The sequence below is a fragment of the Phaethon aethereus genome (genome assembly GCF_964289735.1).
Source record: "Phaethon aethereus genome assembly, chromosome: 2".
Classification (NCBI taxonomy): Eukaryota; Metazoa; Chordata; class Aves; order Phaethontiformes; family Phaethontidae; genus Phaethon; species Phaethon aethereus.
In genome coordinates this window covers 138,340,129-138,484,307 of record NC_138582.1, presented here as the reverse complement: position 1 = coordinate 138,484,307, position 144,179 = coordinate 138,340,129, and the positions used below count along the sequence as shown (strand labels likewise).

Genomic DNA, 144,179 nt, shown 5'->3' with positions numbered 1-144,179 from the left:
TTCTTTCTAAGTTGAATTAAATCATAAAAGTGCGCTTCCAGCAAAAGCTTTCAAAACAAGGACACAATGTTCTTAACTATTTCTCTCTTTCTGCCAACTTCGAAGTCAATGTTTTTAAGGAAAACATTGGACCAATACTTGTTGAAGATGGTCATCTGACCAATAAGGATGAAGAAAAAGAGGAAACATTCAATGCATTTTTTGCCTCAGTCATTAATAATAATGACTGACCTTGGACTACCTGGTCCCCTGAGTCAGGACCTGAGAGGTCCACGAGTGGTGGGACAGTGACTTCCCATTTGTGGACACTGAAATTGTAAGGACCCAGCTGTATCAACTGAATGTTCACAAGTCCATGGGGCCTGATGGGATTTATCCCAGAGTTATGAAGGAGCTAGCAGATTTTGTGGCAAGATCCCTCTCTATCATCTACCAAAGGTCTTGGGAGTCTGAGGAGGTCCCTGCTGACTAGAAGCTAGCCAATGTTATTCCAATCCACAAAAAGGGCATGAGGGAAGACCCAGGGAACTACAGGCCTGTTAGTCTAACCGCTGTGGAGATTTATGGAGAAGTTTATGCTGGGTATTATTGAAAGGCATTTAAAGAATAATGCAATCATCAGACATAGTCAACATGAGTTCACAGAAGGAAAGACTGTTTAACTGATTTGGTATCCTTCTATGATAAGGTCACCTGCCTAGTGGATGAAGGGAAGGTAGTAGATGTAGTTTTTCTGGATTTTAGTAAGGCTTTTGATACTGTCCCTTACAGCATCCTTCTGGACAAGTTGTCCAACTGTGGGATGAGTGGGTTTATGGTGTGCTGGGTGAAGAACTGGCTGAAAGACAGAACTCAAAGGATTGTAGTGAATGGGGCTACATCTGGCTGGCAACTGGTCACCAGCAGTGCTCCTCAGGGCTCAATTCTAAGGCCAGTTCTGTTCAATATATTTATAAACAATTTGGATGCAGGATTTGAATGCACCATTAGCAAGTTTGCTGATGATACCAAACTGGGAGGTGCTGTTTACTCTCTTGAGGGACAGGAGGCCTTGCAGAGGGATCTAGACAGGCTGGAGCATTGGGCAGTGATTAATGAATGGGATGAAATTTAACAAGTGGAAATGCCAGATTCCGCACCTAGGACAGAGTAATGCCAGGCACAAGTATAAACTGAGAGGAGTGGCTGGAGGGCAGCCCTGCAGAAAGAGATCTGGGGGTGCTGGTCGACACCTGGCTCAATGTGAGTCAGCAGTGTGCCTTGGCAACCAAGAGGGCAAACTGCATCCTGGGGTGCATCAAACATGGTATAACCAGCCAGTCAAAAGAGGTGATTAACCTGCTGTATTCAGCATTGGTGCAGCCTCACCTCGAGTACTGTGTGCAGTTCTGGGGCCCATCATTTAAGAAGGCTGTGAAGGTCCTTGAATGCATCCAGAGTAGGGCAACAAAGCCGATGAAAGGGCTAGAACGCATGTCCTGTGAGGAGCAGCTAAAGGCTTTGGGTTTGTCTAGTTTGGAGAAAAGGAGGCTGAGGAGCAACCTCATTGCTCTCTACAGCTTCCTGAGGAGGGGAAATGGAGAGGGAGGTGCTGATCTCTTCTCCTTGGGATCCAGTGATAGGACACATGGGAATGGTTCAAAGCTGCATCAGGGGAGATTTAGATTCAACATTAGGATGCATTTCTTCACCGAGAGGGTGGTCAAGCACTGGAACAGGCTTCCTAGAGAGATGGTCAATGCCCCAAGCTTGTCAGTGTTTAAGAGGCATTTGGACAATGCCCTTAACAACATACTTTAACTTTTGATCAGCTCTGAATTGATCAGGCAGTTGTACTAGATGATTGTTGTAGGCCCCTTCCAACTGAAATGGTCTATTCTATTCTATTAAGAAAATGAGAGGTTATTGATGTCTTTACTGGAGCTAAGTAGCTGCTTCTTCCATATCTACTACATTGAATTGTGGTGAGTAAATGCAGATCTGCATTTACTGCAGATCCAGAGGTGAAAATTGAAGTCAAAAGCTTCCAAAAATTTCTCCCACCTGTAAATGTGCACCTGAATGTTGAGGTTTTGCGGTCAAAAGCACAATGTAGTCCACATCAAGCCAGTTTGTGCTGTTGTCAATAGCAGTTAGTGAATCTATTGGTAAAGCCCCGGACATCTCTGTGCTTGAAATTACTGGGCATAAATGCACTTGTGTTGACTCAAATGTTGAGTGAGGAAGGCTGACTGGCCAGCTGACTATGTTTTCACTGATTCCTGATAGACACCACCAGCTACTCAGCATAGCTCTATGTACATCATGGGCTTCAGCCATCCTGGGGATTACACCAATGCAGCTTCATCAGATGCTTTTCATGGACTGCTGAGCTTAGTTCTCCCAAATGCAGGTAATTTTTCCATGTGTTACAGTTACCTACTAAATCTTCACAGATAAACAAATGAATGCCTGTTTATGCTGCAGCCTTCATCCTTATTTCTGTCAGGAGCAGTATCCCAGATGCTAATTTTGCCAAAGTGTTTAAAGTCTAAGGACTGTTTCACATTGGATGAGTCACATAGAAGATAGATTTACCCTTGTCAAAAGAAAACTAGGCCAGTTGGCCCATGAAGAGATTGAAGTATCTAACATTTTTTTAGTACATTATACCCTGAATAGAAGAGCTAGATATAGCTCTAAAATTAAATCGCTATATAAAAAATCTATATATAGATCTAAAATTAACTGGAGAAGATTTCATAAATTGCCTGTGCATCCAAGGCAATGGAAAGCATCTATGGTAAATGGACTGGGTTTTCCTCTCCTGGTCTCCAAAGATGTCTCCCTCTGTCTGTTGATTGTACAGGAAATGAAGGGACTGTGTTGGTGGACTCCCCTTTTCTGGGGCAAGGTAAACAGAACTTTGGCAAGGCAGCACTAAAATAAGACTCTGAATTAGGAGACTGATTCTCCGTGAAGATTTTTGCTGGAGCTGGACACAGTTAGTGAGAGTGATTGACAACACTTATCTCACCATGCTGGTAGCCCATCTGAACAAAGTTGGGGAGTACATGGTTGCCCCAATCTGTACCAAAGTAAAGTTTGTTGTCTCTGAATCAATGGTGAGAAGAATTCCACACGTTTTGATGAACAAACCCAAACATATGTATTCAGCAATTACATTTTTTCAAATATAGTAAGTGCTTATACTGACATTTAGATTTCACAAGTACAAAGTTTCTGCTTTTACAGACTAATCTGACCCATCTCTAAAACAGACATAGTCTTTCCTTTGTGATATTGTGCAATATCGTTAGTCATTTTTTTGGCTTCTACTTCCTTAGTTAAGGAGCAAAATAAAAAGTATACCTTGGGAGTTTAGGAAGTTATTGAAAAGAGAAACTTATTCAGAAAAATAACTTCTTGTTTCTCAAAGATGCCTGAGTCAGAAGATGGGTTTTTTTTGTCTTTTTTTTTCAGCTATAACATACACTCTCGTTATTTGACTCATTATATTTCACCACAGAAATCATAACTGAACATTGTCCTTCTGATTTTCTTCTTCAAACAATGTCCTATGTCTGAATACACAGCCTTTTCCAGACAGATGTTTTCATTTTACAGTTGCAACCTCTACAGTTTCACCTGGCCAGCTTCACCTCAGTATTTCATCAGTGTCACAGGTGGAGATCATTTGCTATGACTTCAAGGTTATTATTCTTTCTCTTTGCAGATGAGAGATAACAGATAAGCTATTATTGTTCCTGAGGGGAAATTATTTTCTCTTGTACTAGCAATGAGTCAGCAACATGTTATGATATATGTGATCATCTCACTGCATGGATTTTCAGGCAACCGTACACAGGGTGTTAGCTTGTTTGCTGTGCATTATCTATTTCTTGTTGAAGTATTGTATTTAGAGAATCTTTCTGGGTTGAAACAACCACATAAATAAAATGGAATGAGAAAACAAAAAGAATGGGTTTTACGCACGACAGGAAATAGTGTAATATTTTTTACCTGGGCTCTGTTGTATCTTTACCTTCTAAATTTTTTTGTTTGTAGATATAGGCTGCATGTCTGCTGTGTGTTTGGCTTCCATCACTTTTTTAATATTCTTGGTATCTGGAACCACCTGTACTCAGAAGGGTCCCACAAAGGCAAGCACAGCCTCCATGCCCAGCGTCACTGGAGAGCAATCCAGTGCAGAAGAGGCTCCAGCTCTGGAGCCATTGAGGTGCCCTTCCTTTCCCTGCTTGAAATTTTAGGGAAAATCAGAGAGGAGTGTGTAGCAGAGTGCCCAACTTTCAGGCGTGTCCATGAAAACCAAATCCGGTGCTTTGCCATTCAGGTAGATAACATTCCCGGATTTGCCTACACTTACTCTGTCCTGTGATGAGTCGCTCCTCACCATCCTGTTTTTTCCTCAGCTTCATTTTACACTTTGATTCTTCAACATCCTTCCATATTTTTTTCTTTTTACTTTAGTCCTTTCTAGTCAATAAAGATACTAACATGAAAGTGCTGCCTTCACACAGCTCAAACATAATTATTTTACCACTTCCTCTACCTCGGGTCTTCCCTTTCTATTTGCGTGATAAGCTCTACAGGAAACCTATGTCTCTCTTTGTATAGATGCTAGACAGAAGGATGCAAGGCTTCATTCTTTATTGGCTCTGAGGCACTACCAAATACTGTCATAATATAGGTTCTTAAATTAAGACCTATACTTTGGTGACAGAGAAACTCACTTGCAGAGCGTTTCTTTCTTCTTTCTGCTTTCTACTTTCCTCCCAGATCAACATGCAAGCTTTTAAACTAAGATTCTTCATCTGAAACCATGGGGTTACACGTTTCACAGGCTGATCCTTAAACACCCATTTTGAAGCTGTTTTACTTTGTCCAGCTAATGAGCAGATGAGAGTCAGGCACAGAGTGTAATTACACCAGCGTGTCGAAGTACTGCACAGCGGCAGAGGCAAAGCAGGTCTTTGTAGGAGAGCCTTTAGCCTTGCGGCACGCATAAAGCAAAGCAACCCGGTGTAATTCTGTCAATGTTACATTGTACTTGTGAGTATTTTACTCGCATCTTTTAAATGCTTGATGACACTAGATTCCGATTTTGGCGGGGGGCAAAGGTTGTTTTAGATCACTCGTGTAATAAGCCAAAGCAGGGGTCATCTGCCTTATCTTAATTTTTTAGCATTATTTACTGAAGAAAGAAGGCAAATACGTTTAGCCAACATTTTTTGAGGTTTGTTTATGTTTTGAAAAGTTGCGAACGTAATAATTAACCCAGATGTCTGAGACAACTGTATTTCACATACCTGCCACGGGATTTATCAGGGAAATAGCTAATAACGGTTAGTTGTGTATAGTAAATGGAGCCCTTGAACAACACTTTCTGCAGCACCCCACTGAGCCCTTGAAAAACTGTAGGTCATGCTGGCAGCAGTGGGAGGCTAAGGTGTAAGAAGAGAGACTGGAGAAGGAGACGTGGCTGGAAGAAGAGCTGGGGGAAGGGGTGAAGGTGATCTCTGAGAAGTCACCTGTTGATTATACTGTGCAGATGTTATGTGGCCTGGCACGCTAAAATGAAAACAAATGACAGAGAAAAAAAAAAGAGGAGGAACAATATTTCCTTCAATCCTGTGAAACAGAATAAGGACAGTTATTTAGGCCATGCTTTAATCTGAGTTGTTTCAATGCAAACGGAATTACCTGCATTGACTGTCTCCGGACTGAAAGAGAGAAAAGGCAAAAAAAGGTGGGCAGCAGCCGAGCCTGGCCGCTGCCTGCACTGAGCTCCAGTGGGAACACCCTGGGCTTCACCAGGAGCTTCACTGAAAGTCTCAGACTGGTTGGTATAGTGAAACGGTAAATTTTAGTTTCTGCTAATTATCTCGTTACCTACCTGTTGAGGTATCCCTCAGGTTCTGTTCTGAGAAAGAAAACAGAGGAACTTGAAAGATTTTTCTTAAGTCAGAGGAGTTTGGGGGTTTGCTGGGGGTGAGGTATAAGTTAAAACAATGTCACCTCTTACTGAGAGACTGTCATCGATGACAGTTTAGAAATATCTGGAAATAAGTTTTTGTTTCATTCCCCCTCTGAGGCATTGTGCACTTGTGTCCCTTGGGCACATTTGTAAAGTTTGTTGTCTTTTGTTTTCAGTTCCTATTCTTTACATTTTCCCTTCAGGGAAGAAAGTTTCTCTTCAAGTGAAAAGTCAGTCTTAAAACAACAGAAACAAAAAACAGGTGGACTACTTATTTTAGATAAAAGGATATATTCTTGAAAGTAATTTGGTTTGTCTGTTTCTGTTGCTCATGTCAGACCTATTTACTTCACCTGCAGGGTTAATCTGACTTCAGTTATTTCCACACTTTGGGATGAAATTCTGTCAAAAGACAATAGCACAGATGTGTCTACTACAACTTGCACCTCAAACTTTGTAATAGGCTCAATAAAGCAGTGCGTGGATGTGTTCAGCTTTCAAAGAGTAAATGTTTATCTCTTTGAGGACAAATGTTCCAAACTGTTTTCCTAAATTAGGAAGACTATATTTACAAAATAGCTAATTAAAACAAAATATACTCATAAAGCTTCCTCTTAAGGATGAAGATTGATATACTTCTATTCTGGAAGAATGTAAAGACATGATCATTATTTTGGGGTTCTTATTCACAAGCAAAATAAAATGTTGTGCTATTTTTTTACTTCCAATGGAAACATTCTCCTTTAATGTAAAATACAGGCTGCTCCTATCTCATTGCAATGCCTTGAATATATGACCTGATCAACAACTTGTTCCAAATAGTATTTGTGTCACTGAGAAACACATTTCTGCGATGTTTTCTTTAGTCGTGTGTTCACAGAACTTCCTCTGTGCACAGCATCTCCTGCTTCTCATAATTCTGGAGACTCTGTACACAGATTACCTGCCTTTCATCTTTCTGCTAGAGGCGGGGAAACCTATTGCTAGAGGGAAAAAAAAGGCTTAGTAAGACTGTTTGTGTAATAGGGTTGGAATGTGAGACAAAGATAACAATTTCAGGAAGACTTTTGAAAGAGCAGAATAGAAAAGGAAGATGAGAAGATAAGTTATACCTTCTTTTGCATTTACCTTTACACTTTCTCCCCTACTTCATAAAATTCTTTAGTTTTTATTTAATAAAATGTACCATTTATTAAACGTGCATTTATTAAATGTACTATTGTTACTATTAACCTTCTGATGGATGAACAAGTCTTAGGGAAGAGTTTTAATTTGGCTGGAGGAGAAGGAAGGGAACATAGTAATCTATTTGCCCTTTCTTTTGAAGCAACGTTAGGAAGTAATGCTCAAGAAAATTAGAGAAGCGTGAAAATATGGCATAGGATCAAGTTCCTCTTCCTTGATACAAAAAGGACTAGCCTTCTTATCAGATATGATTATATAAGGAATTTCATAATAAAGTAGAGCAGAGTCTGCCCGAATGATGCCCAAAAGAAGATCTGGGGACTTTAATTTTACTTCATCCTGCCAGACCTTGAATGCAACATTCTTAGAATTTTCAGATCTTTCCCCACCCCCCTAACATTTTCAGCATTTCAGAACATTTGCTCACAGTGGTTGTCCTGGAGAGAGAGAGAGAGACCGCTCTGCTCTTCAGCATTCCTGTGAGTGGAAAGCTGTTTCATCAAAGTCTTGCAGGAAAATCTGAGAAGTCTGATATGTTCAAGCGCGCAGTTGTCTGATGGAGGTTGATACTGCCGTAGGAAGTGGGTAGTGCTGGATGCTTCAAACTGGACAGAGTTGAACCTGAGGTCCAGTATCTGTGTCCTAACCACAAGGCTGGGCAGTAGCCTGAGTGAGATGCCTCTCTGGCAGCTGGAGCTCATTCATCTGTGCTACCGAGAATGGAGGTGTCATGGGGTAAAGAGGAAAGCAGGTAAAAGAGAGCCTAGTCTAGCGGTTGGAGTATCCTGCTAAGGGTCACAACTAAAATGCCATAGCCAGGATTATGTATGCATTTATATTAGATCATCACTGAATAAAATCAAAACCAGTCCTGGAAGCAGTTGCTACAGACCCAACCTTCTGCTGAAGCTACATCTGAAATAAGCATATGAATTAAACAGAATGATTTCCATCACTGTTGGTTTCTTAACAACTGTGTTATTTGAAATCTTAAACAAATGCTATACAGATATGTAAATATACATATAAACATGCATGTATATAAAAGTAGTAATTTTCTAACCGGTATCACCTCTTAAACCGTTAAGTCTTCATTGGATAAAACAGGAGACAATCTAATTGCTCTGTGCTTTATATTGCTGTGACTACTCCAAGTTCTCCTGAGAAAACACCTGCAAGAAACCTGCAGTTTGCTTATATCTCAGAATTATATTGCTGGTTGCTTGTATTATTTGGTGATGTTTCGACTGTCAGATTCCAGCATCCCTTACTTCTGTGATTCATTTTTACAAAAAGAAATCACCACGCCCCCTCCAATGTTGCTTAAAATCACTTGCCTGAATTATTAAGAAATGCAGTTCCACAATATCACACAACTTCCCAAATTCTCTTTCTTCACATACTATGTCCTGAAGTTCCTTTAATGTTGTTCCCAGAAAGTGACTCATGATTCTTTATTAATTATGAAAGATGTTAACTTAATGACTGCACTAAAAAAGTGTTTTTCTCTTCTTACCATAGCTTGAAGGAAGTATCATTGCCAAGGCACTATCTCTAACACTGATCTCGTACTAGTAGTGTACATGTAACGTTTTCATGATTGATTCTTTAAAGTCTGGCCAAATGGGTTTTTTTAACATGTTAATGCATACCTGATTTCATTTTCAATAGACCCATCTTTAGTTGCATGAATAATTGTAGACATTTAAGGTTAAATATTAATTTCCTTAAAAATGAAGACAAAAACTCTCTGACTGTAGCATGGCCAGCATTTTGCTCTGTTCATGCATAAGTTTATTGCTGATATGTCCCATTGGGCTTTTTGTTATTATTCTTTTTTGCGCTGTAATAATCTGAATAATACGACACCGGAAGTAACCCGCTTTGTGAGTTTGATGGATAGGTTATCCCAGCGTCAGGAAGTAAACGGGAATATTCCGCTGTTAGCTGCAAATACGTCTGCTGGTATCATAAAGGGCATGTCTGGAGAAAAATCTTCTGTTTGTACAGAGACGGTAAGTGGAGCAGTTCATACCCTTAGTTATGTTGTGCCCTCTGGCAAGCCTGCCAGCGGAATGCGGTGCTTGTTTTGTGAATGTGAACCTCCTCCACATTCCAGCTTGAGCGTATCTGTTGTTTTCAGACATAAACAGATGTGTTCCTTACCTAAGGGAAGCTCTCAAAAATATGGAACTAAAACAGAAGAAGCTGATGTGAAACCACAACAGTATTTGACCTGTCTGCATGCATTAATAATCCCAACTGTAGCTGAAGGCAGGGGTCTGTTGCATTCAGTTTTATTCATTTGTTTATTTATTTGCTTAGTTTCTGCCCTGCGGTATCTAAGAACAGTAAAGGATATAAGTATTAACTTCATGGTTTTATTTTTAATTAGGATTTTGTTAAATACATACATGCGTATTATGTCATTCCTAATCGTTAAATGCAGGATAATTCATATTTGCTTAACAAGAGCTGGGGAAAGGAGGGTAAACACGTTCTTTGTTCTGCCAAACCACCCTGTATTCCACAGGGCAAAATCAAAACTTGCGATGAGGCGAAACAATAGATCCAAACCAAAGCTTTTTCTAATAATTATGAGAGCGTGGATAAATTTTATTTGCATGCATCTCTGCTGATGGCTAACAAAAAATGTATATTTGTCAACATTCAGATTTTTTTACTTTCTGCAACATGCTGATCTGCCTTTTCTAACTTTAAACAAATGTCTGTAGGGTGTTCACACATGTGTTAGACTTCAGATGTCTGTGGGAGGTAAAATGATAATTCACAAGTGGGTCAGGTTTACAACTCCTTCGTGAAGACAAGGCATGGCCAACTTGTGTAGCTACTGGGTGTGAACCTTCTCCCTTGAGTGCTGCGTCACTCTCCTATCCCTCATTACCCACCTGTGCCACAGTTACAACACAGGCTGTATGACGAAATACAAAAAATGCGAATATTGAGTAACTACCACTAGTACTGAGAAAAAGTACTGTGTGTTGGAGAAGGACAGCTGGATGAGCATATCAGTGAAGGGGAAGAAAGGGAAGTGTTGAACACGATGCAAGTACAAAGGAAGGAGAGAAATATTGGAGCAAGGTGCGGTACCCCTAGCACAGCACTGTCCTGGAGCCAGCTTTAGGTACGCCAGGAAAGCAACACATCACAGCAGAGCACTGGCCGATCCAGCGTGTCTCCAGCCCACCATGTTTAACAACTGTGTTATCTGAAATCTTAAACAAATGCTATACAGATATGTAAATACCAGCTGATGCTGGTGCTGCCTTCGCTATCCACGTTGTATTGCAGAGCAGAGGCAGCTGGCCAGGGATAGACACCTCCCTGCGAGGTTACGTCCATTTGCAAATTTAGAAGGTTGGATGTAACAAACCCTATTTAAAAACAAAGATGCCCAGAAACTCAGCTTTTTATTTGTTATTTTTTAATCTGCAGATACGAGATGGTCTGAATAGAAGCCAGCTGTAAATCCCCAGTCCTCGAATGATGAAACTGTTGTGCCACAAGAAGAAAAGAATAAGAATCTAGAAAACAGTATGGCAAAAAGTGATGGAAGGTTTCAAGAAATGGAAATTAACTTTACTTTTAAACCTTATAAATTCCAAAGTATTCCATTGTTAAATGTAAGTGCAAGTAGTATCTAGTTCCATAAAACTCAGTGAGACATAATTTAAAATATGAGACTAAATATAGACTGGAACTATCTGCAGAAAAGGATAATTAATGGTTCAAAACCCTTTTACTCAGATATGGAAGAATTTAATCAGCCTCATTCATAAGTAAACTGTGAAGTTTAATTTGTTCATAGAGCAAACAAGATTTCCTGTAGAAATTCTTAAGAATTATAGTTATCATGCTAGACTGCTATCTTTGTTCTTTATTTGTTATTTCTGAATGTGCATCATATTAAAACCTTGGTTTCCATGCTACTGCAGTGTGATTCATATCTTGTGGTTAAAAAGACTGGCTTTTGTTTCCAAAATTTCTGCTGTGAGAAAACATCTGCTGAAATGTAGATAGTTTGTGGTGTGTGGATGAAATATGTATTCTTTATAACCTCCTCCAGTAAGAATAGACTCATCACAAGACATGTGACAACACTGTTCACACAGTTGCAATCAAGTTGGCATATTACACTACTACATACAATAAATATATTATCAAACATTTTTTCTCTTTAGAAAGAAAGGTTTCATATGGTATTGGCATGTGTATGATTTGCATAATTCCCAGACTGTAGATATATACACCACTCTTGTTGCAGGACAGACTACTTCTGTCACTTAAAATGATATAATCAAAATATTATTCCATAAAATATGATCATTTCTATTACATAGAGCAAAGGCTCCTTACAATACCAAGAAACACTTGTTCCACTGGAAATCCAGCTTGAAGTCCTAAGAGCAGAGATTTTTTCTTATTCAGTTGCAGTTTATTGTGCTGTGATAGGAACTGTCTAACATGTTACAACATGAGTACTCATTGACAGGACCTACCTATTACTGGTGGCATCTCCCAAGCTTTCAAATTGAGTTCATATGTCCAGACCAGAAATCCACGTTTTTGCATCCCTATGCTTCTTTACCGCCTTTCTCAACTGAGGACAATTCCCAGAAGAAGTAGAAGAACCCCAACCTTTCTACTAAATGCTCCATGATGTCTACCAAGTAGCAACCCTACCCTTCTCAATACTTCATGGCTTGGGCATTTCTCTTAAATAAGAAATGCAACCTCTTTCTTACCAAATTGGAGCCCAATCTCAAAGCAGCCCAGGCCTGCACCAGCACCCTGAGTGAGAAGTACAGGACTACCTGCAGATTGCCTAGAAGTGCACCCATGCTACCTGGAGAGAGACAGAAATATCTGTTCCTCGCTCTGTACATACATGAAAATTAATCATTTCCTTTGCAACCAGTAGAATTAGTACCACACTATCAACACTATCTTCCTGGAGAAATGGTGTTACTGCTCACACTACAGAGCAGTGGATACCAATGGGCTTCCTGGAATCTCTCTGTGGCCAAGACAACACTGCCATTGTGCATTGTAACGTGGAAGGGAACTGGGGTTCCACAAAGCTTTGATATGAGAATTTTCACATGGAAAAAACCCCTAATATTTTTTGATGGACAGGCAAAATTGTGTGGATCTTGAAATTCAGGCTGCCTTAATTACAGAATCACAGAATCATTAAGGTTGGAAAAGACCTTCAAGATCATCAAGTCCAACTGTTAACCCAACACCACCATGCCCACTAAACCATGTCCTGAAGCGCCATGTCCACACGTTTTTTGAACACTTCCAGTGATGGTGACTCCACCACCTCCGTGGGCAGCCTCTTCCAATGCTTGACCATTCTCTCAGTGAAGAAATTTTTCCTAATATCCAATCTAAACCTCCCCTGGCGCAACTTGAGGTCGTTTCCTCTTGTTCTATTGCTAGTTGCTTGGGAGAAGAGACCAACACCCTCATCACCACAACCCCCTTTCAGGTAGTTGTAGAGAGCGATGAGGGCTCCCCTCAGCCTCCTCTTCTCCAGACTAAACAACCCCAGTTCCCTCAGCCGCTCCTCATAAGGCTTGTGCTCCAGACCCCTCACCTGCTTCGTTGCCCTTCTCTGGACACGCTCCAGCACCTCAGCATCCTTCTTGTAGTGAGGGGCCCAAAACTGAACACGGGATTCGAGGTGCGGCCTCACCAGTGCTGAGTACAGGGGCACAATCACTTCCCTACTCCTGGAGTTGGTGCATTGTATATTTGGATATCTACAGGAACTTCAAAATGTTTGCATTTAATGCAAGCATGGGTAATGAAATTATTAACACACTGTTGTCTAGCATTTTTTATGAGGAAGAATTTTAAAGAGATGAAACTTGTGGCTTTTTTTTTGTCACAGTATTTTATATCATATCTGCTCAAGCAGCTTCTATTACTTTATCAGGTGAGGGTTTTGACAGACTTTAAGATCAATCAGAAATACCTTAAAAATGTTTCTATTCTCTACTTCAATCCTAATTTTGAGTTACCAGAAAAATCTTGCCTGCCAATTGCTATCACATAAGAATAGGTTACATTTCATTCCTGTTTTCAGTGCATAAATACTGACAGACCTAGAGATAAAGCTACTCTACAATGTTCGTATTAGCTGTCATGTCAGCAGGCAAATGTGGACAAACAAGGATGAGTGAGCTATCCTCCCACCTGCAAGAAGTGCAAGCACCATGTGGGAGCTTGTACTGCTGCTTTCTGTGTAACACTTATTTTACAGAGTAAGATGAGCCTCCAGCTTTCACCATGGTCAGGTACTGCTGGAGTGCACCCGTCCTGCTAGAAATCCTGACTGCAGTGGTGCTGAAGAAGGTTGTTACTCTGGCGAAGAGAAAACTAAAAACTTGTTACAGAATGCCAGCATGACTATAATACTTCTCACCAATGCATTTCTTTTACATACACATACAGTCTTTGGGGACGTACTTTGCTTCCTCTAAATTATTGATACTTTATTTTAATGGCACAGATATAAACAGATTGCCTGTCCATCACATTGGAGGGTAGAAATCATAATGAACTACTTTAAGATTATAGTTTCTTCCAATGAAACCTGACTGTTGTGGTTTTGATGATATGTTTAACTGCGTTAGGAAAAGCATCACGTACGTAGACTGGTAATGAAGGGAGGGAGAGGTTTGCGTCTCTTAAGTGGTTATAGCCTACAAATCTACAAAAGTTATTTTTCTGGTATTATATACCTTTATTTGCTGTAGCTATTTAAGCTGTTAAATAGCTATTAAGCTATTTAGCTTACTTATTTAATCAAAAGGCATGTAACAAAAAATGTGGTTCTTGCATAGTGAAAGTGAAAAGACAGACAGTGAGAAAAGTGAAATTTTGAATTTAAAGACCATTATCTTCCTGCCACAATTTCTTCATTAGAAAACCAACTGGCAGATGCTTAACCATTTCCTAACCATCTCTAAAGGTAAAATACCTCTCTGCAGCCTTGAACAAAGACAATAACAAGATGAGCTACTCACAGGAGGTTGTGACAGTCCCAGTCGGTAACGGTCAGTATTGTATGAATCAACCCTTCCGCTGTGCCTTGCATTTTCTAAGTTTAAACAACACAAAGGCAGATCTCTGTGAAATCCATCCTTGTGTTTAAGTGGCCCCCTTCAAATTTGTCATGTGAACTAGCCCAAGTGCATTCTCAGAAGAAAATAAATAGTGTGCTAGTTCCTAGAACAGTTACAAATTTCCCCGTGATAAGTAGTCACTAAGGCTAGCATTTCATCTGCTTTGTTAGGTACCCCAGGCAAGTCCACTGCAATTGTCAAAAACAGAGGGATGATGCCACAAGGTTTGCAACGGACTTCGCTCTAGGTAACTGAGTACTCATCCAGTCAATGTGCATATGTATTTTCATACTTAGCCTGCTCTTTTTCCTGTTTCTTCAGTCTCATTTAACAGCATTTTCACAGCTTGTCTTCACATTCCCCCCAAAACTTCAGACACACATGCTCTCCCTGCTCCACATACAGTATAAAATACAATTGAAAATAAGTTCTTCCCCAATATCATGTTAATATATGTTGCAACAGAGGAAAAAATTACACTTCTTTCACAAGAAAAGAGAGGAAAATAAAGTTGCTGAAAATATCCCTTTATTCATATTTAAATAAGTTTTTAAAATCAATGTTACACACAGGGATAACATAGTATGCTCACTTGTCCACAGGAAAGTTCAACTTCATTTCTTAATTATTAAGATTACACAACCAACTGCATTCTAGATTTTAGAGAATATGAGAAATAAAAAATGTGCTCATATATCCTGGCTCGTTCTTTAAAAACTGTGAAAAAGTATTCCTACAGCTAAGTAGTTAATGTAACAGATGTCTTATCTCCTCCTAGACTGATTTTTTTCTTTGGCTGCTTCCTACTACTGAAAAGCAGAAATATGTTTTATGTTTGGTAAGCAGCGTGGTATTCAAAGACTGATGTATTCAGCTATGATCCTAAGAAAGCTTATTTCATCAGTGATTACAACTTTCCCCAGTGGTGTTGTGGCATGATTTTCTTTAGCTATTTTTCATTGGATTTCTTTCTTTTTTACAGTTTGAAGTGGAGCTCATTGTTGCACAGTTTGTAGGCATATCATATATGTTTTCTTGATATTAGCCAGCACTAAAAGAACGCTTTTGGTTTGAGATGCTTGAAGAAAGCAGTCATGGAGTGAAGTGCGTGTTCCTCTGTTCTCTGACATTTTAATAAGCTGAGCTAAACTTTACAATCATATATGCCTGTTACCTCAATGGGATTGCTCTTGCATGGGAGTGATCAGATGCTCTTAAGAGGGAGCCTCCCTTGGATGGGGAACTGACAGCATAACATACGCTGTCTCCATGTGCAACTGTGACCTCATTCAAAGCCCTTTATGGAACTTATGGCATTGGTGACATTTTGAGAAGTCATGTTTCCTTGATTGTCTCTCATTTTTATACACTTGAGTGCTAACAGTCTGGTTATTCAATTTAAAAGATTGGGTGGGGTTTTTTTTTTGGTAGACATGGGGGAAGTCGCGGAGGAAAATGATTCATTTAGTTGCTCTGTGTGGGTGTGTGAGCCTATGGATTTAAAAAGCCACAAGAGTACAGAAAGATATAGTGGGAGGAGAAATTGCACTGAAGATTTTGTCAGCTTCAGAAGCGATGGGTGTAGTTTCAGATCTATATTTCTCTGTTTGGCTCTATCAGTGAGAAGTTGGTATTAGAACAAAAACATGATTTTTCAGTCATGGTTGGATTTCCGTCACTTTGTCTGATTAACAAATACAGCAACGTCTTGTCTATCAAGTGGTTTAACATCTCTGTGGTATGAATGTCGAGAAATGGCAGAAATTTTCACTTCTGAGCTGACATGCCTGAGTATTTAACTCTGCCAAAAATGGTAAGGGTACAACCCCTGTCTAAATTAGATGGGTGAACGGATCAGGAGAGTAAGCCTTAAAGCATTACTACGCTGCTTTGGACTGAAATGCACACTGTGCAATGGCAGGGGTTATATAAAAAGGAAAGGTGTGAGGGGGTGTCAGCCATCCTTTCAGAGACTTTTTAGAGTCTACCAAGGATGCCAAATTTGAAATGACCAACGCCAAACCAAAAATGCTGTGCTGCAGTATAGCAGATCTCAGTGTCAACATGGCAGTACCGAATGCAAATCAAAAAGACTCATTTTTTCTGCTCACTATACATCCACTCAAGTATAAATTTTAAATAAACAATAATAACGACCCTGCTCCGCCCCCCCCCAAACACTGGCAGCACATGTTTTCTTAAACACAGCTTTAAAGAAGGAAATTTTGGAGACAAATGCTGCCCTTTCTTGCCAAGTCTGGCGAGACTGGGAGTAAAGGGAGCTATTCCTGATCCTTGGCTCTGTCAAGAGACAAGGGAAGAATTCTCTCAATCCTGAGGTAGGCTTCTGGTTTACGAAGCCAGGCCTGAAACTCTCCCTCAGGAAGCCACTGAAGTCCCCAGCAGAGGGAGCTTATCTGGGTGCTAAGGGAAATAAACTGGGTTTCTGGACTATGAAGGATTCTGGCTTCAGGAAACATCTCACAAACATCAGCTAAGGGTAGTTTCTTCTCTCTGTGGGGTGTAAACAGCCTCAACTTTCACCAGGGACATAGTGGCTTTTGGTGCAAGCTAAATTTAACAACTTGAAAGTAGCAAAAAGCTCTGCGCTCTGAATCCTTTAACCTGGTTTTTACACTGCAATGTCCCAAGGCAAAATTTGTTATTTCTTTGCCACTAGTAAATGTTTTTGCAAAAGTAGCTTGCAGGCCCTTCAACCTGTACAGAAGCTGTGGGTTTGGAGAATGGCTGAAGAAGGCTGTCTCCCTGCACGTGTCTTTTTTTTTTATTTTTATATTTCTTGTATATGTGAAGCCACCGAGTTGTAGTCTGACAAAATAGAAACACCACCTTCTCTTTTTGTCAGACAGGTGGACTTCTGAGATGAACATTAACACCTATTCATTACAAACATGCATTAAATGTGCTAATGTTCAGTCCCTGCCAATGAATGTAAGTAGACCTTTCCAGACAAAGAAAACATGAGTGATGATTTGGTTAAAAGGCGAATGCTAAAATCAGAGGCTGAGCTGAAGAATGAACTGGAAAGCAAGAGAGCAGAGAACTTGCTAAAGGCCAAAGGAGCCTTGCGGACCCACTTGGTAGACCGTAGTTACATGTGCATCACCCAGCACAGCGTGGTGGGGGAAAAAACCCAAAACCGATGTGGCCACAGGATTTTCAAAAGGGAATCGTGGACCTAGTCTGGTGCCCCAGGTCAAAGGTTCTCTAACAGAGATTTAGGAGCTCACAGCTAAAAGCAGGTCAGGCTCTGTAGATTTTCAGTGCCTCCGATTAGGGAAAATACAAGGTCATGTTTTCAATTTGCAATTTTTTCCTTGCAGTCTAGCATTGCTGATGATACTTAAGTAATGGTTCTTAGAATAATTTACTCATCATGCTCAGATTTGGCTCAAGATTTCTTTTGTATTTGTATACATTTGGAGTCGCCCATGTCTAGAGTTTGTTAATTACAGCTTTTGAATCTGTTCTCCTCAGCTTTGCAGGATCTTTTTATTTAAAATAACAGTAGGAACATAATAAACAAAGAGAGGAAAATAATCAAACACAACTGCCTTTAAGCTGATCCACATCATGTTATATTGGATACCCCATCAAAATAAAAAACACTTAGAAAAAAGTGATTCTTTTATGGCAGTGAAAAACAAATGCGTTCAACTTCTTATTGGAAAGATTAATCACATTGCATCATGTTGCTGCCTTAATCCCATTAGGACTTAAAGAACATTAGTTTATTCACAGCCTTCTTTCATCTAACACTACACAAAACCCTATATTACATCATTATTTAGAGTTGCTTTAATATTGTAGATCCCAGTTCCATGTTTCTCACTCACACTGAAAATGGTTCATTTTAAGAACTGACAGGTTAACATTCATATTTCTAGCAAATTAAAAATAACTTTCTTTTCTACTTGTAATGTAAGTAATAAAGTATTAATAATCTCAGTTGTTGTCTTTACTAAGAGAGATGTGTGTTTAACTTATCTGCACACTAAGGCTTTGGAAAATGATACTTAGTTCTGTTCAGTCATATTCCTAGTAAAGCCTCTTCTGTGGTCCACCCTTTCCCCAGGAGCCTCATATTTTTGCTGTTCCATATTGTTATCAACACAGAATCTTTCTCAGTCCCCAGAAGGCTTGGTTTTAGGCCACTTGTTTCCAGTTTGTTTCAAACCTTTGCCCACAATATCATTCTGTGCCATACAGAGCTGCTATTCACCAGATGCCAGATGCATAAAGTGCTCTTCAGTTAGCTTCTTTCCTCAAAATCACTCATTTCTATGCCAAACTAATTTCTAATTTTTGGACTTTGGACTCATATCTGCTGGTTGTGCTGTTTCCTCAGGGCAGTCGTTACTGGAAACAATCCCAGATGTCAGTGACTACTGTCACAAAACTTTTGAAAAAGTCTCAATATTCTCATGTATTTTCCCTGGAACTTCTAAGGGTGAGCAACCAAACCTCAGTAGCAGTCGGTAACTGTGGCACCCAGAATTTGCTGAAGAGTCACTTTTATAATCTATGAGAGCTACATTTTGACAGCTGTCTTTACATCCTAAACAACATTCTTCCAGCATTTTTTTCCAGACGTTATTTAAACATATTTGACTATGTAGGTATATTCCTTGGGAATTAATTTTGCTTGCCTACCCTATTAGGCCTCTTGGCATTTTTTTCTCAGAAGAAGATGAAAACATGCATAAAACTACATCAAAGTTGCAAAGTTGCTCCATAGCTGAAGTGTCTTACAACTGACAGTTTGAGGGCTATCCCAAGCTTTATCAGTTGTAAAACTGAAATGTATAACGATAGGACTGCTTACTGTAAAATGCTACACACTGTTGAGTCTAGAAGACAGGCTTTATAGTGCAGGAAGAGATGCCAGTAGTATTATGCCACGTTTATATATACTTGTTACAATACTGCCTTCAGGTACATGACAACGTGCTGTCATATAGCATTCTATTTTTATTCTGACCTCTCAAGAATTATTCAGCAGGAAGATTTACGGTTTCTCAGACTACTGCAAATCCTAGAATTTTTACCTTCTTGCCTTATAGTAAGCTAAATTTTATTATATTTTTGTATGTAATAACGGTAGATATGACAGAAGTATCTTTGGTAGTTTACAAAATTACATTCAAGCAGCATGTTAATACTGCTTATCCATTTTCTAAGATACTACTTCTCCCTTGTTGTTCTTTAGGCCTATCAAAAGCCTCTTTTTCTAACTACCTCATACCCTACAGCAGATGTTTTGCTGATCCTTTTGTCAGAGAAAGAAGAGAACATAAAAGCAACTACTCCCCAGGAGCACAATCTGATCCCTTTAAGGGCTTACTTTAAGCCTCCAATCTGAAGGATTTTGTGGGAAAGCACCTGAGTGGAGTGAACACTTCTGATTTGCAGGGAGCTGCTTTCTCTGGAGAAGTGATGATTACAGCGAGGCTCTGGGGAGCCTGTCGTCCCTCCCGGTGTTCCAGTCTCAGGAACAATACAGAAGCACAAAATAAAGGCCAGAATATCATATTTGACAATATTACATAGTGAAAAGCACACACAGAAGCCCCATAGGTGATTTATGTACACCCCTGTGTTGGGTGTATCATTGAATAATACCTAATATAAAGAATCAAAGTACAGGTTGTCAAATACAAATATTGTTCATTTTCCTTTCTGCATTTTAATTCATTTTACAGGAGATATTCTTCCTGTATGAAATATACTTCAGGGTGTATCAGATATCTTTTTAACTGCTACAACCTCTGTCTGGTGACTGTACCATACATTAGCACAGGGCTGGATTCTCTGACCTATAATCAGCCCTTTCTCTTTCTAACTAATCAAATACGCTTCCTTTAGTTCGTGTGTTGGCTGTTCCTCATTAGGGCTTAGCTTCCTCGATGCTGGTGGGTTAGTTACAGCTGTCCAGTCTTCCCATTGCCAGCCCTGAGAGATTTAACAACACCCAATTGTTTTGGACACAGTTGAGGAGAAAGAGAATTCAGCTTCCTCTGTGTAGTGTTTCTTATCAGAAGACAGAATGGTCTTGGGTGCTGGCTAAAGAAATAATGTTGGCTGTTTTACACATTCCCTGGCATGACAGAGAAGTTAAGTGACACTAATCGAGATATTGCATCTGCTGGAGAAACTCCTGAGTCTTCTGAAATACGTCCCTGTTTAGGAAGGTGTAGGTCCAAATAGGGGTGTTGGGGTTTTTTTTATTATTTTTCTTTTTTCCCAAAGGTAAACACTCATATGACCAGTATTGCTGAGTGGTCCTCATTCTGAGCTTTAGCAGGGTCTCTTGTGAAGCAAAAAGGTTAATGTTTTAGATTCTCAAAATTATAATAAAGATCATTAAATACAGATAGGTCTTAGCCATCAGTTTTCATTTTGCATACTAGCTTCTTTGGTGCAAGCAAGTGTTTAGGATAGGGTCGGTAGACATACAGGGATTTTCATATCTGGATTTGAAAGTGCACAGATCCTGAAAGTGTTTGAATAGCATGTTTGGAACTCCGTCTTCCATCTTTTCCCAACTTTCTAAAGAGCTGTTTCATATTGCTGCCCCTCTCTCCCAAAAAAAAAAAAAAAAAAAAAGCCTTCTCGAACCACTTAAGCTATAGTAGAAACCTTTTCAAAGTTAGGAAAAGACTACAACTATAATTTAAAAATGTATTGCTTACTTTTTATTTTGTAGACAACGGCCACAGATATTTGTTGAGTTTCTTGTGAAACTAGTGGACTGGAACACCATTGTTACTGTTGTTACCGTTTTTATTATGTTAAAGGAAAGAGGGAAGTAAACCTGAACTGAGTGGACTTGTCAGCACTACCGGTGTGTTTCTGTGTGGATGCTGTGTGAAAAAAGACAAAGAAATTCTGAGAATAAAGAAGTCTAACAAAGTCCAGGAAACACTTTACCTCACTATTCTTCCTCTTTTATTTTTTTTTTTAAATAAACTTTGCCTGGCTTCCCTTGGTTTGGTAAAAATAATAAAATGAGCAAATGCATCAAGTTGAATGAAGGGATGATTATTTATAGTCACACACTTTTTTTTTTTCTTTTTCCACTCTCCCTTGCTAAGTAAAGCAGTTAAGAGAACTGAAATCTTACAAGAATTAGCAGCATTTGTTTGACATTACAATTTCTTCAGCTGAAATACAGAAGTGTTATGATGGATACTAAAGTGGGACAAGCAAAATCTTCCCTTTGAAGAAGAAGTAATTCCACAGCACGGTGGAAGCCTTTGCTTCTTTTGCTTTAAAGCTCCATAGACCTGACACCCTTATGCATGACATTACCCTTACACCCTCACATTGGCCTTAGGACTATATTCTCGTTCATGCCTTCATTCAATATCTTCCCAACTATCTAATGCAAAGAGTGGTCCATCTCTCTGCTGTTCTGTCCAGAAAAACCTTTAAGCTCAATATTTCCCCTGTACGTTACATTTAGTGTCCAGTTGCTATAAAGGCAGTAAAAGGAGAGACAAGTGGTGTCTTCTTTGGAGATGGGAAATGGTTGATCTTGGTCATGCTGCCTAGTCAACTCAGAAGTTCTGCTTAGGTTTCTTCTCTTGTGAACTGTGAGGGTCCAGAAATTTTCCCCAAAATAGGAGGCAGTATGAGTCAAATGTATTTTTCGAATGTCAATTCAGCAAGTTGCATAACCGTGAAAACCATACAAATGGGTTTCACTTTTCTGCAGAATAATTCACACCCACACAAAACGATACAATTACATCATGACACAAGATCCTGAAATGTTCAGGTCTGTTCACAACTCTGGTATTTTCAATTGTATAAGGAAGAGAAAGCAGTTTGGTTTGGTTTGGTTTGGTTTTTTAAAGAAAACAAATACTGCAGGTGGTGGACTGGAATACAAAATATACCTTCATTTCTAATAATACAAAGTGCTATGGCTACCTAGCTTAGGCAGCAAATTTTGCTACTGATATTTGAAATAATTCTACTGGAACTCATTTAAGGAAATCTAAGAAAACCTTTTAGGAGATGAAATCCAGACTCCAAAGATATTGTGAATGTATCTTAATAACAGTAGCTATACTCAAAATATATGGCTCATTTAACCATATGATAACAATGTAAATATTGGTTAAAAAAAGGTTTTCAAAATGTATTTATACATATAAGTTCTTTCTATCTTTTAAATAAAAGACTGGCTGCTTTTTCACAGGAGATTTGTCAATATACTCAAGTTACCCTGGGTTTAAAAAAAAAAGCTAAACAGACTTACTCATATTTTGGTTTTTTATATACTGCATACCAGCTAGAGACATAGCCTTCAGCATTATGATAAAAAGTACCTATGAGCTGTCTTCCTTCCTCCATCTCCCTCCCAGAATGCATTATTACTGAGAAATTTTCACAGGTAGGAAGAGAGTAAGAAACTGTTGAGGGTTTTTATTTTCAAGTCACCGATAACTTATTTTCAATAAAATATTTCTGAAACTGCATCTGAGCATTTAGTGTATGTAGAGTGCAGTACCTACCGTGCTATGATGTGGACTCTTGCAAAGGGAAAAAAAATGCATCCATGCTTTCTAAATGTAGTTTTAGTGCCTGGAAAGTTCTCTTGCACAAATAGTTTAGTGTCATGCCACGTGCTGACAACTTTGAAATCTTCTTAAAGAAGTTTATAGCTTTATCGAAATCGGGATATTTGCACGTGATGTTTTACACAATGACAAATTACTCTTCACATGTCCAGGATTTCATACAGTTGTCAAGTTTAGCACTGCTATATAAAGCATTAAGCTTATTACAAGCAAAAGAATTAAATTATGCCGAAGCAATTTGATTAGTTGCCTCCAAAGGAAGACACAATTGTAATGACCTAAAACTTGAAGTTAACGTTGTTAACAGCAATACATTGTAATTAAAGAAAAATATTTGCTCAACTATTTTCATTAAATGTGTTTTCCCTTTTATTTGGTCCATCTGCTGCTATTGTAAAAAAGTTATTTGACTTTCAGATGATTCATAGCGTGAAAGTTGATTGAGCTTTCTGACCTTATTTCAGTGTTTATATGCACTACACACAATCTTGTGTTCATGATCTGTATCCAAAATTCTGGATTGCTTGGATTTCTTTCAAATTGTTAAATTACAGGCATCTTAATTTATATTTTCTTGAAACATCCAGGCCTGTGTATGAATTGTGATACAAAAATTAAGTAGCACCTACTCATTTCAGTCTGGCAAACAGACCAGTCATGAATGGAAGCTGGTTGATATTTCATTAGCATTATTTTTAGTTGAAGCAAATGGAAAACCTAGGTCATTGTGGTGGTCTGCTAAATACTGAAGAAAAGAGAAGACCACTGAAGCAGCGCGGCAACACATTGGGCAAATCAATCGATTCCTGCAAAAGCAGGTTATTCAAAATCAGCATCTTGCCTTCAGATGCAGGTAGTGATGCAGTGATGGCAAGTGATGTCCCATGGGCAGCCTTCACAGCACAGCTATTTTCAGCAAAATATATTTGATAAGCATTTTAATCTCAGCACAATTTTAGCATACTTATTCCTTCGTAAGTTTTAATTTCTCTTAAGAGGAATGATCCTGTCAACATAAAGGGGCCATAAGGATTGCTGCATCATCAGATTAACCTCTCTTCTACTTCTTTGCCTACAAGCTTTAGATCAATTCTGCCTGATTTTTGAAACAGTTTGTATGCTGTTTCCAGGCTACTCTTTCTATTTTATTGTCATGATGTTATAGTTATTTATTACTACCTATTAATCTATTTGTTTATATATTAGTTTATTTGTTTATATATTAGTTTATTTGTTTATTAATATTTATTTATTAATTATATTAATATTCATTGGCCCATTTCTACCATATAGCCTGATTCTATGAGGTTTATCAGCACTATATTTTAGGACTTTTCTATCTCTTCATTTTTGTAACTTTTTTTGGAACTAGCTAGTTGTACCATACATATAACACAGATTTGCACTGATATTAATAATAATCTCTTTCCTTTGTCACAAACTGAGGTGAGTAAGCACCTGTTAATAACAAGGCTGTTTTCACTATTTATGCTGAAATCTCAGAGCCATTGGGACTTCTCCTTAAGACTAAGGCTATATGGATTTATGAATCTTAGCTTACTCCTATAGAAGTGTTTAAATGCTTGCTACGGTGGTTGATAGGGTAGATGTGGACTTCCTACTGTAGTTGTTCTCTGAAGCTGCTTACAACAGTCCCTAAAATCCCATGCTTTCGCACCACCTCTGTTGAGCTTGAAACACCCGAGTCCTGGAGGTCCAACAGGGAGAACTGCGAGAAGAGGTTGACTTTGTTTCCCTCCAAGGTGAGAATATGGAATGAAAGCAAACAGGCATGACTATGCTTTTGCCTAGTCAGGGTTTGTGCCGTATGTTTATGGTTCAGGAACTATTTATTAGCTATTTAAATTAGTGTTATTATTATTATCCTTACGCTTGCTTGCGGCATAACCACTTAAGAGCAATGATTCCTTAAAAACAACATTTCCTGGGAATTCTTCTCCTGCTTTGCAGTGTTTTCCAGTCAGTACCAGGTCTTCAGGAGCAATTTCGCAACTGGGCATCCCATATATTGCTGCTGGGTTTTGGTTTTGTCTTTGTCATTACCTGCATTGTGTGTTAATTGTGTTATTTGCATTTGTAATATGTATGTTAAGGAACGTAAGGTACTCTCTTAGATTTCAGGCAGGATGTTGAGTTTAATTCTGACTTTTCAAGATTCAACATCTCAGGGTAATTAAAATCTATTTATTAATTATTATGCAGGATATAAACTGATGCCTATTTATTTCAGCTTGATAGCTTCAAATGGAATAAGTAACACTTGGAAAGTGTGCCTAAAAGTCCATTCAAAACTGTGAAATCAAAATCCACCTGTGAATGGATTGATTGTGCATGGTACTGTATAAACCTGTAGCAAAAAGCAAATTTGCATCCATTTTGAGTACAGCTGGATCCACGTAGTTTATTCATTATGAGTATGAGATTTGCTTGTTTTAGCAAATCCACTGAGCGCTAATCCTGACCGTGTTTCAACTGACATTGAAAAAAAAAAAAATTGCAGTGCTTTTTAAAGTGTTCACTCCAAAGGTTGGAAACCTTAATGCATGCCTAAAGGAAGAAATTTTCTTTTGGAAAAGAAACTTGGAGATAAGGTTGTGTTCATTTTTCTAGGAAGTCAGAAAGATTGTTGTTTCAGTTCAACCCAAATCAATCATTTTTCTGATTCTCTCCCACTTTTTTCCCCTCTAGAAAAAAAGTCTACATTATAACAATAGGTCTCAACTTACACAGTACAAATTTCCAATGTGTTTACAAGTCAGTATTATTGATATCTTCTAATTTCATCTTCTGTATTTGTTTACTAACACAATAAGAGTCATAGTAGGTAAAACTGCATGTAGGCATTGCCATAAGCAAAAAATAAAAGTATTTATTTTAATTACTTCTAATATCACTTTTCATGTGCTGAACTTAGACAACTTAAGCATTTGTTCTTGAAGAAAACAGTTTAATTTCAGTAAGAAAGCAATTAAAGAGGATATTTCTACTCTTGGATTTTTTTACTTGTTTTGTGCTTGTTACTTGTTTTCCCCATGCATTCAAAATAACCAAAGTTGTGTGTAGTTTCAATGTGTCTTTGTGCAGTGTACAGCTGCAGAAGAAACAAAACGCATTTTGATGAAGGTTGATGGAAGTACTTTCAATGACTAATGTGTTTAGCTTTGTATTGTAACCTGCCTGTTCAACAGCTAAGAGTTAGATAAAAGAAAGCAATAAAGGAAGAGTTAAAACAGTGAGAAAGAAAGGTAAAACAATGGTACTGGTACACCCTCCCTATACCTCTTCAAAGCTGTAGAGAAAAGTGCTTTTACACAGGGGATATTGGGATATTGGGATAAGAGTGCTTGGGAAGAATACAACATAGGTAAGTCAGTAATCCTCAGACCAGGGGAAATAAAAAATCTCAAGAATCTTCCAAATAAAAGAAAGGCGAAGCTATCAAAAATGTGCCACTGATACCTGTTCAAAACCACAAGGTGATTTTTTGTTTGTTTTCTTTACAACGGTGGGATTTGTTCACAAAGTGGATTTATTTATTTATTACTTTTCCCAAAGGCTTTTTACTGTGCAAAAGGCGATACAAATTACTCTGTTCTTAAAGCCCTCTGTCAGCACAAACACGCCGTGACAAGTTCCCCCAAGGAAAGTCCTGTAGGGTCCAAATCCCAGCTGAAATTCCTGAGCGAGCCATGCTGAATGTTTGAGACTGTTACCCCATCGCTGGTCGGAGTGACTGGGTTGCAGAATACTGACTGGAAGGCTACGGGAGCCCGGGGACCCGTGCATCTGGCAGTACAGGTGCCTGCTCATCAAACCAAAGAGTCCATTGGGTTTTTTTCTGAATCCTATCACTCCTTAGAAAAGTATGATGAAATTGCAAAAGTACTCATCATTGCTTAGCTTCTGCTAACTTTATATTCAGTAATATCTCTTCCTGGATTGCATTTAGACTTTCGAGCTGGAGTAGTCTGTAATTGACCCCGCCGTTCAGCTACCCTGACACACAGTGCACGCTGACTTTCCTTCCTATTGATGTTTCTTCTTCTAGTGGAAGCTGGAGTGTAGGAAATAAGGGAAGAGAGAAAATTAAATTCAATTGCAGCTCACCTGATCCCACCACAGGATGCAACCCTCACCTGCGCCCAGGCTCAGGGACTAACAGCACCTGTGGTTTGCATGAACCATTAATTTCAACAGAAGCCCTTGCAAAGCAGCATGCGGCTCAGGGCTGATGAAAAAAAAAAAAAAAAAGACACTTGTCTTAAATTGGAGTGATTTCTAGGAATGAGATAAACTGGATATTCTAATATAATCTAATAACCCGCATGGAAGCCATAGATTTTTAGAAATCGATACGCTTTTTCTCCCTATATCACTATTGCTATAGTTTCAGTGGCAAGAGAAGACAAGGAATAGTGTCATCAGCTTGCTGTCCTGATTATTTTCTTAAACAACAAGCTTGAAAAGGGCTGATTTGTTTCTGTAAGTATGCCTCTGTACATCTGTTAAGCTAAATAGATTGTCAGGTTTGAGAAATACTACCAGTGATTTCTGTGCTTTTTATAGGTGGAAATGACCTAGTGACTCAAAACCAAGGTTTTGTTTCATAAAGAAGACACAGGTGAGTTAGAATAAGGAGTACTGTTCAAAGCTTAGTCTGTAAGTTTTGTCATTCTTGTCAAGTATTCCTGAAAATATGGGTTATCTCTGCTATTTGGGTACATGCAAATATATTATCAGTGTGGAAGACACTTGGTTAAACTCCATCAAATGCCTGGTGTTAATAATAGTAATTCAACAGCAAAAAGGATATGATATTCTTTCCTTTCCCTCCCCTACGACACATGCTTAAAGCAGAATTGCTTGTTCATTTGTAGAAAATTCTAAGTCTGCATATAGCTTGATTTTAGAAATTATTGTTTTTCTGACTGTATGTTAGGCATATGTAAATCTTTGTGGATAGTTTGATGAATATATATATATCTCATGTAGCTTGCACTGCTTATGGACTGCAGTTGTAATAAACTTGGAAGGGATCACAGTAGGTTGTTCTAGCCACTACAAGCCTAAGCTTTCTACAGCAGCATCATCAAGTTTAATGTCATTAGTCATGCCTGTGTGATATTGCGTTATGGTAGCAACTATTCAGCTGCTTATGGGTAGACTGTACATAGATGCTGAAGGAGCAAGCTCAGCAGAGTCACAGCATCGATAACCATAGCAGGAATAGAATGTCACAAACATACCTGAAATTCTTGTACTTAATGTTATTTTCATCTAATAAAAGCAGTTCAGGTGGCCCACAGCCATGATTTTAAGGTAACCATATTTCCAACCACCAGGAACTGTAAACATTTTAGGCCAAAAATACTAAACTGGCAGCTTGCTTTATTCTGCTCTGCCTACAACAGAAACAATTTAGATGAAGGGCGAAAAAACCCACTGAGCTGTGTTTCTTCCATCTGTGTAGCTACAAAGGGAAGGAAAACAAAGGGAAAACACACACAAGGTAAGTACCAGGTTCTGCCCTGATCAAGATAACTGCTTCATTGTGTCCAGTATAAATGTTGTCATGACTTTAGTTCAAACTTTGGCCTTAAACAATGGAGACCGCGAAATACATATTTGCTACATATTGAGAATGTTATGGGAATGACCTAAATATTTTATACAAGGGTAGCAATACATCTTGAACAAACGTTATCTAGCCATAACATTCTGGAACATGGACTGCTGAAACAATTGTGGCTGGTGAGAGATTCCTACAGGAAGACTAATATCCCAAAGTAAATTTGTTTTCAGCTCTCCATTTTTAGAAATGCTTTCTTTTTTCAGCTTACTGCAGGACTGTGTGGTGGGGGAGGTGGAGGTTTCCCTGTGTATGCCCTTCCCTGAGGGCTTCACTGAGGAAGAATTATTGTAAATTCACAATATGCTCTGCAGAGCCAAAAGGCCATGAGAAGTCTTTACGGGAACAAACTGAAGATTAGTCCCATATCTTTCCCTTTCTTTCTCCATTTTTTGGACGGGCTGATTCTAGAACATGGGCATAAAGGGCAACATCTACCTAGAAAATTAAGTAGAGCCTGGATGTTGGCAAAGACACACATACTGCAGCTCAGCCATAGATGTGTTGTTAAGTTTCTAGAATTTCTTGTATGGCTCTCTGCCACTGTAACTACTGCCATTGACATCTTAATGCAACAACATATAGATCACTAGATCCTACAGTGCCTTTCCTAAATGAATTATTGGAAAATAACAGCTTCCATGGTTCTATGAGCTAATAGTGAAACTCTGTGATTTTCTCTTTTATTTCTTATTTTTTTAGATTTTTTTTTAATGTCTTATTTTTGTTCATCTCAGGGAACAAGTTTCTCCTTAACCATTGCCAACTTTCTCTTCAACAACAAACTGTTTTAACTATTGTCTGTTTTTCTTTCCAGATTTCCTTGTCTGCTATGCTTATTCTCTTTCCTTTTTTCCAGTTCTATCTTCCAGTTCACTTCTGGTTGCATTTCTGGGAATGTACTGTATGAATCTTACTTTCAGAGAGTAAGACTTTAAAAGGTCTGTGACTCCAAACACTGATTACAAGATTATTTTGTTATTAAACATCTCAAGATTCCATAGAGATGCTTAATTGCTTTTAGCAGATAATGAATGCATATATTGCACGAACAACAACATTGTGTTCTCTTATTGCCTAGCATGCACGAGACTATTTGCCAGCTTTTCTGATCTGATGAAATTAGGGAACTGGCTGAATCATAGACTCAATACACTGCATATCATTGTTACTATATATTTTTAGTAGGGATAGCAGGAATATTCACTAGAAAACAGAAAAAACGAAATGTAACAAAGTTGTTACATTTCATTCAGTAAGATAACTTCAGTAACTGAAGTAACCTTCAGCTGTAACTCCCGATTCTTTTAGGGTAAAGGTAGCAACAAGATCAGAAATTACTTCTTCCAACTTTGGAAACATACTTAAAATAAATCAAACCAGTCTTGGGCCATTATGCAGACCACAGGCCACCTTAAGCCAAGCCTGAAGGTCAGCTGAAAGGCTCAGATAGACCAGCTTGCGGCCATTTGTTTCTTTCTTAACATGGATGAGACCACCTCATCCAATTTCTGTGCTTATTGTTTGGTTTCTTTTCAAATCCCAATCTACTTCAAAATATTGTCTTGCGTTCCTTGAAAGCATTATCAACTACTTTTGAAGGACCACCTATCATTCTGCCCATTACTAGAGAAATCCAACCCTTAATTTTGTAACCTGAAAGAGCCTAGATCCAAACTTACCAAGTGTAGAATTCGGGAAATTCTTAAAAGAGAAATCCTGGATGAAAAACTCATGCTTGCTGGAGTCTTGCTGCCTCTAGGATACCTCTTTTATTAAGCCTTCCTTATGAAAGAAGCTGCAAACTGGGTCCAGATCTATGCCCTTAGAAATAAACCAGCAATATTTTATAACTCTGAAATGAGCAACTTTTAATCTCTGGCAGATAGACTAGATAGCAGCTCCATTGACTAGTTAAGGGAAATGATAAACTTCTAAAGCTTTGTGGTATCTTGGTGATGCAATCTATTGTAGCTATAGGGACACAATAAGAATATTTGTTGAAACACTGAAGAAACAGTTCTGAACACTATTGTGCTGAGATCACTGGAATTGCTAAGACCACTGATGGTCATAAAAACTGGCAATGTGCAGGTTTGGAAGCTGTTTTTCCTAATGTTTCTAGGTTAAAGAAAGTTAAAGAATAATGCACTAAAGACAAGTACTTTTTTTAAAAAGATTATTACAAGATTTTATTACAAAGAATACCTATGATAGCTTTTTTTCCACTTTAATGTTTTACTTATTAGACACATTACAAAGTTACATATGCTATATAGAACACAAGGTATAAAAAAGGCAAGTTTTTTTTAAAAGAGACAGAACAGAGGAACAGCTTTTCTTCCCTGACAGAGAGTTTTCTAATTTAGCATCTTCAATGATATTAGTGTAAACAGAAAAGTATTTAAAGAACATTCTGAACTGCAAAAGAACACTTTAGACATTGGTCTGGTTTTGTATGTCTATAATATACAAAAATTTAAGAGACAGCTTCTGCATAGCTGACATCATTGTTAAAACCTTACTTTCCAGAAAGCACCTGAGGCTCTATGCTGAAGCTGATGCTACACAGCTAGTAATAAAAATTAACTGAATAAGTCACTATAAACAAGGAGCTAAACATTTGTGTGCAGGGCACATTGATTAGAATGTTTTCAGAAGACCCATTATTAGCAAGTGTTAAATACTAAAGGTTACCCCTTGGGCCAGACTGGATTCAGAAAACCGGAGATAATGGCCCTATAAAGATGGTATGTAGCTAGCAACAGTTGCGGCTTGCTTATGGATACGTGAGCACTGTCTAGTTAGTACGCTTAATCGGGATAAATGTGGGAAAAAAGGGATAAAGCAAACAATACATCAGCCAGATTGTGGGCAGTTTTCAGTAAGTGCGTGTTCTTCTGTAATGCTGAGAAGAAAAAACATGCCATGACTACTGTTCGTAGAATAAAAGTGTTCAGGTGTTTGCCATAGCAAAGCTACCTGCTCCTGTTAGCCTTTCTCCAACGTTGTTGTTTGCTCTATGTAATGTTGTAGCTCTCTGGATTCATGCTGGTTTTAATTCCCTGGAGCCAGTTGTTTCCCTACATTCCTGCCCTAACAGACTCATTGTCCTCTCTTCTCTCTTGACTTCCTCAGGTGTGACAGTCACAGCTGAAATCAAATAAAATTTACTGTTGGGATGATGGAAAGTTATAGTCACTCTGGACAGGGAAAGATGTTACAGGTCTGAATTACAAAACCTACAAAAAGCACAATTGCTTATTGAGAAACAGTCTGTAGGAGTAAGTCCTGGACATGAGGGTGTAGTCTACTTGTGACAGAAGGCTGCAAACGATGAGTAGGGCAATTAGCTGCCAGGCATGACGCAGGTACAGCTCACTATGCTTTCCAGAACTATGGACTCAATGAATGACTGTATTTTGTATCCTGTCGATGAAAATAGTTTGAATGGAACTAACGTACCCCATTTGTGTTCTCAGGCACTCAGGTTGTTTCCTGAGTAGGTATTAAAATCGCGGGGTTTGGGCTTTCTTGTTTGTTCGTTCTTGTCTATTATTAATTACGCAGTATGTTCATGGAAACCTCTCTGTGTGATTATACAGATAGTGCATTGGTTTTAGCCTTGGCCTCTGGCATACAGACATCTCTGTTTCTATTTGCTATTTTTTCATATTATTCTCTATGTATACTTACTAGATTTGATAGGAAGTCCCATTAAAAGGAGAGAGGATACAACCGATGTTAACACAATACCTGCAGCTTGTCTTAGTCACGGACTAAGGTTTTATAAGTCTAAATTAAAATTCGTGACAACTGGCTATATTTATTAAAATTAGCTCAGGTTTCTTGATACAGAAATTAAACTCTAGCATGGTAATTGCATTGTCACTTCTAATTTAGATAATTTTTTTTACTCATTAGTCTTACTTTGTGTATACCCTTTCCTCTTAATGAGAGCAGAAAGGGAATTTGCAGCCTACAGAGTTAGCCGTCATAATTCTAAGCTTCGTTCAGGCCCTCTCAAACCACAGGTTTTGTTAATATTTTAAGCCAATTTAGCAACAAAGTCCTGTTAATAAAGGTAGTTCAGTAGTGTTTTTAAAGCAGAAGTAAAATGATCAGCTCTTTAAGTATTTGTTTTGTGTGTAACAGCACAGGTCTTGGTGCAGCAAGATCATATGTTGGTGCAGCTGGATCATATGCTGCCCACATTTGATGATTGTCATGGTCATTTATTGTTATGATCAAAACTGTCCTGCTTCTGCATACTAATAATTGTAGGTTATTTGTTTCATTTATAGCCAAAAGCATTGGAAATACACTCCAAGTTTATAACTGTACTAGTAAACTTAAGTGCCATGGAACTTCCTGGACATTAAAACTCAATCCTTGGTAGTTTTAAATGGTTAGAATTGTCCTTTACACAGTTTTGGCATGTTCCCACATAACTCCCAGGGGCAGTTCAGGGGCTAGCACAGGTCAGTGGCCATTTGCAGTTTGCATGCAGCCACTTTAGTTTCGAAACTAAGAAAATAAAGTAGTATGGGTCTGATTTGTTGTGTGCCAGTGAGCCTTGGAAGGAAGGATCTTGGGAACAGAAGGTATTTGTTGACTCCGATAGTTTGACTGTCAGAAACATTGTACAATGTATGCAGAAAGAGTATTTTTCTTTACATGGGTTTGTAGTTGCAGACATAACTCCTTGTATGTTGATGTAACAGACATAAACCTACTCCTTCAACAGGGAAGGAAGGAAGAAGGAAGAAGTGGTGGTCAGTCATACAGGTGTCCAACTGCTGGTGTCTTGGTCAAGAAGTTCTACCAGGTCCTCCTGACTTGCCTTTGGGAAGGGATGGACTTGTGACCACTGATTACTTTATGCTCTCGGCTCTTGATTGGGAGTGGATTAGGTTGGATTCAAATAATGAGTGGCTTTTCACTGCCATATCTGTACATCTCTTCAGATTTTTTTTTTTTTTAGATTTAAAAAAAGAGTTCTCAAACTGGGAGTTTGTTTCTGTATAAACTTGTTCTTGTCTGCTCATTTGTGTATATGAGAGAAAACGTGAGAATAGCAAACAAAGTTCTGATTTTTATATTTACTCTATAACACTGTTGTTCCTTTATCCCTTTATTTTCCTGTACTTACAGATGAAATGTGTTTCTCATTCTATACATTATAGGTTCTGAGCAGAATCTTGATTTTTGCCTCACAGATGATGCTTATTACTTTGTCAAATTTTCTCCAAGTGAAAAAATCTTGAACATTGTCTCTAAACATGTATTTTGTCTACTTAGGATCTTTTCCTGAGCCCTGTTGGAACAATTAAGACTATAGATTTCATTGGATCAATGCAATGTAATGAATTTGAAATAATTAAAATACCTTTATTAACAAAGAATGTTCAGCACTAACCCTTATGTGAGGATCATAGGCTACTTGCCCAAATATTAATAATGTTTCATATTTTTCATCATTTATATGGCTCTTCAACTTCTGGAAATGCTCCCCAGCTTAAATACTTAATAGAAAACTGGGTGTAATTTTACACACTGGCATATCAGAAGCTCCTGCAAGGGTAGTGGGAGTGGGGAGCCAGGTGTGGGGATGGGAGAAGAGAAAAAGAATGTGCTGGTTCTGTCCTGTACTGGCAAAGATACAAGTAGCAGGAAAAAAAGTTTCTTGTTAATCTAATTATCATTAAAACTTTATACAGTTCAGCTGGTACCTGAAATGAGGTTTCTATAAGAAAAGTCATCATAAAGAAGTGTACTATTAGTCCCACCACCAAGTTTCTTTTTTCTAGGTACAATTATTTCTGTTTAAGTTATTAAAAGGTGAGACAGAATTTCCCTTAATATTCCTGGTTCCTCACAGTAAAATGTGTGACCTTCCCCGTTGCTAAAGAATCAGTATATAGGTTATTCGCTGACTCTAATTCAACTTCCTTCGATGATTAATTCCCTGAATTGAATATGAAGAGAGTCATCTGAGTTACTGTAGGTATTCTTTCTTAGCAGAACAAAGGTGCATGGACAATAACACATAAAGCAGCAATAGTTCTGTGTTTCCCCAAAATTTGAGCTGCAAAAATCACAATTTTAAATCACAATCCTCTTTCCTCATCTCCAGAGAGGCAGAAAAGTAATCACAGATAACCAATCCAGATTTCTTCTGTGTTATTTGCACTGGAGACAGCTAAAACAAGTCAGCACACAGAATTAAGCTGAGGGAAGTAAAATTTTGGCCATGGACAGAAGGAGTAGAATAAAGGCTAGAAATGAGTCAGAGATGACCCTAAGATAACAAGCAGTGTTTATAATTCTTATAAATTCCTCCCAAATGGCAAGATTTTTGTTGGTCTTGTGGTGATCTTGTGAAACCCCAGCCCACTCCGGGTTTTCTGCCTGTTTAGTAGAAGTCCCCTCTTCCAAACAGCTCCCACCTTGGGAAACGAGTGAGGGGCCAGGAGACAGAACCGAGGAGGGGACTGTGCAGGGCAGGAGGAGCAGAAATGGGGCAGAACAGATGCGTGGAGCAAAAGATTATCGCTCATTTTGGAATCAGGGCAGCAGATGTGACTGCTGACGAGCGAGAGCTCTGGAAGCTTCAGAGGATGATAACCACAAAGCACACACGAAAGAACATGTTCATTAATATGGCACCTCACACATGCCGGGGATAGGGAAAGGCACGGTTCACTAGGTGCACAAACACATTTTCCTTAAAAATCTTGTAATTGGACGGCATCACAATTCATGACTACAAAGGCAAAAATGCTGGATTTGAGCAATGCGGAGAAAAGTGATAAAAGAGAATTTATGAAGGGAAGATGTGACCTTTAGTTTAGACCTAGTTAAGCCACCTGCGTAGTAGCCTAGAGATAAATTGAGAAGAGACTAGTTAGAGCTGTACTATAGACTTGAAAGTGATCTGCATAAGAATTAAATCCTTTTAATTGTTCACATGACATCAGGCACAGTCATCTTTTGCAAGACCAAACATGTTGTTAAACCTGACAAAATATGACTTTAAAAAGGAATAATCATAAAAAGAAAAGCCCAACAAAAAATTTATGGAGTAAAGAAGGCTCTAAGATTGCTGAATCATGGTTGTATAGTTTTCACTTGTTGTACAAGGAACATGAGGCAAGATCTTTACCCAAATTATAAAAGAAAATACTGAAACTACGAATTGGGCAAAGAGACAGCAAGAACATCAGGAGAGGACAGATTTGCAAAAGCTGTGGATAATGTGATACAGCAATTTTTAGGTAACTGTAATAAATAAATAAATACAGGTAATTTTTAGGCCCCAGTGACACGTAAGGAAATTGTTCACACATTCTGATTCTCTGTGTGCTGAACATGTGAAATCTCCTGTTTATGGCTGACCCATAGGAGCAGTTTTCCAGTAGCAGGCAGTGGATTGCAAACGTAGAGAATATGTGGTTTCTGTCTGGCAGCATGAGTTTTCCTTACTCGCTATTTCCAAATTAGGGAGTTGAAGAGTAACCACAGTACTTCACTGGCACCATGCAAGTTCCCATGGCCCCAGAAGGGAACTGGGAGGTGAAGTTCATCATGGGAGGCTAAAGCCTACTTCCTTCTTCGTGTAGCCTTCTTCATGTTGATTTGGAGCTGGCAGATGAGACAGTGTAAGTATAGATGTCTCTGACAGTATCTAAGTAGCACAAAATGTGAAGAAAACTGTTGAGATCTTGAGTTCCAGTGAAGAATAAGAAGTTGCTAGAGATTTTGTGCAAACTCAGTGAGGAAGTAAAAGACAGACTGGAAGCAATTTAATTAAAAATTAGAAGATGAGCCTTAAACAATGCCTGTAAGATCTCAACACAAAGATAATATAGCTGAAGAGAAGAATGAAAGCAGAGCAGCAATTTCTGTTGTGTACAGAGTGATCACAGCACACTTGTGTTGACAGAGGAAAAAAAAGAGTGAGCAGGGAGAGGCTAGGAGTGGAAAGAGTATTGAAAGGGACTAGGAAGTTTAGGCTGGAAGAAACGAATCAAGAAACTACTTGGATAGATGGACGGGTTTGGAGTGAAGAAAATGCATTCATTTCCAGTTACAGCCCTAAAATTGAAAGAAGAAAGAGGCTGGAGAAGAGAAGGAAGCAAGATGTGGTGTACAGTATTGGCCATCTTTTTTGCAGGATGCTGGAAAGATCTTGTGAAGAGAGAATGAAGAGGAAAGGGACTGAGGAGAGACAGAAGCTAGCGAGTAGTTAGTTGATGTCCTCTGCAAAGGTGTTGGGTCAGGAATGTGGCAGGAATGTGACTGCAAGACACTGACCTTGTAAGGGGTATGGTTCTTTTACTATATTTTTTTTAATTTTTGTTTTACAAATACAGACGTATTTTTCAAAACATCATTTGATCAACTCCTGGCATACCAGCAAGCACACTATCATCGTTAAGGTTTAGACAAATTAATTTTATCTGCATATTGTGGTTCAGCGTACTTTGCATCTGGGATAGCTTCCCAGGCAATTAAACCCGAGCAATTAAGCTGGTAAACAAGCGCGCGTTATGCTGCCTAACCCCAGCTGCGAGCGCCCGCGGAGGAGGCGCGGGCGGCGGGACGCCCCGGCTGCTGGCGCCTGAGCCCTGCCGCGGCCTTGGGGGAAGCCGCCGTGCTGCGGGGCTGGGGCCGGGCTTTGTACAGCTCCGGGTTTTTACCGTACGGTAATACCTGGGCCACCGCTCGTCACCTCCCTCAGCTTAGCGGAGCAGAGACGCTTGCGCAACCGGGGCTTCAAGGAGCCATCGAGGGAAGGTGCGAGCTCGCAGCCGCCGGTGCAACGCTGACGGCCCGGCCAGCCCCCGCGGGCGGGCAGCCCCGCACCAGCACCACGGACACTGCCTCGGCCTCCCGGCGGCCGGGCACGGTCGGCTGCGGCGGGACCGAGCAGCGGGGCCGGCGCTGAGCCCGCAGGTGGGCTCGGCCATCCCCCGCGGGCGCCTTTGCAGGGGGGAGAGGAAAGCTTTTCCCGGCTCCCGTCTCAGCCGTGACCGCGTACAACTGGTGTTTACACGGGGCGACTCCCAGGCTCCCAAGTTTAGTGTTTGAGACAAAATTTATTGCGGCTATTCCGGGACTAAGAGCTCGGCTGCGGCTGCGAAAGGAAACAGAGGAAGAAAATGGGCGGGAGAAGCGGCAGCTGGTCAGAAAGGCACCGGGACTCCTCTTGGATGGTTTTATCTGCCAGCAGCTTGGCAGCACCTCTCAATTTTGCGGTGCTGCTCCTTTCTTTTAAAATAGGCGTTTAGCTTGAACTGTCAGTGCACTAACTCAGGGATTTACCCCCTAATGAGATACGAACCATGTCCTCGTCCTCTAAGCCGCGCCAGTCCCCTCAGCGCTTCGTGAGCGGCAGCCTAGCCCCGGTGACTTTCCTCCTTTCCCCAGGTGTCCGGCTGTCCCAGCCCGCGGTGGAGCCCGCTGCCTTCCCCTTCTCCCCGCGCCGGCACTCCCACCCCGGGCTCCCTCCCACCCCTGTTTCGGGCGGTCGGGTATTACTTCTGGTTTCTTTGCTCGGCGGCCCTGACGGCTTCGGCCCGAGGGAGGCGGGAAGCGGAGGAGGCGGCAGGGCCGGGGTTGCGGGGTGGCAGACACAGGCCCCATCGTGCTACTGAGGTAGTGTCATTTTTCTTTCAAAATGGAACGCTGTGCTTTTTCCCTCTCCCGGTTTTGTTGCTGTAAGGGCTGGGCAGCCGCTTGCAGCTGACCTTCCTTTCCACTTGCCGCGGGAGCCGCCCGCGCACCCCTCCCCGGCCACCCCAGGGTCGGGGTTTTTCCCCTCCCCGATCCCATCCCGGCGCCCTTCCGCTGCGGCCCCCCCCTCCGGCCGCCGGGTGGGCGCATCCCCCCCACGGCGCCGCGCCGGTCCTCCCTCTCCTGGCCTGACCTTCCCAACATGGCGGCACGGCTGCCCCCCTCCTCCCTTCGTCCCCCCGCCTCGAGGGGCCTCCTCGGCGAGGGGGCGGTGGCGGCTGTCAGCCGGGCGGGGCGGGACCCGGCCGGGGAAGCGCGGCAGCGGCGGCGGGAGGAGCGGGCGCGGGGCTGGGCCGCGCTGGGCGGGGCGGCGCGGCGCGGCCCGGCCCGGCGCCGCGCACGCTGACAGGCGCTCGGCCAGCAGACGGCGGCCGCGCCGGGGTGCAGAGGCCGCCGCGCACCCTCCTGCTGCCGCCGCACAGGGAGCTGGGCGGGAGACGGCGTCGCCTCGGCGGGGAGACGCGGGGCGAGCGGCGCTGGAAAGCCCCGGCCGCCCCCACACCTGTGCCCTCTGGGGGCGGCGAGTGGGTGTAGCCGCCGCCGATCACCTGGGATCCCCGCCCCGCAGCGCCTCCGCCTCTCCCAGCGCCGGGGAAGGCGCCACCGCCGCTGCGAGCGAGCGCGCGCGCTCCGGGCGGCCGCGGACAGCAGGGCCGGGGCCCGCGGGTGAAGCGAGGCGAAGGCGTGCGGCGCCGGTGGGGCTCGCCCGCTCCCGACAGCCGGGGCGAGGCGGGCAGGAGGGCGGCGGCCCCCGGCCGGCGGAGCCTGCGGCGCGGGGCGCTGGAGCCGCGGCAGGATGAACCCCAATGTCACCTACGCCAGTCGCAAGCGGCGGAAACCTGTGCAGAAAATGTAAGCGGCCCCCGCGGGGCGGGAGGGAGAGACCGGCTTCCCGGCGGAGCGCCGTCCTGCCGCGCACCGCGCCGTGGAGGCCCGGCGGGGGTGGCCGGTGGCGCGGTGTGGGGGCGCCCGGGAGAGGTGGTGCCTAGGGCTGCCGGCAGGGTTTTTATTGTTTTCAGCCTTTTTTTTCTTTAAAAAAGGAGGGAGTGTCGGGGCGCGGAGGGTCGAGGCGGTGGAAGGAGGGAGCGGTGCCGGCGGCGCGGCGCAGCCGGCTGACCTAGATTGGGAGGCATCTGAGGTGACGGCTCCCGAGCGGTGGCTGCGCTCGCCCCACCGGCGCGGGTGGGTGCCGCGGGTGGGTGCCGGGCCGTCCCCCGCGCGATGGCCGCCGCGCTCCTGCCTGCGCGCAGGGCGCTCTCGCCGCCCCCCCGCGCTGCGGCGCGGCCTCTCCGCAGCGCTGCGCGACTGCCGGCGCGCTCAGGTGTCTCTGCGGGGAGCGCGGGGCCGGAGCCGGGAAAGGCTCGGCCGGTTCCCACTCTTTGGGGCTATTTTTAGCCTAACTGGGAGGGCTGAGACAGCTTCAGCCCTCCGGTATTACATTAGATGTTTTTATTTGTTCGGCTCCAAAAAAACCCAAGTGCTGCAGACAGGTCGAAAGAGGCAAAAAAAATCCCAAAAACAAAATATTTGGCCGTATGGTGGCTTTTTGTTTGTTATTTATCTTTTTGAAACTCTGGGAACAGCTTAGTACCTGAGTAATTTCGTGTTGTGCACCTGCTGTAGGTTTGAGACCGAGGTTTTGCATGCTCCGCTAAGAGGTTGGTCTCATGAGGGTGATTTTTCAGGCTGGAGGAGATGCTTAACTTGCACTTTCAACTGAAAGTCAGGAGTTTGTAGGTGATAAAAAGTAGCAAAGCTAAACTACCGAGTTGTGAGAAAAATAAGCAAAGCTTAAACAAAATCCCCGTGTGTTTCTGCCGGGTACTTCTGTAGATGTAAATAACTGCCAAGCATACAAAAGCATTAAAAGAGAGAATGACAAATATTTAATGAAACTCTGTTGTGAATGATATGTTTTTAGATTTATAGCAGACAACTGTGTGAGGGGAAGGTGAATTAGCTTGAGAGCTTGCTTCTTTATGGTTGGAGTTGTTGGAATGAATGCATGGATATAGCTGGGTTTTCACCCTACAAATTAACAGAGAAAGTCTAAAAATGCATTTTAAAAAAAATCCCTTGCTAGAAGATGCATTCATTATGAAAATAGTCATGTTTGCTTTTTTAACCATTCACTTCCAAGTAAAAAGGTAGAAGTACCTAATTAAATTCATGCTGTAGATCTGGATTTTAAGAATGAGTGGTTTTTTCATTAAGAAAAAAAAAATCTATTGGTGGTATTTGTAGACTACTAGTAGCTAAAGGCAAATAATTCTCAAGTTCTGATTGTGAAAGGGTCGGGTGTTCTTCCTTGCTGGTAAGATCCCTTAATGTCTGTCTTGCTACTACATTCTGGTTAGCCTTCGTTAGAGGATGTGAAACCTTGTCTTTTATGTTACTGTAGTATCTATGTAAGTTATCCTTTTCCATGTATCTCCTCCTTAGGTAAGTTGTCTGAGCTTCTCTGACTAGTTGAACTTGAAGCCTTTTTTTATTACTAATGGGAACCATTTATCTATTGAGGTACTTTGCCCTTTAGGACCAAGGGGAGAAGTAAGTGTTTCTTCTTAAAAAAAAAACAACATTCATATTAAAATAGTTTGCTCACCCATAAATTGAAGTGGAGGCTGATTATTAACACACCTTGCTTGGGTTACTAGAAATTATTTCTATGCAAGACAAATTTATCTTGCATGTAATGCTTATGTGTTTCTTTTCCCCTCAAAACGGTTGCTTCTTCTGTTAGATCAACCTTACAGAACATTGCTAGTGGGTCAGAGGGTTCCAATTTCTCACATAACTAACTACAGACCATACCTTTAGGCCAAAAAAAAAAAAGTGAGAGAGGCAATAAACTTTTGTAACTGATTGGGGGAGGGAAGATGTACTTGCTGCTGGTTAATAAAGGTTTGACAGTACTGTGATTTTTAATCGGTTTGAAATTGGTATTTCTTTCCCCCACCAGAATTCACAGCTCTTAAAAAAGAAAAAAAAAAAAGTGATACGATGTTAGGACTAGTATCCTTTTATAGAATGTTTCTGTAGAAAGTTCTTCTAATTTTTTATTTGCCATAAGTGTAAGTCTGGAGCATGATAATTGGTAACTTGTGGCAATAGGCAGCTAGCTTATAGAAATGGAAGAAGCTATTCATATAATGCCATAGTTGCCATGGAAAAAAATTAAATAGAAGGAATACTTCTTGCTTCAGGTGCAAATAACTCGTTAAAGCCATGGTGGTAACTCAAAACCAGTTGATGAAACTTCCCTCCCCCCCGCAACTCCCTGTTTTTATTATGTGCCATGTAATGAACTGAACTTGAGAGGGAATCTCAGGCTATTGCCTGACAGTGCCAAGTGTTGAAACATGTTTTTTTTGATTCAGTAGGGAATTACAGTATCACAGCTGAAAAAGAAAAGCAATCATGGGGGAACTTAATAGGCAACTGTTCCTGCAGTTCATCTTGTTATCTTGTCATCTGAACAACAGCAAAAAAAAAAAAAGCCTGCTAAACCATGTGCACTCCAATTGCCTGTAATATGCTACAGAAATCACTTTCTTAAAACCTTGGAGCCTTTAAATTTCTTCCCCATTTAATGTTTGAATGCTGCGAGTCCCCCTGGTGGCAGCACGTCTGTGGGGTGTTTTGCTCCCCACTGAAGCGTGAGGAGCAGTGGGTGGCCCCTGCTTTTGGCTGTTTTGTTTTTTTTCTTTTTAAGTCTTGGATTACTTTTCTCTAGTGATTATTAACTGAACTGCTGAATTTATATGCTAGTATTGTAATAGGAAGGACAAAATGCAAATCTTATGGAAGTGGTGTTTATTGCAGATGATTCTAACATTAGGTGAAGGATATTATATAAATGTAGCTCCATCTTGTAGGTTTGGTGGGGTTTTTTTGCCTACTAGCTCTGATTTTCCTTGTTTTTTTTTTTTTTCAGTGTTTGGGTAGGAATTGTTTTGTATAACTGCACAAACGTAATAGACAAGGAACGGGGTGCGGAGGTCTAAATGTTTCTTACTATGTGGGCACAAAAAGCATTGTGGCATGTTTCTTTAGTAGACTAAGTAAGAAATTATGATATGGTTTTGTTCTGTTAGCTTAAATGTATTTATATTAAGTACTGCAGAGAAAAATGTTTGACTGGTTGATCCTTAATTATGAATAGACATAGTAATTTCAGAAAGCAGTGCAGAGATATTTTAATTTAAAAAAATGAAACTATTTATGTATTCTTTCAAGGCAAACAAACAAGTGCCAGAACAAGCTTTCAAAATGGAAGTCCATCAGAAAAGAAAAATAATCATTAAAAGATTCCTTTGTGTAAAGCAGTATCTGCTATAAACAGCAGTTTGCACCTCTTATTTGAAATGGAGGCAATAAAGCTGCTAGTGTAGGTAGAATAAACTTATTATATATAAATAATAACCTTGCCTGTCTTGGTGTACATGTATATTACATGTAGACTGCACTTAAAATTCACTGTTTTTAAGGTTTCTGGGGTTTTTTTGGTTGGGTGGTTTTTGGTCAATGCTTCTTGTTAAAGTAGACTTTTTAGGATGAGAATCTGCAGCAAATAGAGAAAGCTAAATGTAAATAACTTGGTCATTAGATAGGAACATACTTTTTTTCCCTCTAATAGCCTTGGCTTGTCATCTTAAACAGTAATGAAATATGTTAAAACTGAGTGTGAAACTTTCGTTCTTGGTTGGTGTTCTGGCTGTCTATCACTGATGGAGCCCTTCAATACACCAAAGCAACCTGAGCAAACTAAAACTCAAAACTCGGACAGTTGCCCAGCATCAGATGAGCAGCACACTGCTGACTGAGGTTTTGTAGTAAAAACAACTTTACCCCTTCAGCGGCCTAACTCTTTGCTGGTTTCATTGCCTGCTGAAGGAGCCACTGGAAAGGGTCTCTTGCCTCTTCAAGATAGGCTGACAATAACTTTTGATTGAAGAGGTTGATAGTCCACATGTGTCTCATACGTTGCTTCCAACAGAATCATCAGCTGAATTTTCAGTAATCTAAATTCGGTGTGGGAAATAAAAGAGTAAATGCTTAGAAGTCTTTTTCAGTTGCTAAAATAGAGACTTTTGGAAGATGTCACCTGTTGTAATACTTGCTTAGTGGTAACTGATGCATTTCATATACCTGACCTACATTGACTTGAATAACATCCATAAGAATAACATGTTATTGCATGTACTATTAAATAGGAGATGAAAAATATATGTACCTGAAAAGATTAAATCCATTAGCTAGGTGACATGTATGTTCTTCCTTATGTCCTTTTTTCCTAAGCAATAAAACTGTTCTGATGAACTTCTAATTATTTTTTTAAACCGAATTATTTTTTTGAAGATGTCACTGTATCTTTAGTGCTGTTCTTGCACATTCTTGTGCTTGTTTGTTGGGTATTTTCCTTCTTTTCAAAGTAATTTGTTGTCATATTATGAACAAAATAAATGTGTGCGTTCTTTTCATTTGCTCAAAGTGCTTCGATTTCCCTTTAAAAAAACATAAAGTAGATTGTAAATATTGAAACTTATTCTGGTTTTTGGATAATGATTAAGACTCAAGCACTCGTGCACTTTCTTTTTAATAATTTAGTGTTATTAATGTCTGTGAAGGTGCGCATGGTAAGCATGTGTAATGAAAACTTCTGATAAAGTAGTCTTTAGCAGACCTGTGAAAATAGTAGTCAGCTAATGTTGTGATGGCAAATCCTTTAGAATTGGTAAAAGAAGAATTAAGAGTGCTTGCTTGTCTTGCAGCTGCTGGATGGTAAGGGTTGTAGCTCAGTTCGGATGCACTGGGTGTACAGAGACCTCTGGCCTTTGATTAGGGAATTTAAATTTCCTGTGAAGGTTAAAAGATCAAGAACAGAAAGATCAGTTTAAAATCCATTCCCTCCTTTAGTTGTTCCCCCCGGCTTTTAAATAAAACACACGCATGGATTTAATCTTGACATAGTACGTAATTTTCCTTGAAGATAATTTTCTGCAACACAGCTAGGGCTGTCTTTAGCATCAAGGGTTTACATAAGTGGATGGAAAATGGTTTAGCTTGCTGCTTAAGCCCTTGGCGTTTCCGCCCTTATTCCCTTCATCACTGATGGGTCCATTTTTATATAATGGATTTTAGTTGGGTGACAAAGGGGAAAATTAGGGAAAATGAATGTTTGATTTGGAGACAGAGAATGTGGTAAGATTTACGCTGCAAATACTGGTAACTTCATAATCAGAAATCTTGTATACTACATTTAGAAAATCCTTATTCTTTGAACTAGTTAGAAGTAAGAAAATCATTAGGAAGTAAAGCAAAAACAATTAGATCTAACTAACAACTTGATGAGATAACTGCAGAGTTACATATAGTTTCAACTAACTTGTCAAATTGCTTATGGAAGTTTTAAGCAAAGCAGAGGATAGTTGTGAAAATAGAAAAGTCTGGTATTTAGTGCTTTTATTTGGAAAAGATTGCCTGTTTTGAATGGTTTCCATGGGGATCTCCACTTTTCGGAAGCAGACCTGTTCGATTTGATAGTAGTGAGCTGTTCACTGATCGTTACACAACTGTTATCTGCTTAAAGTTTGGAATTTATTATTCTGTCTCTATATTTATGGCAATTTAATACATTAAGTTACTTCATAAATTTTTTTTAATGTTATTGGTAATGTTTGGTGATTTTTAACTTTATTTTGTTAAGGTTATATTTAAATTGTGTTAATCACATGGCTTGTACAAGTGAATATAAGAGAATGTGAAGAAAGCTTTGCTGAATTATTTTAAGTTTAACATTCACTTGAGGATATGGTGAGCTGCAGGTCTTAAAGTCAGGGCTTGTGACCGATGCACACATCCAACCAAATATTTAGTTTGTCATTCATTGCAGTTGATGATGAACCTGTGTTTTTTCCAAGAGAGACAATTTTCATATTTCTTGATTCATCTGTTTTCCCTACTTTTACAAGGTTTTTTAGGACAAAGCTCTGCTAGAACCATGTCCTAGACAATCTTTATCTTGCAGCAAGTGTGACTTTATCCGTCTGGGGAGTAAGTAGCTGCTGCCGACATATTTCTGTGTGTTAACAATATTTTGTATTATGGCACCTTCAAGTTTCCAGGCTCCGCATAAGGATCATGCCTCCTTTAATGTGCAAAAGGGCAGCTGTAGTGCTAGAGAACAGGCATCCAGACTTAAGTGCAAGTTTTTGACAAGCGACACTTGAATAAACAATGCCTGTAAAAAGGAGGACTTGAATTTAAACTAACAAGAAGTGTAACTGAAACATAAGGTAAAAACAAGCTAAAAATAGGGATATCCACTCTATCACTACTTATTTGACTGGAAATACAAGATGAAATTATTTTTCAGCATGGTTTACTTTCAGCAGTGGCAAAATAACTGTTGGAGCTTTTGCAGTTTCTCATCATGGAATGGATAAAAGGATGAAGCTTGGAAGTAGACTAAATGAAATACTGAAGAAATTAACTGCTGATAGTCTTTAGGCTGAGTATTTTCACGAGTGTTACATCTTGCAGAACCAACATTCCTACGAGAGCAGCACAAATTGATAACTGCAAATCTCAAGTAGAACTGCAATACTGGAAAAGTGAGGATGAATCACTCTAATTAGAAAACTGTTTAATAAATATGATAAAATCTACTATGGCTCTGCAGATAAATTATTTGGTTTCAGTATTGGCTTGTAATGATTAATTATAATTCAAATGAGTAAGGGTTTAAACCTGTTCCTAGACTTCTGTGTATGTGGGAAGGTGTGAGTATCCAAGTATGTGGAATTGGAGTTCAGGGTGAAGGTGAATGGAAAATAGCACGTTTACAAAAACTTTAAGTAATTCGTAACAGAAAGCTTCTTAAATTGTACTTTGTAAGGTACAGAGGCATGCCTTTGTCATGCTGTACTCCAATGAAATGCCTTCAGCTGAGAGGTGACTTGAAGGATGAGCTCAATAGTGTTTGTTACAAAGATTTTAACAGCTGACTGAGCTGTATCTCTTGTTTTCTTGCACAGTTTTGAATGTCTAGCAAGTTGCTAAAACTTTTGTTGTAGTCAGTTGACAATAGCCTGTTCCAAACATTGACAGAAATGAAGGATACCTGTGAAAAACTGTAACTGAAGTGAAAAAGTGTACTCTTGAATGCATTTGTACACAAATATTACTAAAAGTTATTAAATTATTGGTAATACGAACATTTGGAAGAATTCAAGTGACATTCGAGTGAAAATGTCAGAAACTTTTTATAAAAATGCTGAATCTCCAAGGTTTCAAATGTTCATTGTATGTTCAAATAGTCATTTTAGCTCTAACTGCTTCATTTAACAGTATATGTGTTGGAAGCGGGGTTAAACCATCTTAGATTAATTTTTTTTTTCCATTGAGAAACAGGAGTCACTTGGGAAAAACATTTTGCTTGTTAAAGTTTAAAAGACTATTTGTAACATTAGGTTTGGCAAATATTTACCTCCCATTTTTGGAAAGGAGCTTACATTTATTTTGTGTTTTTTTGCCACAGTGTAAAGCCATCCCCAGCTGAAGGAGTCAAGTCCAATCCATCCAAGAGACACAGGGACCGCCTGAATGCAGAGTTGGACCGCTTGGCTAGCCTTCTGCCTTTCCCTCAAGATGTTATCGCCAAATTGGATAAGCTGTCTGTGCTTAGGCTCAGTGTCAGTTACCTGAGAGCCAAAAGTTTTTTTGACGGTAAGGGCTGGGAATTTATTTAGTTCTGGACTGCTTGTAAAGTTCTGTTCATACTGTATGTTGATTTCAGCTGTTTAAGTACTTAAAGCTGTTAATTCATCTGTATTTTAATGGAACATTCAGTTGCGTGGGTATATGCAGTGTAACTGTATAAAGTAAGCTTTCCAGTTTCTTGAAAACCAAATGTAACTACTTATATTTCACTTAAATCACCAGTCTTTCAAAGCTTTGCATTTGGAAGCAATATTGCCCTTAATGAGTCTTCCAGTCCTTTTCTTTAGACTTTCAAAGATAATGAAGAGATTTCTTTTTTCCCTCCTCTGAAAATTGCCTTCATAAAACCATTACTGTTCAAAACATGTCATATAAGTTCTTATCAGCTGTATGTTTTGCTTAATGATGCATCAGAAATGACTTTGTTTTGATATAAACTAATTGCTGGTGCCCCTTCCTGTAGTTTCTTGCAAAGGTGTCTTGTAAAGAAATAGAGGCAAAGCCTCTTCTGTGTTCAGGCCCTGGTTAATGCAGGGTGTGAGGCATTAAGACGACAGCTAAGGTTCTCCAGTTGTCTGGGCAGGTTTTCGCTGACCCCAGCCGAAGCAAGGGTAATACAGCAGCTTTGGAGTAGTAATCAGGCCAGAAGCACGTGTTCTCTTACACCACCTCAGAGCTAGCCAAGGAGCCCTACCCCTTTCCTTCATTACCTGAACTGTTCTGTAGGGTGAGGTTTGATGGCTGGCTTCCTGCCAGTTTCTTCAAAGGCAGAAATAGCCTGGTGTCCTTTTCATTGCTGGAAAGAAACAGGGAGCTTGTATTTAAATAATTGTCCTTTTTTAATCAGTCAGTGAAGTTTTACAATATTATACTGAAGATGGAATTGTATTGATCAGCTGTAGCTAAGGAATCTTGCTTGCAATGGCGTTGATATTAATTGCAAGGTGGTTGTTTTTTTAAACCAAGTTTTTTGGGCATTAAAATAACCTCTGTCCTCAGCAGTTTAAGATTTAGTGTTTCAGCCTCTTGAGAGGGACTCTATACTGTGGGTGAAAGGACTGAAGAAACCTAACTGCCTAAGATAGTTCCACTTCTTCCTGCAGGAATACAGAACATTTATTTTCATTTACTGTGTCTAGTGGCTTCAATTTAGTAATGCTCATAAATTTATATCCTGTGTTTTATTGTTTGACGAATATATGCAGGTGGATTGATTTCTGTGCTTGTTCTGGACAATTCTTAGTATGGAATCTACTCAAGGCTAGAGTTGGTCAAGGATTTCTAGTAGTGTTTTTTCAAATGAAAGTATTTGCTCCCATGAAATGAAAGACTTCTCTTGATACATCAGTTTCATCAAAGCCTTTGTGAGATGTTATCTCAGGTTGACTGCCGTAAAACAAATGATTTGGCTTGTCTGTGCTCTCTGATGAATTGAAGAGGAACTTCTAGTCTCAATGAAACTTTTTTTTTTAAATTATGTATTCTGAACCAAGTACAAGATGGCAAGTTTTTTTGCCTTACTTGGGATGGAGTGTTAATAGCAAATCTCAATTTCTCATGCAATGGAAGTGCTTGATTTTTGATATTGTCTCCCCCCGGGCAATTTGCACTTGAAGGCCCTGGAATAAATGGATTTAAGGCTATGATTTCTGTATAGGAAAAAAAATATGCCTTTAGCTGTAAAGAGACAGCCAGAATCACCTCACACCAAAATTTACATCAGTTGCTTGTTTCTAATTTGAACACAAAGGTAGCTTTCAGTCGTTTAGAGTGGTGATGGATTAGATGTGCATTAGCAGCAGAGAAGTTATATTTGCATTTCAGGTTGCAATTTAACTGCCGTGGGTCCAGAACTGAAGCAAACTTAACCTGTGTTTTCAATTCAGTATCATACTATTAGGATGGCACCCATATCAGACAAACATATGCATCTAATGCTATCATACTCAACCACAGCTGTAGAACGTAGGGTATTTAATTGTGTTGCAATGAATTAAGTAGCAGAATTTTGATTTGCCTAGTAGTAAAAAAGGACTTTTAAAGCAAGTGCATATACTAGGTGCATTACAGCAGAATATTCTTCCTATAGTCCATAAAATATAAAAGCCAGATAAATGTGAAAAGATAAATAGTTTGATGTTGCTTGTCTTGTGCAAGACATTTTTAACAGATTTTACACCTTCAGATGGAATAGCTTCAGTAGAAGCTGTCTTAACCTTTTTTTAGCAGAAAAAGGCTTTTTGCTACTTCTTTTCAGGCCTTCAAACTGTAGGACTACAAATCAGGTTAGTAATCTATGAAGTAAGCTATTAAGGTATTTAAAGGCTAACATGAAGATAAAAAAAGAAGAGTAAACAATCTATGAATATGACAAATTCAGTATTGAAAATAAGATCTTTTATACTATTTTAATGTACTTAAATGATGTGGAAGCTATTTCAGTTGAAACTTACTCTCCAAAAGAGAAATTAGTGCTTTGAAGTACAGAATTAACAAAAATACCCTGAAAACCCTTAGGTTAGAGTTTCACAATCTGTCTGTGCAGTGCTTCTCACAGAACTGCTTTTTTTCGAAGGAATGTTTTGTGTAGTTAAACATATGCGGAAAGCCCTATAGAATAAATCTGACAAATGCAAGAGTGAGCACTGATTGTCACCTTGAGTGCCTAGACTGAGCCAACAGGTCCACTTTATTAACGCAGCATGCTGAAGTAAAGGGAAACGCTAAATGAATAACAGGATGCAAATGGGGGGTGTGTAAATTCCTGCGGAAAGTAAAATATAAACGTGTAATCATATGATCTTGCTTGAAAGGAAACCCAAGTTTTTGCTGTAACAATAGATATTTTTTCAAAGAAAACACTTGCATTTTTCCAAGTTTAAATAGTCCAGAGTGAATGTCAGTTTTCTGAAGGTGGAAGTCTGGGGGAGGAGGGGGGAGAACTGTTTTGTGAAAGACATCTCAAGAAGTTACCTCAGTTTGAATAAATGTACCTCACTTAGGTCTACAAGTTGTTTTTGTTGTCACTTTAAAAGCAAAATGTATATATTAAAAAACAAAGCAGACAAAAGAAGCATCTTCCCCTGCCTCCAGTCATTAAGATAGTGCAGAATTGTCTCCAGAGCTAAAGACAGATAAGTTTCCATAGTGTCAACTGAAACATGGTAGACTTCTGCATGCTTACCATGTTTCAGGTTGTAGGCAATAGGTGTACTTTTTTTTTCCTCTTCCACAATCTCAAAGCATCTTACTTTCTTCTGTTGGTGACTGTATTCTGTTAAGCAGTTGCTTTTGGTTGTTGTAGTTTGTTAGCAAAGTTACTGTGCTGCTACATGGTGCTTCTGAAGCACTCCCCATTAGATACACTAGTTCTGTGTGGTCAGCTTAGTCTCAAGTCCACATGGTGTCAGGAGGCTTTCTGCATCCCCGTGTCAAGCGCTCTGGCATATACTTATATGTATGAATTTGACCTTGGAGTCAAGAAGGAAATTTCAGTAGTGGCTTAAAATATTGTGTCTCAAGTCTGTTCCTTTATAAAGTCAAAGTTCTTGCACAGTGAGTCAAAGCTAAGAAGTGATTTAAGATGGTGTCGCTTCTTAGCTGTGTGGCGCTACCTGCCTGTACTGAAGTGGATTAGCAGTCCTCAAAGTCAAGCAGGTCAGCTTAAATCACCGCTGGAGTATTTATTTTGTGCGTGTAAGATACTTTCTGAAAGTGGCTTAAGGCAAGCTTATTATTTTTAATAGACTAGGCTAAATCAGGCAGGTGTCTGCTGACAGTCAGTAAAGAAGGAGTTTATATGTTGTCCTGGTATTATTTCACTCTGATACTAAGTGCCTGTGCGTGTGTGCATTCAGCAGTGAAAAATATAAAGTAGGATATGGGACAACGGCTCTTTGTGTGGGTGCAGGTTAGTGTGAGTTCAGCATCTGGAGCACAACTGGATGACCATTTAGGCATAGCCTGTGTTCCCCATGCATGCTGAAGGAAAAAGCCCTTTTGCCTCTAGCTTTGGTCCTTATATGATAAATTGATAATCATTTAAATACTTTACTGCAGTAAGGAAGAATACTTACAATGAGTCTTCTTGGGGTTTTGGTGAAGCGGTTAGATTAAAGGGATAAAAGTAGAGTTTATATGATTGATCACTTTTTTAATGTTAGGGGCATGAATTTTCTTTTTAAAGATACACTGAGAATTAAGGAGAGGCTTGCAGAATCTAAAATGAAGTAGCTGTGCTATGTGTGTGTATCGATACATTAGAAACAAAATTTAACATGTTGCTTATTAATTATCCTTTCATCCATTTCACTAAGAATTCCTGTGGTTTAAAGTATGTGGGTTTTTTTTCTCTCTTGCTTATTGGACAGTATTCTGCAATTACAGAAGAAAGTTTCTGCTCAAAATTAGTTTAGAATTGGTTTCTTATGTTGTATGCAAGTGATTCTGGCAAGCACAGCAATAACAAAATAATTAAGAATTTTTTCCAGTAAGTTTGCATTGCCTAGTTTTACTTTGTAATATAATTAACACACATTCCTTGGCATAACATAGCTTAAATTTGCAATGCACCCATTGTCATCACATAAAATGTATTCTCTGATATAATGTATTTTTCCTGTGATGCCCGCTGTTCTATCACACTGTGTATTAGAGAGAACAGACTGCCTGCGGCTCCTGCTCTGGAGACTATAGCTTAAGATAAGATGTACAGATGGGAAAGACAGGCAAAGCAGGAGACGATGTATTTATTCTGTCATATTGAAAGGGGCTGCAACGTATCTACAGTCTAGCAGATACAGAGAGCCTTCCTGCCAAGCGTTGGGTGGTGGTCTGAAACAGAAACTTGAAAGCACAAAACAACTGATTAAAACTCAACCCGTTAAGGCCAGGGTAATACAGGAGATCTGGCCTGACTTGCTTTTATTTCAGGCTGTTACTGTATTTACCTGCCTTGTTTGTCTAACACGGCTTTCCTCATGCATTTTTGGAAAGTGTGACTTCCCTTTCATGTTACCCTCTTTCCCTGCTCCTCCTGCTGCATACATAGACACTCCCACAACAGCAAAAGCTAAAGCCCTCCAGGGTAGAGCAGGGGAGTCAGGCTGCACTTAACTGCTTTCAAGTGTTGATGTTGATGCCATATAGGAATTCACTGTTGCCAGCAGGTTCTGGTGGGCTTGACTAGTCTTACTTGATTCATGACTCCGTCTTGAGCCATTTTTGTACTCTCAAGGTAGAAAACAGCCCATAGTTTGAGAGAGATTGTGGGGGTTTTTTGTAGAACACCGTCTGATTTTGATGTGGAGTCAAATGGAGAATCTACCACATCTGTTGGTGGTGCTTCTAGCAGATACATCATCCTGTTAAAATATTGTTCAGATTTAAATTTGCTTGGTTTCCAGCCTTGGAAGTTATGTCATTCTCTGTCTAATTAGCTTTTCTGTATTTGGTATTTCTACTATGGATATGAATTCATTTTTACATTTTTGAATGAGCCACTTTGAATCTTATCTGAGAGTTGGAGGGAAAAAATAATTGAAAAAAAAAAAAAACAAACCAACCAACTTTGTTTCCTTCTGTACTGTCTTCCTCTCCTGGCCCCACTCCAAAATTATTACAAAATGTGAACCTTGGAATTGTATGGTTATTTCAGTATCAGACTATCATACCATTTAAGTTATTTCCTAATCCATGCTTGTTCTTCAGACACTGCTGTACTTGTCTCCCCCGCCCCAAATTCCCTGAGATTCATACTGAGTATTTGTGGCTGTCTGCTACAGGCTATTTTAACTTGTGTTTTACATAACAGATCATAAGTAGGGATTTAGACTTTGGAGTCCTAAATTCTGATCCTTAAAAACGATGATTAGAGCCATGTAGCTGTGACATCACCTTAAATCTCAAAATGTGTATGTTTTCATTGTTACATGCTCATTCTTAGCTTGCTCAGAAACATTTTGTTTTTAGGAGTGCTGTGTCACTAGGCATGTCATCCAGCTAGGCAGCCCTACACCCCCATGGTCATATATAATTGATGTTTAATATACTCTAAACAGAACATCCAAAATTGAAAATTCTCCCAAGTAAGAGCTTAATATGTCTATATATTTGTAGGATAAAGAGGAGAAACTGGGTACAGATGCTGATAGTTAATGTATTCTCTGGATTGTCTTTTCCTGTTTGCACTGCAGTATTTCAGTAATTAATGTTAATCATTGTTAGAACTCCCTTTGCAAGGAAGAGAAATAAAAGGTTACCTCCTCTTCTCTGCTGTATGTGTATTAGTTAATTAAAGGAATATGGAAAGTCAGTGTAGGAGTCTCTGTTCCACAAAGCTGTTGTAAAATTTCTTGAAAACCCTGTCCCTGTATGCAGAGCATTTGTCTCTTCTCTGTAGTCCTTGTTAATAGGGAGATTAGTTTTAAGCATGCTGTTCTGGGCTTTGCTCTGGATACCTGTTGCTGTGAATATTCTCTCATTTGCAAGATCAGAGCCTGAAATACAATTTATCCCACGATAACCATATAAGTGTTCTGGAGATTGACCTTGTTAGGGTTAGTTTGACATTCAAACCCAGAACAGGTAGCAAGATAAAGAGCCTGGCCTCAGGAAGTACTGCTGCTTCTCTGACACCACGTATTCCAAATCTTGTAATCTTTGTTAACCTTTTTATTACTATGCTGTAGCACCTAAAGATAATGGGATTTGAAGCTTTTTGGTTTTGTTACACAAACCATAGTAACTGTTGATCCCTCCTCCAAAGACAGTTTGAGTGGAGAAGTATAATTAGAGGTAGCACCAGGCGCTCAACATCTGTCTTCCATGGGCTTTGTGATTCATCCATTTGAATTTTTACAAGTATAGTTTGCTTGTCTACGACCTTAAAAATGTATCCTGGTAATTTAAGATTTCAGTATGAATACAATTTAAAAATGCGTGCAAATAATCTATTGATACTGGAATAGCTTTTAATGCTGTGTGTGCCTTTACAACTCGGCAGTTTTCCTCCTGTGTGTGCTTGTTGATGGGAGAAATGCCCTAGCTTTTCCCCTTTGACTTTATCTGTATCCTGATAAGGAAATAAAACTTGCTTGTATGATTGAGCTCTGTAGATGTTTACAGTTCTAGCCAGTTATAACACTGTTTGTTTTTCCTGAGTAAACAAAAACTTTAGCTCTGTTAAAACAGTTTCTGCTCTATACATGCTTTGATAGAGCACTAACTAGTTAAAGAATGATTGCTTTGTGAATCATTCTGGAACCCTAGCTAGATAACTAGAAGCTAATTCTAGTTACCAGAGCTCGGTTGTTGCAGTGGATTAATTTATAACTTCTTTGCAAGAGAATCTGAAAAAGGTAAAAGAAATAACCAATTTCAAAAGTGCTTTTCGGAGTTTCAGATGATGTATGGGTAAATGTTTCCTGGGAAAAGCCTCCTGGGAATTCCTGCACCTAAGTTCAGTGATGGACTGTCCAAGCTGTATGTTTTAACAAGGCATTATGTTAATGATAAAATTTCCTATAGTTTTTCAAGAAACTTCATTCTAGTTCTCACAGTTTACTTCATTTATCTGAAACTGCCTTAAGAAAATGTAGGTTTGCCAGCTGTGAACATTAAAGGGGACATACAAATAGGAATTAGTCGCCCTCAGTGATGCATGCTAAACTCTGTTTTTAATTGAACAAAGAGATGCTCATTTTTTTCCACTGAATAATTGCCTCTTGAAATTCAACCCATGTGCCTTTTGAATTGCTCAGTACTGCACACTTGATGCGTGGCATCATATAACATCTAATAAGCTGAAAGACATACATACTTGGCCCCTCAAGACATTCTAACTGATTGCATAAAGTAGGAATTTACTGGATCAAGTCCATGGTCTGGCTGGTCAAATATTCTGACTCCCCCCATCAGACTCCATTGTCACGTCTTCAGCGGTATAATTCCTGTGGGGCAGCATGAGACACTAGTTTTTTGTACTGAAGTACTCATTTTCAGTTAATTAATTTTTGCCTCTTGGTGTCTACATCAGAGTTACAGACTGAAGGATGATGTCTTTCCTTTATTGATTTTTTTTTTCTTCAGTCTGCCACATAAATATTTTGCATGTTTGTAGAAAAAGATAAGGGTAGCCCCCAGTCTTGTCCTTGCTTATACCATTTGTTGCTTGGTGTATGTTCATCAGACAATGGTGAGACGTGCCTAGAACAAACAATCCCAGTATTTCCTCCTTGTCCTCACAACTGCTCTTAATTTTGCTTTGATATTGTCATGCTTTGTATGGTGCTATATGTAGTATCTCACCAGAGACTAGGCTGTTGACTTGATCACATTAAAGGATGTTGAAATGCATCTGGTGTCATATAGCACACTGATACCGAAGGCTTTTGTTAATATGCTTTCTTGACCTATTTAACAGGAAACTTTGTAAGCAGGTGGAGCCTAATATATATAATTATGTGTTTTGTAGCTGATCCTTCAGAAGAATAGCAATGCAAATATGAATTCCTGGTCAGTATGCTAATCAGCTAGTGTAAATGCTAATGAGTTATACCTAGTGACGTGGAAGGAAAAAAAGTTGCCCCTCTTCATGCACCACATCAACATTTGAAGATAGAACTCAAGGCTTATGATCTCCTGCAGGAAGGGTTTGAGCCCCGTGGCTGCAAGAGATTTTAGGAACGTATCAGCCTGTATATTTCTGAAGCGTCCCCCTTTCCCCTGCTTGTCTCAAGCCACGTTAGCTGAATGCGGGCCCTCTGCTGGAATGCTTGCAATTACTTATCTTCAGTGTTACGAGCGTCAGCTACCCTGAATCCCTCTGTTTCATGTAACATGGATGTACTACTTTGAAATGGCTGTTGCCTTAGTTAAGTGAGGAAGTTCTTCCTTAGCTTTTACCCTGTGAGAATACTAGTCTTATTCATCTGTAGATTATGGGCAAATCATGCCTGACAAACCTGCGTGCCTTTTATGAAGGATGCCTGGTTTTGTGGACAACAGGAGGGCAGTGGATATTGTTTCCCTTGACTTTAACAAAGTCTTCAGTGTTGACTCTCATTGGTTTTGTATCACCAAGTTGGTGAGTTGCCGTCTCTCCAGAACACCCCTTCACCTCTGTCCCAAGCAATTCATTCCTCTTCCTCTCTGTGTAGTACAATCGAGGTCTAACTGTGTTGACCTCAATGGCAACCTGTGAATTGCAGATGGTGACTGGAGGTCAAAGGGCCAAAGAAGGACTCATCTTTCAGACTGAGGGCATCCATCTGGCTTTAACAGGATACATCCATGGACCTTGACAGTGAAATAAGCTAGGAATAAGTCCCATATCCCAAGTAGAGAAAATACAGTCTTGGGCTGGAAAGGAAGCAACCCTTCAAAAGCCTACTTGACTCCCTTACCATGCTTCAGTTATTGCAGAAAGTCTTCTGTTAAATTGCTGAGAAGTTTTGAGTTGGCATAAAAAGTCAACTGCAACTCATTTGATGGAATGTATGAGATTTTTTCCTCAATTTAAATAAGGAAGTGCTTATTCATTAATAACCTTATATAGCAAGGGCTGCACTTGAATGGTCTTGTAAAGAAACCTTCCAAACCCACCTCCATGCCCTTTTAATGTAATAGTGGCAAAACTCAACATGACATTTTGCAAGTAGAAAAATTTAGCTGTCCTGTTTCATACATGGAATGTAATTGACTGTTTCCTTTTTTCAGTTAAAATCATAGACAAATTCCCCAGGCAAAAATTCTATGAAGTTGCTGTTGAGCCATCAGTTGGGTGAAGCCGAAGTTAAGGCATTGCTTCAGTAGGGGGAGAAAAAAAATACGCATTTGAGTCAATCATTGAGTACCAGGTCCAAGTTTGAGTAAGATGAGTTCCTCACTGAAACTGATACGTAAGAAAATAACTGTGAACTGTAAAGGGAATTTAAAAATCACTTTAGATTCCTAGGCTTTATATATAAAAAAATGACTATTGATGTATGAAACTGAGAACACAGTTATTTCAGTAGGATTTTTTTTTTAGCAAGAGTTTAACCATTTGTTTCAGAATTAGATTTTTTTTTTGTTAAATCACTATGGTATTAACTGTCATTTTCTACTTGGTATTAACCTGTCTTTTCTACAAATCAAAAGCCTAACAAATGGATGATGATTTTTAAACAATATGTGATGTGTGATTAGCTTTATGCATATAAACTTTCTTGTTCTAACATATGGAAAAATTAAGTTATAGGAAAAGAAAACTCTGTTCAGGAACCAAAAATTCAAAAACCCAAAAATATGATAGGTGGGTACCTCTGTGCATCTAGGCTCAACTTCCCATAGGTCTCATTCCAGAAGGAAGTAAATCACTTCACTTTCTTTTTTGACTTGTCATCCCTCACTTCAAAAAATTTAGCAAGCTTTTTTTCTCCCTTTTTTGTGGCTAAAGCAGTATCATATTAATAGGTCTGACGGTAAGTTACAAGCACACACCTCTCACTGACTTTTTTTCTGTAGAAGCAAGGAAGATGTACCCAGATAAGCAACTGAATGGAAAATACCTCAGAAGAAATGCATGTGTGCTAGGATATGGTTTTGGTGATTCAGCAGGTGACTGTTGTCTGTGGTAGTTATGGAACAAGAGTTCATTGCCTTTAAGTCTTGAAACCACAAGCAGTACACGGTTTGGTATGTGGTTGTTAAGCTTCAAAGCCCAAGTGAGAGTTGACAAATTTGAACAAGTTTCCTGAAATTTACTTTTCTGTTTTAAAGTAAGTGATAAAAGCAAAAGTAAAGCTATATTCCCTATGTGTGTCTAAAAAAAAAAAAAAAAAAAAAAACACCCCACCCCGCCACCCCCCAAAAAACCAAACCCAAACAAACTCTCCAAAAAACTAAACTAAAATTCTGGCATCAGGTGACTAGGTACAACTGGCTAGCCATAAAAGCACGGCACACTAATTGCTGTTCTGCTGCATTATAGCTATGTCATGTACAGTCACTCTTCAGGGTTGATTTTTCTCAACCCCAGGCTCTACTTTAAGTTTGAGAACTACCGCTGATGTATTAGAAGCTCAGATACTCCTAGACAGCATATAGACACCATTTACTCTCTTGGACAAAGACATAACAGTTTATTCCTGATCCTGTGCTTCATCATCCTGTAGCGTTCTCCCTACTTCTTGCTCTCCAAAATGGCTGCTTGCCTTTCAACTTCCATGTAAATCTCGTTCTGTCTCCCTTTTACATTCTCTCAATCTGGGAGCCTGATGGGGGTATTCTGAGCAAGAAGCACACACATGCTTGTAGGCTTTAAGGGCATGAGCTTTTATTGCATAGTGGTTGTGACTGCTTCTGACTTTTTTTCTTTCTCTTTTCCCCCTTCCCCCATTAGGAACAGTGGCTCCTAATGCCTACCACACACATAAAATAACTTTGAAGTGTCTTGCGTAGCACAGTTTGGGAACATCTGCTTTAGGTAGTGCAAGTGTTTGTGTGAACAAAGACTTGAGTCTTCCAAATGCAATGACTGAACTCTCATTTTTGAAGGTAGGCACATGTTGACTTAGTGTGGTGTTTCTGGAGTGATTAATTAGCATGCTGTGAACTAAGTTTGGCATCGCTTAGTCACTTAAGGAAAAAAAAATACACAACTTGGTTGTTGGTTTTTCCTTCTACTTAAGAAAACATAGCAATGTGTTAAGTACCACTTTGTGGCAACTGAAGATATGTCCCCCATTTAAGGGAGAGTACTCTATACACACTTAACATTCCACACTTAATACTGTTGCTCTTTCTTTCAGGAGCGACATAAAAAAGTGTAAGAACATACAAAAAAAACTGAGTTCATGTCTCCTGTGTAGCAGAGCTTGAGTTGGTTTTAATCCATGTTGCAAGCAATTCAATGCTGTATAATGGCTTTTCAGATCTTTAACAGGAGTCTTTTTTTTTTTTTTAACTTTTTAATGGTCTTAAGAGAAACACCAATCTGCTTCAGCTCAGCAAGCCCTGACGGTTTGTTGCATTTTGGGAATGGGTCAAGAGAAAGTATCCTACAAAAGTTGAAGAAAATCTCATACGGAATCTGATTAAATTTCAAGTTCTTGGTTATGTGAATGATTTAAAACAGCTTTTTATACCTTTATGGTATATCCATTAGGCAAGTTTTGTAAAACCTAATGTCTTTGTTCCATAAAGTGCTTTTAAAACCAGTGTGTGTTTCTCCACTCTCTTAACTTCAGCCATGTTTAAGAATGTCATAGCTACTGTTAGTGCTTTAAAAAAAAAATAAAAATTGACTCTACATGGGTGTGATATTGTAGGGAAAATACTTCAGTTACTCTGCAGCTTAAGTTTTGCGAAGCATTCCACTCCAGGCATGCAACAGGCATTTTTGGTATAAGCCAGCAGGGTTTATTAACATCATCTGCCATGTAACTAACTTGGTAAAGTGTCCTGCTTCTGATGTCTTACATGGAGGACTAGAATATTATGCAAGGTATTGAAAATGGAATTAGTTCTACAGATGCGGAGGGGAAAAGAACCCCACAGTTTATTGCCTTTTGGTCTTAATTTTTTTTGTAGTTGCTAATACAAATTTACTGTTCAGTAGTAGTAGATTTTATAGACGGTAGCAGCTGTGACTTCAGGAGTGGGATTTAGCCAACAGTTTGTAGATTTGTCGAGGTGGGAGGAGAATACAGACAGTAAGAGCTCATGTATTAAACTGTTGATGTTTATGCTAGCTCTGCATTTTAGTGGATCGAGCACTAAAATGTTGGTTTTTTCCAGACTTCTGACATTTCTGGTGCCTCAAAAGTCAAGAGATCTCTGTCAAGAAATTTTTGAGGATAAACAGCTGATGTTATGAGATTTGTATATTTGAGCTGAGTTAGCAAAAGTTTAGCAGAACACTGTCAACAGGCTTTCCAATTGCATTTAGTCTGATTTGTATACTTTGAAAATGTCTTAAAACCAGCACTTAAATATTTAACTCACTTCAGAATTCATGACCAAAATAGACATTTGCTTCTCAAACCATATCAGAAGAAAAGGTTAGGCAATTTCACTTCATGCTAAGTTATGGTGTTTCTGTTGCTGTTTTAATATTTTTGTATTAGTGATACAGAAAGAAACACAGTTTGAGAAAACTTTTTTTTTTCCCAAGTGGATTATTGCCTGGACTTTTGAGTACTCTGTTGTGCAAAGTGGTTTTCTTCTCGGGCACAACTTCTGCTTGCTTAATTGAAAGTGCTTGCAGCAGTGGGAAAAGCTTAAACCCAACCCCCTTACCCCTGATCTTGTTTTGCTGTACAGGCCAAGTAAAGGTTAACTTTTGTAAACAGTAAAAGGCCTTGATTGTAAAGAAAAAAAGAACCATGAAAATATTTGTGAGTGGGCCTATATGTGCAAGCAAATCACCCTTCACCAAATGAATCTGAGCTGCCTGCTCATAAAATGTGATTTAGGGTATGTTCAGAATCAAAAGTTGGGGCAAAATATCAAGAAGTGATGAATGTATGACATGGATCAGTTGTTGTTTTTTTGACCTCTTCAGCAAATGTTTTTCCAGTAAAATATAGACTGAAAAAAAATTTAAATTGAATTGGAGCCATGACTGGATAAAAGCAGAGGACATTCCTACAAAATCATTAGGATGCTTGGTCAGAGAATTAAACAAGACAGGCACCTGGTAAAAGAGAGAAAAAGCTATAAAATCTGTGTATACAAATGAGAAGTTTGAAGACATAGTTAAGTTAACAAAGAACATTTTACATTAAGCAATAAGGAAGCCTGGAAAAAGATGGAATGGTGGAATATTGTAATAACTATTATAAGCTATATATAAGCTGTATAAATATATAATATTTCCTATTATAATAGGAAAAAAAACCTCAGGGAAAAAAGTTGGATTACTAATAATGTAACAAATGTAGTGAGCCTCACACTGCCTCTTCTAGCTTAAGAGAAGAAAGTATTAGAGATACTAATGTCAGAATAGGAAGTGGCTGAGCAGGCAAGCTTTTAAAAATTCTGTGACATCAAGCTCTACCTGTGATGTGTACAAGAACACAGGAGAAATCTTTTAAGCTTTTTTCTTGCAGGATTTGAGTCAGTCTGAATTAGACCAAAACGGAAGAATGTGACAAAAAACTTGCACAAAATGGGAAAACATGGCTGTGTTTGAACCTCAGCAAGTGTTTCTATTCCACACCTGCCAATTTCAGATTACTTTGCTGTCATTTTATGTGACCTGCAACATCCATAGACTCATAGAATCTTTGGGTTGGAAGGGACCTTTAAAGGTCCTGAAATCCAACACCCCTGCAATGAGCAGGGACATCTTCAACTAGACCAGGTTGCTCAGAGCCCCACCCAACCTGACCTTCAATGTTTCCAGGGATAAGGCATCCACCACCTCTCTGGGCAACCTGTGCCAGTGCTCCACCACCCTCATTGTGAAAAAAATCTTCCTTGCATCTAGTCTAAATCTGCCCTCTTTTCGTTTAAAACCATTATGCCTTGTCCAATCGCTACAGGCCCTGCTGTCTGTAAGAAAGTCTGTCCCCATCTTTCTTATAAGCCCCCTTTAAATACTGGAAGGCTGCAATGAGGTCTCCCCAGAGCCTTCTCTTCTCCAAGCTGAACAACCCCAACTGTCTAAGCCTGTCCTCATAGGGGAGGTGTTCCATCCCTCTGATCATTTTTGTGGCCCTCCTCTGGACTCGCTCCAACAGCTCCATGTCTTTCCTGTGCTGAGGGCTCCAGAGCTGGATGCAGGACTCCAGGTGGGGTCTCACCAGAGCAGAGGGGCAGAATCACCTCCCTGGACCTGCTGGCCACGCTTCTTTGGATGCAGCCCAGGATACGGTTGACCTTCTGGACTGTGAGCGCACATTGCCGGCTCATGTCCAGCTTTTCATCCACCAGGACCCCCAAGTCCTCCTCAGCGAGGCTGCTCTCAACCCCTTCATCCCCCAGCCTGGACTGATACCGGGGGTTGCCCCGATCCATTCCAGTTTGTTTGTCTGCTGCAAAGGGGATGTGTTTCTGGTGCAATCATTTACTTGTGTGTTCATTCATCTGTTCAAGTAGCAGCGCTGAGGAGCGGCTCGCGTTGTGAAATGCATCTCATCGTGGGAACAGTATGGCTCAAAGGAGTCGCTACGTCTATATACAAAGACATGTTTTTGGGAGGGCTATTACATTTTAGATAGTTTTCATTCTGTCTTTTAATGGAGAGAGACACTGTCTGAAGTGCAAGAGTGGGGACAGATTATCTGATGTCTTTTTGTATCTTCCTCTAACTGAGGTCTCATACCTGACTGTTAGTGACTAACCTGGTGATAATCAGCTAAGACTCTCCCTCATTTTTAGCCTTTCACCTTATTTTCCCAGTTTAAGTGTCCTAGGAAGGAATATAGCCATGTTCATTTTTGCCTCTTCTCTCCCAGGAAGCCCACATGTAAATTACAATCTCTTGGACAGGACTTGTCTGATTAAGGGACATAAATGGAAATGAACAGGGAGGGAAGGTGATATCAGGTGGAAGGCAGCAGACTCAAATGGTACACTATTAGGTGGTTATAACTGTTCAGAAAACACTTCTGCTTTAAACCCATCTCAGAGAAAATGGCGTTTGTAGAATCATTCAGTGCTGTTCAAAGTCATGTGCTGCTTGAAACTTTATGGGATCTTATCTGTGTGAAATTGTATGGGAAAAGATCTGTTTCCCTTCTGATTTGGTAATGGCCCCAAGCCTACAGTTGCTCTTTTGTAAAGTGGGTCACATTCCTTTAAGGATGAAAATAAAACATGGGAATTTACACTGTATATAAATATTTTCATACTTGAGGTATCTTTCAAGGGTTCTGTCAGTAGGAACCAAAGCATTAAAACATTTCACTAAATGCTACTTTTTGTAAAAAATCAACCTAGGAAATAGTAAATATCCCATAATATGGATTTTTTAATATTTAGATAAATGTTAAGGCCACAAATAGAACTCTCTTCCTCTCAAAACAACAAAGCTGGTGAGGGGTCTGGAGAACAAGTCTTATGAGGAGTGGGTGAGGGAACTGGGGTTGTTTAGTCTGGAGAAGAGGAGGCTGAGAGGAGACCTTATGGCACTCTACAACTACCTTAAAAGAGGTTGTAGTGAGCTGGGTGTTGGTCTTTTCTCCTAAGTAACTAGCAATAGGATGAGAGGAAATGGCTTCAAGTTGCACTGGAGGAGGTTTAGATTGGATATTAGGAAAAAATTCTTTACTGAAAGGGTGGCCAAGCATTGGAACAGGCTGCCCAGGGAAGTGGTAGAGTCACCATCACTGGGGGTCTTCAAAGACGTGTAGATGTGGCATGGTTTAGTGGGCGTGGTGGTGCTGGGTTGACAGTTGGACTTGATGATCTTAAAGGTCTTTTCCAACCTTAATAATTCTATAATAAGCTTAACTGATTTACACTTAAATGACACTTGTGTATTTTCTGGTAACTCAAAAATTAATCTCAACCTGGTGAATTGTTAGCTGATGCGGTAAATTCGAATATAACATTGCTACGGTGTCACCTCTCCCATGTACTTCTCTGAAAATAAATGTTGCTGTCTCCTTTCTGAATGTGATAGTGGACTGCGTGTTTCTCCAATTGAATTTAAAGATGAATTGTCACCCCACTTAAAGGCTCTGTATAAGGAAGTTAGACGCATAAGATAAATGGAGCTAAGAGATGCAAATAATACATAGTTTTATAAAAGCTGATTAGTTTTGTATTTTTATGCCATGTGACAATGAAAGTTGTAATCAGCTGTGGTACCCAAATTTGATTTTTAGTTTTAGGAGTAGGATAAATTGTTTATAACAGTTTTGCTTGTGGAATAAGTTGTTTCCAAGGAACAGGTTGAATGTCATGTATTTTGTCACTTGAATTTATTCTGCAAAGCTGGCAACTTTATGTTTATGTATGCGTAATAGGTGTAATACTGCTAAATGTTTGGAATGAAGTAGTAGGGGTTTTTTGGCCCTAGGATCTAAGGATGGAAATGCCATTTGGTACTTAAAAGCAGAAAGTTGTAAGTTACTACAGTACTAACTAGACTAAACACCTATAGTTCCTTTCTTAAGAAAGGCATTACTGAACTCCATCTAGTTTATTTATGATTTGCCCTTAAATTATGCCAGTTATGTTTGAGGAGAGAGGCAAGTTTCGGTATTTTTCACAACCTTCCATGCATGAAGAGCAGGAAAACAAATCTTGATACTATAGACACTACTTTTTTAATAACTTCTTTTGTTGCTAAAGCTAGAAGTAGGCTAGGAAAGTTCATAGCAATATCATAATTTTTTGTCTGCCCTAGAAAGCCAGGCTGTCCTGAAGAAGGAATGCCTGCCAATTTTGTGTCTGTATTTTATGAGACTGAACAAGATCAGTTCCATCTCAGAGATCCTAGATATGTTTTGTGCAAAACAGATCATGTCTGTCTCACCTGCTGTTTTAGCTTTGTACAGGTCAATACCTTCCTCTGCTCACACATTAGTACATTCATCACCAGTAATATGCCTTTTTAATTCCCTTTTTTTACTTGAACTTTTGAGTTTAAACATAGCTGAGAGACCAGTCAGAAGTTACGCTTTTAGCAGAATGAACTTTTTTTTCTTGCTGAGTAGTTGATACATACATGTACCACAAAACTGGAGATGGTACAGGCTCATTTCACTTTTCCTAAATTGGTAAAAAAACATAAATCACTAACTCTTCCAGCAGCCTTGCACAGCCTAGCTGTTTTAACTGGTGTTTAGGTCAGAGGGAGTTAAGAGCTGTTAATGGAATATTAACATTTGTAGGGAAAAGATAGTAGTGGTTATCTTCTGCTCTCTGAAGACAAATGAATGTCGTCAAATTAAATTCAGCGACATTTAATATTTGGACATCACATTTGCAAATATTTAATGTATGCAAAGGGGGCTTACAAAATTGGGAGGTTGCAGCTGATGTTACTAAATATGTTTTATTAAACTTTATTCAGGCTTCTGGCTCGCATTAGAGTTGAGCTCTGCAGCAAGGGTTGAAGCTGGGTGGCTGTGAATGTTGACTTGTAGCGGTCTACTACTCACTGTGTTGAGGAAGTGCTATTGTTTTTGTTTTACATGAGCACCATATGCTGTGAACTATCATAGCTTAAAGGCAAATATGTCCCCTGCTAGAACTACTCAAGTTGTAGAGATAGGAATGTCTGCTTTCAGGTGGGAAAGCAAGGTGGGGGTAGTGTGTGATGGCTGTCTTACCTTCACGAATCAAACCCTTCTGTTCTTTGAGCTGTTGCAGTTGTTTCCATCTTATTATTTGTGTTTTGCTGTAAGAATAAGAATTGTTCAACTTTATACTTATTTGGAATGCAGATAGCTGAAACTGAACTGTAGAATTAATCAACTAGATCCAAAATTTGTTTGTATGTAAGTGCTATCAAACTCTTCTTAGAAGTTTTCATTCTCTGTTGGAGAAATACAGACATTCTTCTATTTCTTTTTATAAACTTATTTGATATATTAAATGTAAAGGTAAAATTAATTCCTTAAATTATGATGGCAGTTTTGTTACAGAAATGGTGGCGTGCAAAGCAGCAAGGGAGATGCACATAGCTTTTGCCAAAAATTCTTTTGTTGCTGTTCCTTCTTTTGTACTGTAAGGTCAGGGCAATAGTATGAAGCTGTGCTCGGAATCAATCAGTACTCATTTCTACAAAACACTTCATAGCAGCGGTATGAAAAAAAAATATTATCAGAATATGGTGTAGTTTACAGCCACTAATTAAAACAGTCTTGATGAGTTCAGAGTCCTCCTGCACAAAGGCCTGGGATGCAGGAAGGAAGTGGGGTTCCTATCAGTATCAGTCACTGTCTGGATCCTGGGGAGAGCTCAGTGTCATCTTGTAATCTGTCCTCTACGTGTTTCCCTCACTAACACATTAAAACTAATAATAGTTTCTCATTCTGTTTTATCAAAGCTAATTTTTAATTAGATGGATTAATTTCAGAACTCAAGCAAATGTTTTAAATTATAAATATGGAAGTAAAACCTAGTTTCTATTAAAAGATTAAACAGAGATGGTGAATAGTTGCAACTGTGCTGGCATATTTTATATAAAAATACATCTTGTTATTAATGATAGTTGTCAGAGGAATATATTTATAAATGCTACTAATTCAAAAGGCGTAGTAACGCGGGTGGAGACAATTGAGTGAAATTGTCAATGGAGTACTTCAAAGTATTTTTGCACAATTTTCTCTTATTTTAAACTGTTAAGCTAAATGCATATATTTCTGGAACTGCAGTTGTGGTTTTTTTTCTGGTGAGACATAGTGGACAGAAATAGTTAATATAAATTTTTTTACCTAACAATCAATTGTGCAAAGATAACTTGATGCACATTTTGGGGAGGAACTGATCGACTACCAGAAGTGCTTTTGCTTTTCTTCCTGGCTAAATCCCAAATATTCTAAGCATATGGAATAATTTAGCAGAAAATACATAATTATCAAAGAGATCTGTCTTTGCCACCTTGAACATTATTTCTTGTGGCAGGGTAAGTGAAACCTCATGTTTAGATTTTTATTTCATTTGATCTTTGGCTGTATTGGCAGAAGATTACAAAAAAATATGACAGATGGCACCATTAAAATATGAGTTGATTTGTGCTTACTCTAATATGAATCTGAATGTACTTGATAAAGGCATGGCACAAACTTCTAACTGAAATTTTGAAGCAAAGAAACCAAGTACATTGATCTTGGTAAGATCCTGAACGATCTATGTAACTGTAAAAACAAATTTAATATCATGCAGGTGTTCACAAGCAATTGTATGCACATTATTACATTCATTATAAATAATGCTGCCATAAAATTTTGGCTCTAAGCGTGTTTCTGTTTTTCTTTTCTATGTGGAGGCCAAATCAGTGAATGCTAATTCTGCATTACAGTGTCCATTCTGTGCGCGGATAACCTTATCATTGTTGTTGTAGCCTTATCTATAAATAAAACTTTTTACATTGTAAAAAATGTGCTGTCAGTATTAATTCAGTATGCTCACTGTTAAATGACTTCTGATTTCTCCAACTTATTTGATCTAAAGTCCTTTCAAAGCTGAGTTTTCTGGACTAGGTAATGCATTTGCTGTAAAGCAGCCATCCCATGAAAAAGCTTAATGGCCCTTTCAGTGGGAACTAGATCAGGGATTGAGATCTTGTTCTCTGTGGTCAGTGCCCCAGCTGGGAACTTGCTTTCTGATTTTAACTTCCAGGTTTGGGAAACTTTTTTGTTCTTTTCTATGTGATAGAAAATTTTCATCAGGAAAAGTAGGTATTACCTGTAGCCCAGGTAGCTGGGCTGACTCCTGCAGTAAAAGGAAGGGGTGGGAACCACCTGTTGTAGAGCAGGGGATGGAACCTGGGTTTAGCGTATCCTGATGCTGTAAAAATGGGCAACATAATTTGCTCCAGATATATTAAAAAAATTTGGTGGCTACCTGTCAGAAGAACCTGGGTTTATGCCATATGGGGGTGAGTCAGGAGAACACCTAATTTCCAGACTGTGCTTGGGGTCTGGGTGAAGTGGGTACCAAGCCATTCTTTTCCATCAAGAGGGAAGTATGTTGGCTGTATATGGTGGGGCTTACAGTGAAACTTGGGAAACTGAACTACGTATGTTAGATTGTGAAGTTTCTAAATAGTATATTGGGTATGGAAATTCAAATTTCATTTATCGGGTCCTTTATATGGATCTGGTCCTCTGGAGTTGAGCTGTATGGTACTCTGGCCTATAGCCATATCAATCTCTATTTCAATTGGCCATGTTAAAACAGCATTTCCTATTATGTAACTGTTTTTAGAAGTCTGGGAGCCAGACAATAGCTGTGTTCAAACCGCCTTCTAAATGTTAAGGATGGTTTTCGCTTCAGTAGTTACAGTTAATAAATACTGAAGAAAAGTAGTTCTATGAATTGTAGTTCTTCTTGCTTCAGCTTTTCTGGTGGGACTTAAATACAGTGATGGGGCTTGCTCATCAAGTTGGACTAGTTGTCTTTTCTTCCTTCTGAAGGTTTTGGTGAAGTCTCCTGAAGCAATCTTGGAGATTGCACTGGATGATCTGTTCCCATACCACGTGGTTACCTCATTTATCAAATTCAGTTTAAAACAACTGAGATTCTCTAGAAGATCTGAGAAAGAGAGATGTCATTCAGTTCATAAAATCGTTAGGGTCTTACAAATATAATTGGAACAGGTGCAGAAAAGGCCTGGAGAGCGTATGTTACAGCAGATGACTGAGTTTGTCACGTTTAGCCTTCATTTTGCCACACTAGGGGTTATGATTGCTGTCTCTGAATATAGCAGATGGGGTAACACTGAGAAGGGAGAAGAGCTGTTGAAGGTAATGGGCGGTGTTGTCACAAGAGGACGTAGGAATCAACATGAAAAAATGTGCACTGGAGATTTGAAGGTTTCTAGTAGCAAAATAAGCCTTATTAGAATTTCAGGAAAGAAGAAGAGGGACTAAGTGTTCTTAAGATTCAGTTTGATATTTGCTGTGGAGATGTGGTTACTTGGAAGTCCTGCTCAGTCTTAAATTCTTACAGCAGTTACTAGCTGAAAACGCTTGTTTCTCTCCTTAAAGACGTTGCACCTTCCAGCATTAGCTTTCTAATGCTATTTCAGCTGCAGCAACGGTTGCATATCGTTCAAGAAGCATTTCAAGAGGAAATAGTAATTACTTACACACTTTCAAATATCAAAGTTTCTTTTGGAATTCCCAAACAAGAAAGGGATGTGTGTGAAATGAGTCAGTGAAATTGGCCATTCTTTCTATGCAGCTAGCAAAGTCTCATATTTTCTGTAAAACTGTGAAACAAAGTTATGTGGAAATGGATGCAAATCCCTTTTACATTGAGGTGTAGAATTCTTAGCTCTGGAGATACAAAATATTGTAACAACACATCATGGGTACCTTATCAGCTCCATGGTTGGGCAGCGTCACAACTTGAGAGGTCCCTTGTGTTGTCAGATTTTTACAATAGGTTGTATTTCAAAATAGTTTGAAAACAAACAGAAAACACACAACACAACCAACCAAACCCAAACTCTCGAAACCCTCCAACTCCTCCCCCCCCCCCCTTAAAAATAACTTAGCAAGCCCACACAATTCACGTAGCTCTTATAAAGAGTGAAACTACAAACTGAAATCTTGTATTAGAAGTCTGAGATACTATCGCTCATGTTTTGTTTTGTGTGGTTGCCCTCCGGGGCAATCTTCTCAAGGCAGGAGCTTGCTTTGTGTGTATCAGTGGGCCAATTAAATGGTGATGCTTAATGAATGCTGTTTGAGTATCTATCTTGATTTCTGAGGTAGTTTATTAACAGTAATTTCTATCTTTGATTTATGAGGCAATTTATGAGTAATAATTTGATATTGTGACAAAGATAAGTATTGTTTAATTTTGGAATGGAAGGATTGAAAACACAGAGAATCTTACGTAGTTTTTTGTTTACTGAAAAGCTTACGCTATGAAAGAGGTGTATCATTTCTGTGTTTAGAGTTATTGGGAATAGTTCCTTAACTGGACTAATTATTTAAGTGATAAGTAAAACTCTAGATGAAATTTTGAATCTTAAAAACATAAAATATGTTCAAACATTTTTTAAGGCAAAAAAATGTTCTGTCTATGAGAACAGATGTGTCTGGTAACCCACTAATCGAACTAGTCTTTTGCTTCATCTTTACTGTGGCTGTCTTCACACTTCCCATTCAACTGAGCCGTTACTTTTCTGAAAGACTAGTAAATGAGTTGTCCAGCAGCAAGTGTGTTGGTACTCAGTGTAATATATTAAAATACCTTAGATATAAATCCCTTTAATTTTAGAGTTTATAGAATAAGCTTTGCACAACTGACACCCATGGTTTGTAGTTTTCCTTTCATCAGAACACCTGTCTGAAAATGGAGGTGTTCACAGGTTCGCTCATGGACGGACAGGCCTTCTCTGAAATGCATCCCTGTGGGGGAGAGGGTCCTGTTTCCCTTACGTCCTCTCCTTCTAGAATTTAGCCTGTTTGTTCCAGTTACTCTTCACAGCCTTCCGTGCCTCTTTCTCCTTCCTTCCTCCATAGGACTGTAATGAATAAAATACAGTTTTCCATTGTGTTATGGTCTAACCCCTAACCACATAACTTACATAATGCTTGCTGCTGCTAATTCTGCTTTCTGATGCTTGATCAAAAATACAGGCTTCTGTCCTGTGCATCCTCCTAACCACAGTCTTGAGTAAAAGTGTCTGGGATGAAATCCAGTTTAACCTTTTTTTCCCCTCCCTTTTCTACACTCTATGTAGAAAGCCATTGAAATTTTTCCCTCGTTTGTTATATTTAGACTACAACTGTTCTTAGATCTTTAATACATAAACTTTACCCATTCAGTGTAACAAACCAAAGTTGTCAGGGAAGATGATATTGAAATACCATGCAAAGCTTCAAACCATGTATTATCTAATAAGATTTTCATGTAAGGCACTAAAATCTCTCCCAGTTAGAGTATCTGACCTTTTAAATCTTTACTGGATTTATCCTTGCGGTGCTGCTGGAGTTAGAGGTTCCTATTCCGCTTTCGTAGCTCAGGAAATGAAGTACGCAGTGCCTGTATGATTTCCACCACATCGCACAGGAAGACTGTGTCAGAACCACAAAACCATCCATCCTCTCAACTTTCATGTGTATTTTTGATAACTTCCTCCTTGTCTTCAGTCTTTCTCTCTCCCCACCCCCACACCTTGCCCCACGTACATGCTGTAGTGTAGCTTATAAGCCTATATGTATTTTAAAAGTACAACAGTGTCTGTTACCATGTGAAAACCACACCTAAGCCACAGGTGCTGTACTGTTTATTGCCTTTCTCATTTTTGGTTACGTAGTTCTGCTGTCTTGACTGAAGCCGTGGGGAAAGACAGCTGTCAGTTTTTGTCAGCTAAACCATCATTCTTTTAGGATATTGTAACTATGAAGGTTGTGACGTTTCTCCAGAACGAACAGTGGAAACCCAACGTCTCGTCCAAGTTCTGGCTCAGGAAGTTGCTATACGTTTAGCCCACCAGGAGTAAACTCCTGAGGTAAGATCTAATTCCTGTCCTGGTTACCTGCTGCTACCTATTCAGCTTTCTGTAGGGGAGAGAGGTTAAGGTTCCTTTCGTTTAAGAGGCTTTCTGCCGGTATAAAAGGAATACCGGGGAGAGCTGGACCTTTTTAGTAGAGGCTTTCCCATATTTCAGGTGCTAGAAAGAAGGGGTTTATGGATTTGTTCTTCCTCCTGTTTAGTATTTACTCGTGTAGCTACGCACTTAGCAGAACAATGGGTTGCCAGTACAACAAACTATTAAAATATATCTCCTAGTTTTATTATAAATGAGTTTAATGATTGAAATTTGCAATACAGTAAATACGTAACTTTACATGCAGTAAAACGGCAAGTAACTTACTTGTTTGTTCACCTTTGTGTAACTTTAAGACACAAAGACACTTTAAGTTGCTGATATGCATTTGTATGAATTTTTTTTACTGATATACCATTTAATAAAATTATGTAAATGACAAAAATGACAAAGTTAAATAAAAGTATTATTCCATAGAAGATACATATTCAAATACATACTGTGTTCAAGTATAACATCAAAACCAGAATGAAGAAAGGGAAATTAAAATATTATGTTACAGTATTCCAGGATAACGTGGTTTATCAACAAAAGGTGTACAGAAGCTTTTTGAAATGTGTTGAACTGTTTTCTGGCTTTGTTTGTTGTTGGTAAATTTTACCAAGCAGCAATATTATATTTAAAAATTTTTTTTTTTTTTCAGTAGAACAGTAAACTCATTTGCTGTCTTGTGGATCAAAGATTATTCATAAATGTAATTTCTGGGAAATTCGCGGCTTCCTTTGAATGCTGGCCAGTGAAATTTGATTGAAGTTTAAATAGAAAAAAAGCTGACACTCCTGCCAAGTTTTTGTCCATCTTATGATTTATAAGTCTGAACATTGGAAACGTATCCTTGCCATAGACCTGGAAATTAAGTAGCACTGGTCTGAGCTCACAGACATGTCAATTTTGAAAGGGCAAGCAGCAGACTTCCTTATACAAAAACCAGCTTTTGTGCTAAGTTATTTAAACATAGTATTTGATCACAGATAAATGGAAAATAATATTTTGCACTTTGTAACTTGTGCACTTTTCTTTGTATAGTGGGGGAAACCCAATATCATTTTTAAAATTAGATGGGTTTTGTTGGGTGAATCTGAAATATCACACATTCAAAAACCATGGTACTTGGCATTGAGAAAAATATTGTATACTGTTTTTATTCCTTATGTATATTTGTTATATATTGATTATGATGAAGAGAATACTTTAGACTCCTGTGTAAGTTCAAGAAATGTGTACCTCTTCTGTGCTTTTCTATTGTTGAGTGTAAAATATGTGTGAAGACACGTCTGAAGTGTAAGTACAGCGGGCCCTGTAAGAGGCCTTACAAAACCTCTTTTGGTTTGTAGGTCTTTTTTTCATCCATAGTCTGTGAAACGTTCAAGGATGATTCTTAATAGAACCTTAATATTGGAAGTTCTTTATCTTGATTATACCAAAAGTATAAATAGTTCTCTTTAGTCTAGCAAACAAATACAGCTTTATTAAGTAAAGCTTTATTATAGTAGTTGCTTTGACGGCAACACCTAAAGGCTCCTGGTAGTTTCTGTTGAAACCTTTTGTATTAAGGCACTTTAAACCTTCAGAATCATCCACTTTTAAAGGTGAAAATTTCCTTTTTCTGTTTTCTCTCTAGCCAAAGTGTTTTGGGGAAAATCATACAATTTTTCTTCAATTAAAGAAAATTTCTTATATACTTGAACATCCTCACTGCTGGGTAGACTTGTGCTCTCTCTGCCGTGTCTGTATAGCTGATGAGTTTGCATTTTACTTGGTTAAACTAGAAACTACTGGATTACTGAAAATTGAGGAGTGCGCACATGCAGAACTTGTATTGTTTTCAATGCAGGTCTGTGGAACTGAGAGACTCTGGTTTGAGTCACTGGAACAAAATCTGCATTGCAAATGAGATGCACGCCTGGAAATTCTGGATTTCTAGACTTGTACACATCGATAGGCAATCTGTATCTGTACAGAAGTTAGGTTATTGACTCTGAAAAGCTCAGGAAATTCCCAGAACCTGACCGCTTACTTTTTACCCTTGTTCTTTTCTCCTTTTTTAATTAGTGGAAAAAAAAATTTTTTCAGGCTTTTTTTTCTTTTCTTTCAATCTCTCTTGTTAAAACTTGTTCTGGTAAAGATGTTCCTCCTCCTCAGTCTCTCTTCTTCCTTCACCAGCCATAACCTGCTAATATTTCTTTCAAAGTATTCACAGTGGTATGGTTTATCCTCTTGTGATAGCTGCTTCATGGTGTTTTCTGTCTCTTGAAGCATGAATAATTTCTCTGAGGCCAAATCAAGAAATACCTGTCTTCCATGGCTCTTAGATTCTTTCAATTGCTTTTCTTAAATATGTAGACATGTTTATATGTCTCAACATTAGCTGAAAATACGCTCATGAATCAAAGCACCATGTCCTCTGAGGTTGAGGATTGGTTGTTACTAATTTTTTAACCTTTGTGTTTCGTTGTGGAAAGTGCAAAATATAGACAGGTCCTGCATATGTTTTATTGGTATTTTTCTGCTTTAAATGTAGAATATATTCTTCGAAAGCAATTCCAGTATTGTCATAATTTGGCACATTCAGTCATTCACATGCTTAAGCGGAAGAAGGTAGTCTTTGTTACTAGTCACTCCCAAATGTACAATTTCACCCTCATTTTGCTTAAGTTTACAAAATCTGGTTATTCAACTTCCATGACTAGTTATGTAAGTTGTTTTCTGGATATATTGCTCTGGGCTGTGTCAGAATAGTGATGTGGGTTTTTTTAGATTTTTCATTAATGTATTTATGTTTTGGTGTTTTGATACTAATGGAAAATACGTGTTGTTATACATCAATCCATCCATCCAGAGCTTACTGTAGTTTACAAGCTGTATTGTAAATTGCAACAGAGCTTATAAGGAAGACTGCCCTTAAATTGTTTGCTCTCCAGACATGTAAGAAATAAAATGCATATCACAACTTTCAGATGTAATTGATAATACATGGCACAATAATTGGAGGCCAAGGTATTGGAATTAGAAAATTAAAATATGGAACTCTTCAATATTAAAAACTTGTCAGTATTGAAAACAAAGATGTGTCAAAAATGTTATCATGTGGAAATTGAGTGCATGAGAGCAAGAGCCAGCTGACTAAATAAATGACAATCTTGCTAAATTGGTGGAATAATTATAAAATTAATTTACTTGAATTTCTGTGAACAAAGATGGTATGTCTACCATACATTACCTTTTTTTTTTTTAGTACTTCAGTGTAAATACTTTGTACTTTGGGATAGGAAGTGCAAAACTTAGGTATGCAAAATATGGTGAAAACTTTTTTCAATGTATGTAACATGCTTTACTTGTACATGCAGCCTACAGAGAAGTCTGTTCTTGCATTTCATAACTAAAACTTTAGAGACAACAGTTATGATAATTCTGAATTGTATTTCTTGTATCTCTAAGTGCAGAGTAATCCTTAGCAAGTCTTATTAATGAAATGTACAGGTTATGCTATTGAGTAGAAGTATTACAAAAAATCCAATCAATGCATGTTTTATAATTCTATTTTTTTCTTTGTGTTACTTAATAACTTTCATTAACTTTTTTCCCTTTATAGTCTCAGAGGTAGCAGGTACAAAATGTTTCCTCTGATGTTAATGGAGATAGCCAAGTTTACATATAGATACATGGATATATATATAGTATTTTCTCCCATTTAAAATGGATCTTTTGCCAGTATAAACAGTTCAGTGTATGTTAATGATTTAGGCAAGAGTTTAATATTAAACTCTCTTTTCTCAGTAGTGCCCTCCTTGTCTTGTTTTGGCTGGTGAACTTCGTGTTAGCATTTGTTGCTGAAGCGAGTAAGACCACTCCCCTCATGAGAACTGTTGTTTTTTAAAGTAATCTAGAACAGACTAGTTGAATTTATAATTCTACTGAAAAGGTTATGAAACAGTCTAAACTGGCTCTGACTACAAACTTTGACCTGTTTGGCCAAATTGTGGGAACGGTGCCAAAATTTGATATAAAGCAGTTCTGGGAAGCTCTTTAAGATTAAATTCCAGGACTGCATGGCTGATGTGCTAGGGATATACTTGTGATATTATGCAAGTGTTACTTCAATACTGTTTTAGGCTTGAACAGATCATTCACCTAAAAGTAAAAATTATCTCCAGCCTGATTGAAGTAATTTGTTGCATCTCAATGTAATTTTTAAAGGCCCGGTTAAAATTTGGCATCTTGATATTCCTTTCTCTGCATGTCTCTGCAGTGAGCTACCCTGGCTCCTAAAAACTTTTTGCAGTGCTTTTTCTTTGGAGAAGAAAAGGTAGGAAAGAGAAAAGGTTGTAACCCCAGAGTATCTTTGTATGGTGCCCATGAAGCTTTTCAGGCAGCAATCGCTAAATCAGTTTGTATTCAGCACTCTTAATAACATGTGGCTGGTTTAGGCAAATTTTGAGATGGAAAGTCTGTTTAATAGTACATTTCTTCACTCCTTTAATAATAATAATGAGACATTTGTTGCGGGCATGCTCAAGTTTCAGTTGAGAATCATCTCTCCAGCCTCCACTGCTAAGCACCAGCAAATACGGTATATTTTCTTCATTTATGTTAGAAAAACTTCTTTATTCACTCAACACAGGAAAAAATTACTTGTTTGTTTGTTTGTTTTGTTCCTTCTGATGCTTTGCAAAAATGCACTTTATCTTTTTCCAAATTAAGTAGTTTCTAGATTTGAGAAAAACCGTATGGTAGAACTTGGTTTGTCTGAGTTGAGTATTGCCAGTGTCCTGATATACAGTGCTAGGGATGTTCATCTCTTGTTCTATGGCCAGACTGAATATTCTATAAGACAGTAGTCACATGCAGGTTGAAGGCATTTTTATTAGATTTCATTTTTACTGATATTCCTTTTTGCATATTTCTCCAAATATTGTAGATGCGTCATTTCTTTCATGGAAAGGGAAACTGGAACGGTTTTTGAATGCCTAGCTGTATTACTTTAAGAAATTTAACTACCAATATTATTTTATTAAAGTAATAGTAGACAAGTATTTGTGTGTTAAATCGGGCTTCTACATGAATTCCTGTCATTTGGATAGGTAGTTGCTGGCATATACCTTAGGCTGAATTATTTCCATCTCCAGTTACTTTATTCACTTTGCAATAATTAGTACAGGTAGTGCCCTCTCAAGTATGTCAGTAGAGTGTATTTGCACTCTGTGACAATTCTGTGCTTCTCTGGTGGTGTAACTTCTGGTAAACAGTAAGCAATCACCATTTACAGGATTCCTGCTGAATCTGGTAGCTACAGGTGGCTGCATGGCCATTGATTTTTGTAAGCTGAACTGGAGTAAATCGTAGAGATGGGACTTCAAAGCAGCTGGCCCTCAAGTGAGGAAATGATGGCAAAGGTTCTTTGTGACAACAGGAGTGACAGCCTGGAAGGAAGATGACACCAGTTGTTGTGGGTTGCAGTGGGGGGAAGCATATCTACCAAATGGAAACCCTAGAGATCAAGTGTTTGAAGCTGAGAGGCGTTTTCCACCCTGTCCTCTCTCTTGGAGGACAGCATAAGGATTAAATGAGATGGTGGATACCTCTTCATTTTTTAAAAATAATTTTCCTTGTATTCTTTATTATCTTTGTTGTTAGGAGTAAAGGTTATTGCACTACAGAAAATCTGTTAGTTTGTTGATTGCTGCTCACAGCTAGTGAGGGAAGGACTTGAAGGTTTTGTTTCCAACTGGATCCACTGGGTAGTCACAGTTGATGTCAAGTGTGCCTTAGTTCAGGGACCTAGTTTGAAGAGAGGAAGAATCTGAGAATTTTCTCCCATAAAAGATGAAAACGATAGGTCTAATACTGAGGGAAATGCATCTTAAAAGGCCAGTTAGGACCTCAATGTGTTGCTATTCCTACAACTCCAGCAGCTGCAAAGCATACTGATTCTCTGCATAATAACGAGAATAATTTCCGAGTATCTCAGCAAATAGTTAATTAAATTAATCTGTTATGTACTATCAGTTGATTCAGCACACTGCTTGTAACTCATGCAGGTTAGGATATATCCCAAAGCACTTTCTCATACTGAACATTTTTCCCTGGAAGGAAGGAAGACTGCTTAATACCTGCTATCCGTAGGTATTGAAAATATTTTCTTAATGAATGCTTCTATGGGTTTAAAATTAAAGATGGCTTTTGGTAGTAGTTAGAAATCAGTTGCTTGAATTCTGTTCCGAAGAAGCAGTTGTATGTCAGACCTATTTTTTGTCCATATATATTGCTAATCTAGTGAAGTACACTATATCAGTGTACAAATCTTTCATCACCTGAATGAAACAGAACCAGAGATAAGGAGCTAGTAAACGCCGACGTTACCATTGTTGTTTAATTTGTCTTTTTAGATATAATATAAAACTGACTATCTCTTTACATTTGCTGGTTTGGGTGCTAAAGCATTTCACAAATGTAAAACAAATGTACCAGAAACTATAATGTTGTTCTGTGTCTAGAAAACCTATTAAATGTCACTGTCCAGTTTTGTTGTCTTTTGGATTTAGCTTTTACTTCAAATCAGGAAAGTCCAGGCAATGGGAAATGATGCTTGTTGCTGGTCAAGGGCTTAAGTGACAATCATTAACCTACTTGGAAAGCATGTGCTTACAATCTAGGCCCCTTGCTAACATTGTGTAGCAGAAATCTTTTTTTTTTTTTACAGGTATAAACAACTGTGCTTTATATAACATTTATTTAACATTATTCATGGGAAGTTCTGAGAAGTAATTTGATTGTGTCTTTCATGTCTTTTAGAGTATGTATAGAGATTTTTTTTTTTCTCTGTTTACTCTATGGGAGTATTCATGTTTTAATTTCCCATGGTTGAAAATTAAGAGGGGATGGGCTGACATTTTGTACTTAATTCAGACATTCAAAGCAATGAACTCTTGGGATTATTTCATCTGACTACATGAGTAACATAGACCATGAGAAGTAGCAGAATATATGGTTGATTTTAAACTAGGTGATGCTGACTGTAGTATTACCTTTGGCTGAGTTAACCTTTTTAGCTTTAGTTCTCCTTACCTTCTGTTACTCTAGCGGGTATTTCTGAGGCCGCAGCATTGTGCGCTGTGGCTAAGTCTCTTTGGAATTACTGCTTTGCAAGGTGGCCCTCCCCTACTATAAGGCCAGTTGTTGTTGGGATCTGGTAGCCTTCAGTTTGACTGTATTGAACCACATATTGCAAGTTTGCATCCAGGTAGCCGGGGTTGCTCCGTGTCAGGGACCTGTGTTGTCTGTGTTATGCTCATTGTATTTGTGTCAACCTAAAGTCTTACTGGCAATTTTTTTTTGTTTGCTTGAAGAGTATTGTTAAAGATTAATCACACAGGGCTGGTAATTGGCATACCTTAATTATATTGACATTGTAAACTTTACAAGTTACATTTATAATTTCTTTAATGAAATGTTATACTTAGTTTAAATGCGGACTTTTTTTTTTTAATGTACTTCTTTTAAATATTTATTATGCAAAGTTCTGTGTCATCCATCATCCATTCCATTGTCTTGTCTCCCCAGTAGGATATTCCACAAGCTGATTTTAAAATCTTGTATAAAATTTATCAAGTCTTATTGATCTAATATCCATATCCAGTCACTTCTGTTTAGTTCTGTTGGACTAAAAGGACTTTCACTGTGAAATGTGAATATGTCACTTGTTATTCTCAGAAATATTAAATAGAAATATTTGTTCATCTTTCCTGGTTTTTTTATTATTTTTGTTTTTCTCACTTCCACCTAGCAACAAACCAGTTCTTTTGCTGTGGCTTTTATGTACTTCTATCCAATTTGACTTTTGATTTTTGTGAAATTGGCCTTTTCTAGTGCCAGCTAAAAAAAATTAGTGGTTTTTTTAATAAATGCAATTTAGTTTTTATGAAATCAAGGGAAGACCACACCTACCTAAGCAATATCTGTGCTTTAGTTTTGATTCCCCTTTATTAATTGAGAAGAGGGATGATAAAAGTTTTCCTTTCCATAGATGGAACAGTTAACCTTTTTCCAACTTAGTCTTTAAAAGCGTGTGGGTGTTCTAGACCTGTCACTTAGTGATGCATCTCCAAAGTCACAGAATGTGAGGTCCCCTCTAAGTGCGATCTTTTCACTCTATGGGTGTTGAGGAAGAAACTCCAGTGACTGGGTGGCTTGTAGCAGGCACTAGCAGGCCTGTGATTTATCTGCCAGAACAAGGTAAACTTGGGTTTGTTTTTTCAGGAGTTGTACACACACAATGATGTATACAGCTGTAATTTCCTTTTTTTTTTTTTTTTTACCCCAGACGGTCAGCAATTTTCCATCTGTCTCAGTTTACAACTGCTTGATTTCATCCACATTCTGATGTCTGCAAAAGATGTAGGTTCCAGTTCAGCAAAATGTGTAATTTCATGTGTACCTATATGCCCGCTTTGAAAGTTAGGAGGAATATAGCCATACCAATGTGTAGGCTGCGTTTGAGCTCTAGAGCTCTGTTACTTGATGGATGTAGAGCAGAACATCATTCACTAGTCAGCCATCTGTAATTCCTCCCCCTCTATTATTTGCACATTATAAAATAAAAAAAACACACCTGTATATAGTTGTATATGGTATCTTTATGTATCTTTATGATACTTTATGTACCTTTACTTGCAACTTCCAAAGCTAAATGTGGGCTTTCTCAATAATAATACACTATAAATTAAAAGGATAAGAAGTTTTATTCTACTGCCAGTGGACTTCAGGGTTTTTTAGTGAATGTTCTAGATATCCATTTAAAATAATGCTTAGAGGAAAAAAATATTTTTACATCTTCCACTCATCTTCACACTTGAATTTAAAATGAATTTGCAATTGCAACTCTGTGTGGCCTATTACAGGAATTTTTGACTATTTGTTAGGAAGAAGAGAATTAAGGTTTTAATTTCAAAGCAAACCCTGTGATAAATTCCTGACTGATTAATCACTTAATGTCTTTTTAGAACATGTTTTTCCTCTGCGGTGCCTTTGAGGGATATTTTAATGAAAACTGTCTGGCTTGAAAGTTGTTAGCTGCAGTGATAGCTTAAAACGTGAAAGGCATAATTTATCTTTTAGGTAATATATACTTAGTGTAAAATATCAGTCAACCTAGTTGAAAAGTGAGTGAACAGGAGTTCTTTAAGATTCTTGACTAAAGTTCTGAGCAGCTGCAAAATGAAGGTTTTCAGCAGGTTGAAAAATAATTTGGAATTTAGGGTGAATATCTCAGTGTTGTGTTGGTATTTTACTGAAGTGCAGTTGCTTTTATAAATTTCCCTTGCTCTGCAGTTTAGAAATTTTGGGGTTGGGTGGGTGTGGTGTTTAGTTTTACGGTAAAGCTTTAAGGAACAATTTACTCAAGTAATTTTAAGCTGTTTAGACACTACAGACCCACTCAGACTAATTTCATAGTTTAGAACTATGTGGGAAGTAAATAAATTCTGAGTTATGAACAATCTTTGAGTATCTAGTTTCACTTGACAGCATCCTGTTTATTGGAAGACACAGTGCAGAGATGGGAGGTAATGTGTCTTTCGGGTACTTTGTAGCAATTTGGTCTGATTCTTCATCCCTTATTCATTGAGTAGGTTTTTTTCTTTCAATTGGATATATTTGTGACCTGAATAGTGATGATTCATAGTTACAGTATTTTATTGGATATTGGGAAGTTTGCTTAATTGTTTAAATGGTTAAAATTTAACTATGGCAGAAGAAAAAAAGCCTTTTTGTTTGAAATAGCCCTCTTTGTTTTCTATAACGTGTAATAGGCATTTAGGGTTCCTGTGTCTTTTCTTCCTTTCTCTGAAGGGAGCTTTAGGTCTAGAGCAGGCTTATATCTGAGGTTACCATAGCTTGTTGTCTGAAATTGGATGGGATAAGAATAAGTGTAACTTGTCATACATCAAAGCAGAGTTGTTATCGGGTTATAGGAGGTTGTGTGAAATCAAATATGTCCTTTATTAAAAAAAGTTGCAAACTAACAAGTAAGCCTTATAGTAAAGAGAAGGACAATAAAAAAAAAAAAGGAATAAAATAATGAGATTTGGATTGAGTTCAGTAATAAAGATTCTATTGTGAAAGTATTAGAATTTATGAGCGAGATGGGATGACAAATTTGGGGTTTATCTCTAACGTAAAGGAAAAAGTCTGACATTGAAACAGAAATTTTTCATTAGCTTGGCTTCATAAGCATTTTAAAAAATGTAATTATTTTCTTACACAAAATAGCACATTATCACATAAATTTCTAGTGAGCCTTTCAAAGATCGCTCAACTTTTTTCTTTCTTTTTTCTAGTTGCATTAAAATCTTCTAACTCTACAAGACCAGAAAGAAATGGCATCCAGGAAAACTGTAGAACAGGAAAACGTGGAGAAGGGATGCAGATCCTGGAAGGAGAACTCTTGCTGCAGGTATGTTTTGCAGTGGATGTATCATACAAAGATTTACATTGAAGGAAAAAAAAGTTATTATATTGTACTTAACATACCAGTTATTCACTGATGAGATTGAAAAATGAAGTTTTTTTTATTGTCAGATTCTTTCCTCATTTTCTTTAGGTTAATATTATACAGCTCTTGCACTACTGGTCATAGTAATGACTTTGAAGAGCAGGTGTTAGACTTACAGGGTCCTCGTAACTCTTTCTCAGTAATTTCTTAGAATTGTGTTTTACCATCTCTTTGCATCTATTGTTAATAAAGATACTGATATAAAGAAACATTCTTCATAAAGGTCAGATAGGTTAGTCATCTACTGTAAATTTGGTGACTGTCTAAAAAAACAATTTCTCTTTAAAAGAACATTGGGCTTGCTGGAATATCTTCCTTTCTCAGTGGGTTGAAAGAACCCAGAGTTCATAGTATAGGTTCAGGACAAATTTTAAAATACTTTCAATAACTTTTAGCAATATGAACTACTGGAAAATATTAAAAATAGGGGTTCTTTTAAAATACATTGTCTGGTTTATGGCCTGTTTTAATGGCTTAGAGTGTCAAAGCATATGAAATATAACAATATATTACTATGACCAGATTAAACTCAAAAAGTCACTAATATAAATATTCCAATGTTCTAATTAGTTTCACAAAATAGATTTTACTGTGACCTGCAGCTGCATTTGAAATACGATGATAATCTATCTTGTACACAGGTTTCTCACTGATTTATCAGAAATGTCAAATCATTAGGTCACAGCCAATGGTTTGCTTAGAACAAAATTAATTTAACTGTTCAAAGGGTAGAAATGAAAACAGGTTCTGAGAGTCCCACAAAACAATTACTGTAAACTAATGCTAGTGGAAAATTGTTTCCTAACCAACTGAAAAACTAGGGCACATATGTAGTTTTCTAACCTTAATAAAGTATGACAAAGAACCGTTGTGGAGTTACTGCAGGTGAACAGCTTTCTTTTAAATGCAAATTATCAAAAAAGGTACAGTATATGACTTATATTGGAGGCATCTATTTGATGTGAAACTTGGTTATTCGTTGACTTATAAATGGAAGTTACAGGATTGAACTGCTATAGGAAACTTCTTTCCAATATGAAAATGAAATGGATGGTATATTTGTTACTGTAAATTCTGACCTCTTGAGAAGTAAATGAACTGAATTTCTAACTGAATTTCTTTGTAAATATTTTATATATTTAAAAAAAAAGAGAATGAATGTACAGATAAGGTTTTCTTAGGGAATGCAAGAAATCATAAGTGATGAAAGTGGGAATTTTCTAGAAGATACTGAGCTTCAGGAAGATGTAAACACTGGTAACAACCTTCCCTTCTGCCTAAGCTTAGAAGTCTTTTGTGTCACACAGGTTTCCATAAACTATAAATTTTATTCTCTCTCTGTTTTTTCCAAAGGTGGTATAAATATGCACCATGTTGTTTATATTTGGTTTTATTTGTTCATCAAATATTTTTTCTTGTTTCATAACAAGCAGAAAATTGTGATGTCTTTAATTTTCAATGTAGAAACTGTATTACCAATTCAATATATTGTGGAAATAGAGACGAAATAGATAGATGTGCCTTTCTTAAAATTAAGCTATAGTTCCTTTTTAAAAAATTATTTAAATTACTTCAAAGTCTTATTTTTAGATACATAATCTAGTATAGTCTAAGCAAGTTTATCATACAAAGTGCAAGTCAAATGTCAGCTTCTAAGAAACTTTTAAAACATCTTAATTCGCACCAGTAATGAACAGTGTTGTAATTGCATTTGTATTAGGAATATTGAGAGTATTTTTGTAGAAGCACAAGTATTATCTCCAGTGCTCCAGCATGATAAACTCACTGAGAAATTTCATTATGCCTTTAAAGGTAATAATTTTAGCTTTGCATTATATATGCTGGATACCTCCATGTTTTAAGGAACTTCCAGTAATTTGTTGCAGTAGGCATTGGGCAAAAAACTTGTATTTTACAGAATTTCTGGCTTTACAGATGGCATCTGATTTCTGCAGTAACAATTCTGCTTCAAAACAAACTGCATACCAGACCCACTGTAAAATGTGATTGAATTCCAGGTAGAGGAGCTGTTCACGTTTCATAGACTGGACAAAAAAGAACCTTTCTGTGGCTTTGTATGAAACAGAGCAGAATAACTGATTTTAACACGTAGGCCAGAATTAGACACTGCAGCTCTCGGAAGTTTTATATCAACCACTTGAGGTGAAATGCTCTGCAGAACACGTCGGCAGAGGACACAGGCGCCTACCACTGTGGCATCCTGCTCTGTTGGAATTAGTATGAACTTCTTCAAAACCGAGGGTTTTACGTAACTACTCAAGATTTCTTGGATTGGCTGCACTATTTAACTTAGATTATTAGTAATTTTTATCTCTTACTTTTTTGAGGTAAAGTTCACTAAATTTATGTAAGGAGGTTTTATAGAGCTCAGAACTGTTTATGAAAATAGATTAAGAAATGACTACACATTAAGTAGGTGGTTTGCAGCATTTTAAGACCAGTCATTTAATCATATCTTTAACCTTGACTTAATTAGACTGCATTAGTAAAAGAACAAGAAATACTAAAACAGTATCTTTGCAAAATGTGGAAAAGCAACTATGGTGGTTACCATAGTGTGGAACTATGGGGGTTAATGTTTGTGGATGAATGATGCTGTTTCATAATAAAAGTATATAGTGGTGGTATTAAAGAAAGGTACAGGATATCCTTCACTTTACATTTTCTATTAGTTACAATAATTTTGCATAAGAAACTGGTTTTAAAAATGCTGGCGAAATTTGACTTTGAATGCAGCTGAGGAAATTAAGTGGCACAATATACTTAATCCAGTCCCTCGAGACAGCCTTTTGTTAAATCTTGACTGAAATCCATAGAAGTACATCAGCACCTTTCAGATGAGCTGCCAAGTCACAAATGTACTGTTTGCTATCACAACAATTGCCATGAACCATATTGATTGGGAGTTCAGATAAATGCCCTTTGCGTGACTTTGAGTGAGGAGCCGCTTAGTCTGCTGCTTCATGAGGGGGGAAATCTCTTCAAAAACATTGTTTACTTGCAACAAGTCCACTTGTGTCGAGGTTTTCTATTTTAAGCAAGCTGTAAAATGTTTTTTGGACTGTATAGGGGATCTGATTGCTTGATTTCCTGTACACTTAGGTCTGTCTGTGCTATGAATAGAACAAATTTTGGGAATGGGTTTGTGACATGGCTCCCGTTTGTGCTGCGGGCAGCTGGGTGTACCGAAGGCTTGAGCTACACAAGCGTTGTGAACTGTGGTTGATATTAGATAAACTTAGTGTTGTTCATACTGCTGTCTCTCATCTCCTACAATCAAGAGTAATTAAACAGGGTTTGGCTTCTTCCCTGAATTTCCCAATATAACTTTTTATTTCATTAGGTGCAGTTTTTCATTGTGCCACATATACCGTAGAGAGATGCAGTGAAGACTCCTGTTTATGCTGTTAGATAACGATACGTTTTTGCATGCTTCACATTTTATTGGGAGACTAGGGTATAGGTAGACTTAGAGCCACAACAATTATCTGGAATTTTGTCTCTGAAGCTGACATGTTGGTGTGTTTCCTCCCCAGGCATTAAATGGTTTTGTATTAGTTGTTACGGCCGATGCTCTGGTTTTCTACGTCTCTTCCACTATCCAAGACTACTTGGGGTTCCAACAAGTAAGTTGGGTTTTTTCCCTCCATTTTTTTTTCCAGAGGTTTTGCTTAATTTCAGAGGGCATCAGTGTTCATATTTAGGGTCTGATAGTTTGTGTAATAAAAGTCTCAGTTAGGTACTTCGTATTGGATTACTTTGAAACCATGTTACTTTTCTATCAGCTTACACAGCTGAAATGAGACCTCAGGCCAAGCACAACAGGAATATAATTTCCAAAGTTGAATTAGGCAAGATAGGAAATTTTCACACTTAATTAGTCTTTACTGGAACAACTGTTTGAAATTTATACTGTGTGTTACCCAGTTTATGATGCTGAGTGAGACATAATTCAATGGGAAGGTAATTATTTTAATAGAAACCTTTCATACAAAATTAACTCCATATGCCTTGGGGTTTTATGTATCAACTGAGTGATTTTAGTATTTTTAGAACCGTAGTGTTCTCTTGCTAATATTTACCTTATTTACTTATTTATTTCAAAACAAGCATTTGTTATTTACAATTTATGGTGCAGATCATGTATGGCTAACTACTTTGGGCTTGCAAGCCAGGTACCAAAGTAGTAAAGACCAAGACCCAGTGGGCATGTGTTGCCTTTCTTGGAGGACTCCTGGGATTGGTTTATGTTAAGATGATAGAAGCTTAGTTATAGTTACCAATTTATATCTTTGAGTCCTGGATGATGATATATTCAGTTGCAGTCTAAAAATGGGGAGAAACTCTGCTTGGTTTGCAATTTTATCTAACTGATAAGAGATTGGGGAATATTTATGTAAAAGAAAATATTCCAAACAAAACACTATTATTCCTGGGGTTACAGATTCTTTTGGTCTTGTCGAATTAAAAAAAAGCTCGGAAAAGAAACTGGACATAAAATTTGTATAGTAATGCCAATAAATCAAGTGCATGATACAGAAGTGAAGTCTTCAGTGAAGTTACAAAAATTAGCATTTCTGGCAATTTATTCTGGAAAATACTGATTCTTTTATGAAATTCATCAAAGCAAAATTTGAGCTAGGCTTCTGCTTTTGCCAGCTCATCTTAATTTCTTTAGATCTATGTTTTATTTTAAATATTTTCTCTTTATATAATGGCTGGGGTTTTGATCCGTGCAGAAAACAGACAATTTAACTCCTCTCAGTTGACTGAGGCTTTTCTTGAATATTTTGGATGGGTTGTTTTCCCCTTAATTTCTTTCAACCACTGATCCTGGCTGTTGTAGCTTTGCCATTTAGATCACATTTCTAACCACAAGAGCTTAATAATTACTTAATAATTAATTCATCCTGAACGAGTGACAAAGCTTTCAGGCAAACAAACCAATGTTCGTAATCTACTTGGCTTAGTTTTGGAGGTTGTTTGGTTCAGAGTCTTTGGCATCTTTTGTATTCCTGTAGCACCTAGAATGGGTCAGGTCCAAATACCAGCTGGCAAGTACTTTATTTACCAGCATGAAAAATTAAATGATTTAAACAAAACCTAAGCATAACCAATTCCAGGCTTGCTTAGATAAAAGCAGGAAAAGAAATACTTGATATAATGTTGTCTTTTTTTCTAAGGTGATTGTTTTTTCTTTATTATTATTATTTCTCATGTTTGCAGTCATGGGTGCGACTGAATTCTTCTCTGTGCTGCTAAAAATTGTTTCATGAAGCTTTGTGCATGTGCATGTAAATGTATGTTTTAATCCCCCAAGCAAAATGGATTTCGCTATATCCATAGTGGTGTTGTCAAACAGACAACTTGTGTCATACTGTCATGTAAGTTTTTTATTCTCTTTCTTTCCCCACCTTTTTTCTTTTTGTACATAGTCTGATATTATACATCAGAGTGTATTTGAATTGATTCACACAGAAGACAGACCTGAGTTTCAACGACAGCTACATTGGGCATTAAATCCTGCCCAGTCTGCAGATTCTGGACCAAGCGTACAAGGTGAGAATGCAGCCAATTTATGTGTTTGCCTGTCTGATTAGTTGGGGTTTTTTATTTGAATATGTAAAAATGTTTAGATTCTTTAACATGAACAAAGGAAGGAATAACATCTTTTAAACTTATTTGAATTTTATGGATATGTTTAGCCTACATGTGGGAAATACTTTTTTTTCCACTTTAAATATGCACTACTATTCATAGCACAGCACCGTTAAAACTCTAATCTGGAGCATAAATGACTGAATGTCTTGCATGTCTGATCAGTAGTTCTGTAAACAGCAAAGCAGGTAATCCTGCCTGTTTGTGTTGCAAACAGGGCAGTGAGAAGTGGATGGTTTCTTTTAGTGACATAAGAAACAAGGAAGTTTGATTTTTCTGTATTCATCCTCAACTATACAGCTTGTCTTTAATCACTGAGTGAGAAAGCGATTTCTCTGAAGTAATGATCTCTCTTTTACATCTGCTACTCCTGGTTACAGATCTTGACTCCAAATTTATTAGCTTAGGAAGGCCAGCGGACAACTGGATACGACAGCTTCTTCAAGCTCTGCAGACTGGTAGATCCATTCCATGTTAAGGATGTGTTAGTTATGATGTTAGTATCTGGAATAGTGCCTCCCTGGTTGTGGAGGAGTTTTACTCTTCCACATCTGTCACTGTTATCTGCAGGCTGCCACATAGCCCAGTACTTCTCTTGGGAATAAAAGGGGAAGAGGAATAAAAGATTAAATAGATGAGTCTTTAAGACCAAATCATATGGTTGTTAGAGCATCAGATTGTCACATGTTATTGACTGACGGTTAAGTGACCTGCTATATCGAGAAACACATTGCTTGCGTATCAGAACAGGGATGTGTTGGTACAGCTAGTTACATGTAATATGGGAAGCATATGGCTGCCTGCTAATAATGACAAATCCGAGACAACTGTAATGCTCCATTTTGTGCAACAGTTGTTACAGATAATTTTTATTAATACAGAAAAAGTCCATATAATTTTTGATAAATCTGTCATTCATAAAGCAACTTGATTTAAAACTCTAACAGTTTCCCATTTAATATTTTATAGTGTGGAAATGCCATGATTTGATAGAGAAATAAAAATCAGTAAATGTCTGGCTGACAGCTCAGTATATTTCAATTTTTCATTTAGTGGTCAACATTGTTATATCATCTATGGATCAGTCTACACAATCCAGTTGAAAACATGCTACAGAACTAGTTAATATTACAATTTGGTATAGCAAACAGCTGCTGGCACTCAGAAACCAGGGGTTTATGTGGTGGCTTACTGTTTGTTTCAGAGAGAAATGCTGTTCTGCAGCGCTTAAGCAGGTGCATATGAATTTACAATTTGAAAATTACGATGCCAGGCTGACTTAGCATCAGGTTTGACTGAATGATGGAAGTGCTGAGCAGGATTACGAACAATCGTTTGATTTGTACATTGTGTTCCTAGCTTATTAGAAACTGCTGATTATTTTGGGACCTCAAGTAGCATGAGATGTTTGGATGCTCAGGCTTTTTAAACTGAATTGGGATTTATAACAAAGAATAATGCTATAATCATAAGGATCCTCCCCTTTTTTGCTAATTTAATCCATTTCCTTTTTAATACATTCAGCTCGCATTATGTAGATATTTATAGAAATATTATAATTGTGCTCAGGCTTAAGCACAGATTCCAGCCTGAGTCTGGAAACTAATTCTGCTTCAGTTAGCCTGGACTGGTTGTTTCTCACTCAGTACTCTGGTATGGCCCTAGACGGCTGGTCTCCTCGGCTGTTTACTGTGTTTCCCAGACACTCCACGGCCCTGTCATCTTCCCAGAGAAGTTCGCAAAATTCTGATTTTTTTTCAGTCCCAAATATCCGTTTTGCAGCCTCAACATTGGGTTATCTTTTAAAGTTCGCTTGCTACGCAACCACATACAGTCTTGAGCTTAAAGAGAAAGGAAAGAACGTCATGCACAGCATGTTCTGCACATCGCTTCGTGGTGTCAGTGAGCTCCAATGTGAACATCATGAGCGATACTGTAGTGTTAACTGGTAATTTTGCTCCAGGGATTGCAGACGCTGTGTAAGACTCTTTGCTGCCTTACAGTGAGTCACTTCTCCAAGATCCTGGCACTAAAATATCTCTGCCTCCTGTCTGCCTAGGGAAGCCCAGCCGTATTCCTTTCAGAAATGTAGGAGGCTTGGGCTTGAAGCCCGTTGCCTTCTGTTTTGAGTTTTGTTCCCCTCCTCTCGTGAACTACAGACTGTGTTGCTACTTCCACCAAAGTCTTGTTTGCTCCTGGGAACTGCTCATCTTACGGGGGAAGTTGACAGACACTTGAGAGAACCCAGATGAGACACCTGCATTCAAATTCCAGCTCTGTATTTACCAAAAGAATAACACTGAGTTGCTCCTGTGGCACAAACGCTGAAGAGCATGCCTGCCGGTGCCAGGAATGCCCGCAGAAAGCCTTGCACTGCTTATAGGATAAAGCTATGCTCAGTAGGCACTCATCAGCCACAAGATTTATCTGAGTTGGAGGGCTTAATCAGAGCCCTTCAAGGAGCCTGCTACTGATGATTAAAGCCTTTCCCTATATCCCTTCCAAGAAGTTGCCCATAATCTCATTAATCTCCATGAAAGAATTGACTGGATACACACAGGGCTTTTAAGGCACCCTACGCTAATCAGTGCTCTCAGTACACTCCTGCTGGCCACCAGGTCTTCCAGTCCGTGCTGCTGCTGACAGTAGCCAACTGTGGATACCAATTTTCTTTTGGCCTAACTAGATGTCACCTTTCTCAGTAGTAGTTGGTCTTGCAGGAATAAAGTTTTGTCAGTAGAAGAGGAACACAAATATTGGGATTGCTTGGGAAAAAAAAAGTATTTTAGTGGCTTCCTTGGTGCTGATACTTGTGAAATGTGAATGTTGATATATGCAGTGTATTAACCATTTTGAGGAGACCGCAAGTAATGTATATGCAGGGATTCTCAAGCATGTCAGAGTTAGCATTTTTGAAAGATGAGTTGGGATTTGCAAGCTGTTTCTTTGCCCATTCTTCATAATCATTGCTTCTTCAGAGAGTACCTAACCTGTTTCAGCACCTCGTGGAGAAGCAGTGCCTCAGAAGTGTTGAAAATTCTCACCAGTAATTAGGCAATTAAAAAAACAAATCTGCAGCAGTAGGAAGTAAGTTTGCTTTTGTCTGTTGAGAACCATCCATATGACAAGTATGTGACTATTATTTTCTAATATCAAAGTTAGGTGGTAGCTATCTTGGACTACAAGTATCTGAGTTTCTGTACCTGTGGGATCAACTCATAATGGTGGCTTTGGCCAATACATAGTTCTGCAGATGGCTGTAATTTCAGATTATCCCTTTTCATACACACCATCAGATAGGGCCCTTTTTCTTTTTCTCCATTTCTCGAATTCTATTCAGCAAAAAATGACCTTGCATAGGAGTTCTTTTAAGAAAAAAACCATATCTTCTGACATTATCCGAAAAGCTGCATGACTTAGTGTTTCTGCTGGGTTTATATGGCCTTAGGTTGCAAGGCCTCTTGGTGAGCCATCAACAATCTCATTTGGCTCCAGTTCAGTCCCTTGAATTAATAGGAAATTAAATTGAACTGGCTTTTGGTCGTGATTTGTTGTCCCTTGGGTTTGATTCACCATTGAATCTAACCACTAACCACCTAGCCTATCTTTAAGTTTTTCCAGCTGTCCAAGAGACAGAGTTATGCTCCAGAGAACATAATGTGGTGTGTGATTGAGTGACATGTTCTCCCTGACTTCATCTCCAAGTCTGGAAGGTCAATATGGGTTCGTTCTTAAAATCTGTATTCTTCTGTCCGAACATGGCAATCAGTTCTCTCAGATTATATGGACTATTTTTTAAATTACAGAGTATTTAGCACTCTAAAATAGCTTTTTACACTGTTTTTTCTTGATTTTCTGTGTGTATGAATTCCTAGGGAATGACCAGTTTGTGGTTTTTCATATGTATTACAAACAAGATAATTTTGCTAAATTTGCTGTGTGTAGACATAGTCTGGTATCTCTGTATATGTAGTCTCATGCAGAACATATGTAGTCTGTCAGAAGTTTATTAATTTACCTTCTGTTTTTACTTTATATTCCAAATGTTTAAGTCTGTTTTCTAAAGGCCAGTTAGAAGCAAATGCTTGTCCTGAAGTGGCAGAAGAATATCATGCTGTTATCCTAGTTGTCAATCATGGGTTTGAGTGTTTTTTTAAAACAAACAGAAAAAAAACACAAAACAAAACAAACGAACACACAAAACCTGCAAAACACAAGTGCTCCACGCTCCTTTGGAGAAGTAACTATGGTGTTTTCTTGATCAGTGCAGCATCCATTAGAGGAAATACTCACGTTGATTTACTGTGGTGGTTCCCTAAAGATGCTGCTTTTTATTTATCGCTACAGCTTTCTGGCTGTCTGGAAAGTGACAGTTTCACAGTTTGATACCATCTGCTGAGCTTTTGAATACTCAATTCCTATAGGTACTGTGCCTTTTGCAGATTCTGCCGTTGCAGAAATGTGGGTGTGCTCTCTGCTGAGAACTCTGCTCTCTGCAAATGATTCAGAATCTAGATTGTTGACAAATATAATGAATAGCTTAAACCAACAAAACAAAAGACCAAAAAAATCACTTAAAAAAAAAAAAAAAATTGCATGCAGTTTTCAAATACCATAGCCTGTAAAACGTAATCCCATCAGAAGAACTGATACTTAACCTAGTGTTATAATCAGTATAGGTTCTGAGGATATTTCCAGTTTACATTGTTCTTGCTCAGGTCATGACCTAATGCTTTGTTTATGAAACGGAAGATGATTTGTTATAGATAGCCTTCACTAGGTGTTCTTCTAAAAATAATCCTTATAAATAATCCTTTCCTGTAGGAGATAATGGCTTTTCACAGCCAGCAACCTATTATAACCCAGACCAACTTCCTCCCGAGAATTCTTCCTTTATGGAAAGGAATTTCATCTGCAGGTTACGATGCCTCCTGGATAATTCATCTGGGTTCCTGGTGAGTATGGAGTTATGTAAAAACTTCCACACATGCTTGGAAGTTGGAAATCTGCCTTATGCTTACAATATGTACAGCAACTTACTTTATTTCTTAAGTCTCCATAGATATTTGAACTGCTTGAACCAGTATGTTTCAGTTAGTGGCACTAAATGTGTCCCCTTCAACATGTTGTTAGAACTAGGTGCAAGTTCTCCCATTTCTCATGGCTCAGTTTCCTCAGTGAAATATGAATAAGCATCTGCTTTTGTAAAGTACTGTGTGACTTGTGGATAAAAAAGGCATTACAAAGATTATTTTCTGTTGGGAATCTTGAGATGCAGTAAATCAGAACCTTAGTTTTCCCTTACTTGGGGAAGTCTGTGCTTGTTCTTTTTAACACATTTTTTGTTTGTCAATGCTGTAGATTTTAAAAGAAATATGGGTTTATCACCTTCTAGGTGACTTACAAATAGTATTGTTTATAGAGGATTTTGCAATTGTATACATTTGTCTACTTTATACTAATGACTGACAAAAATGCAAGAGAAATAATGTTAATCATATGTATGTATAATGTTCATTAGAATGTTAGAAGATTCAGTTGGCATCTGCTATTACATGTTTGGGTTTGGTGGTTTGTGTTTTGTTTGTTTGTTTTTACAAAACAACCTTCCCTTTAGTTCTTTTCCAGTGAGTTTGTTAGTAGATAATGAAGTGATACGCTCAGGAGTACAAGAAGAGTATTCTGTACTTGTTAGCTAACTTTTGTGTATGGTGTGCTACAAAGCTTGAATCTGATGAGTCTTAAAAATGTTTTACATCATAACAGAAATATCTTACTCTTAAATGTCTCCAACACATAACAATTACTTATTTCCTCATCCTAAGGCTATGAATTTTCAAGGACGATTAAAGTTTCTCCATGGACAAAACAAGAAAGGGAAGGATGGTGCTACTCTGTCTCCTCAGCTTGCTCTGTTTGCAGTAGCTACTCCCCTGCAGCCACCATCTATCCTTGAGATACGAACTAAAAACTTCATCTTCAGAACTAAACACAAACTGGATTTCACACCTACTGGCTGTGATGCAAAGTAGGTTTAAATTATTCTGCATAATATTCTACTAATTTGCTGATGAGAGAGGTTTCAAGTATGTATTTGAAATATAAAGCTGGCTAGTGTTTCAGTCAATACTGATGATTGTTTAGGAACTGTTAGGATTTTTCTCTTCAGCCCTGCTATTAATTAGAGAGAAATGGAATTGTCATAGTATACTTCCTTGAAAGGGCATATTGCGTTCTCATTCTCAATCATTAAAAAAACAAACAAATACAAACAAAGAACAAGAAGACAGAACATTAATGAATTAGGGAAGACTAAAAGTTTAATGTTTAAATTTGGTTGAAATTTGGTTTTAGAACTGATAGAACAAGTGTTTCAGTTTGTTCTACGTGCATATTTTCTCCTTCAGTTCAAATAGATGTAAAATCCAATGGAAATGTTATTTACTTCAAAAGAAACAAATTAAGTCCTTTTTATGCTATGACTTTTTCTCATTTCCAAACCTTTCTTTTCCTTGTATAAAAACTGGAAACACTATTGCATTACTAGATCAATATAGGCTTTTCTTTCTTCTGTTTGATTTTTTTTTTCATTATGCTTCACTTGAAACCTTCAATTTTTGTCACATTTTACATTTTTGCATATATTGTTCCACATTCCTACTTTTTCCGTTTTTCTTTTTTTCCCCAATCTTTGGATCTCCATTTCTTTGTTCCAAATCCTGTTTCAGTCTCTATTTGACTATTTCATTCTATCATGTATCTCATAATGCTCACACAAATGCTCTTAAGTTGTTCATCTCCCTGACCTCTAGTAAAAGTACTTTAATTTTAGCTGCCAGGGTCAAACGTGACTCTATTTGCCAGTACTCTTCTGAGGCACATCTTGGCATAAATGCAAACATAGGGGTCCCAAACCACTCAATAGCAAAAGGGATGTAGTTCGGAGATATGTCCTGTTTGGAATTCTAAGCTACTAAAAATACTAATTTAGGCAAGAAGTTTTAGATAACTAAAGTTAAGGCCCTACTTAATTCTACATGTGAGCACGTATAGGTAAATGCTATGAAATAGGGCGAAGGCAAACACTGTCTATCATTGCAACAAACGGGAGTTGCCTGCTATAAATGAATATGTTCAAAAGTATGGAATTAAGAGTCCAGGTGAACTGTAGACATACTCTTTTTGTTTAATGATCTAATAATTTTGTGAAACCCGTTCCTAGTCACTGAAGGCGACTTGGGGGACCAGTAAAAATTTTTACGATTTGTTAACTGTATTTTTTTATTAGAACTGTCATGCTTCCGCATACAATTGATATTGGAACAAAATGTAGTTAGCATTTACGTCTGAAATGTTCTAGCCATAATTAAATTGCTTGGCATTCGTTCTGTGAGTTGGTTCATCAGCAGTGTTGCAATGTTTTGTTTTTACCTTCCAGAGGAAAGATTGTCCTGGGATACACTGAAGCAGAGCTGTGTATGAGAGGAACAGGATACCAGTTTGTTCATGCAGCTGATATGCTTTATTGTGCTGAAAATCATGTTCGAAGTAAGCTTCATTCCCTAAGAAAGGCTGAAAAATCAAAGCATGGATTATATTCATACTGAAAAAATACTACTCTCTAAAAAAAAAAAGTGGTCATTAACAAAAAGCACACTATTCATTTCACATGATCTTTTCTTCCCTATAAAAACTTACGCTGGATGAAGAAAAATTTAATAATCCTTTCTAGGCCCTTTTAGGTTATATGTTCTAGTTTCTGTCACATCTTGCTCTTCTTGCTTCCTTCTCTGCTCAACCCAACTTTGCTATTTCAACAACTTCCTTTGGGCAAAGGGACTATTTTAAAGATAACTTTCCTGTTAGGAAGTAAATATAGCATTTTCTTTTGATACCAGTGTAGGATTTTTAACAGAAATTCATCTCTGATTTAGCATGCTAGTGTCCTATACATTTCTGGTTAAGATTCTTGGCAGCCTAATTTGGTTTAAATAACAACTTGAGAAAAGAAGTTTAATGTTTTAAGCTAAGGAAATAAGTATCAGCTATCTGATAATGTAATTATTTAGTGGACTTCTTTCTTTACTTTTTTGTTAGCTGTAACATATTTGTCTTTGGAAGTTACAGAAACAGCTTCAGGATATTTTGGTGGTGCTTTTCTACTGCCTTCTCTTGAAAAACTGTTTTTGCCTTTGTCCCTTTACATAGAATTAAGTAACACACCTTGGTAGGTTAGTTCTCAACCTATATTAAGCAGGTTTTCTGTTTCAGGTATAGCTCAAGTCAATATTGCCTATCAGTGGTTTTTTGGTCTTGTTTGTGTGGAAAGGAATAAGAAAGAAAATATTTCTAGAATAGAGTGGGATAAAATTTTCGTTTGAAATTTTGGTTTCAAGCTTTGTCCTAAAACTGGTTTTGCTCCATTTCTGATTCTAAGATAAAAAAAGAAGTCTTGTAACAAAGATGATTTTTGTTAGGATTCTTAAACTTTGCTAATATTTTTTAATTTAATTTTTCTGTCTAGAAATGCAGTGTTTACAGCAATGTACAACAAAAATGTAGTATGTTGAAGTACCTCTGCAATAACCAGTCAAAATGTGAAAGAACTGGATTCAGAGATAATGGTTTTCTAATTTCTTAAGTAATAGTCACTTTTTGGATGTGAAAGAGACTTAGGCTTTGGTCATTTACATGTTCCAGTATTTATTAATTTCTGTTATTGCAGAAATAATGGATGAAGCTCCATATAGGATGTTGCCAATCTGTTGTGGATATCTTACGATTACTTGTAGTTTTGGCAACTGATGGATCATCCTGTTTCATTAGAAATACATTAGTGGCACACAGAAATGGGTGACTGGGGACATGAGATTTGTAAAATTGTTCTACAGATGGGATCACTTTCGTGACATGCCAGATCTTCCTATTTTTGTTCACTGGACAGTAAACAGTATGCTTATTCTTTAACTCTAGTGATGAAGACAGGTGAGAGTGGAATGACTGTATTTAGGCTTCTAACCAAAGAAAATCGATGGGCCTGGGTACAGGCAAATGCACGTCTTGTCTACAAAAACGGAAGACCAGATTACATCATTGCCACGCAAAGACCTCTTACGTAAGTCATCATCACATAAAGCAGTGTACTTCAAAAACTGAAAACTTTTGAGCTTGTTTATATTCAGAAGGGATTTTTTTACTTGTAAATAAATCTCCTTTATTTCTTGGACTCTGAAAAGTAAACCTCTTTCAATTTGCTAACAAATATTGAAAAGAATTCTGATATTTCAGTACTTATGTGGCATAGTCCTTTATTTGTAAAACTTCAGACCTTTTGATTTCATATAAAGAATAAGAGCAGGGGTACAAGCACCAAGTTATTCCATCCAACTTATTTTTAATTCAGTATCCCTGTTAGCAAAAATTAAGAAATCCAGCTGCAGTTGTGGAGAAGAAACAACAGACAGCATAAAGAAATTAAGTCCTTTGTGGTACTGAACTAAATTCTGCATAATACAGAAATAAGAATTATTATACAGGTTAAATAATTTCTGCTCAGGAGTCTGTAAAATGGAGAGCTACATCAGTACTGAAGTATTAATTTACTTGCTATGCCAAGAAAAACGTAATGCATGGAACAAAGCCCACTTATTTTCATTTCAGCTCATAATGCACAGAAAATGGTGTATGCTATCTAGATTTAATAACAAATGTAATATGTAAAGGTGGTATTACAGTCATAAGCTCCTTATTTCATAATCTTCCTCTTGGTTTAACTCCGCTGAGTTCAGCTAGAATAGCTAGGAATTTGAAAAATGCCTACAAATAAAATAGTTCAATTTTTTTAATATTAATTCCAGGGGACAAAAAAAATTACAGTAACTATTTAGTACTGCGGTATTATGCTATATATCTGTTTTATTTTCAGAGATGAAGAAGGGGCAGAACATCTACGGAAGCGTAACATGAAGTTGCCCTTCATGTTTGCCACTGGTGAGGCTGTGTTATATGAGGTATCTTTCCCTATGTCGAGCCTTATGGATCCCTCTCAGCTGAAGAATAAAAGCACAACAGGAAAGGGAGCCAAAGCAACGCTACACAATGATTCGGTGGATCCAAACTCCCTCCTAGGTGCCATGTTAAGGCAAGATGAATCTGTGTATCTGTGCCCTCCAGCATCCCATAAACTTTCCTTTGAGCGGAACTTCTTTGCAGACAGCAGGGATGAACTGGGCAGCGGTGTTAGCAGCGGCTGGACAGATAATCTCCTACCTGCTGGAAATCACAACGTTCTCAAACAGGAGCTAATGGAGTGTTCCCAGGACACTACTATTCCACTTCCTGAAGACAGTGCAGCACTCTTTCAAGATAACAAAACCAGTGATTTGTACAGCATCATGAAAAATCTGGGTATTGACTTTGAAGATCTAAAGTGTATTCAGCAGGATGAGGAGTTTTTTAAAACTGAATTATCTGGTATGGATGATATTGGGGACATTGACATAACTGATGAAATCCTGACTTATGTTCAGGATTCCTTAAATAAATCTGACTTCTTATATTCAGGCTGTAACCAGCAGCAGCACCTGGTCCAGAATGAAGGTTGCTTGGTACAGCAAGAGTTAGATCCACATCAACTTCATCAGCACCAGAAACAGCTTGTGGATCAGCAACAGCAGCAGCAACAGCAGCAGCAGCTCTGTCAAAAGATGAAACATATGCAAGTCAATGGGATGTTCACAAATTGGAGCTCTGGCACCAGCATGCCTCTCAATTGCTCGCAGCAGCAGCCCCAGCAATATGTATTCCCTGGCATGCATGCCCCTACATCCGAGTTCTCTTACAAATCAGAAGTAAACACTTCCCCTTATGCCTGTAGGCAAGAGTTTATTCCCTACAAGCAACCCACAGCGATGATGCCACAGGTTTCTAATTTTGCTCAAATGGATTTCCCTGTAGCAGGTTTTGACAGATCGACCTATTCTGCTTCTTCCAACTTGGAGGATTTTCTTAGTTGTTTGCAGCAAGTCCCTGAAAATCATGAGTGTGGGATAAACTCTGAGTCGGTTATGCTAACTCCTCAAACATGCTATGCAGGCGCTGTTTCTATGTACCAGTGCACGCAAGAAGCACAGCCCAGCTGCGTGGATCAAATGCAGTATGATCCTATGATGGCAAGTCAACAAACGTTGTTGAACAAGGTAAGGTAAACAGCATTGCTACATTGCTTGCATTTTGAATCATGGTTTTATTGGTTTGGGAATCGCCGAGTTTGAAACTGATGGGTTAGCACTGTGTAAATGTCCTTGCTTTATTTGCTCATTAGATTGAGAGTTGCATTTGGTCAAGTTTTTACGCACATGTATCCACATCCTGGTAGCTCTCTGGCAGTATTAAAGCAAGAGTGAGTGAACTACTCTGTTGTACCTACCAGTAATCCCAGTGGGACCAAAGGAAAAGCAGATTGGTCAAAAGCTTGGAATTTGCTTATATACCTTTTTTAGAGGAGTGGAATGATGTCTGTAAGATTGTCAGGCACATTCGTTTTCATGAAATGTGTTGTAAGGATCCAGAAAAATATAATTTTTTCAAAATGTTAGTGTTATCTAGCTACTCAGATTCTTCGATGATTTTCGGATTGCTTAAAGTATAAGATTATAATGTATCACATAAATAGCATGAAATATTATGAACTATCGCATTTCTACACACAATAATACTGCAAAAATATTTTTATATATTGCCATAAGTGAAAGTCAGCTTGTTCCTCAAGCTGCTCTCTAAATTGTCTGCTGAAGACGAAAGAGCAGGAAAAAATTATATTCACAGTAGAGAAGTTGGACCTTTTTCACATTGTGCTACGGAGAATGTGCAAGAAAAGCCATAGAAGAGAGGAGCCTGTCTGTAGCACAGACTGCAGTTTTAAGCACAGTTCTTCATAAATAAAATTAACTTAGAAATAAAAAAATTGAATTACTTAAGGCACTTCCTGATTGTGAATAACCTTTGTTGAAGTACTTTAAATTGTACCATTTCTTTCTCTTAATGCCGCTCAAGTACAGAGCCACAATTCTTTTTTTTTACCTCAGTGAGTTAATATTCTAAAGTACTGATCCTACAAATGCTTATGCACATGCATAAGCATTTACAGAATTAAAGTATTAACTGGCATTTAACCTACACAAGACAGAAGTGAGGAATGCAAGTAGAACATACCCAGTTTTTTGGTATGCTTAATACAAGTACAAAACGTATCCTTTTTTAAAACTGCTTCACTAGTGGAAAAAAAAATAATTGCAGAATTGCAGAAATTTATCTAAAATAAAGGACAGTTCAGCACTGCCCAAGGGCTGAAATAGCAAGAAGTGTCTTTGGCAAACTGCAGCGCACAAGCTTGCACGGTGCTTGGCTGTATGTTGCCTGGCTGTGGTCAGTGTTGTTATTCCTTCATAGTGCTTGATAATAGGGTTGCAAAGCAGTTGCAGGGTCATCCAAGTTTGTCCCAATAATAGTATAGAACTGTTTTTATCACAAAAGCTATACTGGTTTGGTGCATCAGTTTTGAACAGCCAGAGCATAAATTATTCCATTTCTTTCTTTTTAATGTTTGGCTTCAAATACATTTTTTTTGTAGATTATCTTGTTGTTATGCTGCCTTAATCGTTTTTTGTCACACCCCCTTTTTATTATTTTCTTGCTTACTTTTTCTTCTCATCTATCTGTAAAAAGTTCAATGATTAAGACATCTCTGAATACAATAAATGAATACATTTCATGTTTACTAGAATGCTGTGCTGCAATAATGATACTGTATTTAGCTTGTTGTAAAAAATGAACAAAGGCCAGTTTGTGAAAAGTTACCCTTACTTAAGTTGTTCAGAGGCAAATTCAGCCCCTCTTGCTATGTTATACCTATGCTGTGTGGATCTGGATAGCATTGCATAAGCAAAGCCCAGTGCAGAACTGATGTTGCCCTTGTGCACGTTAGCTCCTGTTTACCTCTGAAGAGAACTGCTGAACATTTGTCCAAATGGGCTTAAAAGAGGAGCACACTTCTTGATGAGATAAGGAAGGATTATTCCCTCAACCCGTTTTGTAAAAGAGTGATCGTAGATAGCTGATAGCTGCCTCCAAGTCCTTGCAGGTCCAAACTTACATATGCCGACTGGGTGCAGTGGAGGGTGGGAAGAGACTTCTTCTTCCTAAACCAAATAGCACTGACTTTTGCAACCCATACTGTTCTCATGAAACTATATACTGTTCGCATGAAAAAAACCCAGCATCTCCTGTATCAGACTACTCAGTTTTGACCGCTAGTCACATCTGCCAATTAACATTTTTATAGATTGAGGGCAAAGTAAAGCTCTATGTAAACCAAAGTAGTTCTGTTGAGAAATGTTTTCATGTAGAAATATTTTTTTACCTAGAAATGTCATTGCTCCAGAGAAAGATAACCCTATATTTATGTATGCTTATATTAGGGGTTGTATTTAGTCTTGTATCAGAGGAGTTAAGAACTTTAAAATATGTGACCCCATGGGAACTAGTGAGTCAGAAGTACAGCTACTGCACTTGAAGTAATCTTGTAAAACATCGCCTGTGCCAAAGCCATTATGTCAAATAATATACATTTCTGCATTGTAAATAGGGACAATGTGTCACTGCTTATTATAAGAAAGTTAAGGTTTGATTTTTATTACTAATTGGTAACTTCAGTAAGGATGCCACTAAGCAGATAGGATACTACTGTCTGAGCCTACGTTCACACAGCCAAACCAAAGTAGGGCAGTCTTTGTGGCTGGATTTAGGACACTGACATCCCTATCAGTGGTTGGAGTCTGGAGAGAGGACAGACGTTGCTATGCGAGCCATGATTGCTATTCTTTCCTCAGCCTTCTAACTCCCATTGATTTCTTCGTGAAAGGACTAGGGGATTAGAAAGCCAGAAGGGTCTGTTGTGGTCATCTGCCTCGACCTTCTGCCTAACTTGTAATTGCAGGGGGGTCATAGCCAATGTAGTATAAAAACCACTTTCGGAGATGGAGAAGGGCAGAAAGGCCTTAGATAATGTGATTGCTTGTTTAAGGTCAGTATTCCTTTATTAAACAGGAGAAACTGTGCTAATTATTAGATTCTGTGTTGAGAACTTTCTTAGAAATTTTAATGAGCATGCTCATCTTGTTAATGAAGAATATAGAAATAATCTGCTTCTGTCAGAACTAATCCTAGTTTACGTAATTGTAGCTGTCCTTAAAAGTATGGCAACTTTGATTAGTAACATAATCCACATGGCTATAGCCTTGTTGTTAAAAACTTAGAAGAACTGTGTGCAGTTAGTAAAATTTCAGTGTTTGCATAGAAGGAAAAAAAAAGTTTCCAAAGCCCAGCATATTTTGATAGATGAATGAATGTATAATACATGTTTTTAAGGACAAACCTTGAATGAATGAATGAGTACTTATGATATAAGCTACTCCTGAACTGAAGAGATGATGGAAATGTTTAAAATATTTTGTTTTATTTTCTTTGCATGACTGAATGGAGTATTTTGTAGGTAAAGTAACTTTTCCGTAGCACGACAGGAAGCATTACATCAGCTGATTAAAATAATCCTATGAACAATTATGTCAAGACTGATGAAAGCCATTCATTGCTCTTACCTGGCATTGTCAATATGAAGACTGTTTGTCAAAAAAGCCCACCCTATGACAGCTCAGCCTGCACATTGAATGCAGTATACTTCTGCCTACAAATAGAACTCCAGGTGCATTCCTGGAAGAGCTGTGAAGTCTGGATCCCATGCAGACATGAAGATATGTAAATAGGTTACTTTTAAAAATGTAACAGCTGGATGTGGAAATTGGGAGTGCTCAGTCAGACTGTACTTTCTACAGATGAAAACTATATTACACTTTAGATAATAGCAATGGTTTTTTTACTTAGCCAGAAGTAGGACTCCCACTGACTTCAGCATGGGTAAGTTTCACTGATGATTCAGACCCTTCTTTAAATTTAATTTTTTTTTAAATGATGAATGATGAGAAGTTAATTTGCATTAAAGCTACTCATTATATTTTAAGATGATTTCATCCAATCTGTGTCTTCAGGAGGATTTTTTTTTAAACTTAAAAATAAATCGGTTTCCCATACTAACCATTTATATTGTCTTTTTTCCTGCCAGTTCCAAAACAGTTTCAATGGAGGAAATGTAAATGAAGCATATCCCTCCCAGTTAGATGTGATCAGTAATGCACAGACTGCCACACATCTTCAGCCTCTTCATCATCCGACAGAACCCAGATCCTTCTCAGATTTGGCATCTAGTGGATTTATGTGATTCAGATCTAGAGCTCCATCTGTGATTTTGTCTGGGTGTCAGGCTGCTCTGAGGAAAAGCTTGATAAGTCTATCTTTGAGCGTTGGACTTTAACAGCTAAATTACATTTTGAGAATATGAGGTTGGTTGCACTATATACTGGTGGATATGTAATCCAAGACCTGGCTTTTCAGAGTGACAGGTGGAATTAAACTTCTGACTAAAAGTATGCATGTGCTGTTTTCCATCAGATTCACTGTGTCATTGCAGTATGGATTACATATGTACTACAGACTATGTCATGCTATACAACATAAGATAAGGCAAATGGTTTTGTTGTTTAGAAAATAATTGGGCACTTTACAAATAGCATCAATGGCACAAGGAAGATGATTTCACATGTGGATTATTTCCAGACTTTATTTTTGAAAAACTATTAAAAAGCTCTGAATTAATGAGAATCAAAAGCACTTAATTTTAATGCATACTAAGCTCTTTAATCACTTATTTTATATTTAAATCCTTTTGTTTTAAGTCTCCATTTCTAGCACTTTAATAGAAGGCTTAATACAAGGATATGATATGCAACTTCAGGTTTTTTATGAAACAGACCCCTTGCATTCCTCTTTTTCTTGTCAACCTTAAGTGCCTCACAGTTTAGCTACCTTGTTTCTAATGGGAACTTATTTTAGCAAAACTCACTATAAATGTCATCCGTATTATATGAACTTTTATCTAACATCTACAGTGCTACTGGCTGTATCTTCCCCACCCCCAATAATTTGTTTAGCGAATGACTTAATTCTTTATCTGTGGATCTGTTACACTATTATCAGGAGTTATTAATGTTCTGAATTTAGTTCAGCTATAGAGTTTTGGTTTATTCTATACTGCTTTTCTGCTTTCTTCAGGTAATACAGGGTATATTAAAAAAAGAAGATTTTGCTGAGGGGGAGGAGCAGATCCTCAGGATTAGTTTTAGATTATTAATGCTGAAAAACATGTGCCTTATCTTGTGTTAAAATGCTCATAATGTTCTTTAGAAATAATACAAGGCTGCTCTATGCAAATACTTTCATTAAAATGGATATTGAAAAGGATTGCATTTTAGAGAAGGGGGAAAGGAGTATCAATAGTGATTAGTATTGACATTTACTTTGACTGCAGTTTTCGATGTTCGTAGTGGGGAAAGGGTCAGTTTTGGTTTAAACTTTATCCCTAGCAAATTGCACTGCGAAGTACAGAGAGGTTATTCTTTTTATGTATGTTGATCCATTTGAAAAGCTTTGTGCAAAATATGAAATTGGGAAAAGAAAAAAGTCATTGGAGAAATTCTCCTTTTAATAGGTTTTATTTTCAGGAAAAAGAAAAAACACATCCGTGAAAACATTCTGGGGTTTTGTTTTGTTTTTATGAGAGGATTGTTAGAATGGCAGACACCAATGTTTGCTGCAAAATAATACTCTACATGAAAAATACAGAAATGTGTATATGTTCAAAATATTTCATACTCGTGTGTTGTATAGTTCATATATAATAAAATGTCTTTGTAAAATATTTTAAAGCAGTTAATTTTAAAGTGTTACATCAGTATATGTTAAGAACAATTTTATTACATTTGTGATATGTAATATAAAATGGCAATTTAGCCAGTTTGCTTAAAACAGGCAAAGGTAAATTGGCTCCCTCCAGACAGTTGTTAATATTGTTTAATACAAGGACAATCACTTAAAATTGGAATACTTTTGTAGGTGAAACATGCTTTCTTTGAAGAAGAACATATTTACTTCTTTTCTGTCTGATATGGTATGCTAGGCCAAACTTCTGATTCAGTTACAGCTTTTCAGATGAATAACTTCAGCAGTTCTTTTAAGTGAAATCACCATATATGAAAGGGACATTAAGGAAGCAATTACTATTCAGGAAAAGCCCATAAAGATATTGTGGGTTGTATTACAAAATTGCTTTTTTTTAAAGTTTCAGATTTTGTTTTCAGCACAAGACATCAGTAACAGATTTAATTAATATCCTTTGAATGAATTTGTGATTCTGTCATTTTTTATTGAAGGTCATGTTTTAAGCCAATATCTGAAACGTCTTCCATATCTAGCTAGTGTATCGTGCTTGCATTTGAACTTCAAAATCAGAAAAATGCTGTAAAACCGGAAGGTTCAAAGGGATAATGTATGTTTTGCATCTAACAAACCAGTATATGTCCTGTTTAAGAGTTTAGTCAAACCAAATATGTGTTGTCCTATCACTAAGTGCCAAGGATGCAGTACAACAACTGTGCTGCCCTACTTACTGTAAACAAATTAGTTGTTTATATGCATATCAGCGTATTTTGTGCATTATCTTACGTGTACAACGTTGACTGTATTAGTGCACTCTTGATCTGCACCTAACTGTACCTACAGTGCACAGATGTTTCTGAACTGGATCTTTATTAGCCCGTCAGGTCTGTTGTAAGAAAGATTATAACCCGGTGTTAGTCAGTATTACTATCCATTTTTGTACAAGTTTTCTTAGCTTTTTCTTTCCAGTTCTTATCCCTCCTTTGCTATGCCTGCACATACCATGCAATACACCTCTTGCGTTAAGGTATGGTTTTGTAGCGCTCTTGCTCATCTCCAGTAAAGTTTGTAAGACATAATATATGGTAATAAAATAATCACTTGAATGTAGCTGAAATGTATGTTCTCTTACTGCAAAAATGTTTGATTTCAGCAGTATACAAAAAGATACGTTATCATACAGTTACTAATATCTTTTGAGAGCTTGTCATCTAATAGTTTACAAAACTATTGTTGTTTACGTCACTATGGACTTTGCACTTCTCTGAATATTAGATGCAAATACAATGTGTATAGTTTATAGTGGTGATTAAATGTGTGTTTGTCCATGGAATTGGTATTTTATACTTGCATGAAAATGAGTTTACAAGTAAACTTTGTAAATAGTAAGGCATAATTAGCAGTCAGGAGGCTTCTATATTCGTTGCTTAGTGACAGTTGAACACTACTGAGGCAGGAATAGATTTCTGCATAGATGCTGCTAAAAATAAGAAGCATTTTCTCTTTTGAGATTTGTAGCTGGCCATCAGTAACCTATTTACTGTATATTGCTATTTCTTAAAAAGTGATTTTAAGAAAACAATTCTTTTAATTTACTTCTAATTACTGATATTACTGTTTCCTCTGTGCTGTACTGGCTTTGCATGATAATCTTTTAAAATCAGTTATAATGCTGAATCAAATGTTTCACTGTAATCCCCTATGCAGTTTAGCAAATTTACAATAGTTCTTCGGTTTAGTGACATGATGGACAAGAATTTAATTGGTTTCAACTATGCTGTTATCTTGTAATGTATTAAGACACATGTCTTATCCAGGATCAGTATTAGGCTATGAACTCTGTATGTAGGTTCTCTTGTTTACTCTTCTTGCATAGCACAAAAAGACAAGCTAAGATACAAGAGCAATTCAACAGGGCTGCAACTCTATTAAGTAACATCTGGAAATAATCAGGCAATAATATAGGCAACACAGGCCATCCTTTTTCGTAGTCTGTTGCATTTGTTAAAAGGATACCTTCAAGCCGCAAATCAGCCTGTTCCCAGAAGTGTGAGACCTCACTGTCCAGTTTTGTTTGAAGGAGGGAGACACTTTCTTCTCAACTAAGCCATTTTCTTTATAATTTATGGAATTCCACTTCTATATCTAATTCAACATGAAAGTTAACCATAGTGACCTAACTTGGAGTAGTCCACTGCGTCACAAGCTCAGGCAGTTTGTTGATGGAAGTCATCGTCTTGAGGCTCTGTCAGAGGGAGGTTTTCTCAAATAGCTCTTTTCAAAATGCATTTTCCTAGTGAGGAACTACATTTTCCACTCACACATTTAAACTGAGAGCTGTTTTAGTCTCAGGTGATTTTGTGAGCAACATTCACCTTGATCGGTTATGAAGGAATCTGAGCCAGGTCTCCAGAAAGAACATCCATTCTTCCTGTCAAGCAAGTTCTGGTGCATTGATTTTTGTGGTGAGCCTCTTATCTCTTGAAGTTCATCTTCCTGACAAATAGAGAAGGATCATAATAGTGAGACATCAGCAGCTAATGCAAAATTCTCAAAGATTCAAACAAAGATGTGAAATCAAAGATGTGATCAGTCTATGGGATAATGAGGTTTCTTCTTTATAGCCTAACCTTTCTAGTCAAGGTCCAGCAGGAAATGTTATTAGCATTAAACAAAGCTATATACAATTTAGTTTCCAAAGTAGCCAGTCTTTGAGAAAGGGAGAGGTTCCTCAACATTAAAGTTACTGGTTTTTTTATAATTTATGCTGACATCAGCAGACTCTTATCTCCTCTTGAATCCATCCTGGCTGGATAAAAGTATAAGCAATATTCAGAAACTAATAACTTCAACAGATTTTTTTACACCATTTTGAAGGTTGTGTGATCATAGTTGTCTGGATGTCTACAACCCATACAAATAAGTTTGAGAAGTTTCGTTATAAAAGAAAATAATTATAAGAACAGAAGAGGAAGCCTGAAGGATGTTGGGACTAATTGGAATCCTTCATGCTGCGTAATAATAATGTTCAATATAACAGTTCCTCCTGTATTTACAGGATGACAAATTAAAGAGAAAACAATTTTATCAAATTTTCTGCTTTTCATTGACTATGGACATGAAGACTTCCCTGTTAACATGGAATAGTGTGCATCTGTTGGTAGGTGATACGAGCCAGAGGAACTTGGCTCCTTGCTAATAAAAGTAAGAGCTAAATTAGGAGAAGCTACTGAACTTTGTGACACTAGTCAGTGAAATTTTGAGAGGGAAGTGCAGGAAGACAAAGGAAGATCTCACCTTTAATGTACTTGAAAGATGTCTTGAGGGTACCTGTTTTCTAGTTTCTGAATCATCATCCATACTTTTTTAAAGAGCAAAATCTAAATCTCTGAACTCTCTACTGACCTGCCAACTACCTTGATTCTTCCGTAACCACCCAGATCCTGGCAACACTGAGCGACTTGGCTACCAAGCCCTTGAGAAGTTGTATACCAGGTGTTTCCTGCATCTCTGAGGGGCCCAAACCAGTAAGTAGTTTCAGAACATAATGAACAAATTTTCCAACAGAAAGCAGCCAGAAAGTCTTCTGTCAAAATGAACTAATGGGCAAGCAGGACAAGTTGTGGCCCAGCAATTAGGGCACTCATTCTGCTCCTAACCAGCATCTTTTTCATTCTCTTGATGGGCAGAAAAGTGTCATCAGTTCCGAATGGAGGTTTAAATGTAAAAATGTAAGAAACCCCAAACAAACAAACAAACCTGGGGGTGCTAGTTGACAGCTGGCTGAACATGAGCCGGCAGTGTGCCCAGGTGGCCAAGAAGGCCAACAGCGTCCTGGCCTGTATCAGAAATAGTGTGGCCAGCAGGAGTAGGGAAGTGATCGTGCCCCTGTACTCGGCACTGGTGAGGCCGCACCTTGAATACTGTGTTCAGTTTTGGGGCCCTCACTATGAGGAGGATGTTGAGGTGCTGGAGCGTGTCCAGAGAAGGGCAACGAAGCTGGTGAGGGGTCTGGAGCACAAGTCTTGTGAGGAGCGGCTGAGGGAACTGGGGTTGTTTAGTCTGGAGAAGAGGAAGCTGAGGGGAGACCTTATCGCTCTCTGCAACTACCTGAAAGGGGGTTGTGGCGACAAGGGTGTTGGCCTCTTCTCCCAAGTAACTAGTGACAGGACAAGAGGAAATGGCCTCAAGTTGTGCCAGGGGAGGTTTAGATTGGATATTAGGAAAAATTTCTTCACTGAGAGAGTGGTCAGGCATTGGAACAGGCTGCCCAGGGAGGTGGTGGAGTCGCCATCTCTGGAAGTGTTCAAAAAACGCATGGATGTGGCGCTTCAGGACATGGTTTAGGGGACATTGTGGCGCTGGATTAATGGTTGGACTTGATGATCTTAAAGGTCCTTTCCAACCTTGTGATTCTGTGAAAAAAACCTTGGCCTGACCTTCATACTTGGTTTTACGTCTACAGTAGACAAAGGATCTCTGTAGCTGAAATATGCTATAGATGGTCTGATCAGAGAGGTTATTCCCTTTGATTTTAGCTGTCCATGTTTTTAAAGCAGATGCTTTCCAAGTTCTCAACATTGTAATCATCAGTGTCTCTGAGACCTGTTTCTACGGAAGCTGCAAATTGTTTTTCCAAGATATAAATGGAACTGTAGAGAAGGAAAATTACTTTCTACCAGAAGAGCTTCAAATACAGTGCTAAGAGCTGGTCAGGCCTTCACAGTAGTGCCAATCACTATAAGAAATAGAACAGTCCTTTGCTTGTATAACTCCCTAAAATTACTGGAGAAAATGGGATAGCATTTGTGAGCCTATGGTGTGTGGTGGTAGCACTGCTGTGTAATGTGCACACGCACATACACAGGGCAACCTGTGATCATGAAGGCACATGATCATATGCAAAAGAATGTTTTCATTACACTGGCATCTAATCAAACCTTGAGAAGCTAGTAAGAGCCTGTGACACCTCATTCAATATAAAGAAGGATCTGCATTAAACTTTAGACCTAGACTTATAATCAGCACATAAACTTTTATGTACTTAGCTTTATGGCTCAAGTCTACTTTCAGTCCTTCAATAGTTCTTAAATAAAAGGAAATTCTCAGGCAAATAAAATGTTTCAATTTTAATATTGCTAGGTAAAACAACGACAGGAACTTCAGACCAAGAATATTATTGTTAAGTAGCAGAAATATGGAAATGATCAGTTAAAAGAATGTAGGTAAACCTCATTAAAATGCTTTTAAAACCATGCTTTTCTTCTCAGATATAGCTGTGTGAAGTCACATTCATCAAGTTGGTTCTATTCCCTCCTTGTTTTGCAAACATCTAAAACCAGTATTTAAAATGTTTCTTGCTAAAGTTGAGAACAGGACAGATTTTTCTGATTCAGCTGTGACTTCAAAACTTGTGGAAGTTCAAAGTGCTTTGAAGTCAGCATGCCAGTTGCTCTCTAATGATAAAATTTGCACAAAAGTGAAACGTGGCAAAAGATCTATATCTGATGAATGCACCCCGGAACATTTTTCAGTGCTTTTATTTATTTTTTAAAAGTAGGGTATTTGTGTATTAATGGACACGCTTGCCTACCTACTCTCAAGAGTCATGTAAACCTTGTACAGAATCTGCTCCAATAGGTGCTGGCAGAATAAGACCAATTTAAGCTTATCATTTTGACACAATAAATGTCATTTGTGGCCTCTGCTACTTCCTAATGAAGACAGCTGAGTAGCTTCTGCAGAAAGGGCCAAAGTATAGTATGAATTTCTGTTCAAATCACTTTGGTAGGTTGCTCCCACATGACAAAGGCAGACAAGGAATTTAGATAGTCTATGAGAGTCTGCGGAGCAAGAACAGCTGCTTCATGGCTGGAGAAGTTGCTTGTTTCCTCACAGAACAAGGTAGCCAGACTCCTGCTGCGATGCTGCATAGCAGCTGAAGTTGCTAACAGGACATGCAAAGGAAGATATAGCTCAGAATTGCTGCCAAAGCTCTTAAATCCCTTTGTAGGTACCGTGGGGAGAGCCATATCGCTAAGCACCACTCACACCACAGAGCCCAGAGCTGACTGTAAGCTCTTAGACCAGACTTGTCTGAGACAATTGTGGAGAAACTGGTGACTCCCTTTTATGCAATAGCCTTGGGGTTCTACTACAACCCTTTTGCCGGGGCTTGACTGGCAGCAGGAAGGACTGCATTCAAATGTAGAGTGTTGCAACAAACAGACCAGTTGAGCTCCCACCCAGGAACTTGTAATAACTAATCTGAATTACTTGATGCTCAAAATGAGCTGGCTTCCCTGCTTGCAAACACAGGTCACTTAACAGTTGTTATTTAAGGGGGGAGGGAGGAAAATGCCAACAAGTTGGGTAAATAGGATGATTTATAACACCTAATGCCTAAAGCGAATACCAAACTATTTTAGAGTCTGTTTTCCTCTGATGTGGCAACTGTTGGGTCAACTCTTGTCCACTTTGCAATATCGCTTAAGTAGCAGCTTTCAGTTGATAAAACCTGTTGGGTAACATGACCCAATTTGAACAGCTGCTAAGTTGCTTCTGTTATCTGCTTTTTGTAGCATTGCCACACTTCTTTGCTACTGTTCTTTGCGACTTCTCGCTGCTCTCCATGCCTCAGAGCCAGCAGCTCTCTTTACCATGGCACGTTGGTGCCTACTATGGCAACTCAGAGCCGGTAACACTGAAAATGACACGGACATCTAACAAACATGTTTATGTGTGTTAGCTTAAACAGCTTTTCCTACTTTGCAGCATACAGGGAAGTTTTGTATAATAGTCTTTTATTCATCTTTAGTAGAGAGACTGAATTTTTTTTTTTTAGGCCTTTGCCATCGCAGAGTCGGCAAGTAGGATACCTGTTTTGGGTCTATCCTTTGTCATTACCGTTCCTTCTCTGTCCCCTGCGTGCTGCGAACAGGGACCTCGCCTCAGTGCCAGGCTCAAGGTGATAGTTCAGCGCTCTCATTGCCAGTCACTTCTGAGTCATGTCTTCCCTCAAAGCGGTCTTTCTCAACTTTTTGGCCTGTCAGTCTTCATGCAGGTCTGAGTCAATTCTTCTGCCTGGGAGGAACCAAGCCGCCCCCAGCAGTGAGAGGTAGGTAGCAATTCCCTGGCTAAGATAAACATACCCAGCCAGGTATTACAGCCCACTCGTGTTCCCTTGTCACTCCCCACATTAGAGGAATAGAACTTTTACATACTTCTTCCACCCATCGCCTCTTTGAAGCCTTTTATAACTTACTAGTTGTAACCCAAAATTTGAGAAACACTACTTTAAAAATAGCATGTAACAAGTAATGAAGGACCTCCTTCCATCCCTCAAGAGCCAGTATTTGACCTTTCATTTACCATACTGTATTTTTAGTAGTATAATTTCAGATACAATTATCTACACTCAGTTTCTTAAATCATGCTTGAAATGCTTTTTCAGAACCACATTAACATCTCACTGCTCGGCTTGCTGGAATTAGAAACCAGATATGTTGTTTTGTTTACAATATAAAATCCGACTGTGGTTTTGGTGTAGATTGCTGTATTAAAGAGGTGAAGGCCCCTTTGGTGTTCTTTAATTTATTACACACTGTAAAATGTCCAGGCACATTTTGCCTAGTAGCAGAAGAAGGAAAAATAGTAACTCTTGGCTGGAGATGAAAAAAGTCTCACCCACCGTGAATATATTTTTAAGATCCTGCACATTTGGGACCAAATCAGCTACTTATCTGCTTCTGGGTTCATGCTTATTTGCAACCACAGTGCAGGCTCTGTGGCTTTTAAGATTTTCTTTTTGTTAGTTTTCCTAAATAAAATCATTCATATCAGATGGATGTCAGTACAGTGCCATTAAGATCACATTAAAGAGATCTTTAGGCTAACATTTTTGGCCTTGCAGGATAAATTGCATCCTGTTCTGATTTTTCTGATTCTGAATGTCTCAAAGTCTGCTTTTTAGGCACTCTAGAAACTAAAAATAGTCAGGCACTGTGAATTGCAACAATATTGTGCTCATTACCCTGCTCATGTAAAGTCTTGTCATTGTTATGCTGGAGCGTTTCCTGGGGAGCTGCATAAACAAGCTGTGACCTATGGCTTTCTACAGCTTGCGATCAGACTGTTTAATCTCTGCTTATCAGTCAGGAACCTTCAAAATTGCTATTTCACAGCAAGGCCTTTAGTAGAAGTACATCACCTGATTAACTTTAATCAACTGCATCAGTAAACAAATATTACTAGTGAATCACAGAATGATGCAAAGACCTCTTACATCATCTCTCTCCTCTCACCAACAGAACAGGATTCCTTATTGTTGTATAAAAGCTTCGTCTGTCTGACTAGGGCAACTGTGGTAAATGCTATTCACTCAAGACTGCAGTCAGCCTGCACAAGCTCTCCCTGGGAGAAAGATTTGCTTTCATTCATCCTGTCTTTTCCTACTCTTTGTTTCTTCCTACTAGTCTCTTTGTGTTGTTATGTCAAGATACTGCCTCCCAGACAAAATACTTCTTAACTAGTACCCTTAGTAATTTTGTAGTTGAACAGTATGTATTCAGGGACTGGTATTTCCATACAACTTGCAATAAAATAGTTAGTATGAAGAGACAAGTTAGAAGAAATGGATCAATCCAGCAGAAGTGGCGGTTGACCAGCTACTATTTTTGCTTTGAAAAGAAAGCAAGTTCTTCAATAAAAAATTTCAGTCCTTTGCCTGGTAACACAAGCCCATTTTTATTATTGTGTTTCCAAAATTCTTTCATTTTAGAAAGTTGGGGGTTTTTGGGGGTTTGGGTTTTTATTTTCTGAAACTGAATACAGTCCATTATGTCAGTGCTGGACAAAGAGACATTAGTTGAATCAATTGTTCATCATATTAGAGACATACATACATGGGAAAATCTCTTGCCTGCTGTTTTACATGAGGAAATTCCTTATGCATGCCAGATTTGTATTGGTTTGGTTTTACAGAACATTATGTTGCAAACTCATATCAAATGTCCTATCTCTTTCTCCATCACTAAGAATTCTTTTTTTTCTTTGTACTTGGAAAGAGGTGACAGTCTGCATTTCCCAAACAATAAAGATAAAAAGGAGAGGGAGAAGTGTTCTGAGAGAAGAGGATGTAGCAGGGAGCTGTTAGATAAAATTGCAAAAGAAAGATAGACCAAAAATATTAAGGAAGGTTTGGGGAGTAATAGGAGATCCAGTGATGGTCCCTTGGGAGGTAGTTAGCGGTGCTATTGTGTAGGGCACTCGGACCTAGACTGAGCTAGCTCGTACTCCAGGAACAATCTATATGGCTTAATGGATTTCTGCCATCTTTTATTCATGACTCTGCTTAGTCCATGACTAGGGTCTTTCATTCTATGGGAAAAACATGTGTGCACAGCCCAAGAGTGGATGCTTGTCTGTGTGTTTTTAAAGGGCTCCTACTTTCCTGCCAAATTGCTTTTTCTTTTTGGTTTCATGTATTTTTGAAAATCATACACAACCTTTGGAAGTGACTCACCCAAACATTTAAAAATCCATCCAGAAAGATTGGAAAGGGAAGGTGTTTATTCCCTAGCTGACAGCTTTTGAGTGTCATATCTCAGCCTGCAGCCAGTGATCTCAGCTATCATCAAGATGCTCCTATAGCAGCTGAACATCCATCTTCCTTTGCTCATGACATTGTTCTATCTCATAGAACTTGACAAACTGCAGCATATTAGCTGAGTTTCTTTTAAAAAAAAATTGCATGTAAATCCTATATTTGCTGCTTCTAAATATTTCTGCAACATTTTGTGGAATCCTTTTGGCCTATGGGAAAAAAACACACACAGTTAGATTTAGCCACTGACTTTCTGTCTTCCCCTCCATTTCTGCCTGTGTCTGTACCCTGAGTGTTCTTCCTCACCCGGAGGCCCAGTCACAGTTGATTCAGTTCAGTCTGCAAAGTAAGAAAATTATCTTTTGTAAAGTTGACAGGTGAGTTTAGAAGCGGCCTACCATACCTAGAAACTATATGCCTCAGGAAAGAGATCAATTCTGCCTGTCCATGTAGAAAAATACAGACCATATTTGTGAAAATAACTGTACTCTCTGCATGCACCTAAAACAGTTTTGGCAGTCTCTGGCTCTGAATTTCACCTCTGGGTCTCATAATTTTTCTCCCATTCCAGCAGTAATGGGTACTGTCTCTGAATCTGGAGATGATTGTCATTCATCTAAAATACAGAAAAGCTCTTGTGCCCATTTTAAAAATGAATATGGATCAAGCTTGGAAAACAGACTGTTGTGAGGTTTTTAACCTTAGTTTTCTCATCTACACTACAACCTTTTTGGCACCAAAGCACAGAAGATGGAAAATATCACATTAGAACAAAAACAGGGCTCTTCGCATTTCAGTCCTGCTACTGCTTGGTCCATTAGACAGATATTTTTCATAAATTATGATATACTTTTTGAAGTAGTTGAAGCAATAGAAAGAATTTTGTACTTTGTTTTCTAAACACTTTTTGGAAGATTATGTTTTCTACAGGTGGAGAAATCAGCTTTTGCATTTTTCCTCCTTTCTATTTTTTTCCTCGGACACTCAGCCTCTCCTCAGCATCTGTGTAGTTTCAAAGAATGTAATCCCTGCCCTTCACTGAGAAATTGAAACCTTTGCTGTATTAGCAATCTACTGACACAGTCTTACTGGTATGCATCTTTTCCTTCTTGCTCAGCGATAATGTCATCATCCATTTTACTCTTAACTCTGAGGAATGAAGAGTGACTATATGAAATACTTCACTGTTGCACAGGGAAAGGATCTGTTACCAGATGTAATGCTAGATGTAACTTTCTTCTGTATTTTACAGAATATCAAGAGCATGACTAAGGTATAAGATCGAGATCAGCCATTTAATTACTTAGGGTATACATAGCTAGTGGTTACACAAACAAATCTTGAAATTCTGAACTCATAAATTCAATCTCCTACCCACACCAATGAATGACACACTGGAAGATATTCAGGAACCTAGACACAGGCATCTGGTGCCATTTTAGCTATGGGCTATCCAAAGCATGTACATAAGCAATCTCAAAACCTTTTAGAGCAGCAGCTGGTACGCCAGAACAAATTGATGCCTATGTCAGGCATATGAATCACTCCCACACTGGGGCATCCTCACATTGTTGAGGAACACTTAAGAGGAAAAAAATGTACAAAGAATTACATCCCTTTTACATTCTGACATGATCAACATGTGGATTTGTTTAGCACATTAATAAGCAGTTTCAATTACCTACCAGCTCACAGACCTGGAAATTAGGAAGGCAAAACTAAATTTAGTAACATCTTATCTTTCTAATCCATCACCAGGTCATAGTCCTTTTGTGCTCATAACTGGTTAACATTGTATTGGTAAAACTTTTTTAAGATTTAATAAAGTTAATTGCATCACCAAAGCATCTGGAATGCAGAAGCAACTTATATTTTTATGTGCAAAAACCTGCCAATCTCATCTCACTAAAGAAAATGCAGTGCTTTTGTCCAAATGTGACCACATGATAGCAGATCAGTTCTGGCCTCTGGTGCTTGGCCTTCAATATAAAACCATTCTGATCAATTATCCAACACATTCAGCTAGATTGCATCCTGCTTGTAAGTGTTCTGTGAGCAAAAGACCTTGGGAATCATCCATTTGCTGCTGCCAGTGGCATCTTGCCTGTTCCCCTCTCTGTGACAAGGGATAAGAAAGCCGACAAGAAAGCTTTTACAGTGACATGGTGTAGGCTGTTTGCCAGTACCACTGGGTGTTGCAGCGATCGGTTCAGGCTGCCTTAGGCAGACACGAAAGCCAGATTCAGTGAGCACAGCACTTCAGCTCTGCTGGAACTGCTGGCACTCAGCTCAGTTTTCTATGCTAATTCTTCTTCCTCCAAGTCGCTGGCCTGGTGAGAGAAGAAGAACATTTCTGAAGAGATATTTTTGAAGCAAAGACTTTTAAAGCTGATTGTGATCCCTCAAACATATGCTTTGCATGTATCTGGGTAGCATCAGCTAGCAGGAACAGTGCTGGATATTTTTCATAGATGATGCATCCATGTCTTCCATAGAAGCTCTGCCATAACTGTTCCACTCCTATCTCCTATTTCTCATTCTGAAGAGTCTTTCTGTTTGCAGATGAGGTAATGGGCCAAAGACAAGCTTGCTGACCAGGCCAAAAATTCTGTGGACTGATCTGCACAGTTTTACAAACTGGATAAACTGTAATTCAAAAACTCAGGGAACAGTGTGGGAAAATTTGCCTGGGACATATGCAAAATATAAGCCCTCATATTGCTTGTTATAAGTGATTAAATAATTCAGACTATCTAACCAAGAGAAGATTTTACTGTAAATAAAATGAAAATGTGTGCAGAGAGGTTACAGATAGTGTACTGAGAATCTGCATCTCCCCTATGGAGTGAATGAGGCTGAGAACTCCTACCATTCACCAAGGTCTGGGCTCATAGGGGAATCAGGCAGTGACCTTTCAGACCATCAAGTCTAACCGTTAACCTAGCACTGCCAAGACTACCACTAAACCATGTCCCTAAGCACAACATCTACACGTCTTTTAAATACCTCCAGGGATGGTGACCCAACCATTTCTCTGGGCAGCCTGTTCCAATACTTGACAACCCTTTCTGTGAAGAAATTTTTCCTAATATCCAATCTAAAACTCCTCTGGCACAACCTGAGGCCATTTCCTCTTGTTGCTTGTTCCCTGGGAGAAGAGACCAACACCCACCTCACCACAACCTCCTTTCAGGTAGTTGCAGAGAGCGATAAGGTCTCCCCTCAGCCTCCTCTTCTCCAGACTGAACAACCCCAGTTCCCTCAGCTGCTTCTCATAACACTTGTGCTCTACATCCTTCACCAGCTTTGTTGCCCTTCTCTGGACACGCCTCAGCAACTCAATGTCTTTCTTTTAGTGAGGGGCCCAAAACTGAACACAGTATTTGAGGAGTGGCCTCAGCAGTGCTGAGTACAGGGGTACAATCACTTCCCTACTCCTGCTGGCCACACTGTTTCTGGTACAAGCCAGGATGCTATTTGCCTTCTTGGCCACCTGGGCACATACACACATGGATGCACAGGAGCCAAATTCCTACTGAAATCAGCTTGCTGGAATAGATGCAGTAAGAGTCACAGATATAGAGTCCTAATGTTTCAAAAATCTTCCTGTCACTTCTTCCAGTAAACCTGCTCCTTTTATAGATTTCCTCCTGGCCAAAAGTGTGTATTGTCAATAAAAGAGATATTTTATTTTTAAAACACAAGTAATTTACCTGATGCTTTAAATTGCCTTTGAAAAAATGCTTCAAAGAAGTACATAATAATTATCCCACACCCATCAATAATAACTTCACTTTCTCTGAAAAGCAGTGTTACAGCATTTTTCTTTGGCTTTATGCCAAGTGCAGAGGCATTCATTAAGGTTTTAATGCATTTATTTTTTTTTAAACACAGTCTGATTTACCTGAAATACCAACACGATCGTTGCGAGAAAGGTCATTTACTTAAGGTTTTTTTGTAGGACACATTTTCCTTGAGGTCCTAAAGACAGAATGACTGTCCTTTGAAGTCGTGCAGCCACTGACCATGTGTGCCAGACTTTCAACACCACAGATAGATGACATCTGGGTCCCGACAGATACTAGATAGGGTCAGGTCTTCAGACTCCTTCTTTGTGCTTAGTGCAGTGATAGCATAATATTTTGTTTTCAACTCTTTGTCTCACTTAGCAGTCTTTCCCCATCACTTTGATTAGTTTTGTGAAAGCCTCCTCTTCTATCTGAATCCATGTTTATCATGACTTATTCCATTTATTTGAATTCTGCTGTCTGCTGAGAGCCACTGACTTACGTTGAGGAAGAAAAAAATATATACAATGTCACATCAGGCAAAGTGCTAGCATAATTTCATTTAGTTTCATAGTCTTCTTTTAGGTACCAAAAAGGGAACTAGAAATGTATGGTCACTTCCTCTGCCTACTGCTGTGGAAGAAGTGTGCATTTTCCGTTCCACAGAATGGAAAAATGAAGGCCTAGTTTATAACGTGATACTTATGGGTCCCTTCCAATTCAAGGTATTCCATTATTCTATGATTCTATGATCTCCTGCATCAACCCGATTTTCAGTCCCAGGCTAAAAATAAAATGTAAAATATTAAATGTAATTGTAGACTAATTGGGGGCTCTATTACCTATTGTCCTGGTTTCAGCCAGGGTAGAGTTAATTTTCTTCATAGAAGCTAGCGTGAGGCTATGTTTTGGATTTGGGATGAGAAAATGTTGATAAGGTGCTGATGTTTTGAGTTGTTGCTAAGTAGTCAAGGACAGTCCAGCTTCTCATGCTGGCCTGCAGCGAGCAGGCTGGGGGTGCACGGGGAGCTGGGAGGGGACACAGCTGGGACAGCTGACCCAGGCTGGCCAAAGAGATACTCCATACCATATGATGTCATGCTCAGTATATAAAGCTGGGACAAAGAAGAAGGAAGGGGTGGAGGGACGTTCGGAGTTATGGCGTCTGTCTTCCCAAGAAATCATTACGCATGACGGAGCCCTGCTTCCCTGGAGATGGCTGAACACCTGCCTGCCCATGGGGAGTAGTGAACAAATTCCTTGTTTTGCTTTGCTTGCGTGTGCGGCTTTTGCTTTACTTATTAAACTGTCTTTATCTCAAACCATGAGTTTCCTCACTTTTACTCTTCCGATTCTCTCCCCAGTCCCACCGTGGGGGAGTGAGCGAGCGGCTGCGTGGGGCTTAGCTGTTGGCTGGGGCTAAACCACGACACCTATATTTCGTTTTTTACTAGACATTTCCTGCTTTTTTTGTCTTCACAAATATGTCAAAATAAATTCAAAGAAATGTAGCCCTTTTGATGTACTCACGGAAGTACTCTGGTCCTTTGTCTCCTGACAGAGTCAGACTTAGCCAGAGAAGCTGCTGGGCAGCAGCAACAGTCATGGCCCAGGACACGTAATGTCAGGGCACACGGGGCAGCAGCAGGACTTCCAAAGACTGGTAGAAATTGAGTTGCCAAGCACTTGAGACAGTGGTTATAAAGACATGTACAGCAGGAATGGGGCAGGGGTGCTTGACCAAGAGGAGATTTTGAGCAGAGGATAGTGGTGAGAGAGGACTGGAAAAAATGGAAAAAAAATCCCTATCTGTTCAGGTGTGCTGGTGCCATCCCCTTATTGCTGCCTATCCCCATCCTCTTTTTTCTCTTGCAAAGAAGTCAGCATAGACCATGTCTGCCGTACCATTGCTGAAGTTAGAACTGCTTAAGCTTATTTCTAAACTTTCTAGTTCTCAAGACTGCATAGGCAGATGTTGTCAATGCAACCTCATGAAATCAGGCAGGAGAAGGGGCAGGTCTTACTGACCTGAAATGGCGCAGGCACTGAGCAACCCCACACTGCTGCTAGAGAAGGACCTTTCTGGTCTAAGTAGGGAGAATGAGTGGGATCCCAAGGAAAAGGTTACCTGTTTTTCTTTTACTGCCTTTGCAGGAGCAGATTTCATTCCAAAGTGAGCTGTTCATATTTCTGTCTCAGAAATAGTGTGGCCAGCAGGAGTAGGGAAGTGATTGTGCCCCTGTACTCAGCACTGGTGAGGCCGCACCTTGAATCCTGTGTTCAGTTTTGGGCCCCTCACTACAGGACAGACATTGAGTTACTGGAGCGCATCCAGAGAAGGGCAATGAAGCTGGTGAGGGGTCTGGAGAACAAGTATTATGAGGAGCGGCTGAGGGAACTGGGTTTGTTCAGTCTGGAGAAGAGGAGGCTGAGGGGAGACCTTATCGCTCTCTACAGCTACCTGAAAGGGGGTTGTGGTGAGGTGGATGTTGGTCTCTTCTCCCAAGTAGCTAGCAATAGAACAAGAGGAAATGGCCTCAAGTTGCACCAGGGGAGGTTTAGACTAGATATTAGGAAACATTTCTTCACCGAGCGAGTGGTCAAACATTGGAACAGGCTGCCCAGAGAGGTGGTGGAGTCACCATCACTGGAGGTGTTCAAAAGACATGTGGACATAGCACTTGAGGACATGGTTTAGTGGTATGGTGGTATTGAGTTGATGGTTGGACTTGATCTTAAAGGTCTTTTCCAACCTGAATGATTCTGTGATTCCGTTCACCTCCCCCCATAATTATGACTAAATCTTGTTGGAAAGGAGGAACCTGCAGTCCTGGTTGGTCTCTTGTGAAGCACTGAGTCATGTAATGGGGCTGACCCAAAGCACTGGAGATTACCCCAGTGCTAAAATGTAACTATTCTCTAGTTCACCACTTAAATATGAGGCCCTTTATTTTAATTAAGATTGAGTCAAAAAAAAGTTTTCATATTCCCTGTATGCAGACCTCAGCATCTGAGACCATTTTACTGAGCATTTGAAATCTCTTTTGATTTATAGATTCATGGATGAATCAGAATGATGGGTGCCAGCTAGTCTGCACGGTCATAACTTAATGCTGTCTTGACTCATACGACTGAAAAAGTGCAACAGCAACAACAAGAGAGTGAAAGGGTGGGGAGTCAGCACCAGGTGAAGACACCTAATTTTAGAATCGACATGTGAGCTTAGTGTCAGTACTTCAATTATTATTGTCAGTAAAGATCTCAACCTACAGTCAGTGAAGTCTGGAGAGTGATTCAGATATTGGAGTCTGGTCTGGTGTAAACAGAACGTCTCTCCAATACCAGTTGAGGAGGACTTCTGGGTCACCAGAACTAGCCCTGCAGTGTTAAAGGAATCTGGTTATATCACCCCACACACAACATTATCAAGCACCATTGAATTTTTCTGATGGCTAGGACAAATTTTCTAATTACTGGCCTAATCATGGTCAGTCAATGATTATTTATCCACCAGAACAATCAAGAGGACGTGAGAGAACAGGACTTAAGGGCTTGCCCCTCACATCATGCAGTCATTTAGGTCCAGGTCAATGCTGTTTTGACTACTACAGAAGTTTCAGGCTCTGATCTGACAGTTTTTTCTGGATTAGTTCCTGATGTAATACTATTGCCTTGCACTGCATGGAGGAACCGCACATTCTTCATCAAAGCAGTGGAAAACTTTGCTGTTCACTGTATTTACTTTCACCACTTCACCTCATCCTTTGAACTTGCTTTGTGCTGGCTGGTGACCATAATAACCATGTACGTCACTCTATGCTGTAGATATGTTTGCACGATGCTTGTGTAACATTATGACCATCATCACATCTATTCTGCCTTTTCCGAAAGTTCCAGATAGTTAGATTTGTTTCTGTGTCAAAACATGTTACTGACATGTTACTGACTTCTTTTGTAAAACACTTGCAAGCACTGTGCTTTTTTTTTTTTTTTTTGCTTGGGAAGTCCTGTTCCAGAAAGCAACATGACATCCGCTTTTTCTAAGCCCATCTATTTGTAAAGCCTAGCAAATGTTTTCTGCCTTAATCTATTCTTGAAAATCTGAAGTTCTGCTAAATTTTTTTGTAATGTTGTAAGTAACAACTTTTTTGTAAAAAAAAAAAAGGCACAGGACGTGTCTTGTAGCTTTCATGTTGCAGAAGATCAATATCTCTACCCAGTATCATGCAGTATCTCTAAAATAGGAACAAAGTGAAAGTTTTGAATCAATTTCTTCAGTGACAGCTGAAGATAGCCAACTGTCAAAATTGAGAATAAAATAAATGGAAGATGACCAAGACAGTTCTGAAACACGCTCTCAAAGTGCATTTTTACAGTTATTCTATGTCATTCTCTTTATGTTTTCATACCTTGAAATATTATACCAGTTGTTATATTCCTAAAGATGTTATTTGAGGAATAGTTCACAGTCCATTTATTGTTATTCCATACAGAGATGTGGTGAAATCAATGTACTCTACACCGCAGGCATAATATAAAGCAGATGTTTTTTTCCTCAAGCAATGAGTACATTAAAATCCAAACTATAATACGATATATATAGTGCTTCTAGATTAAAGCTCTTGCATGCCAGATTTGTAGCTTTGATTCTCTCTGATTTTAGTGCTTAGTAGGATTTATTCCAGTGATTCTGCCCTTGGGCCAAAATGAATCAGCTTTTATCTAGGATGATCATATATTGGCTAAGCCCTGTAGCTTTTCTTTTAATAAACATGTAACTTTAACCTAGCATTACATGTACATAAAACATTACAAATCAAGCTTGCATATAACACTATAGCCAAAACAGAATCCATTAGAGTTCAAAATGGGGTTCATTCTGCAAATGAACACTTCTGATGTGTGTCCTTTTAATTTCTCTAATTGTCTTCTAGTCAGCTTTCTTATAATCAAATTCATTCTTGCCCAAGATTAAGTTTATCTTTGGGCACCATAGAAAAGCATATTCAGGCTCCTGCCTTCAGAGTGAAAAGTCTTCACGGAGTTGCAATTTCTGACTAGAAAGTGACATTGTCTTGTGTGCAAAGTGACTCTCTGACTTTCTTATCTTCCTTGGTAGCATGAGCAGCAACTTTTAAAAAGTGTTTATGTTATCTATTTGGCTTATTAAACATCTTTGTTTCTCAAGACTTTCAGGACTTTGCACATAGTCTAAGAGATTAAATTTCCTGAGTCTGGAACTATAATTCTTTTTCCAACTCTGCAAAAATACATTTTTTGCTTTGAAAATAGTTAAGCAGATCATCTTGTCCAACATATTCTTTTACCACTGTTCAAGAGCAAAAGCAAAAATCTGTCTCTAAGGCCTGTGATACTTACAAGAGATATATCAGTTACAGAGTTAACTTCATATGCTCCCCTCTTTTTGGTCCTCAGTGCACATGATGTGAGAGGGACATAAAAGCAAGAGGGCAAGTTGCCAGCCTGCTCTAGAACATTTTGGTTTTCTCAGCACATGGGAAATTCCTGCAGGGTCATACTCAGGCTGTAATTGGAGGGCAGAGGGTCATAAGCAGTCCTTGCCACCAGTGATTCTTTGAAAGCATCCCGAGATCTCTGGGAGTATGGGCTGGTTTTGATTGGGAAGATATTTACAGAATCTGAAGCTAGAAGGGAATAAATGAGTATCATCAGGCATGCAGTCCAATCTGCTGTACAAAGATTTAACTGATTAGTCCCAGGACAATTAGAAAGTAATTCCCTCTCACCCCAAATTGCTTTTACATATCTGTCTAGACCACTCAAAGAGGCAGGAGGAGTCTGACCTGAGTTATCTCTGTAGCATTAACTATATGCTCCAGTTTCACAAATTTAGCTCATTAACTCAGCTACTGCCTGAGCAGTCCCACAGAGAAGGTCTCAGCAGAAGGAATAACATCTAGATAGAGCTGAGCGATCCAAGACGAGGTGAAAAAATTGTTTCAGCCAGTCTACCATGTTGAAGGCTATATTTTACTCAGGCAAGAGCCCTGAGCCTATTTGCACAGGGATGTGCACTGCTCCTGCCCTCCCACCAGCCGTTCCTCTCTGCCACCAGTTTTGTAGATCTACTTAGATTCACTACAGGCTCTCGTGTCCACAGCTAGAACATCAGCTCCTCAAGAAGATTACGCCAAGCACCGTGCAACATGGTAAAAGAGAAATACTATCATTCATACGAATAAATTAGAGGGTGTTTCCCTCCCACCTTTTTCTCCTACATGCAAAGCCTGCTTATCATTTCCTGTAAGTCTTGCCGCTCTGAGGTTTGTATTGACTCAGAGCAAAATCATTTACACTAATAAAGAAAGAAGGCAAAGCTTTCTCTCTAAATTTAATGCAGACTTTTTCCTGACTGGTTCAAATTCAGAAACAAGCAGTATAAGGTTCTCACTGAATGTTAATATAACTCATAAAAGACCAACCAACAGAAAGAGTGAAGAAGGTGAAGATAAAGCACTGCACTCTCCAGTTTCGTGTTAAGATTGTTCAGCATGTGCCTTACAGTACATTTCCTGCAGCTTCTAAAGATGCTCAGCAGGTCTGTAGCAGGTCTGTAGCAGGTCTCAACAGGTCAAATAAAAAAGAATTTGAATTTTGAAACAATTTGTATCTTTTACATGTTAATTTAGCATGAGTGACTTTAATGCTGTCTGTCCTTCAGACATTCCCACAGCAAGCTTTCCCAAACCTGTCCTCCAGGGGAATATTTCTGGGGGTGAGAAGTAAGTGCACAGTCCCGAATGCTAAACTCCTGCTCAGTGTGCTGGCACAGCCTGCAAAGCCCCTGACAACAGCAAGAGATTTACTGGTCCGTGGAACTGAAACTGCTGCTTCATTTCACTTAGAAAACAGACTTCAGAAGATCTTTATCGAGGGCAATAAAAACTTTTGGTTACTACTGACCTGGGCTGCTTCAAGCTGGCTGTAGAAAGATGAAAGACACTGTCCCACAGTACTTATCTGCTGAAACCTTCCAGTCTTTTTTAGCTCTGGATTGAAATATGATCATTTTTAATCACCGTATTGTTAGAACTTGTTCACCGTGCCACAATTAATGCAGCAAGAATGCATCTGCACAGCAAATTGTTTGATCATTATTTCATTTTAAATGGGGGATATAAAATTACTGTAGTGCAGAAACTCCCATTTTTTTAATTGAAGAACTCATTATTCTCCATGAGATTAACTATGACTCTCCCATATTTTTGCCAACATTTTCTTCTCCAGTTGGAACAGTGTTTTTTTGTGACTGGTAGGAATTCTATTAACCTACATTGAGCATTTGGCTTCAAAGGAGTAATAAGGAGTAGGATGAATGACTGACATCTGCCTGGACTAATAAATCCCATGTCTAATGCTATTTTAGCTAGAAAAGTATTATCTTCCTAATGTATGGAATTCACTCCTGCACAGAAAGAGGATTGCATTTCCTTTAGAATCTCAGGTGGAATAAAATGTAGGATTATGTATTCTGAGCTTGTTTGGGGATTTTTGTGCCATGTACAGTTTGTTTCCAAACAATTCAGAAATACAAGTTTTGGACAAAATTATCTGTTTAATATATACCTATACTAGAAAAGATAGAAAATAAATGTTTTTTCTACTTTTGAAAATTTCAACAGCTGTTTAAATCAGTGCAATCCTCCTTCCCACAAAGGAACCAATTTTAAGGAAGAAAGAAAATCACAACAGAAATAAATACAAAGTACAGGATGGAAAACATGCTTGTTACAGAGGTTACATCTGAGAACATGATGGTATGATTGCCTGTAAGTGGTAGGGCATGGTCCTCCTCTCACTTGTACTGACATAAATCAAAGGTAATGGCTGTGTAACCAAGGATATTATTGAAAGAAATAAAACTCAAGTGATATTAGTCAATGTTATGTTATACATATGTATGAGTATATATGTATATGAATATTTTTGTGTAGTCTCCATTGTCTTTTTGCTGAAAAATGTTCACAGAGGTAATTTTCATTTTATCCCACCATGCAGGCAATGTCATGATTCTGTGGGGCAGTAATGGTTCCATTTGGAAATATGCTGTGGTTTAGTGCCAAGCTTATTTACTTTTTGTTTAAATTTGCTTTTCATTGTTTTACTGTGTAGTTAAATGTGTATTTGAATTACAGTGCAGCTTAGTTATGGTGGCTTCTACATTCAGGGAAAACAAGGATAAATAAAACTCAAAACAAAACCATATGCCAAGTATGAATGCTTTGAACCTTTGCAACAACAGAGGAAGTGAAATGTGAATTCTTTCCTGTGAAAACATTTGGGGAAAGTATGAAATCTGGGAACTGGCTGGGTTCTATGCCCGGTTTGTTTACCAGAGCAAACACATAATTGCACCAAGTTACACAATACACTGTCGCGCATTACCTGCGATCCCTTCACAGAGGAGACTTTCAGGAAGGAAACATTTAATACAGAAAAAAAAAAAACACCCAAAAAAAACCCCTGCAGTTCTCACATAAAATCAGCCCTTTCTTCTGGAAACTGGTGCTTGCTCCACCGCTCTGGGGAAGAGCAGCCGTTGTCACTGGGACTGGAGATCATGGAGGGATCCTGGCTGCAGCCTTAGAGAAAATTGGGACATATTTGGGAAATAATCCGAGGCAGATCAGCTGCAGGTGTGGTGTGTGGCCTGGGCCAGGAAGGGCCCTGGGGGGGTGGCTGGGAGGAAAGGCCAGGTTTGGACAAGGTCCTTGCAGGGCGGACCGGGACCTGCCAGGGTGGGATCAGGCCTGCGAGTCAGAAGAGGAGGTTAAATTTAGGGGCCAGATGAAGGGATGGAGTCAACCTGAAGTGAAATAAAGGAATATAAGCAGACAAAGAGGCGAAGACCCATTTTAGAAAGGGAAGGGATGATTCTGTGCACCAGTTAATGCACTCTAAGTGGGCTAGATGCAAACAGGCCCCGGATTCGAGCTGGGAGTCTGGAGCAGAGTTTGGGTGGTGAATGCAAAATGAGGACACCGAATACCCCCGCACAGCTGCCACGGAAGCCTGCAGGCACCTGAACACCAGAGACGCTTTCCTCTTTCACTGCCGTTCCCCGCTGCCGGGGTTCACATCTCAGCACATTCCCAGAACGGGCCCATTTCTGTCAGGGCCAAGCAGCTGGGAGCTGGGGAAGCAGGCATTCCTCTGCCTAAATCCCTGAAGGGGCATGATCGGAGAGGCATTTGCGAAGCACGCTGAATGCGCTCGTGACCGCCACGAGCAGAGGGGCCCCTCCGCACCACTCGCGGGGTTAAAGCGCCTGCCCGGGCTGCCACCAGCACCTTTGTTTCCCCGGTAGCTATCTCCAGGATCTGGGAACCCAGCCTAGACCTACACTTTTATCTTTCCTAGTCGGGCCAGCAGGCAGGCTGTGGTCCCTGGAAGAGGTGTTGGAAATAAGTTTGCATCCAGTTCGTAGGAGTATGCAGGTCCCACCTGGACTTGCATCTGATACAGATCTGGGGGAGCCGCACGGCTGCACCACGGCAGAGACAGGGAGGAGGACGATCTTGCGAGAGAGGGGGTGAACCAGCCTGGCAGCACAGCATGCAAGCACTGCTGCGAGGCCAGTGTCTCTCCAGGCTGCCAGCCACGCTGGCTTCCATCAGGAGGTGTCTGATGGCCCCCACGCACTGCCAGGAGCCCCGGGGCAGATGCCGGCATGCTGGTAGCTAGAGTAACATAAAAAAGGAGACCCTTAGTAAGTGTCAGAGCATGGCTGTGTTGGCAGGGGCAGACCCTGACAGCAAAGGCAAAGGTGTAGTTATGAGCCCTACCTCCTACTATGTCCCATGCATGCCAGTTCCTATTGCTATTTATTTTTGCAGCAAAAGCACCAAATAAACATGAACGGCATTTTACACGATGTTGACTTATAGCTTCACCCTCTAAGACTCATTTTCTTTTTTATCTCTTCTTTATTGACGTTACTTCCCTCAGTGGCATACTATAGGTGAGAACACCCTAATATTTATTACACTCACCTACCTTTATCATACGTCAATGCACGGCTACCGTAACGGAAGGCAATAACAAAGGAATAGTGTTATAACAATGACTGTGTGTATAGTCACTGCGATAGCTGCTTGATTATGTTATTAAGTACATGCTTTACTCAACCACGTATAAAATTCAGTCTTCATTCCCCATGTCTTGTAATCTTTAAAGCATGTATCCTCACTCAAAACATTGATACCTCAAGCTCTGAATTTCGGGCCGTGTCTCCACAACACTTGGACCAAGCTTTCTTCATGGCCAGACTCCTCTCCATATACTGTGTGCCTGCAGATGTGACCCCAGCCATACCTGGACCCCATAATCCAAGGTGCCTGCCCAGGCATGCTTGGGGGTGAGCGCGCTGCCAGGTACAGCCAGACACACTGCAGTGGGAGGAGGCTGGCACCTGGGCACCACTCAGCCTCTGCTCACTCTCATGACTATCTTGGAGAAAGTACTTTTCCACTAGAAAAATATTTCCCCACTTCCTCTCGACTCACACGTTGGTCTATGCAGAATGGGAGCCCATTCTCTTTGACAACCTTTAATAAGTTAGTCATTTATTTCCTTGTACTTTCATCAGTCTTTCTGTCCTGAGATAAAAGTGAACAAAGAACTTTTTTATCCCTTTTAAAAGCTGTCGGCTATTTCTTGCTCAAGGTACTGTTCCACTGATAGTGATAAACAAGTGGGAGGAAAAGAGGATGAAAAGACACTGAGATGGGCTTAAATGGCAGCTCGCCATTTTATTTGTAAAGGGAAGGAAACACAGAAGTCTGTGAAACATTTCTCAAACTAAATTTATGTATCCCAAGTCAGGGATTACCACTGGGACCATACTGGGAAATGAAGAGGTTTCGTCCATGGAGACCTGACAGAGTTCGCATCTCCTCTATAACCTTTGGACTGAATCTTATTTAGTAATCCTTGGAATCTCACCACACTTGGATTCATTTTGACAAAGATAGACAGAGAGTCTCCCCATCACCGCCCAGCACACTGAGCGCAAGATAAATCCTGATTTAAAGATGTGAGAGGTAAATAGAACACAACCATAAGGGCTGAAAGTAGTGGTGAGAACAAGGTGTAAGATCCATCAGCACGCCAGTGGCAAACCCAGGCCACCTTCCAAGTCTCCAGACAAAGCAGGACTGGTACAGTTCTGATGGCCCCAAGTGTCCGTATGTGTAAAGCTACTGAACAACCTTCCCAGCCCCAAGTAAATGTTAAGCTCCAGCTCCATCCTGACACTATCCCTAATCATATCGCTCTTACATTCAGTGTCCTGAAAAAATAACCTAAGCCATGTACCATCGACATCATCATCCTTCCTCAGTATAAAACCTGGTTTTGTTGTTGCTATCGCAATCCCATCAGAATCAGCCCTCACCACACACCCCTCATGTCATTTCCCCTTGAATTCCTTTGCTCTGTTTACCTGTCTCTCCATTTACTGCTTCTGTATGTGTCTTGGCATTGGATGCTGCACATAATAAAAAAAGATTGTGGAATTTCATTCTATTTATTAAATAAATCTCAGAAAGGGATATCTTTTTATAGTTAGAGAACCTTCTTTAAGGAAAGGTAAGAGGAATACAGATTTAGTTATTAAGTAAGGAATCAAAAAACTGTAGTAATAATGCATAAAAAGTGATAGCTCCTGGGGCAGTGTAATACATTATTATTAATTTTATTATGGTATAGTACATAACTCTCCTGATGTCATAGGAGAGACTCAAATTAAACCAGCTGAGAGTCTACCTACGCTTTTTAAGAGGCTTTAAAAAGGTACATAAAAGTCTAACTATATGAGATATCTGGAATCCATTGACAAAACAAAAATACGGTGAAAGTGTATGCCTGTGAGAAACACTGTACACACTCTGCAGACAGCTTCCAAACCACAATATCTTAGCAGCTTTCATTTTCCAAAACAAAAAGCAATAAACTATATAATGCACTGTTACACTGCCAAAATACTTTTAACCATTATGTTTAGATAAGCACAAACACATCCAAAATGAATAAGGTTTGGGGCTTTTTTGTGGGTGTATATGTTTTAGAATAACCGTATTCATTTTTGTCTTATCCACAGGGTAAGGAATTACTAGCACTATAGTACACCACAAGTAGGGTTTACAGCCAAAAACTTAGTCTATTGTATTGCAAGTAAACTAGTTCTGTTTTGGCTATTAGGTTTTGTTTTGTGGGGGTTTTTTTCATCTCAAGAAAAATAATAGGGCTAGCCAGCTGCTCATTTGAGGCATGTCAATGATTTATTACTTGTTTTTAAAGTGAATGGAAAGATAGAGGTGTTGGTTCAACTTGAAACATAATCTGAAGTGAGAGTGTGTATGTTAACCATTTTGTTTTTTGCCAAACACGATCTAAAAATGTGTCTAAAACATCGGTGGTGCCTATTCGTTCTTTCAGTCAGTAACACAGAACAAACCAGTTCATAAGATGCTACTGCTAATGACCTGAGTTGAGGGAAAATACCCTGTGACGGTCAGTACAGCAACCTGGCCTGAGCTGACACATATAAAGTAACCAGAGTCAACTTCACTGTGGCATTTATTGTCAGTTCTACGTTTGCACCTTGGACATAATGACACTGGTGTGTCTGAGGATTTCTGACCGTCACCTGAGTGGAGATGGGTGCTCAGCTTTCCCCTAGCTGGTGAATGTTATATTAATAATTTCTTTGTGATCTGGACCAGACCCCCAAGTTAATGCTCTGTAATTATTAGTTACAGCTAAAAAAGTTCCCTTTTTATGGGAGAATGTGATCTGAATAATCCTGTAAGTTTACCTATAATATCCCGTTAAACTTCACCAATAAAATTAATGCAATAAGCAATGCACTGCACAGCGTGTCCACCGCAAAAATTATTGTACTATATGGCAGTGGGAAGACTCAATTTCACACACCTGTCTCCCATCACCAAAGTCATTCTCCTAGCAAAGATATTTTTTCCTTTTGACCCTAGATCACCAGGTTTGACTGAAATGTTGCCTAACCTTGAACCTCACGAAGCTGTTGCTGTTCTTGGCTACCCAGGATTCGGGGGAGCAACTGAAAGAGCTACTTAGTATTTTTAATCTTGTTCATTCATGGGCACTGCTAGCAATCACCAAGTTCAAATACTGATATCTAACTGACCGTGCAGCTCAGACCGGCTCCCTCCCGGTGCCCTGGCCAGCACATCTGAGGAGAATGGTGCTTCAGAGCTGCGAATGGTATCACAAACTGGTGTGCAGAACTCTGTTGCAGACAGTAGCATACAAGGTAGAAACACCACAGCTTGATTTTCAAAAACTGGCTAAAATTAGCATTAACACCTTTTTTTTTTTTTCCTATACCCAAAATACAGGATTGCACAGTGCCATGTTTTCAACTGAAAGCAACACTTTCAGGGAAAGCTTGAGGATTCAGCAAGGGCATGTCAAATGAAAAAGGAAAATTGAAGGCCTTTCTATGATACTCTCCCTCATGTTATAACTACTAGTTTTCTTATTCCCCTCTCTTCCTGAGGTTTTGCTGAGGTAGCTCTTTGTGAGTGGGAAGAACATCAGTAGCACTTTCTAATAGATGAGGGCTTTACACCATTACTGGGGTGGCAAAAGCTGACAGGTTCACCCACTAACCATTACCTTGAGTTTGCATCTTCTCAGCTGTCCCTGTTCTGCTCATCTCCCTGGCACAGGTTAATGCTTCATACTGCCATGCCTGGCATTTTTGTTAATGGGTTGTGGCTGGAGATCCCAGAAAGACAGTGTTACGTATGGGTCATGCACTTCTCATTTTCTTGCCTGTGACAGAGGTCTCGGGTCAAAACTTAACTAATAGTTAGCATGACATTTCTGGAAGGAGGTAACCCTGTAACAAAACATCTTTTAGTCGTAATATAAATAAGCTTTAGGAGCTTTAGGTGTCTACATTCCACCGCAAGCTGGGTCTTTAATTCCCCTAAGTTATTCAAAAATCCTAGACTTTGTTCATGCAATGATCAATATCATCTCTGTCATTCAAAAATTTGCAACTAATTAAGCCCTTTAATTCAGAATTAGCTCTCACTAATGCAAATGAAGACACTAGGGAAACATGACAATTGTTGAATCTGGGACATGTGATAAATTCACAAGTGATCTCTAACTGTTTATGAGAAGATTGCTGCTGGTGTAATTTCTTAGAAATTGAATCCAGCTATTAGCAGTAGGCATTAATTTCCCATGAAAATAATCTGATTTTATAGGCCAAAATGCTGGGGTTTAGGAATAAGCTAAACACGGTTCCAATAAATTTTATGTTCTTTTAAATTGCTTGATCTCAGACTTGGCATTGCATGTCCTAGAAACAACTACACATTTAAAGGTCTTCCTTCAAATATTAAAGCATGGGAAAATTTAAAGTATATTTCATTTGTATTTACTTAATCCTTCTTCTGATTTCTTAAAAACAATAAATTGTACTTATGGGCTGAAATAAATTGGTACCTGTTTTGCACCTACGTTAACACGCTCTAAATTAATTTGTTATGAATTTCTAATGTAGACAAGGAAGTGTAAATATTGACATTTGCCAGCTGGACAAGCTGAGACCTGGCCTTCCATTATCTTACAGCAGAACCCGCAAGGACACGCTCACAATGTAGAGCCCAACGCAGGATTTCAGAAAGCGCTAATTGACGTATTCTGGCAATCCAGTGCACTTCTTCCAGGTAAATCCGTAAATTCCTTGGGAAAACATCTGGCAAAATATCCAAAACCAGTTACCTGTTGCATTTAGAATGGAGTTCTGAATGCTGTGGAATAGAAATATTTGTAGCCCTGTGCTTGGTCACACAGTTTTGGTGTGCTGTCCCTGTAAATGCACATCCTTTCACACTGCCGACCTGCTACGTGTCCAGTGCTTTACTGCTGTGAAAAACCTGGCCTTCTATGGGTGTTACAGAGTTTCACATATCTTTGGCAGACTACGCATATTTTCTTATTCTGGAACTGCTGATGTAAGAAAAATTATATGAACAGAAAGGATGGAGAATTACTGACATAAAAAGATGGGGAAATTACGAAAAAAAATATTTTTTCTACATGCTTTTTATTATGACATTCCAAATACAAAGGAAAAACCTATATAATATTGCCTTTTCTGTTCAGAAAGATGGTGAAGCTGATCTGCTGAAGGGATTTGACTCCCTGAACATGGAAGAGAACTCCAAATTTCTGAAGCACAGAAAAATTAATGATTTACCACAGATAGCTATGATTCCACAGAGACTTCACCTTCTCTTTTGGTGGTGGACAATAAACTATATATAAATAACACCAAATAGACAGGAAGATCTTGAAAGCAATGCAAACAAATATAGGCAGCATTTTCTTGTTCCCAAGTTTGTCCTAGGGCTCCAGGTGACAAAAACAGGGAAACATTTGTTTCAAGAGGATTGAAATTATCATGAATTCTGCTCAAGCATCAACCTGCACCATGTTTCTTTTGAAAGCAGAACAAAGTCAGAGAGAGGTCACAGTCATTGCTTGTTTATTTACTTGTATATTTTTGGAGGTAAGGAGGAGGATGGGAAAGGGATTGTGGAAAAAAGTAGGAAAGAATGATACACACAAAAGAAGCAAAGGCATAGCTAACTTGACATTAAAAGGACTAGAGGCTGGGTTTAGAGAAAAGCTGTAAAGGCGCCATGAGGTGGAGGAATTTTTTCTGTTCCTGAAGTTTGTGGGATTTCCTGTTTGAGCTCTGCATCTCCCTGAGGATTGCTGGCAGTAAGTTTTCGGCAATTAGCTGCGATTTGTTCCTCTTCACATCTGGTACAACTTCTCATTCCCGACTCAAGGGTGTCAATGATTTTAGCCTTTCTGATGGGTCAGGACTGAATTTCTGCTGCATCCCACCTAAATGAGTAGGACTTCAGAGTCCACAGTCTCTCATGGAGTGCAACTTGGATGAGGAGGTAAACAGATGTGCAGCTACAAGGCGGAGTTTGCTACACTGATCAAAGCACTCAGAAGTGGCATCACTAAGTCCATATTATTATGGCCCTTTGGTATGAAAGAGGTAGGTGGAGGTACAAGAAAATATGAAAAGTATTTAAGGCATCATTTTGCAAAAAGTTTAAATGTGTGTTTAACTTACAATGCTGAAGTCTCACTTGAGTCAATAGGATTTAAATGTATGTCTTGGCATATGCATTGTGTGGTATGGTGTGAATATTTTGCAAACATTGATGGGGCTGTGCCTATAGAAAGGCTAGCATAGGAAGAAACATACTCCAACTAAGCATAGGAAGAAATATACTCCACCTATACAGAGTATGGATATCCTTGAAAGTTTTTCATTTGAGGTTTGCTTTCATGGACAGAGACATCAAACATAATATAATCAAACATAGATATAACAACACATGATAAAACTGTGCAAACAGAAATGAAACATGATTTCTAATAAATAGTGTGCTTTTGGAAATGGGCTTTATACCATGTGAGAAGTGTCACTTGCCAGCCTAGAGACAGTCATTGACTGAAGGTCTATAGAGAAGATTTTTTTTCCCCATGCTTTCAGAGAGATGAAATATTTTCCTTGTGGAACTTCTGGGCTCCATAATGTATTCAGAAAAGTCTCTTAAAAATTATTTTCCAGTTGGTGGTAAATATATTGTGAAAGCTCTGTGACGAGCCAACAGTGATCCTGCTGTTGCTGAAGAGGAACAACTGGATGACGTACAGATGATCTGACCCCAGTTTAAGGAAGCACATTGCAGACAGGCATTCCTGTGCAAAAAGAGCATAGACCAGCCATACCAGATAGGCTTGAGGTGATGGGGGCATGCCTTAAGCAAAATTCAGGAAGTCAGTTCCTACTTCACATTTAGAAAGTATTTTTCTACGTTGCCTTGTGACTGATGCATCTCCAGCCTCCCCAACTTCTACCCACTCCCCATCCCCACAAGTCTGTCTTCCTCAAACCCTTTCAGCCATACACCAGCTCTAACCTTATCACTGTTTATACCCTTGTGGCATAGTCTTACTTATCTGTGTCCTACCACAATCTTCAAGAACCTCTTGCCATACGACAGAGCAAGAACAGGCTCAGAAGCGGTTTCTGTAGGCAGACTATGGCAGAGGAACTTACTAAGAGGAGTGGATGGGACAGACTAAATAATTCTGGAGCACTCAAACATATGGGGCCTATGCAGCCATTTAAACTGCTTGAAATTTAGGCCAGCTTTGTGTCAGCATTTCATTTTTCTCATAGAACAGATGCTTGTTTTATGTTGTATCTTCCATATTCTCTCAGTATCGAGCATTTCGCAATTAACTCCATCCATGACAAATAAAACTTGACAGAATTCAGTGCATGGGAGACAGATGTAAATAAGCAGCATTGCTTCGACCAGCTGTATCTGGCTGAATCTCAGCAGCAAGCTGTCTGTCAAATGCTGCCATTAAAAAAAAAAAAATCCCTCACATCTTGTGAGCTGGTGTGTGTGTGTGCTGCAGAAGCCTGTGCTAGAATAGCAATCATGCTAAACGGGGAAGGAGAGGGCCTGTGATGGAGCAGCTGCTGCAACTCAACGCAGCTTCATTTAGCTTTTCCCCCTCCCACAGTAAATGCTAAATCTACCCCGCTAAAGAAAAGTTCAAACCATGAAGATATTCCCCACAGAAGAGGATTATAAAGCCTTGTGATGAGCCTGGAATGAAATTAAAAATAGCCTGTGAAATGAATGTGCTTTTCTTAGTCTGCGTTGGGAGGTTTTGTGAAGGAGGTCTTGCTTCTCCAAGCAGTACATGTAATCTCTCATGGAGAGATCCCAAGCTGTCCGCTGTGCAACAAATGTAGATGGCTGTTCAAAAGGAATGCGGTCGCCTTGTCTGGGGTCTTTTTTTGTGGTGCTGGAGCAAGGGGAGTGTGTGTGTGCATGTGAGTATGTGTGTAGGAAAAGGAGGGCTCAGCCAGTCGATCAGATTTCATTAGGTTTCTAACTGCCAGCTTTAGGCTAGTGGTTTTGGAATATTACTTGGGATCATTTCAAGTATTTTCAGCTTTGAAAAGCAAGTTGTTGTAGTTTCTAATTAAAAGAGAGGAAAAAAAAGGCCCCTTTTTCAGTTAATAAATAATGGTCATTGACACTTCAGTTCAAAAAAACAGGAAGCTCTGGAGCTTTCCTTTCTCCCATCTCGGCTAAGGGCTCCTGGCAAGAGGCAGTGTCCCCAGCAGAGGACCACCTGCAGCTCGGGAGCAGCCAAGTTCTCAAGCTGAGATAGAGGAATTTTATACATGACCATGATGTCCACTTCCACTCCAGGCCATCTTGAGACCAGATGCATCTTGACTTTCAAGATACAGAAGTGGAGGGTGCCAGATTTACAGTATAAAACACCTTCTTTTAGCATTACTCAGTCTGCGGGATCCCTGGCTGCTTATTTTATCCCTCATAATATTAGAAAAGAATATGAATCCTGCCAAGTTTAGTAGTTTCATGTAAAGCAAAAACAAATAACCTTAGATGGTAAATTCCCTGGGAATTCTCTTATGCCTGCAAAATACCATGCACACTCCTGCTGAAGTATATATAACATACTTTCAAGGCTAGGGACAAGATATGCTTAAAATTTCTTTCAGTTCTTGCCTCATTCATGTCACTTATTCCATCATGTTGTGAATCATGGTATCCATCCACCGATGATGTCAATAAGAAGAACGGATTTTCAAGCATATCTAAGCACAGACTCCCTTGCTTTGTGGCAACATAATTGGTATGTGTACATTTTTAAGGGTGCCTACCACAATTTTATTCCCAAAAGTGTGGCAGCTATGTAGATCTGTGGCTACTGAGGGCTGTGAAGTCAAGTGAGATAAATTGTCCCATAGATGGTTTTATCTCTTTCTAGTCCCTGCAGAAGAAGCCTAGGCACTCAGCTTATACACAGCGACTGTTACTTACATGACTAAAGCCGTATGAGATGGATCCACCCCTCCCCCTAAGTTGCTATGGAAAATTCTTACCCTTGCCGAATAGCATCAAAATTATTTCATGTAGCTATTTTAGTATCTTCAGAAAGTTTTGAAAACACTAACACCTTCATATCTTCTCCAGAGACTTGAAGTTTGGGATCCTACGTACTTACCACTACTAAACTGAAACTACAGATACAATTCATCCCCAGTTTAACCAAGGGAATAGGAAGTTGATAGGACTTGTATCTGTTACGCTAGTGCTATACATTGTCCTAGAACTCACTATATGTAGGTGTCTCAAAGTTTTATGTGTAGAGATCTGCAAAGACTATAGGTGAAATTAAAACCTAGCACTAAAATCAACCATTGCTAGAGAGAGCACTACACTCGTTTTTTTCTGTGGCTCATGTAAGTGTAAACATGGCCAGGAACAGCTAAGATGAGCCTTGTATCTCAATATGAGGAGGTAGGTTAGTAAAAATTTCTCTGGTCTTTCAGAGACTTTTCTTCTCTATTCTATTTCTCTGATAATGATCCAAAAATTTTTGGAAGGGTCCCTTCATAGAAGTTGTACATGACATCAGCTTTTCCTGTGACCGGCTCAAAAAACAACTGTAAGAGGTATATATGGAAACAATAAAGACCTACTGGTTTTTATGGAAGCATAATGCCATCCAAATAAAATCAACCACCTATGGAAACTTTCATTAAAAACATAACTCTGAAAAAATGAGTACTAGTGATTCAACAGAAAGAACCCTTGTTTTCTAACGTAAGTGAGAGTCCTGTAATGTCAGTGTTATCACGGAAAAAAAGAGCTATTCACAAACACATCAGAGAGAAGCCTGAATGTGAAGATAATGAAGGACAGATGTTATCTCGGGGAAGATGCCGAGCTCATGATTTTTTGCAATGAAGGCTCAAGTATAGGTGTTTTATGCATCATATGCCATTGCAAAGATACATTTTTTTTTTTCCATTATATTCAGTAATATGCCTGTACTTTACAGGGAACACAGAACTTCTTGGGCAAGAACGAGCTCTTCATCAGCTACTGACAGTGTCATGAACTGTCCCCACTCTTTTTCCTCTGTCTGAAGATCTTTCCGCTCCCTGTACCCGACCTTCTGCCAGTCCCAGAGCACGTTTGTAGGAGTTGGGAGAGACGAGAGCAACTCTTCTTGCCTGGTTGGCAGGGGGAAGAAAGGAGGTTTCAGGGCACTCTGTGGGCAAAGGGTGACCTCAGGGGAACTCGCTGCACACCACTGCCAGGGGAATCACAGGCTCACCTATGTGGAGAAATTGAGTACTACTGACAGAATTTAGTCACAGCTCTAAAGGATTACGAATGTGAGTGGAAGAGGCTCTTACAAGTCCTAGGAGAGCTGAAAAGTAATTTTACAAGAGCCCAAACCCTCATGAACACCTGGTGTCTGTCCATTGTGGATACAGTACTCTTTTGTATCTTCCACACTTGGAAAATTAAGCTCAATTTATCAGAAGTATCTCAATATATGCACAAAAATATGATAGCTGAATAAGTGGCTGATAGGAATCCTGGAATAATCTATAAAGAATTAAATGTCCTTTGAGAAATATTATTAAGGTATTTAGTAATATTAATTCAACAAAGGGGCAACAGCATAAATGATAAAGCTCTATCATGGGTAAGGATTTGGCTATAAAGCAAGAAGAAATAGTCAGTTTTCAACTTGGGAAGTATTTCTTAATGTCTATTTTTAATGAGCTGAAAAAACACTACAGTGTAAAAAATTAGATGTCCCAGTGTAAGTTAGATCAGAATAAAACATACTCCTGGAACTGTCAAACTGAGGATCAAAGATGGCTTGCATTCATTTTAGATGACTAACTTGTTTATTTTTTCTGATGTTTTCAATTACGTTATTGAAGCAAAAATTTTCGTTTTAGTTGCAGTGAGTAACAGAATGCCCACTGTGCTTTTAAGTGAAGAATTAGTTCGGGTCTCATAAACCATTATCTTTGGTGCTTTTCAGTGCCCAGGCCTGCTACAAACACAGCTGCTACATATCATCTGCTGACTTTTTTTTTTCTCTCTCTTTTTTTTATATTGGTGGGGAACCCTGTGAAAGGGTCTTTAAGACATTGAGCAGGGTTTTAGATAACTAAGTTACAGAGCTTGGCTATCGTGTAAGCAGTGAGTGCTTACACGATAAGTACACCAGGTTTGATAGGTAATACCTTGTACCTACTGTAATTGCTTGTTCTTGCAGATTGCGGAGTAATCCAGAAAGAATTCTATAGTCACTCCACATTAACAGAAACCAGGAGAGGTTGCAATGTGTACATTCCTTTTCTGATAACGCAGGCATAACAAAAAAATTAAGTAGGTGTGCCACAGACCTGTTTATTTCCCACAATACAGGCTGATTGTTTCAAAGCGAAGACATCAGACATACTAGTGTGGAGAGCAGCCTTGGCGTAGCACAGCAAGTTCAGGCAGGTACAGATAATAGCAAAACACACTGCTAGGTGCACCAGCTGAAAACTTGATGTTGACACTACCCGGTCTTTTTCAAGGCTATTACAGAATAGGGCTGAAATATGTTTTGGCCTGAACAAGGTATTTCAATTTTAATAGTTTTCAGGGGCTTATCTGTGTTTTTTTAACATTATGTACTTGTATCAGTTCATTTGTTAAATTTGTGTGTGGTACGTTATCAAACACTAACCTTTTTTGAATAAATAATTTTTCTTAGTTTTTCTGGTTATACAAGCAAAATTCTTAAATTTGCCTGTGGAAGAGAAACACGATTTATTTAAGGACAATTAATCACGGTTAGCTTTATTTGCTGATGATGTACAGTTATCAACTTTAAAAGTTCCAAGTTGGGTTCTCAGAAAGATTAGGTATAACCCACTATTAATTCTTACTTTATTAATTAGAAAATGTTAGTTATATGTATCCCTTGATAACAACCTTTCCTGTGATATATTTACACATCATAAAACAAACATAGAAACAAAATAAATGAGCCTGTGCAATATAAGCACAGATGAAAAACAATAAGCAGCTCAGCTGCAAAAAATAATTCAATTAATTGCATGCTTACAATTTACTCCATGCCAAAACATTGTTATGCTTTGAAGGACGACTGACAATTGGATTCAAAGAAAGAAACTTCTTCACTCATATTTATGGTATGCACGCAAAAAAACCCCGTTCATGGACACTTGCGGTGGCTGTGCTTGCAGCTGTGCCGTGAACATCACGCACACTACCTTTGCTCATGTTTTGCTTGCGCACCATAAAAGATGCAAGGCATGCTGCCATAACCGATGGGTCAGCAAAGCATTCTGAGAATAGGTTAGCTGCACTGGTTCAACAAGTGTACTGCTGGCTTTCTGCTGTACTATGGTGAGCAGACTGATCGGGGCAACACACATTCCTCTATCTTCAAATAAAGGGAATAAGCAATAGTAAATGGAGCAGGGAGGTAATGTCCTGACAGAGTTTGCCTGGGATGAGCTGAAGCTTCTTTGGTACACAGCCCAGGAGACCGCACTTCTTATGCGAAGGGATGCAACCAGGAGAGAAAAATGTGGATAACAGTTGTGAGGAACGCAAACTATTTTCAGTAGTATTTGTCAAGTGCCAGAAGTTCTGGAAGTCTAACTTCACCCCATTTCTTAAAATCAGGCCTTCTAAAATGAAAATATTGCAAGTGTACCAATCTGATATTGGTTAGCCATAGTATTGCTAGCGGTCACCTCATACCTCAAATCTTGGCCAATGGTTTCTATTTGCACAGAAAAGGCTGGCAGTACCGATAGCTTTTGCTCCAGACTAAGCCTCTCAGGTTGTTCTCCATGTTTTTCATCTTTCTAAATGTAGTCTTTTTATAAGGTTCCCTGATTTCATTCTTTCCATATGTTTTCTACTTGGCTTTTGCACAACTGCCTGATTGGTGTGGGGCTGGGTCTGCCCCAGGTGCTGTCAGAGAGAGGGGCAGGCTGTGCCCTACCTGGTGCCACCACCTGGCCCTGGGTCTCCCAGCACGCTCCCTCAACAAGGAGGCAGTGTCACCCTTGCTGTCCCTGCAGCCTCCAAAGAGCCACTAGAGCCATCTACCTTGACTCCCATCTGGCCTGAGCACATATGAAGGAATTGAGTCATGGTTAAACAAATAGGTAATCCTCAACAGCCAAATCAGTGCCAGGCAGCTGACAGAGTGCATTTAAGTATCTGAGGCCCAGGAGGCTCAGAAAAGACTGCCAGATGCATATGAGGCAACTTAAGGTGGCAATTCCCAGGCAACTTAAGGGAATTCCCAGGCAAGAGCAGGATTTAACTCTTTTCAAAAAACGTCGTTTGTCTGCAAATTTTTTTAGTAGGGTGGCAGAGGATTCCTTTAACGTATACTTCACAGACACGAATCATTTTCAGAAGTAGATGCAAAATTGTTGTTAAAAATAGCCAAGAGAGGAAGGCTGTCATTGTAGCTGAAACAAAAGCATTGAATCCTTTATGTTCAAGTCCTCCTTACATCTGATTTAGAGCAAGGCTTTGAAATAAAATTGCTTTCCTCCCAAGAGAGCTCTCTTACACTTAGACTGTAGAATAAGCTGAGCAAAGTCTCTGTTTGTGGAAGGTGATCCACTTTACACATATTAGTAGCTGTATGAGCAGTCATTGGGATCTAAATATAGTAATTTTCACACTGTCCAAGCTCAATGAATTTTTTACACAGTAGGACAGTAGGACAAGAGAGACTGAGAGGATATCAGAACTGAACACCTCTAGCTTTGCAGTCATTATAGGACCTATGTTTAAATCCCACACACAGATCAGACGGAGGAAAGATCTGCATTTGGAGATCCCCATCCTGCCTAAGCCCTCTCAACACTGACTTCTCAGTGATGAGGGACAGGGGAAGACATGGGCTTTAATCAGTGTGTTTTGCTTGGAAAGCATCACACAGGCTCTTAAAAGGAGTTGAGAGGGACAGCATACTAACATGTTTCTGCAACATGCTAGGACTTAGTCATGAGTTACACACTTACACGTTTTATGCTGTCAGGATTTAGACATGCAAGAATTTAGGCCCTGAAGATTTTAAGCATCAAAAATAAGTCAGGAAGGAGTATGAGCTGAATGGACAGGAAGGTAAGTTTAATCAATCTCTCCAAACTTTCCTAGCTTGAATTTGTAACAGAAGAAAGATGTCTTGATTTGCAGTCACTTTCTCTAGTAAGAAATCTACACTGAAACAGAAATCCATTTAACCTCTGGCAAGAACTCTTGTGTTTTTCAAGGAAGAGAAAAATTCTCATCAGGTTTATAGAAAGGCTGGATCTCCTCATCTGAATTCTTTGGCTGCCATATGTTAAAACTATACACACATAGCCTATCTTGAAAAAACACAACATTAAAAGCCACATAATTCAGAAGTTAGGAAATGGTAGACTTAAGGGCTGTCTTTGTGGCCATAACCCAGCTGTTTTGTGCATATGCATTAAAGTAGGACCCAGATTGTCCAATGCTCAGCATGGATGGGGTGTCCCTAATAAGCAGGTATTTAAAAATTTGTTTGTGTGTTTAGTGTGTGGTCCTCAGACATATTTACTGCAAACTGTTTAAACAGTCAAGACAGAATTGATTTTTTTCCTTGTTTTTTCCTGCAATCCTCAGGAGTGTAGTACCCATGTGGGATAGCATCTGTGTATTTCCTAGCTCAGTGGAAGCTGGAAGCACACAGCAGGCTCTGGCATTGTGCCTCCAAGTCTCAACTGACAGGATATTGGAGGACCTGGACTTCTTCAGCAGAGCTGTTTCATCACCATCCTGTACACTTAACAAGTCAGCAGGTCTTGGAAGCAATTAAATTAGTTAGTTAAAATGCCTATTGCCATATATACATGGGGGGTTGGGGGCATTATTAAGATTACTCTTTTGCATGCTTCATTTGGCAGCCTTATAACTTCATCACAGCTCAGTAATTTTCTAGCTTGCTTTTTCTTTCAGGACAAGACTTTGAGGTCCAGGGTGATGCCTTTTTTTAGCTATTTGATGATCCCTTTTGGACAATTTTCAACTCCAAGGTCCCTCAAAGGGAGTGGTCTCCACATCTTAACATAGATAATAATACTTTCAAACTTGGCTCTTCTGCAGTGCTGCCAACAGCAATGGGGACAGACTTTTTGTACATGATCGTTTCTTAGCTGCCACTCGTAGCACCTTCCCTCAGCTTCAGCAAAGAAATTGTCATCATCATACAAAATACTCATCAAGCAGCCATTTAAGAGAGCAGCACAGATGAATTTTCTTGTCTTTTCATGCTGCTTCAGATCAGCCACACCCACTCCAGCTATTTGATTCTTGTGAAATGTTTTTTGTAATCCTTGAGCACATGGTAAAAGTAAACTCTATGGTTTCTTTTGTTTCTGATAAATCTTTTCATGTTTGCCCAAAGTACCAGATACATCCTATAAATTTTTCTCAGTACTTTCCTTGACAAGTGATGAGTGGACTTCAAAAGGCAAAGAGATTTTGCATCTTTAAATCAAAAGTAGAGATGCTCTGAAAAGCCCACAGTTTCTTTCTGAAAAATGTTTCTGAAGGCATTTGGGTTTACAAAGCTTTAAAAAAAGAATAGTTAAATTGTATGGTGCATTTCATTTAAAACCAGAAGACTGTTGTTTCTTCTTTACTGTTCTCTCAAAAAGGCATGAAAAGAGTTGTTTCCTCAGGGTCGCTGAGCTCAGAGTACAGCTGGAGTCCCTCTTCCGCCTGTAGTTTTTGATATCTCCTCTGTTCCTATTTTTAATACATGGGCAAACTTAAGACAAGGGCACAGTGAATATTGCCTCACAATTTACCTTAGCCTGTCATAGTGTGATATGAAGAAGGGATGGCAGCATGGCCTAACCAGAGATGGTATTTCTGGCTGTCTTATGGCCTGAACTCAGGAACCACAGTGTCATGTAGGAGTTATTAGCATGGAGTGAGAGGGTTTCAGCATTATTTTCCTCAGGTCAAGGTTTTCACCTATTAACTTCAAATTTTCCTGTGGAAAATCTCATGCTGTTATTCACAGAACAGAGAGTAAGTGAAGGGACAGATTAAAAGACATATCGTGTGAACTGTCTGTTATGTAGCTGGGATCTCCTCGGCCACTGTAATTAATGCTCTCATAATGAAAATGATGGTCAGACTTACATGGGAGAACATCAGAGCCCTGCTCTTATGCAAGGAGAAAGTCAAGTACTCTTAGACGGTATAAGAAGTGCCTGTTGCCTGACCCAGATCTCAGCTCTGCAGTGGTAGATCTGTTGGT

General features: G+C 38.9%; 1 protein-coding gene across 1 annotated transcript; it reads left to right on the top strand.

Annotated features, from left to right (window-relative positions):
• Positions 1-39,172: 39,172 nt before the first annotated feature.
• On the top strand, positions 39,173-102,956 carry AHR (aryl hydrocarbon receptor; the record flags this gene model as incomplete). Its single annotated transcript, XM_081996855.1, has 11 exons — positions 39,173-39,228; positions 46,919-47,106; positions 81,667-81,782; positions 85,439-85,528; positions 87,338-87,461; positions 92,385-92,515; positions 93,386-93,588; positions 94,999-95,108; positions 96,534-96,675; positions 97,486-98,758; positions 102,739-102,956. 11 exons carry the CDS (start codon positions 39,173-39,175, stop codon positions 102,892-102,894), a joined length of 2,589 nt encoding a protein of 862 aa, XP_081852981.1. The 3' UTR covers positions 102,895-102,956.
• Between the last annotated feature and the right edge of the window lie 41,223 nt (positions 102,957-144,179).